The sequence below is a fragment of the Kogia breviceps genome, chromosome 12, assembly GCF_026419965.1.
Source record: "Kogia breviceps isolate mKogBre1 chromosome 12, mKogBre1 haplotype 1, whole genome shotgun sequence".
Lineage (NCBI taxonomy): Eukaryota > Metazoa > Chordata > Mammalia > Artiodactyla > Physeteridae > Kogia > Kogia breviceps.
Window position 1 is genome coordinate 25,629,661 of NC_081321.1, and position 144,179 is coordinate 25,773,839.

The 144,179-nt window shown below is 37.3% G+C and overlaps 2 protein-coding genes and 3 pseudogenes across 3 annotated transcripts; 3 read left to right on the plus strand and 2 right to left on the minus strand.

The window, feature by feature from the left end:
- Positions 1 to 12,861: 12,861 nt before the first annotated feature.
- Positions 12,862 to 86,378, minus strand: SYT10 (synaptotagmin 10). The gene is made up of 7 exons (XM_059080876.2): positions 85,919 to 86,378; positions 67,870 to 68,227; positions 52,131 to 52,698; positions 23,231 to 23,351; positions 18,435 to 18,606; positions 15,624 to 15,753; positions 12,862 to 12,989 (listed from the first exon to the last, which is right to left on the minus strand). Exons 1-7 carry the CDS (start codon positions 86,067 to 86,069, stop codon positions 12,918 to 12,920), a joined length of 1,572 nt encoding a protein of 523 aa, XP_058936859.1. The 5' UTR covers positions 86,070 to 86,378; the 3' UTR covers positions 12,862 to 12,917.
- On the plus strand, positions 61,667 to 62,301 carry LOC136792257 (motile sperm domain-containing protein 1 pseudogene; annotated as a pseudogene).
- LOC131766499 (spindle and kinetochore-associated protein 2 pseudogene) lies at positions 70,956 to 71,718 on the plus strand (annotated as a pseudogene).
- A 24,458-nt stretch (positions 86,379 to 110,836) lies between the features above and the next one.
- Positions 110,837 to 111,414, minus strand: LOC131766861 (glyceraldehyde-3-phosphate dehydrogenase-like; annotated as a pseudogene).
- Positions 111,415 to 115,403: 3,989 nt separating this feature from the next.
- On the plus strand, positions 115,404 to 129,397 carry LOC131766490 (dol-P-Glc:Glc(2)Man(9)GlcNAc(2)-PP-Dol alpha-1,2-glucosyltransferase). Of its 2 annotated transcripts, none has more exons than XM_067009059.1 (3): positions 115,404 to 115,706; positions 116,912 to 117,109; positions 129,348 to 129,397. In XM_067009059.1, exons 1-3 carry the CDS (start codon positions 115,407 to 115,409, stop codon positions 129,351 to 129,353), a joined length of 504 nt encoding a protein of 167 aa, XP_066865160.1. In that variant the 5' UTR covers positions 115,404 to 115,406; the 3' UTR covers positions 129,354 to 129,397. The 2 variants fall into 2 exon arrangements, with proteins under 2 accessions (XP_066865160.1, XP_058936861.1); XM_059080878.2 differs by lacking the exon at positions 129,348 to 129,397 and adding an exon at positions 118,769 to 122,114.
- Positions 129,398 to 144,179: the final 14,782 nt, after the last annotated feature.

Genomic DNA, 144,179 nt, shown 5'->3' on the forward strand with positions numbered 1-144,179 from the left:
AATCTGTATATCTTCTTTGGAGAAATGTCTGTTTAGGGCTTCTGCCCATTTTTGGATTGGGTTGTTTGTTCTTTTGATATTGAGCTGCATGAGCTGCTTGTAAATTTTGGAAATTAATCCATTGTCAATTGCTTCATTTGCAAATATTTTCTCCCATTCTGAGGGATGTCTTTTTGTCCTGTTTATGTTTCCCTTTTCTGTGCAAAAGCTTTTAAGTTTCCTTAGACCCCATTTGTTTACTTTTGTTTTTATTTCCATTTCTCTAGGAGGTGGGTCAAAAAGGATCTTGTTGTGACTTATGTCATAGAGTGTTCTGCCTATGTTTTCCTCTAAGAGTTTTATAGTGTCTGGCGTTACATGTAGGTCTTTAAACCATTTTCAGTTTATTTTTGTGTATGGTGTTAGGGAGTGTTCTAATTTCATTCTTTTACATGTAGCTGTCTAGTTTTCCCAGCACCCCTTATTGAAGAGGGCGTCTTTTCTCCATTGTATATTCTTGCATCCTTTATGAAAAATAAAGTGACCATATATACATGGGTTTATCTCTGGGCTTTCTATCCTGTTCCATTGATCTATATTTCTGTTTTTGTGCCAGTACCATACTGTCTTGATTACTGTAGCTTTGTATTATAGTCTTAAGTCTGGGAGCCTGATTCCTCCAGCTCCGTTTTTCTTTCTCAAGATTGCTTTGGCTATGCGGGGTCTTTTGTGCTTCCATACAAATTGTGAAATTGTTTGTTTTAGGTCTGTGAAAAATGCCATTGGTAGTCTGATAGGGATTGCACTGAATCTGTAGATTGCTTGTGGTAGTACAGTCATTTTCACAATGTTGATTCTTCCAATCCAAGAACATGGCTTATCTTTCCATCTGTTCATATAATCTTTAATTTCTTTCTTCACTGTCTTATAGTTTTCTGCATACCGGTCTTTTGTCTCCTTAGGAAGGTTTATTCCTAGGTATTTTATTCTTTTTGTTGCAGTGATAAATGGGAGTATTTCCTTAATTTCTGCTCCAGATTTTTCATCAGTAGTGTATAGGAAAGCAAGAGATTTATGTGCATTAATTTTGTATCCTACTACTTTACCAAATTCATTGATTAGCTCTCAGAGATTTTGGGGAGCATCTTTAGGATTCTTCATGTGTAGTATCATGTCATCCGCAAACAGTGACATCTTTACTTCTTCTTTTCCATTTTGGGTTCCTTTTTTTCTCTGATTGCTGTGGCTAAAACTTCCAAAACTATGCTGTATAATATTGGTGAGGGTGGACAACCTTGTCTGTTCCTGGTCTTAGTGGAAATGATTTCAGTTTTTCACCATTGAGAATGATGTTGGCTGTGGGTTTTTCATCTATGGCCTTTATTATGTTGAGGTAAGTTCTCTCTATGCCTACTTTGTGGAGGGTTTTTATCATAAATGCATGTTGAATTTTTGTCAAAAGCTTTTTCTGCATCTATTGAGATGATCATATGGTTTTTGTCCTTCAGTTTGTTAATATGGTTTATCACATTGATTGATTTGTGTATATTGAAGAATCCTTGCATTCCTGGTATAAACCCCACTTGATCATGGTATATGATCCTTTTAATGTGTTGTTGGATTCTGTTTGCTAGTATTTTGTTTAGGAATTTTGCATCTATGTTCATCAGTGATATTGGCCTGTGGTTTTCTTTTTTGTGTCATCTTTGTCCCATTTGCGTATCAGGGTGATGGTGGCCTCACAGAATGAGTTTGGGAGTGTTCCTCCCTGTGCTATATTTTGGAAGAGTTTGAGAAGGATAGTTGTTAGCTCGCATCTTAATGTTTGATAGAATTCACCTGTGAAGCCATCTGGTCCTGAGCTCTTGCTGTTGGAATAGTTTTAATCACAGTCTCAATTTCAGTGCTTGTGATAGGTCTGTTTATATTTTCTATTTCTTCCTGGTTCAGTCTTGGAAGGTTTGCTTTTCTAAGAATTTGTCCATTTCTTCCAGGTTGTCCATTTTATTGGCATAGAGTTGCTTGTAGTAATCTCTCATGATCCATTGTATTTCTGCAGTGTCAGTTGTTACTTCTTTTTCATTTGTAATTTTATTGATTTGAGTCTTCTTCCTTTTTTTTTCTTGATGAGTCTGGCTAATGGTTTATCAATTTTGTTTATCTTCTCCAAGAACCAGCTTTTAGTTTTATTGATCTTTGGTATTGTTTCCTTCATTTCTTTTTCATTTATTTCTGATCTGATCTTTATGATTTCTTTCCTTCTGCTAACTTTGGGGTTTTTTTGTTCTTTGTTTATTTGCTTTAGGTGTAAGGTTAGGTTGTTTACTTGAGATGTTTATTGTTTCTTGAGGTAGGATTGTATTGCTATTAATTCCCCTCTTAGAACTACTTTTGCTGCAGCACATAGGTTTTGGATTGTTGTGTTTTCATTGTCATTTGTTTCTAGGTATTTTTTGATTTTCTCTTTGATTTCTTCAGTGATGTCTTCACTATTTAAAAGTTATTGTTTAGCCTCCATGTGTTTGTAATTTTTACAGATTTTTTCGTGTAAGTAATATCTAGTCTCATAGTGTTTTGGTCAGAAAAGATCCTTGATATGAATTCAATTTTCTTAAATTTACCATGGTGTTGATTTTTGACCCAAGATATGATCTATCCTGGAGAATGTTCCATGAGCACTTGAGAAGAAAGTGTATTGTGTTGTTTTTGAATGGAATGTCCTATAAATATTAACTAAGTAAATCTTGTTTAATGTATCATTGAAAGCTTGTGTTTCCTTATTTATTTTCATTTGGATGATCTGTCCATTGGTGAAAGTGGGGTGTTAAAATACCCTACTATGATTGTGTTACTGTTGATTTCCCCTTTTATGGCTGTTAGCATTTGCCTTATGTTTTTAGGTGCTCCTATGTTGGGTGCATAAATATTTACAGTTGTTATATCTTCTTATTTCAATCCCTTGATCATTATGTAGTGTCCTTCTTTGGCTCTTTTAATATTTTTTATTTTAAAGTCTATTTTTTCTGATATGACAATTGCTACTCCAGCTTTCTTTTGATTTCCATTTGCATGGAATATCTTTTTCCATCCCCTCATCGTCAATCTATATGTGTCCCTAGGTCTCAAGTGTCTCTTGTAGACAACATATATACAGGTCTTGTTTTTATATTCACTCTGGCAGTCTATATCTTTTGTTTGGAGCATTTAATCCATTTACATTTAAGGTAGTTGTTGATATTTATATTCCTATTACCATTTTCTTAATTGTTTTGGATTTGTTAATGTAGGTCCTTTCCTTCTCTTGTGTTTCCTGCCTAGAAAATTTCCTTTAGCATTTTTTGTAAAACTGGTTTTGTGGTGCAGAATTCTCTTAGCTTTTGCTTGTCTGTAAAGATTTTAATTTCTCCATTAAATCTGAATGAGTTCCTTGCTGGGTTGAGTAATCTTGGTTGTAGGTTTCTCCCTTTCATCACTTTAAATATTTCCTGCCACTGCCTTCTGGTTTGCACAGTTTCTGCTGAAAGAGTATTTGTTAACCTTATGTGGATTCCTTGTATGTTATTTGTTGTATTCCCCTTGCTGCTTTTAAAATTTGTTCTTTGTATTTAATTTTTAATAGTTTAATATGTGTCTTGGCATGTTTCTCCTTAGATTTACCCTGTATGGGACTCTCTGCCCTTCCTGGACTTGATTGACTATTTCCTTTCCTATATTAGGGAAGTTTTCAACTATAACCTCTTCAAATGTTTTCTCAGTCCCTTTCTTTTTCTCTTCTTCTTCTGGGACCCCTATAATTCGAACATGGGTGCATTTAATATTGTCCCAGACGTCTCTGAGTCTGTCCTCTATTCTTTTCATTATTTTTTCTTTATTCTGCTTTGTGGTATTTATTTCCACCATTTAATCTTCCAGGTCACTTATCCGTTCTTCTGCCTCAGTTATTCTGCTATTGATTGGTTCTAGAGAATTTTAAATTTCATTTATTGTGTTGTTCATCATAGTTTGTTTGCTCTTTAGTTCTTCTAGGTTCTTGTTAAATGTTTCTTGTATTTTCTCCATTCTATTTCCCAGATTTTGGATCATCTGTACTATCTTTACTCTGAATTCTTTTTCAGGTAGACTGCCTATTTCATCTTCTTTTTTTTTTTTTTTTTTGTCTGGTGGGGTTTTTAACTTGCTCCTTCACCTGATGTTTGTTTCTCTGTAGTCTCATTTTGCTTAACTTACTGTGTTTGGGGTCTCCTTTTTGCAGGCTGCAAGCTCCTAGTTCCCGCTGTTTTGATGTCTGCCCCTGTGGCTAATTTTGGTTTAGTGGGTTGTGTAGGCTTCCTATTGGATGGGACTGGTGCCTGTGTTCTGGTGGATGAGGCTGCATCTTGCCTTTTTTGTGGACAGAACTGCGTCCGGTAGTGTGTTTTGCAGTGTCTGTGACCTTATTATGATTTTTGGCAGCCTCTCTGCTAATGGTTGGTGTTGTTTTTATGCCTTGATAGTTGTTTGGCATAGGATGTCCAGCACTGTAGCTTGCTGGTCATTGAGTGGAGCTGGGTCTTAGCATTGAGATGGAGATCTCTGGGAGAGCTTTTGCTGTTTGATATTACATGGAGCTGGGAGCTCTGGTGGACCAATGTCCTGAACTTGGCTGTCGCATCTCAGAGGCACAGACCTGACACCCAGCCAGAGCACCAAGACCCTGTCAGCCACACAGCCATGTATGTGGAGAGTTGCTTGCCTTTGGGCAAGTCTGAGGTCTTCTGTCAGTGTTCAGTAGGTATTCTGTGGGAGTTGTTCCACATATAGATGTATTTCTGTTGTATTTTGGGGGAGGAAGGTGATTTCCACATCTTACTCCTCTGCCATCTTGAAGGTCTCTCCCCAAAACTAATTTTTAAATGAGATATTATTAGCTGGATTCTGTGCTCCTTCTCTTCCCATCTTCGCTCTTTTTTCATCAGGTCAGGGTAAATTTAGTATCAGAAAAGAGTTCCTTCTTCTTAGCAAATTGATCTGCAGATATTGCTATCTTATGGCACTTGAAAATATTTACCCCATTCATGGGTTTTAGGTATTAATGATGAGAATTATGTTGGTGAGGAAACTAGTACCTACTATTTGCATAGTGGTTTACGTGTTATAAAAATGACATATACTTTAACTAATTGGTAGATCAGGCAGATACATCTTGTCTCAATTTAGAGAAGAGTAAAGGTTAATAAATTTTATACGTCTTTCATCTTGGTGATTCATCTAAAGAGGCAAAAAATCCAATTAGCTGTCTTTTTTATTTTTAAAGTGTTATACTGAAAAGCATCAAGTTGCTTATGCTTGTAGTTTGAGGCCCAAAGATCTAGATTTGAAGTCCAATCTCACCATCTACTGTGTGACCTTGGGCTTTCACTTACTCTTTCTTAACCACAATCACCATCTCTGTAAAATGGGAGTGATACAACCCACATGACTTTGGTAAGAATTAAGAAACAGCAAATGTGAAAATATTTGAAAATTGTATAAATATAAGCTTTTACATTTCATGATATGAAGAGAATAAAAGCCCAGACTTACCATTTGTTCAAAGCTGTGCTCTGCAGTTAAAAAAAAAAAAAAAAAAACTCCCCAATTCTTGACTCTAGCTTTTAATTACTGCTTCTGGTTAAGGTACCTCTATAGCTTTCAGTATGCTTTTTCCTTGTTATTCACTAATTTAAAGTGGTTAGATTCATGTGCTGCTGCAGGCACCATTTACACAGACTAGTGTGATCAGTGCCTCTAGGAGTTGTGCAATTTGGTGGCCTGTTTGTATCTTGTGTTCTCAGTATAATTCTTATCTATTAGTTCCTTTACATCCTGGTTTAAGTTCCTGTCACTGCCTGAAGTCTACCTTCTCATTTAAGGTACAATTTTCAATCATATATGTCCTGGAAATAATAAAAATCAAACAAACACCACCTCCCCTCAAATCTTGCTCATGAAATGCATACAAGCTAAACAATTAGACTCGCCAAGTGCATTCACAGTTGGGGTTGATTCTGTCCACATAATTTATACTTGTAGGTGGAATTTTGGATGAATTTTTTTTTTTTTTTCAGTTGAAGGAAAAATGAGGTTAAAAAAACATGAAAACTGTTTGGCAAGTGTCCTATTATGGTTACAGTTCACATTTTTGGTTTTACTTTCTGTAGACATTAATGGATATATCTTCCCTTCATTCTGTATTATTTTATGAAAGTGGATAGATTTGAAAGTGTTCAAATCTAACATAAAAATTAATTTTTAAAAATAGCATAAATAATGGCTTATCCATGAACTGGATGTCTTCAAATTCTTTCAGATACACTGGTAGTGACAGCACAAAATGATCTAGTATACTGTCAAGATAATAACTCCTTTTTAAGATAAAACACGGTAACTTTTGATTGCACTTTGTATCTCACATATATTTTTATTATATATTTTTCATTTGTATAGATTGTATAAACTGCCTTTACAGATTATAATCTAATATTATATGCCTTCAGCTTTGCAGAATGGAAATCAGTTTGAGTTGTGGTCCTATTAAGAATATGTTTGCATTAAAAAAAGGAATAAAAACCTCTAAAAAATGAATAAGGAAGACAATTCCAACAGAAGAATGAGAAAAGTCTTAAGCAATAAAATTCAAATTCCCAATCAAAATATATGAAAAATGTTGAATACCACTGGATAAAAAAGAAATAAAATTAAAACACTGATGAAATACCATTTTTGTTGTGATTAAATTGGCAAAGATTCAAATAATAATAATGCCAAGTATTGACTAGGGTAACTGGAAACTCTCACAGATTGTTAGTGGAAATATAAATATAAACACTTCCTGGGGAGACATTTAGAAATACTAACAAAAAATCTTTAAGAGTTGCCATTTGACTAATTTTTTTAAGAAGCAACTTAAAAAACTAATCTAAACAACTCAGATTTCATGCTGGCTCCTCAAACTTTTTGGATGTAAGAACTTAAGCAAGGCCAGACAAGTCAGATCATTGACTTTTCATTATCCTGCATTCTAAACAGAGGCATAGACTTATTTATTTGCTTCTTCTTAGGAGTTGTATTTTTTTTAAACAATGACTCTAGGTACAGAGCATCTGTTTTATCAATGATTATGATTTCCTTTGATTTACTGCTGTATTGATTGCCTAAAAGTAGTTGCTGTATGTATGATCCTTATGAAAATATTTTTGAAAATCTGAGGTAACAAAATAACTGGTATTCCCAACTACTGAATCAGCTAAGTTATTTATAGGGAGTTTTTGCAGATGAAAAAAATGTAGCTAATATGTGTAAATGGCATTTACCTCTGTTAACACTTGACTAATGATTGTTTCATTATACCTTAATGGAAATAATCCAGGACCTTAAGTTTATAATTTTGTTAAAATAATGGTATGTATTAAGTGAGGTTTTTAAGGTATATTCAGTTGCTCCAGTTAATGAATTATTGATAAATGAATTACTCTGCTCTCTAATGAGTGCCAAAAATAATGACTATTTAAGAAAGACTTAGCAACTCAAAGGTCTCAAAATTAAATCTGAAAAAGATGTATTCTTCAAAGGCAAGAAAAAATAATTTATAATCACTTTATTTTTCAAAATACATATGAAACAGTAAAATTATATTTCAAGTGCTTTTCCTTTTTCTTTTACAAAAGTAATCTCATAAACTGTACACTTCACAACAGCTTTGAGGTTTCATTGTTTCATAATTCATCTGAACCTAACAAATATGTTCACACATTTTAAAGAAGACATTGTAAAAATACTGAAATGTGTAACATCTTTTAAAGGTGGTTGCAAAACATTTGTTCTAAGTAATACAATTATATGCTGTCAAATTTCACAAATGGCTGGTTACCATGTACAAAAGCCAGAAACATGAATTTCAAAAGATTAAAAAATTTTTGTTCTATAATACGGAAGTCAAAGATTTTGATTTGAACAAAGGCTACATATTATATCACAAACTTCAGTTAAAAAGCGACCTTATGAACAATGACTGAAGGATACAAAAAAAATCAAATATGATGGATCCAAATTATTCAATGTCATGTATGAAATGAATTTTCATGGATTCTGCCAGTTTAGAATAACTGGCAAATATCTTGGAATATTCATTAGTGGAATCATCATATTTACAGTGTGAGATATTTCTGTTTGACTTCTTCATTCTTCATTCTTCAATGAGGATCTCACTTCATGTGTTCCAAAATTTATTTATATTTTGCAGATGAACCCAATCATTTATCTCAATTGGAAGGGTCAATAAGAAGTTAATGACATAAACTTGAGTTGGACTTTTTGTTTATAAAAAACTATAAATGCAAATATTTTGTATATATAATTGAAATCCACCATCCTGTACAGTAAATAAGGGATCCTGTGCATATCAGATGCAAATCACAACAAAATTTCTGAAGAAAATGGTCTATTTTTACCCTTTTATGACAAAATCAGGCATAGTTTGTTCTTTGGAGAGGGTATTCATGACCCAGTTGAGCTTCGAAGAAATCATCATCAGTTTGAGATTAAAACATTTCCATATAAATACTATCTGCAGCTTTAGATCCATTAATGGCAAGTCATTTCCAGTGTTTCAGAATAGATAAAAATAGGACTACTGTAATCAATTCTCCTTATAGAGGTGTATTTAAATCATTTCAAGCATGAAGAAACCTATCTTTTCTCTTATATATCTTCTACTTATTTTTTCAATCACCATTTCTAATATCCAAAATGTTTGCATTCAATAAATCTTTAAATCCCACCTCAGCACTTAAGTTAGTGCTTTCTTTTTAAGGTCTCTACAGCATGATATTATCATGCTATTAAGTCAAACCCTGGTTACCAATCTTCATAATGAACAGGGTGGAAATAAAAACAATTTCTTGCTTTGATGAGAAAACCCTTGAACTGAATACTAATTAATTGCCACTGTTCAAATGCACATCCTTTTGGTTAACTGTAATTGCCAGATTACAGGTATTACCAATGCATCTTTAACTAAATTTCTATTCACTTTAATATAAGATGGAACAAATATAGGAAAAGTCTTTTAATGAAATAGAAAATTTTTACCTTAAAGAGTATCACTGAATAACATATTGGAAACATTTAGTTTAATTAGCTCTCTTTCCCATATAAAATAAAAACTCACTAGTTTCTTTTAAATAATGGGTCTTAGTAGGTTCATATGAATCACATGCTGAGCCATATCATTGAGTAACTATTAAAATGCTGTCATGGGTTTTTTGAACAGTGTTAGAGAATTTACTTTCTCCTAAAATTTAAAATACAAAGGTGGTTTTTGATTTTGCATTCAATATCTTTATTTCCGTATGCTTTAACATCTGCATTTAACTGCCATTTAGTTATATAGATTCTTAATTTAAATTATTTTAGTTTCCATGCTTTTGTATCATTTCTTTTTGGCAGCTCACAAACTACAAAAGTTTAAATCAATTAAAGTACATCAGAACAACCAGAGCTGCTTCAAGGACAGATTTAGTTGGAAGATGAATGATTTTCTTAAATCCTCATCACCTCTAGTTTTCTTTCTTTTTTTAAAAAAAATTATCAGGTAATTAAATTACTTGGTCATAATTGCAACTAAAGTGGCAAAAAAAATCATATGGAAATCCATTCCATGAAAATATATCTGAGATGATATCGAATATTTTTAAAGAGGTAAAGAAATATTAAGATTTTGTGTCCCTTTATTTGCAATAGTCTCTGGCTCTTTTGATAACTCATTCAGAAATGAGTTATATTTTGTTTCATGGATAGTAAAAGTTGAGAAAGAAGTGAAAGTTTGGATTTTTCATTTTTGAAGCAATTAATCATTAAATTAAAGCCTTAAGAGACTGATAGTTTTTATTGCATTTGCAATTTTAAAATAATAGACATTACAGAAGAATAAACGCAGGTGTCAATTAAATATCACAACCAAATAGGTTCAAATATATTTTGCTTTTATCTAATACCTGAGTCAGTAGCAATCAATTGTGAGCTCCCTCCAGTAACTAGAACATGCAATCACTCCCAAAAACTGCATAAGAAATTGGAGCTTGGTTCTGTGTTCCCATCTCTAGTTCCCTGGCATTATTCCTGATGATATTTTTTACTGAACTATGAATGTATTAACATCATCAGTTTTATATGTAAAATAAAGTACCAGAAACAGGGCTGGCCTGACAAAAAATTAAAATTGTCCGTAAAAATATTAAGAAACTAGGGTAAAAAAAGCATCAGCTGTTCAGATTTTTGTGAGAAGATTATATACCCACAAACATTAATATTTTTTCATACTCAATTTCCTCATTCACCTGATTACTTAGTGAATCGGGTAAAATAAATAAATAAACAAAACAATAAACAAAACCAAAAAGAACATCAGTGTTGTTAATGCTAATTAATCTACACGTGTTCCTTTTTCTTAGATTTATGTTTGGCAAGTCCCTGAATAAGTCCCTGGAATTAGTATTCATTATATACCTAAATTGTAATTTCATAATGTGTCAGTGCTGTCATTAAAATGTGGTGTTCCACACAAATTAGTGGACGATATCTGTAACATCAAACCTTATTTTGAATACTGAAATGAAAAACATTCCACCTTCAACCACAGGTAGGAAGAGGATAAGTTATGTTTGTATGGATGCACGGCTGTGCAGAGTGACAGCGTATTGTATTGAAAATGGTAGAATTACATTTTTGTAATATGAACTACCATTTTAAATGATGCATGAAATCTGAGTTACTAATTTTCTCTCAATCTCTCAAAGATGAACAAATGCTCAGTCATGGTGAGTTTATTCTAATCCCTAGGAAACATTTTTTAAAAATTACCTTAAACATTTAATCTACAATAGCCATATTAACGTCTCCTGTTTGGCTGATTGTTTGCATTTTTCATAAACATTGACTTTATCTCCATAGGAGGCAAAGAAAAGCATGAATATAAAGCCTTAAAATATATTTTCAGGTGAAAATAATTATTATACTAAGGAAATAGAGTTGCTAATTAATTGTAAGTTGCAGCAATGCCTATAAACAATTGTCTCCAAATATGTTATTTTATTAACTCTTCCCATTTGAAAATTTTATTTTCCAGTAAAACAAAGACTTACAAAATGGAAGTGCCATCCTCATTCTGTCTATAGCAAGTTGTTCTTTTAGGCTTGATAAGGTAACCAGGTATGTCCAACAGGTTTCTTTAGTTATTTTAAATTAGAAAATGTTAACCAGGAATACTTGTTTTCATTAAGATGGCACAAGCATTTTTGAAAAATTTTAGGGAACTGCGTTTGACTTTAAAATGTTAATGTGTAAAATAGTTACATCTTAATTAATAGTAATACCATCATAGAGATGCCAACATACAAAATGTCAAGATTTTTGAAACTTTGTATTTTTTAATATTTAAAAATAAAGGATTTTACTAAAATCAAAACTTTGTAATTGCTGATAAAATTTTCTCATTCTGATGAATATGTTTTTATAGCCTACCTGCAGATTTTCTTGCTTTCCGGTTTTTTTGGGGGGTGGGGTGGGGTTTAACCTTCTCTCTTGGGATAAGCTTGAAATATGCATTATCCATGGTACAAATCTCAAAAGTAAGGTTGGGGTCATTCAATATAGACACATTCCAATAGGGCCCAGAAACAAGACAATAAAAAGTTGACATGATTTAAAGGAAAGTTCTGTCATGTAAAAACATTTGCATAGTTTTTACGACTAGTGACCTGATCCTTGATCCTTATGAAGGCAAATGCCTTTCACAAAAGACTGTGGGTCTGGGCCTTAAGAATTATTTATTTATATTAAATGTTCAAGTTGTATTATTTATGGTACAGTTTTATAATTTGCTGAAAAATGTCATTTTTTTCTTTAAGAAAATACCCACTTCTGTTTGAGTTTAAAAGTCGCCATTACTGTGTACAATCCAAACGACAATGAGCACAGACATTTATTGTACCTTTGGTGTCAGTATGCCTATCAGAAATACAGGATCTATGTGATAGCTTTATGTCACAAAATAAACATGTCACAGTACTTGAGAACCTTACGAAGACTTATGAGTTCTGATTCTATTCACTTAGGAATGCTAATGCTACATTTGAGATTAAGACTAATAGAATTTTTAAAATATCAGTTAAATAGTGCTACAGATGTTTGAACTAATGTAACTTTAAGACAATATAAAATAGTAGCCCAAATAGCTCAATCTCCATTTTCCAGCTACTAAATATTACTTCTTAAATTTATACTCAAAGAGGTTCTTCAAATTATAGTTTTTTTCTCTATATATTAAAGAACAAGATTGAAAGAAAAAGTTTTGAGTTTAGCAGAGCCAAACTTCACCAAGAAAAGATTTTGTTGAGAATGAAACAATATATTATCAGATAAGTAACATTAATTTGATTATTCAAGGATTGAATGCTGTGAGTAAAGTTCAGAATTTCCCTTAAACTGTATATAGAACTATGTGCACAACGAGAAATGAACAGTTTTAATAATATCAAAACCATACTTATGTGACATGTGCTTCTTTATACAATAGCAGCATTAACTATTTAATTTCAGATAAGTATGGATTATTTTCAAAAAATGTATTCTTTGCTTATGCAGAGAATTTACAACTTAGTGAAAACATTCTTTGTGCTAATTGGCATATGACACAAAGAATAAAAAGCCTTATGTAAGGACCATTTATATTCAAGTAAAATACATCAAGATGTCCAAAGTTAATATACAGACAAAAAAGGTAAATAAAAATTGCACATCGTTTGTTCATTATGAGGATATATTTTAAATGAGTAGATCAAATATTCCAATTTTTTTTTTTTTTTTGATCTGATGAGTACACGGTCTTGGGTCCTTATTATAATGGTCTTATTTTGAAAGCATTATGGTGTGGAAGGTGGTTTGGGAGATGGACAGGATCCTTGACTATCAAAACTGGTTGCCCGGCCAGGTAACTGAAAGATAGTAATTTCATAATATATGATCTAGTGTAAAAAATAATAAAGTGGGTAATTGTTATTACCTTTTAATAGTGAATATTCACCCCTGATGTGCAAGCCTCTGAAGAGAAGATATATATAACTCCCCATGCCTTTCAGAACTTACCTTCTCAGGTATCATGAGGGGACACAAACATCTAACAAAGATGTAGGTAGAGCCTGGTACATAGACGGCATGCAGAGCAACTGCAGATTCATTTCACATTCTATCACAGGCTTTTAGTTCTTACTGTAAAATAGCTAATGGTTTACTACAGTCGGGGGCAACTGCTGGGTAAGAACAATAAGGTTCAAGACACAAGAGACTGCATTCCACTTGCTCTAAGGCAGGAGGTGATTTTTATAGGAGCAATTAATGAGATGAGAGGGACTGGGAAAATGGGGGCCACGAGTGATAAAGAATAATTTCCCATGGTCTTTAAATGTTATGTGTATTTTAAAAGTTTAATTACAACAAATAAACTTTTGTATCTAGGTAGAAGTAGCCAGATTTTCCAAATGATGCTTTAGTCTCCTCTTACCAACTTACTCAGCTCTTGAATAATTGTTCCCTTCTCATTTTAATCCCTGCTGTGGCAACAAAACATAATTACACGTGTACCACTTTCCCACAATTCAAAATCCAGCCAGTTGTTAGGTCTCCAGTCCCTATTTTCTGCTTGATCAGTGAATGTAGGTACAGGGGTTGGAAAAAAGGAGCTATTTGCTAGAGAAAGTATATTTACATAATCTTTTTGGCCCACTTGTCCTCTGATAGTCAGCTGCTGGAAAAATATATCTGGGATATTCTTCTGAGGCCCATATTGTAGCTTATTCTTCCTATATATTCTATGATGACTGAAAAGTATTCATATGCTCTCAGACACAAACACATGCCTATTCAAAGCTCCTCTTCATCATATAAATGTATAACTTCTTATTAAACAGTCATAAGTATAATATGCCTTGGGTCATACAACATCTGTCCTTTCATTAGTTAAAAGTTGTTGGTCACATTATCTCACTTCTCCCTACATCATTCCTGTGAACTCTGTAGGGGTGGGCATTTCTCTTTTCATTAAATATGGGAGAATGTAGCTGCAGACAGAGTACGTGGTCTGCCTAGGATTAGACAGCCAGAGGAGCAAGGGTTAGAATCCATGTCTCCCTTCAGTGTGATTCTCTGCCCAGAAAAATTTACTCTCATGTCTAGATTCTTAGATTTAATATTCACTTTTCAAACTTTACATGAAAACAAAGATGAGAATCAGGAAAAGGATAGTAAAGCAGTAGAGTATACTTTAGACAATACACATTGCTGAAATGAAACAACCTTCTCAGGACTCGCTGAGCTATTACTTAGGGGAAAATGCTGTGTGAATGTGCATTTGCATGTCTGTCTGTCTTTTATGATTTACATTAAATGATGAAGTGAGGTAAAGATTTAGAACATTAATATAATAAAGCAGATATCTTATCTATGGTGACAGTTCATCTCTGTTTGAGCATGTGCTGTTTATACAGTGTTCATCGAATTTTCCCTATAGTGTCTTGAGTAACACAGCCAAGGTCACTTTGTGACTAAGCTGAGCTTAGAGCCAGGGCTCACTGACATTTAATTACACTGCTCTGTCTCTCCTATTCAACCCTGTGCTTAGTGACAGAACAAGAAGCAGAATCTTATCCATGGGAGAGATGGCAATGTATCCTTCACTTACTATGTGGCTATCATAACTTTTTATTAAATTGCATAAATTCCACCCTCTACCATACATCCTTTTATCAACCTGCATTACCTCTCAGTTAATCAGGTCATATAAATGATTTATTTTGAGACTCTTCTCTATTTATTTATTTTGAGACTCTTCAAGAGACTCCCGCAGTCTCTGACAACTGCTTTCATGGCTAAAAATCCTGATAGAAACTGGTATTGATACTTCTTCTGGTTAATATAACTATTAATATTAGTTATAATTAGAGCAAACACTGTGCCATACTCTGTACTAAGCACTTAACATTCAGCATTTTATTTAGTTTTACCCTATGAGTTTACTGCTATTATAGAGTGTAATATGTAGTCACACAGCAGAGCCAGGCTTTCAACTCAAGCCAAAAACATTTTTAAAAATCTGTGATCCCTTTTACTTCCTGACCAGAGTCAGTGGATGTGTATCTGTCCCCTTACATAGATGAGCTGTATTAGGTGATAGCACCCCTATTTAGGGATTCTGGAGAAGTTTAGGTGAGGTAGCTGTTTTCACAAAAGAGAAGCAGGAAAATTCAGTTTCCAGTTAGTAATGAATTTACTTGATTGCTCTACCACTCACTGATATAAGTTTTCAGACAATGCAAAGAAAATAATAGGCTTGCAGTTTTTATGGGCTTACTGTAAAGGAATAGCAAACTCAGAAAGTTTAGTGGTTTTTAAAAACCAACAAGGCACACAGAACTTTTCATACTGGATAGTAGAGTCTGTGGGATAAAAGCAAGAACAATATCTGTTTAAAAAAATAGGTGAATATATAAAACATCAGTGAAGTGTTAGCAGATAAGTAATATTTAAGCAAGAGATAAAGAAGAGAGTAGATGTGAGAGAGTCCCAGAGCTTACCTCCAGCAAGGGGTGCCAATGTGTTATTGGTTTTCGGTGATAGGTCAGCATTTCATTCCAGTGGTCTCGCCCAAGACCCTCAGCGTCCAGTCCTGTTCTGCACACTCCTATGACTTCATTGTGTCCTACCCTATGATTTAGAGAATATTTTACTCTCATTCCAACATTCAAAGATAAGTTTCACACACCTTAAACAGAATTTTAAACTTATGATTAAAAGAGTAGATTTTGTGGTAGGTTCTAGATAATTTTACATATTAAACTACTTAAGATCAAATGAAAAGTCTTAAGTAGGCTAAAATTTACTAAACAGGATCAGCATTCAAAAATGAATCTGTAAAAGGATCACACACAAACCATTTTAGTGCTCTGTAAATTGAGAACATTTCACAATAATAAGAATAGTGTGAATGAGAAATTCCAGCTGGTCCTTACCTACATGATGAGTTTCTTTCTTGGTAGCAGACCTATTAACTTTAAGTGATGTGACTCTAATTTCCTTCTTTCCAAAAGGTTTAATGTTTTATAATGATGTCTACATTTCTTACCAAGAGCTCAATACCCACTTTCTTGTATGAATGACCATAATTAATTGATTCTAAATGATACGTCAGTGAACATTACTACTTGTATTACAATTAAACAGGGCAGGGTTACATTTTGAACAATGGCATTTGACTTATTATTGCATAGTACCAGAGCAGAGCATACTGAACAACATTCGTATTTTCTATTAATGACTTGTTTTCATAGCAACAAATCAAAATAATAATGATAGTTAATATTTTTAAGAGCTTGTTATGTGCCAGACACTGTTCTAAGTAATTTAAATGTACTGACTCACTTAATCCTCACACCATGACCATGAATATCATTATCATCATCTCATTTTACAGACAAAGAAATTAAACACCCAGAAGTTAAGGGACCTGCCTACCTTTGTACACTTAGTAAGAGACAGAGGCACGACTTGAATCAAGACAGTTGACTCAAGCATGCATATGGTAAGCTGCTTTTCAAGAATGGAATGGAATTTAAAAGCATTTTCTTGGACTCCCCTGGTGGCGCAGTGGTTGAGAATCCGCCTGCCGATGCAGGGGACACGGGTTCGTGCCCTAGTCCGGTAAGATCCCACATGCCGTGGAGTGGCTTGGGCCCGTGAGCCATGGCCGCTGCCCCTGCGCGTCCGGAGCCTGTGCTCCGCAACGGGAGAGGCCACAACAGTGAGAGACCCGCGTACCGCAAAAAAAAAGGATTTTCTTGAGGATTATTTTGACATACATCTATCTATAAGGAAAGTTTTGAGATGATTTTAGAACATTACTTTCTTCCTGTCACTGATGTATTAATAGATATGTAGGCTTAGTATCTTTTCTTTTAATATGAAGTTTCCCAAAAAAGCATATTTTAGAAATAACTTTTAATCTTTCTATTTTATATATTGTCAGGGTCCATTTCCCTAAAATTACTTGGGTGACGAATGCTCTATTATATCTACCTGCAGTCTATGCTGTGAGAAATCAATAGGAGTAATTTTTTGGTAAAGCAGAATAAGGGCTTCAGATGAAAACATTATAACATTTTTAGAGTTTTCCATTTCAACTAATTCAAGATTTTTCTCTCTCTCTCTTTAAATTGTGTCAACTTGTTTTATAAACTGTGATATAAATTAATTTCAAATAGATGGTATAAATCATTGTATTTTTCGGCGCTTCATTTTTCTAGCTCTCATCCAGAGGATACCATTTTTAATGTCTCTATGTTATAGGGTCTTGTTTACTGCCATTTGCATAATGATATAAAATAGATACTCTGAATATTTGTGTATCTGTATTCTGTCCCACTTGTGTTATCATTAGAACAAAATAAGACATTGTCTATGTGCTGATAATTTTGTAGGTTAAACATACAAGATTCCTTTCTGAAAGTCATGTAAGTATAAAAAGCAAAACAATAAAAAGAAGTATATAGCAAGGACCAAATAAGATATATAAACCTTTAGTGGGACAGAAGTTCAGAGGGAGAAGAGATTGGTTAGCCAAGAAAGACACAGAAGTGGTGCCTTAAGCAGGGCTATAAAGCATGGGTGAAATGAGATACACAGGTATCTCGTGTATACGAGATATCTCGCATACATGAGATACCTATATCTAAATGTTGATACAGGGCAACATTTCAGAAAAGGAAGGAGTGGGTGCTGCAGCAGGAAGAAGCTTCAGAGCTTCACTTGGGAGTTTGCCATTTATTTTGTGACAGGAGAAGTAATCAAAGTGTGTGAACTGGAAGTATCCACAAAGCAATGATTTAAGACTGGTGTGAAAGCCTCAAGGCATAAAGCTATGGACACTATTAACCTTCCACTGTTAATACTCACTGTTCACAGCTGCACATTACACTGATGTTTTACAAATGGAAAAGTGAATTTTTAAGAGATAACTTGCTCTTTCACACTGCTAGTTAATGATAGAGTTCAGTATCATGATATTCATATTCCAGCCCAGCTGGGAAAGCAAAATACGTTGATTGTAATTTACGTTGTTACTGTAAAAAAACTTCACAAAAGTGCTTCCTATAATGTATCCCATTCTTTCACCATCTGCAGGTATCCTGTCCTTCAACTTAAGAATGATGTCTTTTGGAAAAGAAAAAGGATAAATAATAACATAGAATAAAATTAATTTTGAATGAATAATTTTTATTCATTCCAGTTTAAATTAAAACTCTTGTAGCAGTAAATAACCTGAAAAGCTGAATTTGGTCTGCATATGACTAAATGTAGCTGTTATTCTGTAAGTACAGGGATGAACGTACCTGTCATAATCCATGACTGCAATGGAGAGGCTGACCTGGTCCACATTCTCCGGAGGGATATCAAAAATAATGGCCTCATTGTACACAGGGTTTAGAGTGTTTTTCTTTGTAGTCGTTTTCCTCTTTTTTAATCTTCGACCCTCACACATCAGAGACACTTTGACATAAGGATCTATCATGGGAAGGCAATTTTATTACAATGAAAGTAATAGTACAAAGCATAAATAAAACTGTGGTTAATTGTTACTAAATAAGAAAAGTGGTATATTAAGCCCTTTATTATTACCGGTTTTAAATTCAAATGGCATAATTGAGGGCAGTAGACTCTCTAGGACTTCTTACTGAATGAACTAGAAAATAATTAACTTGATCACTGTGTTTAATACAACAGAGAAAACTCACAAGTTTATCAAGAGCCAATTTAAACTATAATGTGTCTTTTTTTTCACAGCTATTTGAGGACATGTTTTGTCCCAAGTGATTTCTAGGGAATGTAATCCTAACAAGTAAAAATAATTGTATTAAAATTAATTTCCTTCAAAATGATTTTAGAATAAGAAGACTAAAATTTATGAAAGAACAACATTGTATCTAGATAAGTATATATAATCACAGTGAATTGAAATTAGCCAAAACTATGTGGGAATTGTCTTGAATTGTTGGAAAAGGTACTAAACTTAGAGGTACCATTTTAGTCACAGTGCTTGATAAAGAGTTTGGATTGAAGAAATGATCACTACAAATAATTTATTAAATGCTCAACAGTATACAATGAAAAGGTGATATTTAGTTTACAGATGTTCTCAAGGAAGTTTCCTCATATGAATTGTCTGTATAATGCCAACTGGAAAGTGAAAATTTTAGTCAGGCTATATTTTTATGGGCCAAAGAGGTCAAATAATTGTTAACAAGTTCTGCCCTAGCTGACTGATCTCTACTCTCTTACCCCTTAAGTAGAAAAACTGTTACAGTATTATAGAAAATTATACAATATTTATCAAAAGTTTCTTTAAAAAGCCTTACTTTTTGTATCTTTTTATAAAAAGGAGGCATGGTTTTGGGAGGGGGTATTGGCATTGGGGTGAGTATGCTAGGTGGTCAAAACAATCAGTGTCTGCTCTACCTTCATTTTTTTTTTTCATTATAGTTACCCTCCAACTGTAGCACCACAACCATTTTTTTCTCTCTTTCCATCAGTGTAACAAAGTAGCAAAACTTATTTCCTTAGAATAAGCCAAAAACATGGCAACATTAATTTATTTGAGCAAATGAATGAAGTCGATGATTTTTAGGCTCTAGAAAAATGTCTCTGTATATTTCCAAGCATACAAATCAAGGGGCAAAAACACATTTTATGGCTGGAAATAGGGTATATAGAGGAAAACAAGGTAAAAGGGAAATGTTCAATGGCTGTTTCCTATTTATTTATTTATTTTAACTTTCTGTTTTATATTGGAGTACAGTTGATTAACAATGTTGTGTTAGTCTCAGATGTACAGCAAAGTGATTCAGTTATACATATACCTGTATCTACTCTTTTTCAAATTCTTTTCCCATTTAGGTTTCCCATAATATTGAGCAGAGTTCTCTATGCTATACAGTAGGTCCTTGTTTGTTATCCATTTTAAATATAGCAGTGTGTACATGTCAATCCCCAAATCCCTAACTATCTGTCCCCCCACTACCCTTCCCCTCTGGTAACCATAAGTTCATTCTCTAAGTCTGTGAGTCTGTTTAAATAGAAATATAGATCAATGGAACAGGATAGAAAGCCCAGAAATAAACCCATGCACCTATGGTCAATTAATCTGGGACAAAAGAGGCAAGACTATACAATGGAGGAAAGACAGTCTCTTCAATAAATGTTGCTGGGAAAATTGGATAGCTACATGTAAAAAAATGAAATTAGAACATTCTTTAGAACCATACACAGAAATAAATTCAAAATGGATTAAAGACCTAAATGTGAGACTGGAAACTATAAAACTCTTAGAGAAAAACATAGGCAGAACACTATCTGACATATCACAGCAATATCATTTTGATCCATCTCCCAGAGTAATGGAAATAAAAACAAAAATAAACAAATGGGACCTAATTAAACTCACAAGCTTTTGCATAGCAAAGGAAACGATAAATAAAATGAAAATGAAAACAACCCCAGAATGGGAGAAATATATGCAAATGATGTGACCAACAAGGGATTACTTTCCAAAATTTACAAACAGCTCATGAAACTTAATATCATCAAAACAAACTGCCTGATCAAAAAACGGGCAGAAGAGCTAAATAGATATTTCTCCAAAGAAGACATACAGATGGCCAAAAGGCACATGAAAAGATGTTCAACATCATTAATTATTAGAGAAATGCAAATCAAAACTACAATGAGATATCACCTCACACCAGTCAGAATGGCTATCATCAAAAAATCCACAAACAACAAATGCTGGAGAGGGTGTGGAGAGAAGGGAACCCTCCTACACTGTTGGTGGGAATATAATTTGGTACAGCCACTATGGAGGACAGTATGGAGGTTCCTTAAAAAAACTAAAAATAGAGCTATCACATGATCCTCCAATCCCACTCCTGGGCATACATCCAAAGAAAAACATGGTCCAAAAGTATACATGCACCCCAGTGTTCATTGCAGCACTATTTACAATAGCCAAGACATGGAAGCAACCTAAATGTCCATCGACAGAGGAATGGATAAAGAAGATGTGGTTTATATATACAATGGAATAATACTCAAAAAAGAATGAAATAATGTCATTTGCAGCAACATAGATTGACCTAGAGATTATCATACTAAGAAGTGAAGTAAATCAGACAGAGAAAGAGAAATATCACATGATATCACTTATACGTAGAATCTAAAAAAAAGATACAAATTAACTTATTTATAAAATAGAATCAGACTCCTATTTACTTTTCAATGTTTTAATAATAGGAAGTATATTCTAAGGAAGAAGCTTATTTTCGGGATATAATTCTATGTATGAGCTTCCAGGCCTAGGCCTCTCATTAACAATGAGATGGAGTCCTAGTTTATTGTTTGCTACCACCATCATGTCTCTGATGACATTTCTCTACTAGTGACAAGGATAATTTACTGGCTCCTTAGTTGATTCACAAGGCTGTTGTGAGAATTAATGAGGTGATGTTCTCAAAACATGCACTCCCCTGATGAGAAGCTTCATATAAATAAAAAGTCTTGCACTTAATTACAACTTTGATGCTGTTTGCTTGTCTTGAAATTTGGTTCTCTTTTGATACATGGTAGAAAGAGTAAAATAAACAATAATTTGCAGAGTGTGCTGTTTAATTTCTTCAACATTTACTTACCTATGACGTTTTCACCAAAATGAATATGGAATTTATTTGCTTTCTTTCTATCTTTATATTTCAACTATGCATTGCAAATTTTAAAAAATGAATAGGAAATTCATGACATAGTACAAAAATGAGATAGAGAAAGATGTGCATTGAGAAGTCTCCCTCTCATCTGTCCCCATACCTCTCCACCACTCAGTTTTTGTGTATCACTCAAGTATTTCTTCACGCAAATATTAGCAACATGATATATATTCTAAGATACCTCATTCTTACATAAGAGGGAGCATGATATCCATATTTATGCTTTTACCTCATTTTTTATTCACTTAGTATATCCTGGAGTTCTCTCTACATTAGAACTGAGAGTTCCCTCATACTTTTTGTGATGTAAATTTAGTTTATTTCTTTGTTCTGAAGAACGAAAAAGTTATAGATTCTACTCCCCATGTCATCTTTTACTATATCTCCACTACTATTTCTTATTTGTTTAATTCAACAAATGCTACTGAACTCCCTACTCTGTCTTTATCATTTTTTCTTCCATAGAGCTGTGCCAGAGTTCACCTATTAACTTACAAATAACCTTCAGAACTGTGGTGATTTAAATGAAGGGATTAAAGAGAATGATGTGGTTTTACCTCTTTAACAAAGTTAGCACAAGAGAAATTTCCTTCAAGAATATCTTTAAGAAACTTCAAGGAGTATTCATTTACTTTATTATTTCTTTCAGTCCCTGTTGTCCAAATTTTTAGTTAGAAAGGTGGTAAGAAAGCAGATGCAAATGGTGGTCTTGGAATGTTGTTATTTCTTTGCAGATCAGGTGAGGGAGATAAATTCAGTCTAAATATGTCTTCCTAGGGCTCGTAGAGTAACACAAGTTTAAATTGAATGGCTTAAAGTCCAAGGATTATTCCTTTATAAGCAACTGACTAGTTGGAAGTAGGGAAGTGTATGGTAAATAATGCATTTTTTTTTTTTTTTTTTTTTTTTGCGGTATGCGGGCCTCTCACTGTTGTGGCCTCTCCCGTTGCGGAGCACAGGCTCCGGACGCACAGGCTCAGCGGCCATGGCTCACGGGCTTAGTTGCTCCGCGGCATGTGGGATCTTCCCGGACCAGGGCACGAACCCGTGTCTCCTGCATCGGCAGGCGGATTCTCAACCACTGCGCCACCAGGGAAGCCCAATAATGCATTTTTGAGAAAGAACTAAATCAGTAGAGAAACAAATAGAAATAAAAACCCAAGTTCAAAGTCTATTTGATAAGACTGTTTAAAATTTTCATAATGATAATGTAAACTAAAGAGGTGTTTGGAGCACTTTATTTGGTAATCTCTTTTTCTACTTTTATAGTGTCCCACGACAGACAAATGAACTCAGTAATTCAAGAGTCATATATAACTTTGGCTACGTGGAATATTTTATTTGGGAATGTACCCACTAGCCAATTGTGTGCATACCTGATGAGCCGGTGATATCCATAGCTTTCAGATTTCTGCACTTGATGACTGTCAATGTCATACGTCCAGCAGTTGGCAAATAACAAAGGGAAAACATGATTTCACCCAGGTCTATACTTTCCTAGAAAGGCAATTGGTAATGTTAGCAATTTCAAATACCAGATAGTGAAAACAATATAATAGAGTGAAAAATTGCTTTAGTGGAATATTTGAATGCCATTTTAAATTGTTTTATTGAGGATACATATTGCATTGCAAAAAAGCTGTAATAAACAGAGTAAGAAAAAAGAGTATATCCCAGTTGCTCATTTGATATATCCACTTGTATTTCCAACAGGAATCTCAAACTTAATACAGTCAAAATCAGACTGCTGATTCTACTCATTCCCAATCATTTTCTGAAACAAATTCCTCTGTCATCTTTCCAAAATCAGGAAATGATATCATAATTCACCCAAAGGCTGGAAGCAAAAACCTAGGAGTCACTTTCATTCTTTTTCTCTCACCCCTAACACATCGAACCCATGTCTTATCTACATTATCTACAAAACATATACGAAATTACTGATTTTCTTTTCAGCTCTATTACTATCATTGAAACCAATATCACTTCTTGCCAGGATTACTTCAGTAGTCTCTAAAACTGATCTCAGAAGCAAAGTGATCACTTACGAAATGTAAATCACATTATTTCACTTTCCTGCTTAAAACCATCTAAAGGCTCACAACTACATTGGAATAAAATTCAAATTCTTTACCTAGGCATATAAGTGGGGTAATTATAAATCCTGGTAATCTAGGAAATTCCAGATTTATACCTACTGTCCTGATATAATTATTAAGAATGTCTCTTTCCATTATTTAAATAAGTCTTTGTTTAGATAATGCATTACAAAGTCATACATATAAGGAGGCCCCATGTGATCTGGACCCACCTATCACTCTATTAATCTCTTGCCTCTCCCTCAGCTCACTCTTATGCAGGCACAAGAGCTTTTTTCTGTTATTCAATCGAATAACATTTGTTCCTGCTTTTGACCTTTGCATTTTCTTTTTCTCTCTCATATCTTTACATGGCTGACTCCTCCTCACCATGTAGCACTCAGCTCAAACAGCATCTCTTCAGTGAGGCCTTCTCTCTTCCTATCCTATACCCACCCCACTCATATATCCTTCACATTTTTTTTCATAGCACTTCTCATCACCAGAAATTATCTTTTACATTTATTTTTTGTTTTCCCAATTCCAATATATAAAGTCTAGGAGAGCACAGTTCTTATCTGTCTTATTTTAATATCTTAATGAAGGTACGTAGCTGGCTCTCAGTGCAGTTTTTGAAGAAACGAAAAGATTCTTAATTAATCTGGATTAACACTGACCTGCTTCATTTCATTTGTAAAGTAAAACTGTCCACAGTACCCTGGTATAGATAAATTTGCAGTCAGTGGCTGCATAGTGGTGGACAAATGAAAATGAGTGTGAACAATGCACATTTAGGATGCTTCTCAAAGAGTTGTTTACAATAATTAAATCAAATTATTCCTGGTAAGAGCTGGAGGAATTGGGCTCCTGGACTTCAGACTATACTACAAATCTACAGTAATCAAGACAGTATGGTACTAGCACAAAAACAAATATAGATCAATGAACAGCATTGAAAGCCCTGAGATAAACCCATGCACATATGGTCACCTTATTTTTGATAAAGGAGGCAAGAATATACAATGGAGAAAAGATAGCCTCGTCAATAAGTGGTACTGCGAAAACTGGACAGCTACATGTAAAAGAATGAAATTAGAACACTCCCTAACACTATACACAAAAATAAACTCAAAATGGATTAAAGACCTAAAGGTAAGGCCAGACACTATAAAACTCTTAGAGGAAATCATAAGCAGAACACTATGACATAAATCACAGCAAGATCCTTTTTGACCCACTTCCTAGAGAAATGGAAATAAAAACAAACATAAACAAATGGGACTTAATGAAACTTAAAAGCTTTTGCACAGCAAAGAAAAACATAAATAAGACAAAAAGACAACCCTCAGAATGGGAGAAAAATTTTGCAAACAAAGTAACTGACAAAGGATTAATCTCCAAAATATACAAGCAACTCATGCAGCTCAATATCAAACAAACAAACAACCCAATCCAAAAATGGGCAGAAGACCTAAACAGACATTTCTCCAAAGAAGATATACAGATTGCCAACAAACACATGAAAGGATGCTCAACATCACTAATCATTAGAGAAATGCAAATCAAAACTACAATGAGGTATCACCTCACACCGCTTAGAATGGCCATCATCAAAAAATCTACAAACAATAAATGCTGGAGAGGGTGTGGAGAAAAAGGAATCCTCTCGCACTGTTAGTGGGAATGTAAATTGATACAGCCACTATGGAGAACAGTATGGAGGTTCTTTAAAAAACTAAAAATAGAACTACCATAGAACCCACTAATCCCACCACTGGGCATATACCCTGAGAAAACCATAATTCAAAAGGACACATGTACCACAATGTTCATTGCAGCTCTATTTACAATAGCCAGGACATGGAAGCAACCTAAGTGTCCATTGACGGATGGATAAAGAAGATGTGGCACATATATACAATGGAATATTACTCAACCAAAAGAAGAAACAAAAGTGAGTTATTTGTAGTGAGGTGGATGGACCTAGAATCTGTCATACAGAGTGAATAAGTCAGAAAGAGAAAAACAAATACCGTATGCTAACACATATATATGGAATCTTAGAAAAAAAAAATGGTTCTGAAGAATCTAGAGGCAGGACAGGAATAAAGATGCAGACGTAGAGAATGGACTTGAGGACATGGGGAGGGGGAAGGGTAAGCTAGGACGAAGTGAGAGAGTGGCATGGACATATATACACTACCAAATATAAAATAGATAGCTAGTGGGAAGCAGCCGCATAGCACAGGGAGATCAGCTCAGTGCTTTGTGACCACCTAGAGGGGTGGGATAGGGAGGGTGGGAGGGAGACACAAGAGGGAGGAGATATGGGGATATATGTATACATATAGCTGATTCACTTTTTTATACAGCAGAAACTAACACACCATTGTAAAGCAATTATACTCCAATAAAGATGTTTTAAAAATAAATAAATAAAAGTGACATCCTTCAGATAAAAAAATATATATATATATTCCTGGTAAGACAAACTGGTAGATTTAATATGGAGGGAAATAAGTTTCTATGCATGCAGGTCCATAAAACTGGTTTTTAAAAATTCTTCATGAAGAACTATTAACATTTATTGGACTTATCCTTATAGTTTAGGTTCTGATTTATGTAATTTCCGTTTCTTTATTCATGGTCTAGAAGTAGTAGAGCCCAGTAATTAAGAGCATAAATTTTAGAGTCAGTTAAACTTGAGTTGATTCCTGTTTCCTACTTCTTGGCTGTGAGATCCTAGGAAATTTAATTAAGCTTTGAATCTCCGAAACTTCATTTTCAGATTGAGGAAAATGCTGTCTCCACAGGGGTTTTAATCATTAATTGAGATAACGTAAATAAAGTCCAAGGCACACAGTGTCTGGCATATGATAAGCCATGCTGTTTTGTTCATTGCTGTATTGCTATCACATGGAGCAGAGCGTTACACATATCAGATGCTCAGTAATACTGGACAAGTGAAAAAAAAATAAAAAGAAGCATTATTTTTTCAGAAAAAATAGTAAAAAAATAATTATTTCAAAACAAAAATATATCCAAATGGGTCTCCTCTGGGCTGTTTGATTGCTGCAGATCAAAAATAGCAAGAAAGATCCAAAAGGAGAAGAGGTCTGAGAAAAAACAGGAAAAGTACAACTTCCTTCTAGTACTCATTCTTTTCACCACCAAGTAAATACTGAGTATTATTTGTTAAGTGCACTGGTAGGTGCTATAGATACCAAAATAGAAATGGCATGATTCTGCCCTTGAAGATCTCAGTTGAGGAGGAAGAGAGTAGGCTATAAAGGGCTAAGAAAAGAAGTCTGAATTTTATTTGTATCTGATTCTTTATTTCTCTTTCTCTTTTTCCAAGTATTTCCTTAGGCTCAGTCAATGGACTGAAGTTCTCTGTCTGGTAGCCATCCTTCTTTCCCTTACTGGACATTTCACTTCCCTGGAACTATCAATCAGAGTAGGCATATTTTGTTGAAAGCTGGTAAAATTTAAGTGATCCCTTTATAAATGTAGAACAAGATACCAATTCCACCAAGAAACATGGTAGGGATGGTGATGGAGAAGCTAGGAAAGAAATAGGAGACATGATCTCAGAGATGAAATACTTAGAATTCAACAGGAAATGAACTACGTATAAGCAGAAAAAAGTACACAAACAGAGACATCTAAAGGGATTGGTAAATACAACATTTTCACATGTCTGACTGATATGGATTTATTTTTACACATCACACCATCTGTAGAAGTAATTTTTCTGTTTCTTTAGATGTATCACATGTTTACTGGCTGGAACAAAGAAAGTTTGCTGTCTTTGGTCTCATCTCTCAAAGATCCTTTCTATGAATTCAGTTGTAACATAATTTTGACTATTAATGAGTATTGGCAAATATAAAGAGGTTAAACTGGGGAGTGACCAAAGAACTAGCCCAAATAAACTGAAAGCAAAGAGCATGACTAAAGGACATCTCTGAGCAACTTCGTATGACAAGCTAGTTGGCTTTTTGTTACTGCAGTAGTAAGAAATCTACTTAAATATTTAAATTCCATATAGTCAGGAGTTTTAAGGAAACTAGAATGAACTGAGTAGGGAAAATTAATGTATCTTATGCATGCATAATAACTGCACAAAAATTTGACTCTTCATTAGAATAATTTTTTTCCTTCAGGAAGTATGAATGTGAAAGAACTAAAACTGCCTACATATGGAAAAGGGCAAAATACTCTGTAGGATAAATACCAATATTCTTCAACTTTTTAAATCTGGAAGAAATGTAAGAGATAATTATCAGAAATGAACCTAACGAAGGTAAATGGCTGTATGACCTTTAAAAAGGTCCCATCACAAAAGTAACATCAGAACTCCAGATTTTGGTGACAGTTTTCTGAGCTAAAATGTGCACTAATTTCAGTACCCACCACTGAATCTGTCCGTATGTTTATAGCCCACTTCCAAGGATGAGGTTGAGTTTTATTTGCCTCTGTCTGCCCCAGATCACTGCAGTTTATAAGGAAAGTCTTAGTTTTAACAATCTGAACGCACTAATGCACAGCAAAGAACCAGGAAATAAATTGAAAGGTCTCTGAACATAGAGCATAAATATAACAAAGTTATGCAATAAAATTATCTTATATAAGGAGGCTACATCTCTTATTCAACACCCATTTACTATTAATTTAGAGAAAATTCTAAGAAGAATGTTTACTTGGTATATCAGTCTATAGCAGTTCAAAACACACATGTGAAATGTAAAGATGGGGAAACTAACAGCACTAAGTCTAGCAAAGGCAGAGGTAAATGATAGCTGCAAAGACACAAAGCATACAAAAAAGAAAATACTGTATTCTAAAAAGGATAGCAATCTAGAATCATTTTGTATCAAGGGTAACTAACACTAATAACTCCTTAGTAACTTAAAAACGACATTTTATTACAGACTTGAAGAGTAATTGATGTTCAAAATGATGACTGAGTCATCAAGCTAGGGAAAATTATCCTATATGTTTTGTTTAAGGAGGTAGAGAAGTGTACACTATTTTTTAGAGTTATTTTTATCCAAAACCCTTAAAATGTTTGAAGTGATAATTTTGGCTTAAAATGAGAAAGGCTTTGAGTTTCTGAAATTTTTTTTTTTTTTTTTTTCCCGCGGTACGCGGGCGTCTCACTGCTGTGGCCTCTCCCGTTGCGGAGCACGGGCTCCGGACGCGCAGGCTCAGCGGCCGTGGCTCACGGGCCCAGCCGCTCCGTGGCATGTGGGATCCTCCTGGACCGGAGCATGAACACACATCCCCTGAATCGGAAGGCGGACTCTCAACCACTGCGCCATCAGGGAAGCCCTGAAAATTTTATTTATGGGTAATCTCATTTACTGTAAATCGATATAAAAATGGAATTCCCATATTAACCTTTGAACAACTTTTGTGCCTTTGGGCAAGTGATTATTTGAAAGCCTACTATAAAGTCTAGGATATCATGTTTCATAAAATTTCTTTCAAGTAGGACGACTTTTATTTCATTCTTATACACACCATTGTAATTGGTGAAACATTCACAGTGACAATCTTCTGAATCCATACTTGGAAAAAGGGCTCATGAAAAAAAGCTAACACTGAGGTTAGGTCAGGGACTATATATTTGATTTCTTCAACCTGGTTCCACAGACATAGAGCTGGGGAGATAAAGATCATTTTCTGATGACTGGCTACAGTCAGCTTCACAAACATATTCACAGTTATAAAGTTTTTGCATGTACTGTCTCTCCAAAATTAAATGAAAAACATTGGAAAGATAAATTGATATGCAAATAGTTGTATTACATATCTTATTTCAGGACTAACTGAACAAATAGCTCAAGATATGGAGAGGAGGCAGTTTAAAGGCTCAAAAACTAATGATTATAATAACCAAGGGAAGCATTCCTAGAGGGAAATAATCATTACATCGGGGTTTGAAGGATTAAAGAGATTTGGTTTTACAGGGAAAAAGAGGAATAAAGCTCTATGTGTGTACTATGATTAATACTCAGAAATAAGAATCGGCAATTTATGTTGAGAAATATGGAGTTTGGTGACCTGTTGGGGGAGGTTTAAGGCTACATGCAGTTGGCTTGGTGACTTCTCTGGGCAATGGGGATCCAAAGACTTTGGTAACATGAAAAACTGGGAGCTTGGCAGAATGGAAAGGGCATAGGTTCCTGAGTTAGAAAAGCCAGAATTGAAACCCTATATCTTCCATGTGCTACTTCTCAAGCACATGGCAAAAATACATGACCTCCTTTAACTTCAGTTTGATCACAAGTAAAATGGGAATAACATCTGCCTCGCAAGGTAGGTATCATGCATCTAAAGTGCCTGGCATGAATAGACACTCAAAAAAAAAATAATGATGCTAATGAAAAGAATAGTTTAAAAAACATTTATTTTGAGTAGGCTAGATTAGGATGGAAAAAGACAGAAGAGAGGGACCATTGAAATAAACAGGCATAGGGGGCTTCCCTGGTGGCGCAGTGGTTGAGAGTCCTCCTGCCGATGCAGGGGACACGGGTTCGTGCCCCGGTCCAGGAGAGTCCCACATGCCGCGGAGCGGCTGGGCCCGTGGGCTGTGGCTGTTGAACCTGCGCATCCGGAGCCTGTGCTCCACGGCGGGAGAGGCCACAGCAGTGAGAGGCCCGCGTACCGCAAAACAAAACAAAACAAACAAACAAACAAAACAAAAACAGGCATAGGAAGGCGTTGGCTGAAGACAGGTTTGAATTCGGAGATATAGTAGGAAGAATCACCAAGACTTATTTAAAAATCTTTAAATGAACAATTGGTTGCCATGGTGACAGCAGTCACCACATCCACCTAGCACCCTAAATGCAGGCTGCCTTCCTCATTTCCTGGTTGGTAAGAAAACAGATAGTTTTCCTCACATTGTTAAATGATACGTTATTGGCTAAACTGAGCCTCTTCATTAAGTTACTAAATGACTTCATGAAATGAAGCTACAGTGAAATGAAGACCCAAAGTGGGTCTGCTGAATTCAAGCTACAGTAAAATACTTATTTCTCTCTGACCCACACCTCCCATCCACCTGAGAAAATCATGGAACTTAACCTCAATCAATCCATTTAACCCCACTTGGCCTCAGTTTCTTTGGTATAAAATGAGGGTGTTCAAAGAGATAAACTAGTTTATTTTCCAGCTCTAAAACTTTGTAGTCTTAAACACCAGTAAAATGAGGACTAAATAGTATACATAGCTCAGATATGTTCAGGAATGTATGGACAGGCCCTTTTAGTCTTTGCGTGCTACACAGCTGGCAAAGCCTCATTGGAAAGACCAGAAAGGATCAACTGGTGCTAATAGCTTGATTTCAAGTTCAAGAATTAAGTGGTCATAAAACATGGCTATCAATTAAATTTCCAGACAATGTGGCTTAGATGAGGAAGGATCCAATCCTTAAGGCAGAGAGCATAGGGTTGATTTGGTTGGGGATTCGTGAGAAAAGACCATACTGGACAATGAATGTGCAGTGTCATTGATATTGTCCCCTGGCTCTGCTAAAAATTTCGATAGGATTGTGTTTGACTCTCTGATACGTGTTGGTCACACAGGACCTACAATACAGTCCATATTCCTCGACACGACACATGTGCTCCCTAACAATTTGGTCCCTATGTTTTTTCTACCTTCATTTTACAAATTTCTTGTTATACACAACAAACCCCCAAACTCTGCACTCCAGCTGTATCAAATACCTATCTGTAAACATTCATTCATTTATTAGCATGCTTGTGTTTATTGAGAACATCCAAAATGGCACACACTCTTCTAGTCATTGAGGGAACACTGACGATCAAGACAAAATTTTCCTCCTCATAGGGCTTACATGGGATTTTAGACAAGTCACATAACCTCTCAGAACACCACACAATTAACTAGGGGACAAAATGTAATAAAAACATAGGTCTGCGTGATTTTAAAGTACATTTTTAAAAATCAGTGTTGTAAGCATTTTTAAGAGGGATTCTTAGGTTCTAATTGAGAATAGAGATGAAAAATACTTCATTCTTCCCATGAGGATCTAGGAGGACTTCAGAGGTGCATGACTTTTAATCTGAATCTTGAGGAATGACTAATGGTAAAGGGAATTAAAAATAGAGGGAGCAGCATATAAAGAAGCTGTGGGGTGAGGCTTTGAAGTGTCTAAGCAAGACCAGAAGGTAAACAGAGATCAATGGCTCAGGATTCCTTCTCAGGAATACTTACTCAGATCAACACAGATTTTCTCTGCAGTCAGGATGAGATCCACTTTCATGGCTATTAACAATTACCTGGAGAGGTTGCATTTAGATTTAAAGGGGATAATATAAGAAGATAATGTATGCCACGGGTCCAGTTTGCAGGCTGACACAGAGTAGATGCTCAAAAAATACTATTTTTTCTTGTTTATAACAATCTTTCTAGGGTCAGTGACTGGTATAAGGTTGATGCTCAATAAAAGAGCATATTGAATGCATAAGTCATAAAAGTATCAGGCCAGGTCATGACTTCAGGGACAGCAGGGACATCTACTGTTTGAAGAACTGAAGACTACTCAGTAATCAGAGATCAACTGAGCAAAGACACTGTTCAGGAATGTTGAGGGCTTTGTGAGTGAAACCCCTAGCAGTGTGCAAGGGCATGTCCATTTTGAGCCATTTAAAGGTACACTAAGGTTTGGGGGGGCTGAAGTTACATGATACTTATCTACTAGCTTTATTGAACTTATTTCTTTGTAGATCCCTCTACGCTAGTGTGATCTGGTATTATGTTTGCTATAATTCTATACTGCATTGGAATTTCAGAATTAAATGTATCCCTAGGGTGGACAAATTGCTTCTTTTCTGTACATCTGGCCATCTCTTCCACTCATCCAGCACAAGCAGTCTACTGACTATGAGAAGCAAAGGAGAAGGAGGAAGAAGCTGTTTGAAAGAATACAATTAGGGAATGTAATTAACATCATAATCCTTTCCAAGTTTCTAGCCCACTTCCCTCCTTTTCCTCCAAAGAACCAAAATTTTCACACAGCACTTCCTCCCTGCCCTCTCTCTTTCTCCCAGTGATGCTGATTAAACCAGATTTCATCATGTTCAATGAAGGTGGGGAAGAAACAGCCAGAGGAGGGTCCTATCACAAAACCTAGTTACATTCCTGGATTTTCCCCATCATCTCCACTTACAAATAGAGAAAATGCTCACTGGGTGTCCTTTAGCAGGACCTGCTAGTATTTCTGCAAGAAGGAAGGAATGCCTTTGTATTAAGCATATAATATTAAGCACTGTGTTTGGCCATGGCACAAAGATAAGGTGAAATGTTGCTGATGTCAGGGCAGGAATGCGAAGAGAGCATGGCAGTGTTAGAGATGGGACCATTAGGAACCCTACTGAGCATTAAGTGCTTAATGGTCACAACCAAGAGCTATTATTGCCAGGGATGCTATTTAATCGTGCCCTTGTTTCTTCTCAGTGGGAGAATTATTTTCAGCCCTCAATCTAAGCAGGAAATAACTCTACCTGACACACTGGTTTAACTCTTATCCTATCCAACACAGCCATAGACTTAGCTACCAGGAGTCATTAAGTGCTCAGGTTGAAGAGACAGAGCTGAGGCCTTAAAACAACCTTTCCTGGGTTTAACAAATCAAGCCTCCTAACCACCTGCATAATAAGGACCCTGAAGCAAACAGGCGATAGCCTAATATAGACACTGGGACAGGAAGAACTTGGGACACAATAAGAGGATACAAATTTGATAACTCCTCATTGTACTGGTTAAGAGATATCATAAGTTTCTTGCTGAGAGGAACTGGAGACTTATTCTCAAACCTTAATTACCATTTATAGATGGGGCATAGAAACTTGTGTAGTAAACTGTGTACAGCAGTCCTTAGAGTGTTTGATATTTTAAATATCATTACAAAATTCCTAACTGAAGGAATTCCTCTCAGTATTGCTGTATGTAGATACTTGAACTGGATGAATTTTAAAGAATAAGAAATTGGTTTACTTGGTTCCTCCCCTCCCCCACAAAGTCTATTCCCCACATAGTAGCCAGAAATCTTATTGATAATAAATGAAGCCTCTAATCAAAAGCCATCAATGGTCTCACATGTCACTCAGAATAAAACTCAAAGTTCTTTCCATGACTTAAAGTCTCTAGATGATCTGACCCTCATCTATCACTCTCATCAGAGAGGCCTTATCTGACCACCCTATGAAGAGTGGCCCCACCTCACTGCCACTTCTTGTCTTTTACTCTGCCTCATGTTCCATATAGCACTTCCATTCATTGGACATATTAATATTTCATTCATTATTACCTGTCTCCTTTTTCTAAAAATAAGCCTTATTAGATTGGGGACATTTTATGTCCTAAAACATCCAGAAAAGTGCTTGGTAAATAGGAGAACTAAATAGAAATTTGTTGAATTGATAGATTTAAGATCCTTGGTCTACAAATAGGCATAGCAGGTAACCAGCCTGTGTTACAAAAATGTTCTCCTAGTCATTATTTTTCCCTGGATGGGCAATATATCATACTTGTTTCTCTATAAATAAATAGATTATAAATTAAAACATTTGCAGTATACTTGGTATGATAACAGCCCGTTTGGACATCATTTTCTCCTTCTGGTTATCTAAGCTCTTCTCTAGACTGTTATTTCATAGGTGCCTACACTTGTAAAGGATCCCTTTACTTACCATGGGGTGTGGAGTTATTCACAAAATATATAAAAAATTAAAAGTACTCCAAAAACATAAATACAATTGGTATTCAGTCAGGAAGATCCTTGGTTTAGTGAACTAATTAAATTTTAGAAAGACTTAATGCAGTGTATGCCATAGCACAGTCTTTTTAACTTGTCATGTTTTATTCAATTTAAGATTGAGGATAACAGTAAAAAATATCTCATTCATTTAAAAAACCGTGATGGTAATACATTTAAGAAAGTTAAATATTAAGGTAAGAAATTTAAGACATGGAAGGAATTGGGATATTAGTAACCAAGTGGATAACAAATAGCTGTTTTCTTTGTTTGCAAAATTACAGCATGTTGGGGATAACTGACACTTAACTTAGCAACTTTAAATTTTACAGGAACTGCATATTTATTATTTTATTTGTAAAATTATTCCTGTGGGGTTGATATTATTATAAACCTCTTCTTTTGGTTGTGGAAACAAGTTCAGAAATGGTAAGCAATTTCCCCAAAATGATATGACTTGACGGTAGCAAATCCAGGATTCTAAAGGGCACTCAAATCCAGGATTCTAAAGGGCACTCACTTTGGGTTCCTGTGGTTTTCTGCTTTCCTCTGTGACTTTCCCAAATGGAAATACTGCTTCCCATTTTACTAGCCAGAAGAACAAACTCAAATTAGCTTTCATAGCCTTAGATTTCAAAGCTAGCAAATGAAGTACTATATTTCTTTCAAAATTTTGTTTAAAATTAGAAAATCAGTTACCTGAATTTTAGTAAGCTATTTAATGCAGTCTAACATAGAGGAAGAGGAGAAGATTTTGAACATTCACATTTAAAAATCAACTGCTTATCCTTTTCACTATGTAAGAGAATGTTAAAAATTAAACTAGTTAAATGCAAGAGAGAAAGGAACAGTTTTAACTCAACACTACCTGTAGAATTACACTAAATTCCTAAAACTTGCAACAGACTCACGTATATTGCTAGAACATCATGGGGATAAAAAGTTTCTCTCTATCTCCTATAACCTCCAAGCATTACAATACAAAAAGATACAACTGACAATTAAATTATATTTCTAATATGGATTTTTCACCAATTACATCTAAGAAAGAAAAATAGCCTAGAAATTTCCTGAAATAACACTGATTCTGACTGCTGTTTTGAATAAGGCCAAGAGTCATTGCTTAGTTCTTCATGCATTTTTGATAAAAGTTGTTAATAAGATGGATCTGACAGGATTATAAATGTTAAAGGTTTCATACATATAATATCTCCCACCTGTAAGGTGGGAGAGCTGAGTTCAGGACATTAGACCACCAGAGACTTCCCAGCCCCACATAATATCAACTGGCGAGAGCTCTCCCAGAGATCTCCGTCTCAGCGCTAAGACCCAGCTCCACCCAATGGCCAGCAAGCTCCAGTGCTGGATGGCCCATGCCAAACAACTAGCAAGACAGGAACACAACCCCACCCATTAGCAGAGAGGCTGCCTAAAATCATACTAAGTTCACAGTCACCCTAAAACATACCACCAGATGCAGCCGTGCTCACCAGAAAGACAAGATCCAGCCCCACACACCAGAACACAGGCACCAGTAACCTCCACCAGGAAGCCTACACAACCCATTGAACCAAAATCAACCACTAGGGGCAGACACCAAAAACAATGGGAACTATGAACCTGCAGCCTGTGAAAAGGGGACCACAAACACAGTCAGTTAAGCAAAATGAGAAGACAGAGAAACATACAGCACATGAAGGAGCAAAGTAAAAACCCACCAGACCAAACAAATGAAGAGGAAATAGGCAGTCTACCTGAAAAACAATTCAGAGTAATAATAGTAAAGTTTGATCCAGAATCTTGGAAACAGAATGAAGAAAATAAAAGAAACATTAACAAGGACCTAGAAGAACTAAAGAGCAAACAAATAATGATGAACCACACAATAAATGAAATTAAAAATTCTCTAAAAAGAATCCACAGCAGAATAACTGAGCAGAAGAACGGAAAAGTGAACTGGAAGATAAAATAGTGGAAATAACTACTGCAGAGCACAATAAAGAAAAAAGAATGAAGAGAATTAAGGACAGTCTCAGAGACCTCTGTGACAACATTAAACACACCAACATCAAATTATAGGAACCCCAGAAGAAGAGAAAAAGAAAGAGTCTGAGAAAATATTTTAAAAGATTATAGCTGGGGCTTCCCTGGTGGCACAGTGGTTGAGAGTCCGCCTACCGATGCAGGGGACACGGGTTCGTGCCCCGGTCCGGGAAGATCCCACATGCCGCGGAGCGGCTGGGCCCGTGAGCCATGGCCGCTGAGCCTGTGCGTCCGGAGCCTGCGCTCCACAACGGGAGAGGCCACAACTGTGAGAGGCCCGTGTACCACAAAAAAAAAAAAAAAAAAAAAAAAAGATTATAGCTGAATATTTCCCTAATATGGGAAAGGACATAGACAAGTCCAGGAAAAGCAGAAAGTCCCATACAGGATAAATCCAAGGAAAAACACACCAAAACACATATTAATGAAAGTATCAAAAATTAAATACAAAGAAAAAATTTTAAACCAGCAAGGGAAAAGGAACAAATAACATACAAGGGAATCCCCCTGAGGTTAAGAGCTGATCTTTGAGCAGAAATTTTGCAAGCAAGAAGGGAGTGGCAGGACATGTTTAAAGTGATGAAAGGGAAATACCTACAACAAAGATTACTCTACCTAGCAAGGATCTCATTCAGATTTGATAGAGAAATTAAAATTTTACAGACAAGCAAAAGTTAAGAGAATTCATCACCACCAAACCAGCTTTACAAAAAATGCTAAAGGAACTTCTCTAGGCAGGAAAAACAAGAGAAGGAAAAGACCTACAATAATAAACCCACAACAATTAAGAAAATGGTAATAGGAACATACATATCGATAACTACCTTAATTTTAAATGGATTAAATGCTCCAACCAAAAGATACACACTGGCTGAATGGATACAAAAACAAGACCCATATATATGTTGTCTACAAGGGACCCACTTCAGAGCTAGGAATACATAAAGACTGAAAATGAGGGGATGGAAAAAGATATTCCATGCAAATGGAAATCAAAAGAAAGCTTGAGTAGCAATTCTCATATCAGACAAAATAGACTTTAAAATAAAGACTATTACAAGAGAAAAAGGATGCTACATAATGATCAAGGGATGAATCCAAGAAGAAGATATAACAATTGTAAATATTTATGCACCCAACATAGGAGCACCTCAATACATAAGGCAAATGCTAACAGGCATAAAAGGGGAAATCAACAGTAACACAATCATAGTAGGGGACTCTAACACCCGACTTTCACCAATGGACAGATAAAGTAAAATGAAAATAAATAAGGAAACACAAACTTTAAATGATATATTAAATGACAGATCTAATTGATATTTATAGGATATTCCATCCAAAACAACAGAATACAATTTCTTCTCAAGTGTTCATGGAACATTCTCCAGGATAGATCATATCTTGGGTCACAAGTCTTGGTAAATTTAAGAAAATTGAAATTGTATCAAGTATCTTTTCTGACCACAACACTATGAGACTAGATATAAATTACAGGAAAAGATCTGTAAAAAATACAAACACATGGAGGCTAAACAATACACTACTTAATAACGAAGTGATCACTGAAGAAATCAAAGAGGAAATCAAAAAATACTTAGAAACAAATGACAATGGAGACACGATGACCCAAAACTTATGGGATGTAGCAAAAGCAGTTCTAAGAGGGAAGTTTATAGCAATACAATCCTACCTCAAGAAACAAAAAACAAGAAACATCTCAAATAAACAACCTAACCTTATACCTAAAGCAATTACAGAAAGAACAAAAAAAAGTGTGAAGACACAAATCAATAAAAAGAAATGAAAAAGTAGCAGCTGACACTACAGAAATACAAACGATCACGAGAGATTACTACAAGCAAATATATGCCAATAAAATGGACAAACTGGAAGAAATGGACAAATTCTTAGAAAAGAACAACGTTCCGAGACTGAACCAGGAAGAAGTAGAAAATACAAACAGAGCAAACCCAAGCACTGAAATTGAAACTGTGATAAAAATCGTCCAACAAAAAAAAGCCCAGGACCAGATGGCTTCAGGGGTGAATTCTATCAAACATTTAGAGAAGAGCAATGACATATTCTTCTCAAATTCGTCCAAAATATAGCAGAGGGAGGAACACTCCCAAACTCATTCTATGATGCCACCATCACCCTGATGCCAAAACCAGACAAAGATGTCACACACAAAAAAAACTATAGACCAATATTACTCATGAACATAGATGCAAAAATCCTCAACAAAATACTAGCAAACAGCATCCAACAGCACATTAACAGGATCATACACCATGATCAACTGGGGTTTATCCCAGGAATGCAAGGATTCTTCAGTATATGCAAGTCAATCAATATGGTACACCATATTAACAAACTGAAGGATAGAAACCATATGATAATCTCAATAGATGCAGATAAAACTTTTGACAAAATTCAACACCCATTTATGATAAAAACCCTCCAGAACGTAGGCATACTGGGAACTTACCTCAACATAATAAAGGCCATATATGACAAACGCACAGCCAACATCGTTCTCAATGGTGAAAAACGGAAACCCCTTCCTCTAAGATCAGGAACAAGAAAAAGATGCCCATTCTCACCCCTATTATTCAACATAGCTTTGGAAGTTTTAGCTACAGCAATCAGAGGAGAAAAAGAAATAAAAAGAATCCAAATCAGAAAACAAGAAATAAAGCTGTCACTGTTTGCAGGTGACATGATACTATACATAGAGAATCCTAAAGATGCTACCAGAAAACTACTAGAGCTAGCCAATGAGTTTGGTAAAAGAGCAGGATACAAAATTAATGCACAGAAATCTCTTGCATTCCTATACACTAATGATGAAAAATCTGAAAGAGATATTAAGGAAACACTCCCATTTACCATTGCAACAAAAATAATAAAATACCTAGGAAAAAACCTACCTAAGGAGACAAAATACCTGTATGCAGAAAACTATAAGACACTGATGAAAGCAATTAAAGATGATACAAACAGATGGAGAGATATGCCATGTTCTTGGATTGGAAGAATCAATATTGTGAAAATGTCTATACTACTTAAAGCAAACTACAAATTCAGTGAAATCCATGTCAAACTACCAATGGCATTTTTCCCATAACTAGAACAAAAAAATTTACAATTTGTATGGAAACACAAAAGACCCCAAATAGCCAAAGCAATCTTTTTTTTTTTTTTTTTTTTTTTTTTTTTGTGGTAGGCGGGCCTCTCACTGTTGTGGCCTCTCCTTTTGCGGAGCACAGGCTCCAGACGCGCAGGCTCAGCAGCCGTGGCTCACGGGCCCAGCCGCTCCGCGGCATGTGGGATCTTCCCGGACCGGGGCACGAACCCGTGTCCCCTGCATTGGCAGGCGGACTCTCAACCACTGCGCCACCAGGGAAGACCGCCAAAGCAATCTTGAGAAAGAAGAATGGAGCTGGAGGAATCAGGCTCCCTGACTTCAGACTAACCTCTAAAGCTACAATAATCAAGACAGTATGGTACTGACACAAAAACAAATATAGATCAATGAACAGAATAGAAAACCCAGAGATAAACCCACACACATATGGTCACCTTACCTTTGATAAAGGAGGCAATAATATACAATAGAGAAAAGACACCCTCTTCAATAAGTGGTGCTGGGAAAACTGGAGAGCTACAGGTAAAAGATTGAAATTAGACCACTCCCTAACACCATATACAAAAATAAACTCAAAATGGATTAAAGACCTAAATGTAAGGCCAGACACTATCAAAATCTTAGAGGAAAACATAGGCAGAACACTCTATGACATAAATCACAGCAAGATCCTTTTTGACCCACCTCCTAGAGAAATGGAAATAAAAACAAAAATAAACAAATGGGACCTAATGAAACTTAAAAGCTTTTGCACAGCAAAGTATACCATAAACAAGACCAAAAGACAACCCTCAGAATGGGAGAAAATATTTGCAAATGAAGCAAATGACAAAGGATTAATCTCCAAAATATATAAGCAGTTCATGCAGCTCAATATCAAAAATACAAAGAACCCAATCCAAAAATGGGCAGAAGACCTAAATAGACATTTCTCCAAAGAAGATATACAGATTGCCAACAAACACATGAAAGGATGCTCAACATCACTAATCATTAGAAATGCAAATCAAAACTGTAATGAGGTATCACCTCACACCCATCAGAATGGCCATCATCCAGAAATCTACAAACAATAAATGCTGGAGAGGGTGTGGAGAAAAGGGAACCCTCTTGTACTGTTGGTGGGAATGTAAATTGATACAGCCACTATGGAGAACTGTATGGTGGTTCTTTAAAAAATGAAATATACAACTTCCATGCAACCTAGTAATCCCACTACTGGGCATATACCCTGAGAAAACCATAGTTCAGAAGGACACAAGTACCACAATGTTCATTGCAGCTGTATTTACAATAACCAGGACATGGAAGCAACCTAATCGTCCATCAACAGATGCATGGAAAAAGAAGATGTGGCATATATATACAATGGAACATTACTCAGCCATAAGAGGAAACAAAACTGAGTTATTTGTAGTGAGGTGGATGGACCTAGAGTCTGTCATACAGAGTGAAGTAAGTCAGAAAGAGAAAAACAAATACCATATTCTAACACATATATATGGAATCTAAAGAAAAAAAATGGTTCTGAAGAACCTAGGGACAGGACAGGAATAAAGACGCAGACCTAAAGAATGGACTTGATGACACTGGGAGGGGGAAGGTTAAGCTGGGACAAAGTAAGAGAGAAGCACTCACATATATACACTACCAAATGTAAAATAGATAGCTAGTGGAAAGCAGCTGCATTGCACAGGGAGATCAGCTTGATGCTTTGTGACCACTTAGAGAGGTGGGATAAGGAGGGTGGGAGAGAGATGCAAGAGGGAGGGTATATGGGGATATATGTATACATATAGCCGATTCAGTTTGTTATACAGCAGAAACGAATACAACAGTGTAAAGAAAGTATACTCCAATAATGGTGTTTAAAAAAAGAAAAGAAAAAGGTTAGAAAATTTTAACAATGTAATGGTTGCTTTTGTGGTTGAAGGCCTTGTCTTATTATCAGGAATTTAATGGAGTAATTTAGCTTCCCTAAAGGTAATAAACACACAAAACATCTTAGACACATGGCATGGTCTAAGAAGGTTACAGGAAATTAAACTGTTTGTAATCAGTTATCATTTTCTTTCTTTGTGGTATCATTCAGGGATACAAGAAGAAACAAATGACACACACAAATTAAGAGTAATTCCAGAGGGCTTAATGATGGGCCCATCTACAGTGAGCAGGAAGTAGAGAAACCACAAGAGATGATGTGGTGCCCTGGTGCAGGTAATAGTAGAGGTGGTAATGACTCCTACGTCTGAAAGGGCAAGGGGGTGGGGACATTTACCTGAATTCAGAAAGAAGTGGTAATAAGAATAGCCTACTTTGAGAGGAATGGTACCCTACGATAAAGGACATAGCCATCTTGAGTCAATCTCTCAGAGAAAGATCTAAAGAGAATACATATCCAAATGTCATTCTCCTTCTGTCCTAACAGCTCTTGCCAGAACTCAGAGAGCAGAGAGTTTGCAGACAAACAGGTCAGCCACTTAAGGCACCAAACAGAGTGAAGAATATTGGAAAGGAACATGCAGAAGATAACCAGCATCATTAACTCTTGAGGTTTTATAAGATACATTTTATAAGTGCATGCAGAGGTTGGTGAGGGAAAAAAGAGGAGGAGACGTGCCCAGTGGAAAAGGAAGAGTCAAGTCAGGTGGGAGATGAGGGGCATGCTAGGTATCAGTGTGAGTATATATATCATAAAAGAAGAAATAATATCTACTCACTGAATCACAGCATACAGTAACGAAGATTTAAATTATCTCTCTCACAAAACTTTCTGACCTAAATAGAAAAGCATACCACCTAAAACTATCTTCACTATTATAATAGGACATAGCCATTTTTAGCACCAAGATCTTTCCTGTTTAATATGTTAACTACAACAACCAAAACCATGTCCCAGTGATATCATTCTGTTTATACTTCTTGGCTGCTAATGTATACTGAGCATTTGCAAATGTCTGGCTCTATGCTAGGCACCTATTTAGTCTATTCAACAAACTATGGTTCACCTTCTCATAATCCTCATTTTGCAGATAAGATAATTAAGACTTAGATCTAGTAACTTGCTCAAAGACATACAGATAAATGACACAGCAAGGATGCAAAGCCATGGTCAGTTTGTTCCAGAGTCCACAACAATGATTATATTAGCCTTTTATTAGCAGTTTACAGTAGTACATTACTGTAATATTCATTACAGCATTCTGCTGCACAAAACAAAAATTCAAAGTTAATGCATATCTAAAAGTTAAAGTTTGAATCATAATATTTGAGGTTGTTTAAAAAGCAAGATTTTTTTTTTTGCCTATATTCATAGCATCTACATAATTTCCAATTTAAAGTCCTACATTGTTCTAAATGTAAAGAGTGCAATTGCCATATAGCTTGTCTGTCATTCATGGGCCTCTATCTCTCTCTGTCTTTCTCTGTCTCTGGCTGTAGTTAAGAGGAAGTGAAGTGTAGTCACTAAAGAATTTAGGCTTTTGTGATTTATTGAATATAAAATATTTATGAGACAAAGTCCCTTTTAACAAACAGTCTATTGTTAAAAGTTGAGTAGGTGTTGGGGTGAAGGGCAAAATGGCCGGATAAGAAGACCGTTAGCTCACCTTCTCCCAGACACACTGAATCTACACTTTACATATACAGTATTTCCTCCAGAAGACCTGAGGACTGATTGAACAGCTACTGAACATAGAAGGACCATATAGAAATGGGTAGGAAAGACAGAGACATGGTATCTATGGGAACCAAACCCTCATTGCAGTAACCTGCAGTAGGGAGGGATATTGCTGAGGGGCCCGGGCACAGACTCACCTGTTCTGGGATACCGTGAAAAAAATGGCAGTTTAAAGAGCATCTAAACTATATGAGAAGAAAATCCATTTACTAATCCTAGAGATTCTGCCAAATGAGCAGGGCACTACTGGACCCCTCTCTGGGGTCAGAGGTACCAGGGACTCACCATTGTTTGAGTCCCTCTGGGACTCTTCCCAGCCCATGCCCACTCCAGCGCCAGCCCCAGTCATCCTGCCAAGGTGACATCCAGTGTAGCACTCCCAAAGTACTGCCCTCCAGACTGGCCCGAACCAGCTTCAGTGCCCCACCAAGGTGGCCTCAGGCACAGCACTACCCAGAAACCACAATTGGCCTGGACTGCTCCCACTCCAGCCAGCCTGCCAAAGCCACTAGGCACAAGCAATCTACACAGGAGATTCAGCCACACAGGCAGCTCCATCAAGACTGTAGAGAATTAGCTGTTTTGCCTAATTCACAGAAACAAAAACTAAAGTCAAAGAAAATGAAGAGACAGAAGAATATGTTCTAAACAAAAGAATAAAATAAAACTCCAGGAAAAACCCTAATGAAATGGGAACAAGTAATTTAACTGAAAGAGTTCACAGAAACAGTCACAAGAATGCCCACCCAACTCAGGAAAAGAATGGAAAAATTCAGTGAGAACTTCATAAAAACTTAGAAAATATAATAATGAATTAATCAGAAATGAAGAGTACAATAACTGAAATAAAAATACACTAGAGGAAATCAACAGCAGATTATATGACAAAGAAAAACAAGCAATATAAAAGATAGAATAGTAAAATCACCCAATCAAAACAGCAACTAGAAGAAAGGATTTTCTTTTTTAAATGACGAGAGTTTAGGGGACCTTACCTCTAGGATAAAAATCAAGCATTATAATATTTACAGAGTTCCCAGAAAAAGGAGAGAAAGACAAAGAGATGGAACATGTATTTGAAGAAATAATGGTTGAAAACTTCCCTAACCTGTGCACATCCAGGTATAGGAAGCACTGACAGTCCCAAACAAGATGAACCTAAAGATATCCACACCAAGGCATATTATAAGTAAAATGGCAAAAGTTAAAGATAAAGAGAGAATGATCAAGTTGAATTTATTCCAGGGATGTAAAGATGGTACAATATACACAAATTAATCAATGTGATACACCATATTAACAAAACAAAGGATAAAAATCATATGATCATCTTAATAGATGCTGAAAACCATTTGATAAAATTCAACATTAATTTATGATAAAAACTCTTATCAAAGTGGTCCTAGAAGGAGTATACCTCAACATACTAAAGGCCATATATGATAAACCCATAGCTAATATCATACTCAATGGTGAAAAGTTGAAAGCATTTCCTTTAAGATCAGGAACAAGACAAAGATGCCCATTCTTGCCACTTTTATGCAACATAGTACTGGAATTTCTAGCCACAGTAATTAGTCAAGAAAAAGAAATAAAAGTCATCCAAATTGGAAAGTAAGAAGTAAAACTGTCACTGTTTTCAGATGACCGGACACTATATATAGTGTCAAAGACTCCACCAACAAAGTAGTAGGACTAATAAAAGAATTCAGTAACATTGAAGGATAAAAAAAATAATATACAGAAATCTGTTGCATTTTATACACTAATAACAAACTGCCAGAAAGAGAAATAAAGAAAAGCATCCCATTTAAAACTGCATCAAAATGGATAAAATATCTAGGAATAAATTTAACCAAGAAGGTGAAAGATCTTTACTCTGAAAACTCTAAGACTTTGAGGAAAGAAATTGAAGACAATAGAAATAAATGGAAAAATATACTGTGCTCATGAATTGGATGAATCAATACAATTAAAATGTCCATACTACCCAAAGCAATCTACAGACCCAGTGCAATACCTATGAAAATACCAATGACATTTTTTACAGAACTAGGACTAATAACACTAAAATTTGTATGGAACTACAAAAACTCTTGAATAGCCAAAGCAATTTTAGGAAAGAAGAACAAAGCTGGAGGTATCATGCTCTTTGACTTCAAACTATTCTACAAGGCTACAGTAATCAAAACTATATGGTACTGGCACAAAAACAATCAATGGAACAGAATAGAGAGTTCAGAAATGAACTCACACTTAGCTAGGCAATTAATCTACATCAAAGGAGTCAATACAATGGGAAAAAGCTTCTTCAATAAATGGTGTTGGAAACCTGGACAGCTACATTCAAAAGAATCAAATTGATTACTCTCTCATACCATATAAAGAAATAAACTCCAAATGGATTAAGGACCTAAATGTAAGAAACAAAATCATACAATTCCTAGAAGAAAACAGGCAGTAACTTCTTTGATATTGGTTTAGCAATATTTTTTTGGATGTGTCTCCTCAGGCAAGGAAACCAAAAGCATAAATAAACCAATGGGACTAGATCAAACTAAAAAAGCTTTTGCACAGGGAAGGAAACTACCAACGAAACAAAAAGGCTGCCTACTGAGTGGGAGAAGATATTTGCAAATCATATATGATGAGGTTAATAGCCAAAATATACAAAGAATTCATATAACTCAACATTGAAAAAGCAAACAACCTGATTAAAAAATGGGAAGAGGACCTGAATAGACATTTTTCAAAAGAAAACATACTGATGGCCAATAAACACATGTAAAGGTGTTCAACATCACTAATCATTAGGGAAATGCAAGTCAAAAACCACAATGAGATACCACCTCACACCTGTCAGAATGGCAGTTATCAAAAGACAAGAAACAATTTTTGGTGAGGATGTGGAGAAAAGAGAAGACAATGCTAGTGGAAATTGTAACTTGGTGCAATCACTATAGAAATCAGTGTGGAGTTTCCTTTAAAAAATGAAAAAATAGAACTACCATATGGGTCAGCAATTACACTTCTGGGTATCTGTCTGGAGAAAACAAAAACACTCTTTTGAAAATATATATGCACCTCTATGTTCATTGCAGCATTATTTACAGTAGCCAAGATATGGATGCCACCTGTTTCCATTGATAGATAACTGGATAAAGAAGATGTGGTATATATGTATACAGTGGAATACTACTCAGTCATAGAAAAAGAATAAAATCTTATCATTTGCAATAATATGGATAGAACTTGAGGGTATTATGCTAAGTGAAATAAATCAGAAAGAGAAAGACAAATACCATGTAATTTCACTCATATTTGGAATCTGAAAAACAAAACAAACACAATAAAACAGAAATAGAATCACAAAGAACAAACTGGTGCTTGCCAGAAGGGAGGGATAAATAACCCTAAAATTTATATGGAACCACAAAAGACCCAGAATTGCCAAAGCAATGTTGAGGAAAAAGAACAAAGCTGGAGGCATAACCCTTCCAGACTTCAGACAATACTACAAAGCTACAGTAATCAGAACAGCATGATATTGGCACAAAACCAGACAAAGATCAATGGAACAGAATAGAGAGCCCAGAAATAAACCCACATGCTTATGGTCAATCTTCAACAAAGGAGGCAAGAATATACAGTGGAGAAAAGACAGTCTCTTCAGCAAATGGTATTGGGAAAGCTGGACAGCCTCTTGTGAATAAGTGAAGTTAGAACACTCCCCCACATCATACACAAAAATGAACTCAAAATGGCTCAAAGACTTAAATATAAGACATGACACCATAAAACTCCTAGAAGAGAACATAGGCAAAACATTCTCTGACATAAGTTGTAGCAATGTTTTCTTAGGTCAGTCTCCCAATGCAATAGAAATAAAAGCAAAAATAAACAAATGGGACCTAATCAAACTTATAAGCTTTTGCAGAGCAAAGGAAACCATAAGCAAAATGAAAAGACAACCTACGTACTGGGAGAAAATATTTGCAAAGATGCAACTGACAAGGGCTTAATTTCCAAAATACACAAACAGCTCATACAACTCAAAAACAAAAACAAAAAAACAATCCACTCAAAAATTGGGCAAGAGACCTAAATAGACATTTTTCCAAAGAAGACAACAGGCATGTGAAAAGATGCTCAATATCGCTAATTATCAGAGAAATGCAAATCAAAACTACAATGAGGTATTGTGTCCCATCAGTCAGAATGGCCATTATTAAAATGTCTACAAACAAATGCTGGTGAGGGTGTGGAGAAAAGAGAATCCTCCTACACTGTTGGTGGGAATGTAAATTGCTGCAGCCACTATGGAAAACAGTATGGAGTTTCCTTAAAAAACTAAAAATAGAGTCACCATATGATCCAGCAATCTCACTCCTGGGCACAAATCCAGAAAAGAGGAAAGCTCTAATTTTAAGAGTTACATGCACCTCAATGTTTGTAGTGGCACTATTTACAATAGCCAAGACATGGAAGCAATGTAAATATCCATCAACAGATGAATGGATAAAGAAGATGTGATATATATATATAGATATATAAATACACACACACATATATACACATACAGTGAAATAGGAATACTTAGCCATAATAAAGAATGAAATAAATTGTCATACTAAATGAAGTAAGTCACACACAGAAAGACAAATATTATATGCTATCACTGATAAGTGGGATCTAAAATAGTATAAATGAACTTATTCACAAAACAAATATTCAAAAAAATAATATTTGATAGACCCTTAGTTAGAAGACAACAGATTCAAGCATTTTATAGCTATAAACCAGGTCAATGTGGTTACACACACACACACACACACACACACACACAAACACACACTTCCTCCCTTGGGAATTCCTAGGTGTATAGAACATAGTGGTGCTGAAAAAAATGTTATTTGAATAGATGAGTAAATAAATAAATATGCAAAATGAAGTGGTTCTGTTCATAAGAAGGAAAGCTTTTCCTTATCTATGTAAACTTTCAATGGATTCTTGAGTGTGTATAAGAAAACTACATTTATATATTCAAAATACATTAGTCTTTATTACACAGGACTTTTTGAAAAAAGTTAATTAAAATCTGAATAATATTATTATCACATAGTTTAAGCATAAAATGTATATAAAGGAATATGTTGCAAATCATTCCTTCTCCATATCATCCAGCTTCTACTGTTTTTGCCAATAGGTAACAACTATTATTAAATTCTTGTGTCTCCTCATATAGAACTTTTTTTGTATATACAACTGAATATGAATATATATTTCTCTTTCTCATTATAGAAGTAGAGGTATAGGGTACACACTGTCCTCCAATGTGATTTTTCCCTATGTTGAAGATATTTCTGTTAGTTGAAGAGCTGACTGGCTTGCCATATTTGTAATATACAGCTCTAAAGTGAAAACTAATTTTTTGCACAGAATAAAGACATGCCTTTATTGTTCTCTTTTCATTCAACCTGAAATTTTAAAAAAACCCTGCTAATTCCTGATAAAAATATTAACCCTTTTTGCATAGAAATAATTTATTGGTAATAAAATTATAGATACATGATACATGCCTCTTGTTTCAACCATTTAGGATTTTAAACAATAAATTTAAAATATTTCTGGTTTATTTTACATATGAAATTGTGCTACACACTGAATAATTTTTAATTTGTGCTACACACTGAATAATTTTTGCCTACAGAAAGTAGTTAATGTTAACAAATAGAACCAAGCATATCAAAAGGTACATCATTGCACTGTTGTTTTTTTCTTCTGGGAGATTTGTACTAACATACATTCTTTCACTTGACCTTATATGCAAATATGCTAAGTTATTTATTCAACGATTATTTAGTGAGGGCATATGACTACATTACTTTCTTTCCTTTCTCCTTCTTTCTAGAACATTCTATAATTTCTGTGTGAAATTACTTAAAATTAAAGATGTCTGAGTAGGAAAAGACAGTTTCTTAAGCAAATTTCAACTCACATTATTTTTTTCATTTTTATTAGTCTGAGAATGTAAAGTTGTTTAATAATTTTTTGAAAGCTTAAGAAAAGTTTTAATTAAATACTACATTAACCATAAAGATGATACTAGTGTATACTGTGAACTTTGGTCCCATAGTCAAGAAATTTAGGTTTCATCACTATCTTTGCAACAAAAAAGTCATAAACAGTATCTAGAACAGTGTGTGGCTCAGTGTTCCAGTTAAAGAGAAATGTCATTTGACTAGAATAATTTAATAATATATTTTATTATCGGCATACTTCCTTTCATATCCAGAATACTGAAATGAAAATGTCTATGCTGTGGTAGGCAGGATAAAGACATCCCTAAAGATGGCTGCTTCCTAATATCCTGACCTGAGTATGCTACCTACATGGCAAAAAGGACTTTGCAGATGTAATTAAGATTATAAACCTTGAGATGGGAAGCTTATCCTAGATTGCTCATGTGGGCTAAATCTAAACCAAGAAATGCCCATGACTGCTAGAATCTGGAAAAGGCAAGGAAATGGACCACCCCTAGAGGCTCCAGAAAGGAACAGAGCCCTGCCAATACCTTGATTTTCATCCAATAAGACCTATGTTGGACTTCTAACCTACAGAAGTATGAGGTGATAAACTTGTTATTTTAAGACACTACATTTGTGGTAATTTTTACAGCAGAAATAAAAAATTAATACTTCAAGCACATGGGAGAGTTGAAAATAAAATTGAAGTATTCACTAATATTTACCAAAAAAACAGTTTATGTTCTATTAGCAGTCAAAAATTGAAGCTTCCACAAGGGATTCTTACTGTTTTCCAAGAACCAGAATGGAATACAAAAACTTATGAATGTAAAAAGATAATCCACTGTCAATCACCTATAAAATTATGTTAATTTTTAGACTTCATCTAGGGGTTACTTACCTGAACCCAAATATATGAAAAGAACAGTTTTTTATGGTAACGTTTGTTGCATCCCTAGTACTTACAGTACGTCAAACACAGAGTAGGTAATCAGCAAATATTTGTTGAATGAATAAAAGAAGGATTAATATAAGATTGGCGAATCAAGAGAAATAATGTAACAATTAATTATTATCTGCATTTGTAATATTCTACAGAAGGTATCATATATTTAAAACAGTAAAATTCATTCTGCACCACTTTTATCCCTGTAGGAATATAAGTAATAAAGTGAAAAACAATATGAAATCAAAAGAGCCCCAATGTGCCTTTGAAATATAATCCAGTTTGTTCCCTAATAGATTATCACAGTGGAGACCATGAAATAAAAACCCAATAATGAAAATTTAATAACCCTAAATACTGGTTGTGCTTAGTAAAACATTAATAAGGGGAAAATACAAAAGGAGCTATTTTGAATTAAACAGTTTTCTTATTTTTTAAATAATCCCTGTCACTGTCCAAAACTTCAACATTTCTAGTTTATAATTTGTGGTAAAACTTAGACAAAAGATGTTAAGACAACATGGTAGTAAAAATTTAAATGCCTTCATTTAAAAACTAATAAATGAAAAAAAATTAGCAATCTAACCTCCAAAGAGACCAGTTCCCTAATTCTGTTTCTACAATTCTATTCTGGACAAATAATCTTGAATAAAAAAGAGATTTATGTGTAGAGAATGCAACAAATTTTTAGTCTAACAAAATGTATCCCTAATTCAAATGTCCAACAATAAAAGAATGGTTAGGAAAATGGATCATATATTTAAACATCATGTACTAAAACATATATAGCATGAGAAAAATGAGTGTGAAAAAATTTAAACTTAGTTTGATCTTAATTATTTTAAAACATTCATAGAAAAAAAAGTAGAAAACAATATGCCAAGTTTTTACATTTAATTCATGGCATTATGGATTATTTAATTTTATGTTTTTTACCCTGTTTCTAAAATTTTCAATATTAAATTATTTTATAATCAGAAAATGAATTTTGTAATGAAAAGGAAAAGTTCTAATGTAAACAATTACTTCTTGATCATTCGGCATTTCAAATGTTATAATCGTATCAATTCCACAACAGCTCCTGAAGGAATGGGCTGTTTTAGACCTAATCAAGGAGTTTCCAGTGGCATCAAAGTACATTTTAGGTTTAATCTGAGGAACAAAATTATCTTAAATAATGAAAGTCAATAATAACTATGAGGAAATTGAGTTCTGATAATAGGTTACAGATAAATATTTTACAAGAGAAAAGGCCTACTACTTTTGGAAAATTACAAGAAATGTCCAATACAGTGAAGTAATGAATATCCCCAAACAAACAGGAAGTGTAGAAACAAAGGTTAGATGTTGAAGGAAAATATTTTTTGTTTATACAATCACTAATGTTACCTACATAGTGTTAAGTGTCTGAATTATTATGTATGTATGTAATCACATACTCTGTTTGCAGGTCTTTAGGACATAAATTCCCTAATTTGTAGAACTAATGTGGGTAGAAATTAGTTTTATATATCACTGCAGGTCAAATAAAAATGAATACATTGGTGGAATTATAACTTACTGTGGTAGCACAATGAATATCTTTCCATACTGTGGCTTCCCTGGAGAGATCAGAGGCTTCAAACAAATTATCAAAAATCACTTCCCCAATCATGTCATGTCTAGAAAATCTGTCAAAATCATACACACCGAAATGTAGTTTTCGGTTGCTTAGTTGATCATATGCTACAGGAAACTGAAAAGTTTCATCAAACACAGGATTTAAAGTTTTTCTGTGCACACGGGTCTGAAATTTCTTTTTCCTATCTGGAAGAAGATACATCTTCACGTAAGGGTCAGAAGTTCCTGTGAAGTCTTTAGCAGGGAGATCTAAGGCTTTGATAATTTTAACAACTAGAAGTTCATTTTCATAATCATACTGGAGGGTGAAGTTAAGCTTCCCACAGGTTTTGACATCTTCTTTCTTGTTGCCCTCAGAGTCAACTGATTTCTGTTTGTAGAGCTCTGGTTTTATTCTCCCAATGCTGGTTGTTGTTTCTCCTCTTTGTAAAATGGGTTCTGTGCCCATGCCAAAATCAACACTGGAAACCTGCGTTTGCCTTGGTAGGTGTCTTCTGAAGGAATTGTGTCTGTACACACACACGTACACACAAAATCGTTTAAGTAGATCATTTTGATGATAATGTTATATACAGTGGCATTTAAACTCTCCCCCACACCCAGGATAATGGGAGCATTATATCTACAGCAATAAACAGATGGATACACACACACACACACACACACACACACACACACACACACAGAGTTACTTCTGAAAAACCAGGAATGCAATATTCAAAGAAAAAGTCTCCTAAAATTATAGAAACACCTAAAACACACATATGTACATTTTTATGAGCTTTTCTTTTTTTATGTACCATAATAAGCACAAAACTTTTAAACACAATTGTAAAGAAAGATGATTACCAAAAAAGTTCAATATTCTACAAAATGTTACCTGGGTGTATCTAGATGTAAACATTATGTAAACAAATCATTCAGATGGCTGGTTTCTTTTCATCTGGATATTTTGGTCTTATGAATTTCCCATTTGAGTGATGACAAAATTAAAAAACATAAGTCCACATATTCTTATGCTGTGTTATTTCTAATACTTAAGATAACTAAATGAATGTGTATTTTTCAAAAGAATATATAGTTATGACAGAAAAAATGAGTACATTTTCCTTTTTTCAAAATGGAGTGGGCTTCAGAAACTCTTAAGGACTAAAAGACTGTAAAATTTGAGTTTGGGGCTAAATAATAGTTCTTAAAATTCAAACTGAATTTCCTATACTCACTGCTACTATTTATCTCTCCAACATTTCCAGAACATTAGGTATATCAGCTTACTAATGGCTCATAAATGTGAATTGCATTAAGATCTGCTTTTCATACTTTCTCCATGATTTCTAGCGTGAGCTATGTCAACTTATTTGTTTCCTCAAGGTGTGGTTCCAGGTCTTTTGTTCTTTTCTCTTCTCAGTCACTCCATCAGACTAATAATCAGTTTGGGGGCTATAATTACTACCTTTAATCTGATGATTCCCTAGATATATCTCAGATAGACAAAATTCTAGTTCCATCTCTTTGTCTTGAAGGGGGATTTCTAAACAAATGTCCTAATTTTGCCCCAAACTCAAGCAAACTCATTATTTTCTCTATTTTGCTTTCAAACCAGTTCACTCTTCCACAATCTCTGATGAAAGCTCTAACATTTTTATCAGTCACTTATGCTTGGAATCCTGCAGTATGCTTGTTTGAATCACTTTTCCTTCATTTCATGGGATTTGCTTAATTTTCTAAGTCCTGTTGATTTTTTGCTTTGAGACATCTCATGTAATTGTCCATTCTGCTCTATTTCCATTGCTATTTGGTCCATATCCTCATCATCTCATACTTTGCTTTCTACAGTAGCCTTCAGCTTGGCTTTCCTTCTTTCATCTCTCTCTTAAATTCAATGTCTCTCCAGCACTTACTTAAAAATCCTTTCTATGCTTGTTGTTATACCTTTTTCCACTTGATCATAATTGAAAAATTATTTCTATATAAAGAAACAAACTAGGATAACTTTATCTAAGATGAGGGAATAAGCTCCTAATTAACACTATACTGAATTTAAGACCCAATATTTTAGTTTCAGTATCTAAGTGAGTATATATGTAAAAGTCTTTACTAAGTTACTTAAAGCTTGAAGTGATCTGTTTCCTCAGATTGATCCTCAGATTGATCCCATTTTAATGCACTGAACATGCTATGAAATGTATTTTGATCCTGAATCTATTCCAGAAATACAAGATCAGGGGCTTAAATTAGGGTCAGGGAACCATCGGGGAGCATTTAAGAAATAATAAGAATTTAAAAAGGAATACAAGTAGTATGTGTTGTTGTGAATTATTAAAGAGGTCTAGTATAATCCAGTTAATATATTCAATATTCTTAAGAGATTTAGAATATTTTACTAAACAATCCAATATTTCTGCCAAAATCACTTTCACTTATGCAACAATTTTAAATTACTTTTTAATTTCTGTGAGCAAAAAGCCCCCAAGAAATTAATTCCTTTTTTTTTTTTTTTTTGCTGTACGCGGGCCTCTCACTGTTGTGGCCTCTCCCGTTGCGGAGCACAGGCTCTGGACGCACAGGCTCAGCGGCCATGTCTCAGGGGCCCAGCCGCTCTGCGGCATGTGGGATCTTCCCGGACCGGGGCACGAACCCGTGTCCCCTGCATCGGCAGGCGGACTCTCAACCACTGCGCCACCAGGGAAGCATCTAATTCCTTTTTTAAATAAATTGATCCATAATTTCACCTCCCTTATGCTTTTCAACGTAATAAAATTTAAGCTTCTATCCTCTCCCTAAAAATTCAATAATTTATTCTTATGCCACTGAATATAATTGGGCAGCTGTAAAGCCCCTTCTAACAGGAATCAAAAAGTAGTAACATTTTTGTTCTAGTAAGCCAGTGTCCTAATTATAGAGTAAATAGTTCATGTTTTAAGTCACAGTTTAGCTAGTCAGTTAAGAGAAGCTTTAATTATTACAATGTTAAACTATTGCCATGACAACACAGATCCTCTTTATCTTCTTGAATTTTTTTTCTCTTTTGGAATGACAGTGGTGTCTATTTAGTCTCACACAAATACAGGCCATTTGACTGTTACTGACCCCACTCTTACCCTTCAAACCTAGGAAGGCACCGCATAAGTACTCTTCCAGATGGAGAAGGAAAAACTTTTCCCACCTTACCTGAAACATCTGAGAGTAACTACTAGATATAGTCAATATTACCTGATGCCATAGGAATAAAATGTATTAATATGGTAATTTTCAAATATTTTTTTCACCAACAGATCCTTTCTTCAAACAAAATCAGAGACCAGAAGTTCAACACGTACGGACAGAGCTGCTTTGGTTAATGTGAGTAGAGTCCTGGAATCTCAGTGGAAACCATGCCAATTTTTCCACACTACCCTGGAGAAAGCACTTGAAGAGCATTACATTGAGATGAGATTTAAAAAATGCTGGACTGAAATCAGACTATGGTTTGGTCCCAGCCTCCCTATGGAGTAACAGCAACTTTGGGCAAGTCACTTCACTTTTTTGATGTTTACTTTCCTCATCCATAAAACTGTCCTTTCATAGTTGTGAAGGTCAAATGAGATATTACAGATAACTTTGAAACCTACCATTTTTCATACTGCTAATAATTATCATTAACGTTTAGGACACGTGGAGCTGAAGGGCAAATGCCATAATGAACTCTCTGGTTCTGACAGTCTCAAATCTAGGTTTCCTGTTTGGGGATACAGAGTTGGCACAAAGTCATTCTTGTGTGAGCATGTCCTAGACTACCACCCTGGACAACAGATTCCCTCTGACTCACTTCTCAGCTGCAGCAGTTCTTTCTTCCTTAAGTGGGAAACCTATATCCTCCTACTCTTACTTGCAGTGTCTTTACTAACTATTAAATTTATCTTAGGTACTGCTTGAGAAATAAGAGGTGAAAAGCAAAAATATATTTAGCAGCGTTTCATTTGTTTATTCTGTATATTTACAAGGAGTTCATCTCTCTTTGTTTTAATATTGATATTTATATAGGAAACTATCACCATATATTAAAAGTTGTAACCCTGTTTTATAGCAAAGGAGGCTCAAATAATAAGGCTAAATTAATTTTCTGGCAAACAAAGTTTTCATCTTTATTTGTTTCCTATTTTTTCCATTCAATTTGAAACAATGACAAGAGTGACTCATTCAGCACAAAATGTCTGAGCATATACCATGCAGGGCACTATATATATATGAAGGCAGACTAAGTTGTATAATATATCACAAAGAATTTTTGAAACTAATTCATTGTCTGATGTCAGCACAATCCTCTATATCTTTAATCTCTTCTTTAAATGTTCTTCTCACGTTATTGCTCAGTAGAAGCCTGATTCTTCCCCAAGGGCACTGTTTGCTCTGTGCCCCTCTCATGTGGTGGTTGATACTTTTGTGATAATCCTTGTTCCACTGGTTCTAGAAGTGAAGGGGTTGTCCATTCCTCTTGTCCTTCATTACCATATTCACATCATTCTCCCTGAATACACCACTCCAGGCTCTAAAGCTCAAGTCAACTGATCATATCCCCATTACCACTTATTGTAAGTCATTTACTAATACTCAAATCACTCCCTTTAAAGTGATTTTAATCACTTGGTTCACTAACTCTCTTTGACAATGTTTTTGTTTTGATTCCTAGCAGTGAACAAGTTTCTTCCAACTACCTGGCCTCTAGGTTCTTTTAATTTCTCTCCTCCAATGATGTTCTCTATTTACCTCAGTTACTATCATGTGCATAGCCAGATTTTGTCATTATTATTAGCTGCAAACTCTCCACAACCCCAATTTCATGCATGCTTCTCTCTGCAACACCTCTTTCCAGCTCACACCCTCTTATACTCCAATTCAAATAACTTTTCCAACTCGCAAGAACCTCCAATACATTGATTCTATCACTATTTCATAATCCCTAGTTCCTTGATATCACTTTTCCTTCTTTATCCAGTTTCAATTCCATTGTTAATCAATAGAGCCACTCTCACACATACATTCCCAATTCTCTTGTTGCTCTCTACCTTCTTAGTTGCAGGGCAAAACCACAGTCCTTGTTGAATTCAACTTTCCATCATTTCTATACCTGTGAATGTGCAAGTGAATACAACTAGAGAAAAACATAAAAGAACTCTCAATGTTCCATTTTAAATTCATGACCACATTCCTCATTAAACCCTAACACTGAACGGCAAACCATTCTCCCTCTCAATCTCCTAGATTCACAAGACTATTTCACACCTTTTCACCTTCCTTCAAACCTCTAACACCTTCCTCATTCCCAATCTCAATTAATGACCTTACTTGCTATTTCACTAATGAAGTTGAAGCAAAGAGCAGAAACCTTCCACCTCCTCAACCCTGTTATCAGCATCTGTATCCATATTTTTTACCTTTCTGATATGATTAATTACCCATGCTATTATCTAAAGCCAATCCCTCCACTTGTATATTAAATCCTATTTTCTCTCATGTCACCTTCAAGACTGCTCCTCTTTGTTTCCTGCATGATTAATTCTGCCTCTTTGCTGGATTATTACCATCAGCACAAGAGGATACTGTTATTTCTGCTATCTTAAAGGAACCTTTCATTCACTCTACTTCCTCTCTCTCTACTGCTATTTCCCTAACACATTTGCAGCAAAACTCCTTGAAAGAGTTGAGGATAGTACATCCACTGTTCAATTTATCTTCTCCCATTCTATATAAACTCACTCTAGTTTTTCACATACCAATTCTGACATAATAGCTCTTGAAAAATGTCAATAATGTCCCCCTGACATTGCTAAACTCAGGGGTCAATCCATGGTCCTCACCCCACTTGACCTTACAATAGTCACCTGACAGTTAATCACTCCTGATTGTTTACATAGTCTCTTCACTTGGCTTTCAGGTTATACACTCCTGGTTTTCCTTCTACTTTACTAGTCTCGACTTCTCAGTCTACAATGCTGTTCCTGATGTCTTAATATTGGAGTACTTCTGGGATTCATCTCTGGTTTTCTCTTTCTTATCTACATTCACCTCTCTGATGATATCATCTCCTGGCTTTGAACACCATCTCTATGTGGACTCCAAGTTTACATATGTTTCACAGATTCTCTCCAGAATTCCAGAGTTATTATCTGGTTGCCTACTCAATTTTTTTCCACTAAGATTTCTAACAAAATCCTTAAACACAACAGTTCCATATCTCCTGTTTTTGGCTCTCAAATTCACTCCATTCACAGCCTCATGTTTATCAATTTTATCTTTCCAGATGCTCAGGCCAAAACATGCAGTCATTCTTGACTCCTCTTTTCTTACTCATATGCCCAAGCTAATGTGTCCTAGTCTGTTTGTTCTATCTTCAAAGTATATCCTGAATCCAGCCAGGATATAGATATATATATCCATCATTAACTACCATCTCCTTGGTCTGAACCACCATCACTTCTGGCCTGGATTACAGCCTCCGTAGTGGTCTTTCTGCTTCTGTCCTTTTGCCTCCTTCTTTATACTCAAAACAACAGAGTAATCCTTTCAAAACAAGTTAGATCATGGCACTTCTCTGATTAAAAACTCTCTGGTGGCTTCCCATGTTACTCAGAGTAAAAGCCAAAAGTGGTTTGGGTCCTACTACCTCTCTGATTTTTCTCCTAGCATTCTCCACATGGCTCTCTCTGCTACACCTACACTGGCTTCCTTGCTGTGGTTGGGACACAAAAGGCAGATTCCACCTTCAGGATGTCTGCAGTGGTTGCCTCCTCCACAAGGAAAGTTCTCCCCAAACACCCGCATGGACCACCCTTCCATCTCCTCATTGAGACCTACCAACCCCTTTATTTTGCACTATTATTTTCTACAGAATTTATTATCTTCTAAAATATCATGTAACTGACTTAGTTATGTTGTTTGGTTCCTCTCCACAAGAATGCAGGTAGGGAATTTTGAGTTTTGTTCCCTAATGTGTATCAAATGTCTAGAAAAATGCCTGGCACATAACAAGTGTTCTATAAATACTGTTGAATAAATAAGTTAAAAATTTTCCCTGAAAAATTTAGCCATATGACTAACAATCCAATCATAATAAAAGCTGTTTGGAGAAAAAAAACTGGTTTTCTTCTCAATTATGCAACACAATGCTTAAAATTAATTTAAGTAACATCTTTATTCTGTTCAAAGAATTTACAGGAAACTTGTTTTTAATAGTAATGAAGGAAATGAATGTTCTTATTCTGTAAATACTTGTCCCTTGGCCTTTCACCATGTTAAAAAAAAAAGTTTACAAATCATAACAAGAGATGATAAGCAATTGCTTTTGATCCAGCTTATATTTAAAGGAATAGAGTATGAAGTAATTAGTCTGGTAGTTTTTGATCTACAAATAAAGATCTGAGAACATAATATTTTATATTAAAGAAAAGAATATAAAATGAAGCCTAAATTTAAAAAAAAACTCACAATAACTACTTGTCAGAATAATAAATCCAAGAATATTCTGTTTGGTATTGCTAGGTCCCTATAAGGTCTTTTGACCTTAATTATGTATTCTAGCTCTAAATTTCTATGCTCAATTTATCATTGAGGACTTCCCTTGCTTGGAAGTATGTTGCTGGCTATCATGAGCCTCTCTCCTAGACAGGTCAGCTAGGATTTGAAGAAAAATGTTGTAGTTCTCCAACTGAGTTGAGCTACCACTCTGGGTCCCTCCTTCTGTTCCTCCACATCTCCTTGAGCATACTGCAAAGAGTGTATTGAAATCACTTGTTTCAGATGTGTCTTCCATTCCCCAACCCTTCTATTAGTAGTCTTTATAATGGCAGAACTAAATATTATTAATCTTTTCATGAATTTCATAATAAACACATGCTGGGATTCAAGAAATGTCTGTCGGAATTTATATGAAATAATTTACTACAAGATTCTTGTGACTAATAAAAGTCAACTTCCCAAGAATTATTTGTACTATGAAGAAGAAAGGCCTAATCAATTTATGATTAGTGCTTGTAAAGAGGAGATAATATTTATCAGTGCCAGAAAACAAACTCTCCAAGTTTGAATACATTTTATAAGGTTTTTATCTCTGACCTTGGTTCAAAGAGCCACCCCATTTCAGAAGTTAGTTTATATACCAAATACATACGTTTCATAGCAGAGATTATTTAACCACCTCAAGCACCAGCACAGCACGTTTTATGAACTTTTATTTCAAGGAATTAGATCTCAGGTTCTCTATTGTTCTGGCCAAGCCCTGCTTCTTGATATCCTAGCTGGTTAAATACCATTTAAATTCTTCCTTTGTGTAACATCTTGTCTTCCACTCCTTACAGTATCTTGGAATGAAAATTGCAATTTTTGCTATCTTTTGAGAAGGACTTAACTTTTTAAGAAATCTCTTAAAACTATGCACTCCAGTATTACATATTTTTATGTAATTCTTCATATCTCTTTTAACAATCTACAGTGTTCTTTCTGACTTTATGTGTGATGATATTAAGAATTACTTTTCTAAGCAACCATAGCTAATTGTAAATCCATCAGCACATATGAGTCAATGATTTCTTTCCATGTCGTGCTTTTTGTTCATGTTCAAATGGATCTGTCACTAGGTTTCCAAATTATTTTCAGTAGGTACTTAGAATCCTCCCTAACAGTGGCTAACCTACATAATTTCTCATCCTCAACAAAATAATTTGCCACTTACAATTCACCTCATTTCACACTGTTAATGAATGCACAGAAAATTGGTCCTCATACTCATCCTTGGGAGTATACCATCATTAACCTTCTCCTAATATTAGCACTGTTTATCTCACCATCTGATGCTGTCTTTAAAGGAGCAAAGCAAAGTGGAGAGATAATCAGTCAATCCAAATCATTCACTTGATGCTTATTATGCCCCTACCCAGTGAGGATATTAGGAGCACATTAAAGTGGGTTATACAGACTTGTTCTTTGAGAACTTAGCATCTCAGATCTAGCAAACAGCTAGAGCTCAACATTAAGACAATAAATGTTAGACTGTAGCTATGGCTTTAGAGGACAATAGCTTATAATTGGACAGAAAAAGATGCATTTTCCTTAAAGATCTTATAGTGGATAAAAAAGAGGTTATCAGTCTCGACGAGGGAAGCAGCATAAGCAAAAGCACAGAGGCAGAGAGTTTAGGTCTACAGGATGATAAAAAGAACAAGCACCCTTCTAACTGGTAACCATGAAAGATCCATTTGGATAGATACAATGTAGTCATCAAATTCACTGACTGATTTTTTAAATTCAACAAATATATCCTGAGTTCCTACAGTGCCTTGTCTAGGTATCAAGATCAGTACAGAGAGTCGCAGCTGCTTTCCGAGGAACCGGTGTGGCCGAGATTGCCAAAATGCTTTGGAGTTTTTAACTGATTTGAAGAAAAGCCCAAAATAGATCTGAGACTGTAAAAACTGAAGCCGCAGCAAGGGGGATTCGGTGCCAATGCATCAACAAAAATGACAGCCAGAGTTAGTGGAAGGAAATCTTCCTATCTGTGTTTCCCACAGAGCTGATACTTTAAGCAGATGACCAGTCAACGCATAAGCAAGTGTTGACGCTGTGTAATCCCTGTGAGTTTGCCTTAAAGTTCAAAGTTTTATGTACTGCTCCAAATAAGTATGTTGTCGCTGACGCTGCAGGTGCAGTAAAGCCTCAGTGTTGTGTGGATATTGTGATTCGTCATAGAGATGTTCGATCCTATCAGTATAGCGTAATAGACAAATTCCGTCTCCAAGTTTCCGAGCAAAGCCAGAGGAAGGCTTTAGGAAGGAAAGAGGTCATGGCTACTCTTCTCCCGTCGGCAAAAGAACAACAAAAGGAAGAAGAGGAAAAAAGAATAAAGGAACATTTAACTGAAAGTTTATTTTTTGAGCAGTCGTTTCAACCAGAAAACAGAACTGTCTCCTCAGGACCTAGTTTACTGTCTTCCTGGGAGTGGTGTGTATTGCAGCTCTGATGCTTCCAACGCTGGGGGAGGTGGACTCGCTGGTGCCTCTCTACTCCACTTAAGTGTCAATCAAAAATTAGTGGCTGCTTGTATCTTAGGTCTTATCACAATGGCTATACTTAGAACATGAGCAAGGAATTCACTTGACTTCTGAAGTAAATTTATCTTGAAAATATGAATGTGGACTGCCTTTTATCTCTATTTCACCCCATTAACATGCTACAAACTACTGATTGATTTACAATCATTGCAAATGTATAATATATATTTTAAATTACTCTATAATTTTATTCCAAGGACTCCAGCACATTATGTTACAGACAGCAAGGAAGCTTCTGAGTGACACTTAGGATAGTTTTCGAAGAAATTCTTTTTATATCTAAGCCGACCATGCAAAAGACTTTAATTAAGACACTTGTTATTTTCTCATCTTTTTTTCTAATTCACTTTGATTGTTGAGGTCATGTATCCTTCAAAGTTAAAGGCCTAAAAGAGCAAACTGACCAGCCTGAAAATAAAATTACATTTATTTCCCAGCTACGAACATCAATGTTACTATATAAATTATGTCTTGTCCTCTATCATTATATACAGTCGCCATGGTGTTTCTAAAATAAGAGTTTTACAGTTAATGTGTAGAAGGTAAAAAAATGAAAAAGCATGAAGTATTGAGGGATCATGTTTATCTTAGGGTCTCACAGAAGACAGGACATATTTAATTCATCTGGTGAACTACAGGATAGGTTGTGGTCCAGCCACCAAGACATAGGGTGACCATTCTGTTTGGTCTAAGAATTCTGAAGGAAGGTAGGCATTTGTTTAGTTAGCTGGTACACCTGGCTTTACCTCTGGATAATGCTTTATATTAATAGGAGGAAAAATCACTTTATCTTTTCTCCCCAGCCCTTTGCCTGACTGTAAGCTACTGGCCCAGATTGGGACTACCAATGCCAGGTGGTTTATGTGGAGATGATTTTTCACCTTTAAACTCTAAGCCAAGTATAAAAAAATCCTTAATATCTGTGTCTATTTTTTATCAGTCACTGAGACATTTTTTTAAGTTTATATTTATTATTAAAGTAACTTTACCAAAAAAAGTCCCCAAAGCACAACTGTGTACATTTCTTTATAGCCTCTTCTGATCTCTAACATATATATGCAGTTTTAACTGTTATTGTTATAGTATCTAATCTTTTGACTTAGGATTTTTATCTGAGAGCACAATGTATTGAGTCTCTTGAAAATCATCTTCCAGATCTTTTTACAGAATGAACTTATGCACTGCTACTGTATTCTCAAGGAATATATGTAAACACGAGATGTATGCCTGAGGTTGGGTTTTGCAGGAAACAGTACTTTGCTTCTAAAGTAGAAGCTTTTATGTATACTCTTTCATAGAAAATCCTCATTGTTTAACCATTTGGGGAGCATAAAACATTAAATGGATCATGTCTGTACGTTGTGTAATGACTAAAAAGCACATAAATGTAATCTATTTTTGAACTTTGTAAAAAAAAATTAGTACAGAAATAAAATTGGCAGGTTTTCTGCCTAAGAAGGCAGTGTGGGGCTATATGTGTGGGGCAGTATGGACTCAAAATGTTATAAGATTTTTATCACGCCTGAGCTACTATATTACTTTCAAAATAGATGCCTTTTTCTATGGTCTGTCCTACAAACTGTTGTCAAATTAATTTTCCTAAAACACAGCTCTTTATCCAAGGGACTCTTTTGCTGCAAGTATTTTTGACAGGACAGACCTTGAACAACTTTGGCCATGATTCCAAGGCCTCCTCAGACTTTAATTCCAGCTGACTTTATCTTCCATTATTCCTCCACTGACCTCTATTTTCTGATCAAGGTAACTTACCTGCTGTTTTCATAACAAGATTTCCCGTTCTGTGTCTTCTCACATAAAATGTTTCCATCTGGAATGCATACCCTCTTCCAATTGTCTTTATGTGAATTCCTAGTTTCCTTTGGCCTCAGTTTAATGGGACTTCTCCATGCCTCAGCTAAAAATGATTTTTCTAATTATCTTAATTCCACATTCTCCACCACACAGTTTGCACTTGTAGTTCCTTCTATTGAAGTTGGTATCTTATCTCTCTGTATTATGTTGTGGATTTTTTTTCCAGTTCACTAGAGTTTGCAGAGTGGACAGACACTGACTATACCTAAAAGTTATATCTGCTGACTGTATCTACTGAGTAAGGCTATTGGATGAATCAACAGTCAATCAAGACAGATGTGAGAATAATGTTAATAATAAGAAATACACAGATGTCTGTTGGTTTGTTTGGCTGCCAGCAGGCTGATGGGGCCAAATGTCTGGGTATTTGAAAAGGAAGATGAGAACTTGGGAAACGTGGCAGTTTCCTGCAATGCTGTTAACTAATCAAGATGCCACTTAAGAACAGTGACAAATAAAACTTGAGAGGATATGTCATCTATTGTCTGAGCCAAATAAAAGGGAGTCCCAACACCAGACTAGAGCTGGGATATCTTAATAAGGTTGAGGAAACCAAGCATTAAAGTTAAATTTACTTTGTGTGTGCATGTGTGAGTGGTGGTGTGGGGGGCAGGGGGAGGTTCTGATTTACTAGACCTCAATGAAAAGTGAGTATTTGAGCAGAATAATCTGATTTATAATGATGTGCCCTGGATCCCTCTGTCTGCGTAATAAACTCAGAAATTTCCCCTTCCTCTCTATATAAATGTAATTTTTAGTATGATGAAGTAATTATATAGATGAGGGGTTTTGAGAACTAGGAATAATCAAGTTTTCTGCAAGAAATTCATCCCAAGGCCAAACAGATTAGACTCATGACTCTTGTTATTCATAATAACCACATATAATTCCACATTTCTAACTGAGCAGAATGAGCAGGAAGAGGCCCTCATTCTCCAACCTCCAAACTACCTGTCCGCAGTAGACTTTAACCATCTTTGGTTGCAAAAAACCATATTCCCTTGGCTTTAACTCTTAAAGCATGTTCCATCAATCTGGATAAATCTGAATTCTAACTTTCACCAGCTGCATGGCTTTAGGCAATTTTTTAAATCTCTCTGGGCTTCAGTTAACTCACAAGTAATGGGGATAATTAATAATACTTCATACAGGCTGGCAGAGGATTAGCAGGAAGGATGCCTGGCATAGTGACTAAATTGCAGGCACTCAAAAACAATACTTTTTTTTCTTCCTTCTTCAGCCACTCATAAACAAGGAAATTCAAAGAGGTCAATGAAATTATATCAAAGTTCTAGCAGAATTATTAATTTGTATTCCACTTTTTCTCTTAAGAGAAAAACAAATACCGTATGCTAACACATATATATGGACTCTAAGGGAAAAAAAAGGTCATGAAGAGATTAGTGGTAGGACGGGAATAAAACACAGACCTACTAGAGCATGGACTTGAGGATATGGGGAGGGGGAAGAGTAAGCTGTGACGAAGTGAGAGAGGGGCAGGGACATATATACACTACCAAATGTAAATTAGATAGCTAGTGGGAAGCTGCTGCATAGCACAGGGAGATCACCTCTGTGCTTTGTGACCACCTAGAGGGGTGGGATAGGGAGGGTGGGAGAGAGGGTGACCCAAGAGGGAAGGGATATGGGAACATATGTATAAAAAAAAAAAAAGAAAAAAGAAAATAGGAGATGTACATGTACAATCCAATTTTTATGTTTTTTAAGATTGAGAGAAAAAGGATTTTTTCTGATTTCTTCAATTTCATGTAATAACTGAGAAATCCAGGGCTAAAATGACCTGTTGTCATTCCCTATTGCATTTTATTTCTAGAAACCAATTCTGCATCCAAAACCAAGTCTTCACACATGTGTTCTCAGTATGTATTCTTTCATTCTCCCCTAGCTAGAGATAATCGGATAAGCTGTATGTTTACATTCAGCAGATAATATTTTGGAGATAGTCCTTCATTTTTCTGAGGTTTCCAAAAAAAAATCTGCACAAAGAAAGGCAAGCTATTTTCATAGCTTACCTCAATTTGTCTTCATTAATTGACTGTCCTTATGTAGGGTGCACTTATCAACTAAAAGAGTTGAATAATTCTGAATACTAAGTTGATACATTGTCATAGCCATTATCAATATTTTTTAAAAAATGTTTTGTAGGTTAATTGAACATTTTTACCCTGAAATTTCTGGGTATGTTAAGGCTTTATTAAATATCATAGCTGGCCACAGTTTGCAGTTGTGATAGTAACGACAATCAAGTAACCAACCACGTGAGATAATTTTGAAGCAGTTTTTCCTATAAAGAAGTGGCACATGGGATAATTATTTTATAGTTAAATAACCGTAAATAAATTTAAATGAATGTATACTGGATTATAAAAATGAACCCAAATGCGGTGCTCAGGAAAAGTTGTCAACATAATAACTAAATATGAGGCATACCTTGGTTATAAAATTTAAATAGCTCAGAAGAGTATAACACCTCCATCCATCCTCCTTACCCCAAAGTTTCTCATTGCCAAAGTAACAATTATTCTTACTCATCCCTCTGGAATTTATTTCAGAAAGAAGATAATTTATGTATAGATACAATCCTTTTTTATTTTATAAAAGATATATTGAATATTCTTTCAATCCTAGTAGCAAGCATGACCCATGCAGTTTTTCAACTTGATAGATTTCCAAACCCACAAAAAGTATGTCATGTCAGAAAGCATGGATGCATCTTTGATTTAGAGAAGTAGGAAGGTAAGATTAGGAAGTCAATCAGTTAGCAGAAAACAGCACTGCCCCCCACTACTATTCATTTTTACCCTGTCCTAGGGTAAAACTAGTTGCTGCTTCTGGGAATCAGAGAAACACTGCTACTAACATGTTTTTTGTGTTAAAGATTGAAGACCACACTTAGTAGGAAAAAATGGCTTTTCACAAGAATCTTTTTCCCTTTACAGTTAACACAATTCAATACACACCACAGTAAATTATTTTCCTTCACGCAAACTTCTTATTTTTCCAGGCTGAGTTAAAATGCACTTCCTTAAAATGTATCTCCTTAAGGAGGTCTCCCTCTTCCTTCCTTTCGTGTATACTCCTTGCTATGCTCATGATATTCACCAAAGCTCTTGTGGAACTTAGCATACGCTAACCAGTATAAGAGTTTGGTCTATGTGAGTTCAAATAAGCAATGAAAATTTCCAGCAATTTATGGGGTAGGTGCTAAACAACTGTAGACTAAACATTAGTCTCTGTTACTCAGTTTTGACTGTGAACTTGTGGATGATTTCATGAAACGCATTGCAAATGGCTGTTTTCTTGATATTTATTGGTTGTTTTAAACTAAATTGAAAGACTGCAAATAGCAATGATTAAACAATGATATTTCAAAGGAAAAAGTCAATAAATAATAGTCTCTAATTAAATGATTTTAATGAGACCTCAAATTCCAGTAAGCCCCTTTCATGGTACTGCTCTCTGTTTGGCTTCTTTGTCCTTAATTTCTCTCTCTTCATCCCTATTTATTCTGTCCTGCCAATTCCCTCCTTATTCTATTATCTGTTTCCTGTGTCTTTCTCACTTCTCCTGTTTGTCTTTTCTTTTCTCCTTTCCCACCTCAGTTTTTCTCTCTTAGAAAATCACATACAACACACACACACACACACACACACACACACACACACACACACCACAAATAGTTTTATATATTTGATCTTTCCTTACCGGGATGAAGATGTAGGCTCAGTAGTTTGTCTTTGCACACGTGCATGTTTAATTAAATGTTCTGTTAAAGCAGTTTGGACTTCTGCTGGGATATCAGGGGAAGTGTGGCTGATTTTTATTGCAGGCTCAATAGCTTTTAGTGCTGGTTCTCCATTTTCTTTAACCTCTTTTTTCTCTTCAGTCTCAAAAACTTCAGTGGGAGCGCTTGACATGCTCTGTGGAAGGGTACTGACATTGGAAGTCACAGGTTTGCTCTTCCAGCAAGGCCAGCACAACTTCCAGAAGACAAAAAGTGAAACAACCAACAAGGCTAGGCCACAAAAGCTGACAACAACTGCTAACAGGCTGACTGAAATATCTGGAAAAAATTACAAGGTAAAGAAATATTAAGTCATTGATAGTGTATGTAACAGGGCAGCAACGGTGGGATAATTTGATATTATAGTTATTATTAATAGTTTGCTGATTTAGAGTTTCAAAATTTTACTTTTAAGTATCTCTGTAGGGAGGAAGTATTAATAATTATGTTTGGAAATTCTCAAAGGAGACAAAAATTTCTTTCCCAGGAAGTTTCCAAATGTATACAAGAAAAGCATGATATGTACATATCATTTCCAAGTATAGTACAAAGGTTCCAAGAGTTTGCAAAATGAAGGTTAGCTACATGCAACCTGCCTTGAAGTCATGAAGCTTAAGATGCTCTGAAACTGTACACAACTAGAGAGGCTTCTGTTTGTTTCATCTTTGATCTAAAGATGCAACCTTCTTACTCTCTAAGCAGGTAATGTTAAATATTTGTATAAACTGCTTTTTATGGTGTAAATGAGAATAACACATTACTAATAGAGAATGGGTACACAATTATTTGTATTTTCAAACTCCATAGGTCCTTTCTAATAAGCTTTCACGCTCCTAATTTCTAAAGTCCAAAACTGGTTGATGACTTCTTATCTAAGTATCTTTAAAATATTCTTATTTAAAAATAATTACAGGGGAGGCTCGGGAGAAGATGGCGGAAGAGTAAGACGCGGAGATCACCTTCCTCCCCACAGATACATCAGAAATACATCTACATGTGGAACAGCTCCTACAGAACACCTAAACGCTGGCAGAAGACCTCAGACCTCCCAAAAGGCAAGAAACTCCCCACGTACCTGGGTAGGGCAAAAGAAAAAAGAAAAAACAGACAAAGAATAGGGACGGGACCTGCACCAATGGGAGGGAGCTGTGAAGGAGGAAAGGTTTCCACTCACTTGAAGCCCCTTCGCGGGCGGAGACTGCGGGTGGCGGACAGGGGAAGCTTCGGAGCCACGGAGGAGAGCGTAGTAACAGGGGTGCAGAGGGCAAAGCGGAGAGATTCTCGCACAGAGTATCGGTGCCGACCGGCACTCACCAGCCCGAGAGGCTTGTCTGCTTACCCGCCGGGGCGGGCGGGGCTGGGAGCTGAGGCTCGGGCTTCGGTCAGGTCCCAGGGAGAGACCTGGGGTTGGCGGCGTGAACACAGCCTGAAGGGGTTAGTGCACCACGGCTGGCCGGGAGGGAGTCCGGGAAAAGGTCTGGAGCTGCCGAAGAGGCAAGAGACTTTTTCTTCCATCTTTGCTTCCTGGGGCGTGAGGAGAGGGGTTTAAGCGCACCACATAAAGGAGCTCTAGAAATGGGCACGAGCCACAGGTATCAGCGTGGACCCCAGAGACGGGCATGAGACGCTAGCGCTGCTGCTGCCGCCACCAAGACGCCTGTGTGCGAGCACAGGTCACTCTCCACACCTCCCCTCCCGGGAGCCTGTGCAGCCCACCACTGCCAGGGTCCCGGGATCCAGGGACAGCTTCCCCGGGAGAAAGCACGGCGCGCCTCAGGCTGGTGCAACGTCACGTTGGTCTCTGCCGCCGCAGGCTCGCCCCGCATCCGTGCCCCTCCCTCCCCCCAGCCTGAGTGAACCAGAGCCCCCGAATCAGCGGCTCCTTTAACCCTGTCCTGTCTGAGCGAAGAGCAGACGCCCTTGGGCGACCTACGCACAGAGGCGTGGGCAAGTCCAAAGCTGAACCCCAGGAGCTGTGCGAACAAAGAAGAGAAAGGGAAATTTCTCCCAGCAGCCTCAGGAGCAGCAGATTAAATCTCCACAATCAACTTGAAGTGCCCTGCACCTGTGGAATACCTGAATAGCGAATCATCTCAAGTTGAGGAGGTGGACTTTGGGAGCAAGATATATGATTTTGCCCCCCTTTTTCTCTTTTTGTGAGTGTGTATGTGTGTGCTTATGTGTGAGATTTTGTCTGTATAGCTTTGCTTTCACATTTGTCCTAGGGTTCTGACCGTTCCGTTGTTTTTTGTTGTTGTTGTTTTTTACTTTCTAAAATTTTTCATCTTAATAATTATTTTTTATTTTAATAACGTTATTTTATCCAACTTTATTTTATCTTCTTTCTTTCTTCCTTTCTCCCTTCCTTACTTCTTTCCTTTCTTCCTTCCTTCCTTGCTTCCTTCCTTTCTTCCTTCCTTCCTTTCTTTCATTCCTTTCTATTTTTTCTCCCTTTTTTTCTGAGCCGTGTGGATTAAAGGCTCTTGATACTCCAGCCAGGCGTCAGGGCTGTGTCTCTGAGGTGGGAGAACCAACTTCAGGACACTGGTCCACAAGAGACCTCCCAGCTCCACGTAATATCAAACGGCAAAAATCTCCCAGAGATCTCCATCTCAGCACCAAGACCCAGCTTCACTCAACGACGAGCAAGTTACACTGCTGGACACCCTATGCCCAACAACTAGCAAGAAAGGAACACAGCCCCATCATTAGCAGAGAGGCTGCCTAAAATCATAATAAGGCTACAGACACGCCAAAACACACCAACAGACGTGGACCTGCCCACCAGAAAGACAAGATCCAGCCTCATCCACCAAAACACAGGCACTAGTCCCCTCCACCAGGAAACCTACTCAACCCACTGAACCAACCTTAGCCACTGGGGACAGACACCAAAAACAACGGGAACTATGAACCTGCAGCCTGCAAAAAGGAGACCCCAAACGCAGTAAGATAAGCAAAATGAAAAGACAGAAAAACACACAGCAGATGAAGGAGCAAGGTAAAAACCCACCAGACCTAATAAATGAAGAGGAAATAGGCAGTCTACCTGAAAAAGAATTGAGAATAATGATAGTAAAGATTATCCAAAATCATGGAAATAGAATAGACAGGCGGTCTGAGGAATGTCAACTATTCAACATGGAGGCGGAGGTCGATAAGCTGGAACTGATGTTCCAGAAGGCTGACTCTGATCTGGATTACATTCAGTACAGGCTGGAATATGAAATCAAGACTAATTATCCTGATTCAGCAGGCAAGAAAAATCCTGTTACACTCTTAAAGGAATTGTCAGCAATAAAGTCTCGATATCAAACTTTGCATGCACGCTTTAAACCAATTGCTGTCGAGCATAAAGAGACTAAGAGCCGCATTTGTGCTACTTTCAATAAGACTATGACCTTGATACAAGAACTACAAAAGCAAACAGACCTGAAGCTGTTACCACTGACTGAAGAAGAGAAAACTGCGGCAGAGCAATTAAGAGCTCACATGTCAGACTTATGATGAAGAAATGGACTTGCAAAAGGGAACTCTAATGGGGAAGAGATCAATTCCAGAGAGATTTAGGAAGCTGTCTTGTTAGCACTTGATGACTGTGGTGGGGGGATGACAAAGGAGATTTGGCTTGGGTTACTGGATAGTGATGCCTTCCACAGAGAGGGGAATACAAGAAGAAGGGCAGATATTGTACTCATAATGTTCAGCCAAAGGGATGGAATGGAAATAAAGAGATTTTAAAATATATATGCATATACACTTAGTCTTGTAATTTCAGGCAAGTAAGTCTCAACACCATTTTGTATGGTTTTGTATAATCAGGATAACACAGATGTCCTGGCCTACTGTAAAAGAAAATTATGTACTATCAGTTAGTCAAATGTGAATGAACATGCTTTGGAAATTAAAGGATAGAAAAAAATTTGTATTATGTTATACATATGTATATAATTTTATTATTGAAAATTCTGATTGCCGATGTGGTCACATTATTGGTGAGACTGCTAATGTGTGACTTAACAGTCTCGCATAAAATCTAATTTAGTAATAAGCTGGCTTTTCTGTGACAGCCTTTTATTTTTGTCTTATTCCTTCTTCCTGCTAATGTTGAGCAGCATGAGCTCTGCTTTCAAACGCTGTTTTAGATTGTCCCTGTTATACTTCAATACTACCTTTGTTCTCCTCTGGTCTATATTACTGTAATTGTTCATTCTACTGTATATGAAAGCTAAGAAACTGAAATGAGAGGATCACTGGCAACCACTACTTGCCAGTTTGTTTTGTGTGTGCGTGCACACGTCAACTTCCCTATTTATTAAAAAAAGAAAAAAACTAATGGCAAGTAAATATGAAAGTAAATCATGGTATATCTATACAACAGAAGGTCAAGTTACCAGTAAATTATTACTGTTAATGTTCTGGGAAATGCTAAAGCTATGCTAAATAGGTAAGAGGAGAAGCAGATATTGTAGCTTTGTCATCAAGATTGGGCTTTGGACTCATACCGGATATGTAAACACAGGTGTTAAATTCTAGCTGTACAACCCTGAGCAAACCACTTGACTTGTGTGTGTCAGGATGGCTGGAAGCACAATAAGATGGTAACGTATTAGGGTTTGATATTTAGTAATCCTTCAGTAAATATTTCTATATGTCATAAAAACAAGGCATTGAAAGATTAGGAAAAGTGTATCAAATGTTAGTTTTACAGGGTATAGAATTATACTTTAATGTAATTTTAAAAGAATTTTTTTCTGTTATGTTATTAACAAACTTATAATAGCTGACAGGGTTGGAAGAGTAGTGTCAGTTAAAATTGTCTTGTCTCTTCTGAATATCTGGAGAAGAGACAGTAACCCTCCTGCCTTTTAAATTACAGATAAATAAGTCACACCTTAGTAACAGATATTATTTTTCTTCAGTACTCAGGCAATTAATATTGAGGAAGTTCCTGTCATGGTATGGCTCTGGGATATGATGGTGATGGTGGAATTGAAAAATGGTGGTATCATGAACAGGTCTTAACAAGTTACTGGTGTTAAAGGGTTTTGCTTTCAATCAGAAAAAATACTAGATTGTACTGTTTTTCCTCTGTGACTTCCTTCACAAGTTACCTTCTAAATGTTGGTTCTTCCCCTCATCCCTCTTAAAATTGCTCTTGTTTATATATTCATTTATTTCCCAAGGTTCATTTATTGCCCTTTTGGGGAATGATTCCCAAGTATAACTTATTTCACTAGACCTAGATCCAAATTTCCAATAAAAACCTCTACCTGAATATTCAAACTGAACATGTCCAGAATATTTAACTGATTTTCTTATTTTGTTAACAGCAACTATTCTGTTAGCTGGAATTAAAGTTTGGATCCCTTTATCCTCTTAGTTAATAAAATCTATAATACTATAATCTAAAAAAAAAAAAAAAATAGACAAAATGCAGGAAACATTTAACAAGGACCTAGCCTAGAAGAAATAAAGAGGAAGCAAGCAACGATGAGCAACACAATAAATGAAATTAAAAATACTCTAGATGGGATCAATAGCAGAATAACTGAGGCAGAAGAATGGATAAGTGACCTAGAAGATAAAATAGTGGAAATAACTACTGCTGAGCAGAATAAAGAAAAAAGAATGAAAAGAATTGAGAACATTCTCAGAGACCTCTGGTCTCTGGACATTCTCAGAGACCATTAAACGCACCAACATTCGAATTATAGGGGTTCCAGAAGAAGAAGAGAAAAAGAAAGGGACAGAGAAAATATTTGAATAGATTATAGTTGAAGAGTTTCCTAATATGGGAAAGGAAATAGTTAATCAACTCCAGGAAGCACAGAGAGCCCCATACGGGATAAATCCAAGGAGAAAAATGCCAAGACACATATTAATGAAACTATCAAAAATTAAATACAAAGAAAACATATTAAAAGCAGCAAGGGAAAAAGAACAAATAACACACAAGGGAATCCCCATAAGGTTAACATCTGATCTTTCAGCAGAAACTCTGCAAGCCAGAAGGGAGTAGCAGGACATATTTAAAGTGACGAAGGAGAAAAACCTACAACCAAGATTACTCTACCCAGGAAGGATGTCATTCAGATTTGATGGAGAAATTAAAACCTTTACAGACAAGCAAAAGGTGAGAGAGTTCAGCACTACCAAACCAGCTTTTCAGCACATGCTAAAGGAACTTCTCTAGGCAAGAAACACAAGAGAAGGAAAAGACCTACAAGAACAAACTCGAAACAATTACGTAAATGGTAATAGGAACATACATATCGATAATTACCTTAAATATAAATGGATTAAATGCTTCCACCAAAAGACACAGGCTGGCTGAGTGGATACAAAAACAAGACCCATATATATGCTGTATACAAGAGACCCACTTCAGACCTAGGCACACATACAGACTGAAAGTGAGGGGATGGAAAAAGATATTCCATAATGGAAATCAGAAGAAAGCTGGAGTAGCAATTTTCATATCAGAAAAAACAGACTTTAAAATAAAGACTATTACAAGAGACAAAGAAGGACACTACATAATGATCAAGGGATCGATCCATGAAGAAGATATAACAATTGTAAACATTTATGCACCCAACATAGGAGCATCTCAATACATAAGGCAAATAGTAACACAATCATAATAGGAGACTTTAACTCCCCACTTTCACCAATGGACAGATCATCCAAAATGAAAATAAATAAGGAAACACAAGTTTTAAATGATACATTAAACAAGATGGACTTAATTGATATTTATAGGACATTCCATCCAAAAACAACTGAATACATATTTTTCTCAAGTGCTCATGGAACATTCTCTAGGATAGACCATATCTTGGGCCACAAATCTAGCCCTGGTAAACTTAAGAAAATTGAAATTGTATCAAGTATCTTTTCTGACCACAACACTATGAGACTAGATATCAATTACAGGAAAAGATCTGTAAAAAATACAAACACATGGAGGCTAAACAATACACTACTTAATAACGAAGTGATCACTGAAGAAATCAAAGAGGAAATCAAAAAATACTTAGAAACAAATGACAATGGAGACACGATGACCCAAAACTTATGGGATGTAGCAAAAGCAGTTCTAAGAGGGAAGTTTATAGCAATACAGTCCTACCTTAAGAAACAGGAAACATCTCGAATAAACAACCTAAACTTGCACCTAAAGCAAGTAGAGAAAGAAGAACAAAAAAAAACCCGCCAAACTTAGCAGAAGGAAAGAAATCATAAAGATCTGATCAAAAATAAATGAAGGAAACGATAGCAAAGATCAATAAAACTAAAAGCTGATTCTTTGAGAAGATAAAAAATATTGACAGACCATTAGCCAGACTCATCAAGAAAAAAAGAGAGAAGACTCAAATCAGTAGAATTAGAAATGAAAAAGGAGAAGTAACAACGGACACTGAAGAAATACAAAAGATTATTAGAGATTACTACAAGCAACTGTATGCTAATAAAATGGATAACCTGGAAGATATGCACAAATTCTTAGAAATGCACAAGCTGCTGAGACTGAACCAGGAAGAAATAGAAAATATGAACAGATCAATCACAAGCACTGAAATTGAAACTGATTAAAAATCTTCCAACAAACAAAAGCCCAGGATCAGATGGCTTCACAGGTGAATTCTATCAAACATTTAGAGAAGAGTTAACACCTGTACTTCCAAAAGATCGCAGAGGGAGGAACACTCCCAAACTCATTCTATGAGGCCACCATCATGCTGATACCAAAACCAGACAAAGCTGTCACAAAGAAAGAAAACTACAGGCCAATATCACTGATGAACATAGATGCAAAAATCCTCAACATAATACTAGCAAAAGAATCGAACATCACATTAAAAAGATCATACACCATGACCAAGTCTGGTTTATTCCAGAAATGCAAGGATTCTTCAATATATGCAAATCAATCAATGTGATACACCATATCAACAAACTGAAGGAGAAAAACCATATGATCAACTCAATAGATGCAGAGAAAGCTTTTGACAATATTCAACACCCATTTATGATAAAAACCCTGCAGAGAGTAGGTATAGAGGGAACTTTCCTAAACATATTAAAGGCCATATATGACAAACCCAAAGCCAACATCATCCTCAATGGTGAAAAACTGAAACCATTTCCACTAAGATCAGGAACAAGACAAGGTTGCCCACTCTCACCACTTTTATTCAACATAGTTTTGGAAGTTCTAGCCACAGCAGTCAGAGAAGAAGAAGAAATAAAAGGAACCCAAATCAGAAAAGAAGAAATAAATTTGTCACTGTTTGCAAATGACATGATACTATACATACAGAATCCTAAAGATTCTACCAGAAAACTACTAGAGCTAATGAATTTGGTAAAGTAGCAGGATACAAAATTAATGCACAGAAATCTCTTGCATTCTTATACACTAATGATGAAAAATCTGAGAGTGAAATTAAGGAAACACTCCCATTTACCACTGCGACAAAAAGAATAAAACACCTAGGAATAAACCTACCTAAGGAGACAAAAGACGTTTACTCAACAAACTATAAGACACTGATGAAAGAAATTAAAGATGCTAAAAAAGACGTTTACTCAACAAACTACAAGACACTGATGAAAGAAATTAAAGTTGCTACAAATAGATGGAGAGATATGCCATGTTCTTGGATTGAAGAATCAACATTGTGAAAATGACTCTACTACCCAAAGCAATCTACAGATTAAATGCAATCCCTATCAAACTACCACTTGCATTTTTTACAGAACTAGAACAAAAAATTTCACAATTTGTATGGAAACACAAAAGACCCCGAATAGCCAAAGCAATCTTGAGAACGAAAAATGGAGCTGGAGGAATCAGGCTCCCTGACTTCAGACTATACTACAAAGCCACAGTAATCAAGACAGTATGGTACTGGCACAAGAACAGAAATATAGATCAATGGAACAGGATAGAAAGCCCAGAGATAAACCCACACACATATGGTCACCTTATCTTTGATAAAGGAGGCAAGAAAATAAAGTGGTGAAAAGACAGCCTCTTCAATAAGTGGTGCTGGGAAAACTGGACAGGTACATGTAAATGTATGAAATTAGAACACGCCCTAACACCATACACAAAAATAAACTCAAAACGGATTAAAGACCTAAATGTAAGGCCAGACACTATCAAACTCTCAGAGGAAAACATAGGCAGAACACTCTATGACATGAATCACAGCAAGATCCGTTTTGACCCACCTCCTAGAGAAATGGAAATAAAAACAAAAATAAACAAATGGGACCTAATGAAACTTAAAAGCTTTTGCACAGCAAAGAATACCATATACAAGACCAAAAGACAACCCTCAGAATGGGAGAAAATAGTTGCAAATGAAACAACTGACTAAGGATTAATCTCCAAAATTTACAAGCAACTCATGTAGCTCAAAAACAAAAAAACAAACAACCCAATCCAAAAATGGGCAGAAGACCTAAATAGAGATTTCTCCAAAGAAGATCTACAGATTACCAACAAACAAATGAAAGAATGCTCAACATCATTAATCATTAGAGAAATGCAAATCAAAACTACAATATGATATCATCTCACACCGGTCAGAATGGCCATCATCAAAACATCTAGAAACAATAAATGCTGGAAAGGGTGTGGAGAAAAGGGAACACTCTTGCACTGTTGGTGGGAATGTAAATTGATACAGCTGCTATGGAGAACAGAATGGAGGTTCCTTAAAAAACTACAAATAGAACTACCATATGACCCAGCAATCCCACTACTGGGCATATACCCTGAGAAAACCATAATTCAAAAAGAATCATGTACCATAATGTTCATTGCAGCTTTATTTACAATAGCCAGGACATGGAAGCAACCTAAGTGTCCATCAACAGATGAATGGATAAAGAAAATGTGGCACATATATATAATGGAATATTATTCAGCCATAAAAAGAAATGAAACTGAGTTATTTGTAGTGATGTGGATGGACCTGGAGTCTGTCATACAGAGTGAAGTAAGTCAGAAGGAGAAAAACAAATACCGTATGCTTACATATATATATGGAATCTAAGAAAAAAAAATGTCATGAAGAGACTAGGGGTAGGACGGGAATAAAACAAAGACCTACTAGAACATGGACTTGACGATATGGGGAGGGGGAAGCGTAAGCTGTGACGAAGTGCGAGAGTGGCATGGACATATATACACTACCAAACATAGGGTGTATAGCTAGTGGGAAGCAGCCGTATGGCACAGGGAGATCAGCTAGGTGGTTTGTGACCACCTAGACGGGTGGGATAGGGAGGGTGGGAGGGAGGGAGACACAAGAGGGAAGAGATATGGGAACATATGTATACGTATAACTGATTCACTTTGTTGTAAGGCAGAAACTAACACACCATTGGAAAGTAATTATACTCCAATAAAGATGTTAAAAAAAAAAAAAAGAAAACATGGCCCTTTAGATAAGGTGATGAAAGCAACCTTTAGGAAAAAAAATTAAAAAGTCATGTACCACAATGTTAATTGCAGCTCTATTTACTATAGCCAGGACATGGAAGCAACCTAAGTATCCATCAACAGATGAATGGATAAAGTAGATGTGGCACATATATACAATGGAATTTAACTCAGTCATAAAAAGAAATGAAATTGAGTTATTTGTAGTGAGGTGGATGAACCTAGCGACTGTCATACAGAATGAAATAAGTCAGAAAGAGAAAAATAAATACTGTATGCTAACACATATATATGGAATCTAAAAAAAAAATAAAACAGGTTCTGAAGAACCTAGGGAAAGGGCATGAATAAAGACGCAGACGTAGAGAATGGACTTGAGGATACGGGGATGGGGAAGGGTAAGCTGTGATGAAGTGAGAGAGTGGCATGGACGTATATAAAGTAACACATCTTAAATAGATAGTGGGAAGCAGCCCTATAGCACAGGGAGATCAGCTTGGTGCTTTGTGACCACATAGAGGGGTGCGATAACAAGTGTGGGAGGGAGACGCAAGAGGGAGGAGATATGGGGATACATGTATATGTATAGCTGATTCACTTTGTTATAAAGCAGAAACTAACACACCATTGTAAAGCAATTATACTCCAATAGAGATGTTAAAAAAAAGAAAAAGAAAAGGAGGATGGTTCTGGAATCAGGTAAGTTTATAGGTATAGGCAGAAAGACAAGGGAATTCTTATTTGTAAGTACAATTTTCTCTGCAAAATAGGAGTCAGGGTCAACTGCCTGTTATTTTGGGATACTGGGCAATAATTTGGAATATTTAAACAGTGCAGAAAATCTGATATATGAACTTTAGAGAACAGGAGAAAATTGAATAGGAAAACAAAGGATGTCTGGTCAGAATTGAGGGTTCTTTTGAAATTGGAGACTAAGAGTGATACTCGTCTGCCTGGTTTTAAAACCTCCTTAATATTCAGTTTCTTTGGTGTAGGAATAGAGAAGCAGATGCATTTACCCATGAATGAGCACCCCCTACCCTCCCAGGAGAACTTGATAAACCTCAAAGGAGAAAATGATTGCGATGATGAAATGATGTATCGTAAGTATGATGCAATATTTGTTGACAGGTAATTCACACAGAGGTAGAAAACTGATTGGAGTTTCCAAATGAGAAAGATAAAAGCATAGGAGCTCTTCGTTGGGGCTCAGAATATTTGAATTTATAATTCTAAAATAGTACTCTTTAACATAATGACTAGTGTTTGAGCATGATCATAAAAGAAATGAGGTAAGGTGGAGAGGAGGAGAAGATCACTGGAGCAAAGGGGCCAACCATTCTGAGTCCAGGGTGATGAATATGAATGGTTTCCCTTCTCCACACAGACTTTGAAATTGCCCATTTTAATGAGCAAGCTTGATGAGTAGGATCTCTTTAGCTCAAAATTTTAATGTCTCTGGATAATTAAAAAGAATCCATTATATGCCATTCATCAAATTATATCTTGGTAAGAATTAGAGTAAATAAAATTTCAAAAATTAGATTAGACTCAAAGATAATCAGGTTTAAAATTGCTCGAACTCTGATTTGACTACATATGCACAACTATTGCTTCCACTGGTATGTATCTACTTATCTGTCTGTCTGTCTGGTTGGCTGACTCTATAAAGATCTTACTCTTATCATGTCTTAATATCTCAAAATAAAGTGACACTGTTCTGAAAAAAACAGGAAAGACCACTCTCATCAGAAAACAGAATAAGCCAAAAAATGCTAATTCCTCAGAATCTTTTAGTAAAACAGAACTTTGCTAAGTCTAACATTTGCATGGTCTTAATTACTATGGACTGTAAATACTGTTAGGTCTAATTACCTATTAACCATGCAGATGGCTATGATGCAGAAAAGCATAGGCCAATTTGTATGCTCTCAATTCCAATTACTACTGCCTTAGTTGAAAATTTTATGTGTCTTTCTGCATCATTTTTTTTAATTTTAAAATTCTAGTTTTTTAATTTCTCAAAATGTACAAAGAAGTAATTTCTCAATTAATCAGAAATTATAATTTCTTATATATTCCAAGTCTTTTGTTTCTTTGGTTGTCCTCATTGTTGCCTTATGACAGACCAGGTTTATGGCAACATTCTGCAGAGACCAAGAGGTAATAAAACTCAAACCAGCAACTCTTATTCAGAGAAAGCTGAGGAAAGCTGCCTCTAAAATGAAATTTGGAATTATCTTTGGAGTTAACTTATTTATACTCTTCATATGGTGTTATTATTATAATGGGGCATAATTCTGATTTCTACAATAAGGGACCAAATAAATAGTGACTTAAACAAGATAGAAGTTTATTTCTCTCTCATTTAATTAATTGGCTCAGCATAAGAAAGCAGGGCAAATACATCAGCTTCAGGTGTTTGGAATCCTGGTTTCTTCCATATTTTTGCTTTTCTATTCAAAGGTTTTTGCTTTCTCCTTAAAGTCCAAGATGACAAGCTTAATGTCTACGTTCCAGGCAGCTGGATGAAGAATAACAAGCTTGTTACAATTGCTAATAGCCATTAGGTAAGTGTGTCATAGTTTTCTCTGTGTATGTGCTAAAGCAAATATATCAGCATCAGAAGTTGCAGAATGAGTCTAAATTGGCTTGGAAGAAAATACTGGAGAAAATAGCAAAGCAGACCCATAACCCTCATAAGCCAAACTTTTGTTGGGTCAGATGAGTTTGGCAACATTGCCAACATTGGACAGAACTGTACAGCTAGCTTTGGAGCACAGCAACACTAGATTTTATATCTCTTATGAATTCCTGCAAGGAAAAAAAAATGCATCATTACTAGTCTTGACAACATTCTTGATGGCAAAGAGTCCAATAATGAGTGGATAAACAAAGGTATCACCAATTCTCAATCAAAAAGCCATTCAGAAGAATCAGACTCAAAACTTTAATTTTTAAATTATTTTAACCTATTTGTCTTTTATGCTTTCCTTTTTATACTTGTACAATATATTAAAAATTTATGTCTTTTAGAAGTTTTTAGAAGTTTTCCCATAAGTATAAGATAAAAATTCTATGTGATAAGAAAGCATAATTTAATTTGCATCCTTCTTTTTCCTTCATCCAGCTGCCCAAATATCATATTAAATTAGCCAAATTTATTTTTTAATCTTTACATATATTCATAATTGAGTAAATGATTTATAACCTGTGATTGTATATTAATTGTATATATTAATTCTACATTTACATTAACTTGAGGAACTGTGCACAACATTTAATTAATGGTACGAGTACCATTCTTATTGGTCAAGTAACTTCAGTGAAAGTGTTTGCCATATAAATACCTACTTGCTCCCACATCTAAGAAATTGAAGAACACACATATGAATTTAGAATAATTTTTTTAAATGTTTATTTTAGAATTTTTAGTACTAAAAGTGTAAAAATGCAAATTTATAACATTAATGAATTAAATGTTTAAAATATTTAATATGGTTAGGTCTATACAGTTGTGATGTGACCATGATCTTAAGTGGGTTTGATTAGCTGCATTTATGAGGTCTGCTTTTCAAGCAACAAAGTTTCCTAAAACCTCATAGGGATTTGGATATGGAGAAGCAATTAAAGACTGACCAGAAATGAACTCAAATGCAGTTCAAAAACTCTTATATATATTCAATCACAGTATGTATGAAAAATCACATTTAAGGCCAATATATTGTTTTGTATTTTCCCTAAGCATGATAGCATTAAGTCCTATTATATCAATAAATTAATGAATTTAGTGGGTGATCTATCTATTTAGGGGGACAGGGAGAATCAGTGGCAAAAAGACTGCAAAAATCTGATTTTCTAAAAAAAATAGCACATGATGAACTTTCCAGTGTACTAGTAATGTTGGCGTCAATAATGTCTCTAAAAAAACTATTCCAGGGCTTCCCTGGTGGCGCAGTGGTTGAGAGTCCGCCTGCCGATGCAGGGGACACAGGTTCATGCCCCGGTCCGGGAAGGTCCCACATGCCGCTGATCGGCTGGGCCCGTGAGCCATGGCCGCTGAGCCTGCGCGTCCGGAGCCTGTGCTCCGCAACGGGAGAGGCCACAACAGTGAGAGGCCCGCGTACCGAAAAAAAAAAAAAAAAAAAACCACTATTCCAAAAGAATAGATTAACTAGTGTTGCCATCTGCAGTTAAGTTTTTGTAAAGTTTACTAAAATACAGGATCTGTCAACTTAATTGCTTGATCCTCAAGTCAATAACAGTGCTACTGCTTCTGCTACTGCTGTAGTAGTAAATGGTAAAGAGAATGGTGAAACTGCTCCTTACTGGCATTAAAAAAAACAGTAGGAGAATATCTTATTTATATATATATGATTCATGACTTCCTTAAGGCAGAAAAACTTTAGGATTATAGTCAACCCTCCGTATCCATGTTCCGTATCCATGGGATCAACCAAACACAGGTTGAAAATATTAAAAAAAAAAAAAAAATTCCAGGAAGTTCAAAAAAACAAAACTTGAATTTGTTACACAGGCTACTATTTACATTACATTTACATTGTATTTACAACTATTTACATAATCATTTACATTGATTTAGGTATTTAAAGTAATCTAGAGATGATGTAAAGTATATGGGAGGAAGCGCTGTAGGTTACATACAAATACTACATCATTTTATATAAGGAACTTGAGCATCACAAATTTTGTTATCTGTGGGGGCTCCTAGAACAAATCCCCCATGGAGACCAAAGGAGGACTATACCTGAACTTCTCTGCCTCTACACCTACTTATATGAAGGAATCTAAAAATATACACAATCTGGAAGCTTGCAATTGTCACTGCAACCTTGGAATAACTGACACCATCTGGGCAGTGCTGAAAGTAAAAAACCACTGTGCTATTCAATGTCCATGTCCTCCTACCAATAATGTGTCTCATTAAACAAACAGTGAGTAGAAGGATCGCCTACTGGAAGTGTGTTTACGTAGGGATCTTTAATAAAGGACACAAGTACATAAGTTATAAGAAAATTTACTTTAAAGAACAAAGTGAAGCTGAGTGGCTAATTAATATAATTAGAGATTTGGTAAATAATCTTTGATCCGTTTCATAGATATATATTGGTATTGGGAGTTTATTTGCAGATTAAAGTATTGTACTTCTAATTGTTGCATAGATTTACAAATGGAAAATGTAAAGCAGTCTTGTGCATCTTTATATCTCATACACAACCTAGTAGGATGTCTTTTCTAGTGACAGCCATTCAATAAATATTCATATATTAAAGTGAATACCCCATTTGAATAGTATATATATTTCCCCTAAGGGCAGAAAAATATCCATGTAATTGTTTTAGACTATGTTTTGTCCACTTTTTGTTCCCAAGGGAAAGTCTAAAAGGAATTAGGATTACAACTACTTCTTGTAGTGCTTAGGACGAGCTCAGAACCCTTTCTACAATTCATTTACTGTGGTTTACCTTAAGCTGATAATTGTGTATTTATAAAGATTTAAGAGCTAGTGTTTGTTTTCCAACCTTCAAATTTTCCTCATTATCAATCAATTTGAGACCCAGGAAACCACTATTTGGTGTATGATCACAAGGAGTGGTGGTGGGGTGGTGGTGGAAATCAGTAGTTTTATCCACAGTATCAACTGTTAAATGATGAAAGTACAGGTCTTTAAACTTAAATACTCTCTTTCACTTCACCTCCTTCTCTTAGTCTTATCTTTAGCAAGTGTATCATCAAAGACATTTCAGGGCAACTTAACCAATCACCACACAGGCTTTTAAGTTCACTCTATTTTGAGTGTTTATCTCTTGCTTAGATACCATACACAAGACAAGCATATACACAATGTTCACCCAGTGCCTTCCACTAGTAGTTGAGTTTCATACATTCCTAGAAATTTAACACCTGATGAACAAATGGAAAAGACTCTGCTGTGTTTATAAAAATTCACAAAATGTCTACGTTTCCAGAATATGTACAGAAGCAATTATGTATCATTCCGCTCCAGGGCCCAAAGAGCAACATCTCAGGTTCTGCCAAGTGCATACAGAAGCCTCTCATGGTTCCTATTGCCAAGATCAGAGAATTTTAAGAGTGCAAATATTCCACTTAAATAATGGTATGCAAAGACTAAACCACATCTCTCCTCCACCTCCATCCCCTCTCCCTTTGTCTTTGGTGGCAGTGGATGAGGGGATCACTAACTGCGCCCTCTTTGCCTCCTCCCCAGCACAGACTTATCCACCCTCTCGTTCCACACTGAGCTACGGTCCAGCCCTTACCTGCTGCCTTGGCTACCCTCAACCCACAAAGCCCCGCCAGGTAACTAAAATGACGGGAAAGTAAGGGGAAAGAAACAAGACCCTACAGAAGGAATGATAACCTTCCAGCCCGAGAACGAAAATCCCCAACCAGTGTTCGTCTCCCAAAGCAACAAGTGACATTCTCACAAGGGACTCTTACAAACACGCGGCCAGCAACTCCCGGAATCCATCTCGCCCGCGTCAACAGCACAACAGGCTGCACATAGCGCAGGCGGTAAAAAAACCCTTTCCCCCAGGCATGACCAAAACAGTGGCTCTGATACGCTCCCCACCCCCCTTTGAGAAAAATCTGTCACCTGAGACTTCTTTCCACCTCCAGATTTCTGAAGGTCGATGTGTTTCCTCCAACCCACCCCGTTTTTTCCCCCCAAGTTTCTTGAAGGGGCAGAGGGTGCCTGTGTTGGGGGGGTGTAGGAGCACGTGTGTAGAAAGGATTTATAACCCTTTGCCTCTGTTCCCCGTAAATCTGTATGTGCGCTGAGCCTTACCTGTCGCGTCAAAACATGGGATCCATAATCCCTGCTGTTGGGCCAACGTTGTCATGAAGCCCTATAAAGTCATATGTATTAAAGGGCTTTGCACACGGTCAAGTGCTAGACAGCTTGCGGCCGCGGGTTATCCCTACGGGGATCCTTTCTGCTCTCGGAGGCCAAGGCGGCCCCATTTCCAACGCGGTTCTTTGCGTCCACGCCCGGATTCTAACGCCCGGCCCCTTCCCCAAGCCGCGACCCACCACCCGTGGGACAAGCTAGGGCAGCCAGGGTCCGGGTGGCGAATGGCCCCCGCGGGCAGCGCTCGGCTAATGGTCGGACGCCGCCACTCGCGCTCGTCCCTCCAGTCCGGGAGGGAGATCGGAGGCGTGCGAGAGCTCGGAGAGAGGGGGTGCAGGCGCCTGCGAGCCGGAGACGGAGCCGGCGGGTCCGGAGTGGACCGGAGAAGTGGAAGAAACCGGGCAGACGGAGGCGAGGAGACAAAACCCGAACAGTGCGCGCTGGAAGTCGCCAGGAGCTGCCCAGAAGGAGTGAGCGAGGTATGATCGGAAAGCGCGGCGTCCCAAAGGTGCGCCGGCGCCGCACCGAGGGCTCAGGACCCGGGAGCTTAGAGCCGAGAGGACGCGGGTCCCAGACGACTGGGAGGTCGCGAGCGGAGCCCTCCCCCAATTACCTGTGCTGTTTCCGCCCCGGCTGCCCCTGTCCGGGGGGAAGATGCTCGAGCATTTCTCCCACTCCACCTGGCCCGCGAAGCACAGCTCGGTGACGATATGCAGCGCCTTCTGGCACAGGCTGCTCACTCCGTCCTCCTTTTGGAAACTCATCGTTTGGCCTTGTTTCCCCCCCGTTAGCCGTCCTTTCCCCTTCCCGTTACCTCTGCGCTGGCCCCTCTAGCGCCCTAAACCATAACCGGCCCTCGAGGGCTTGGGCCGGAGAGCGCGCAGCTAAAAGGCGGCAATTTAGGAGCCCCAAGTTGGCCCCATGGCGGGAGCGGAGGGCTCGGGGGAAGGGGGAGAGGCTGGGGCGGTAACCCGGGCGAGGCGGAGGCGGCAGCGGCGGCTGCGAGGTTTTTGCCAACTCTCACGCGGCGCGAAGCAGCCCAAGCGAGCTGGCGAGAGACCCGGCGTGGAGTGCGGAGGGGAGGGGGCGGGGGACGTAAATAAACTACAGCCCTCGACTGCTGCAGCGCTTGTGTTTCTGGCGGGTGCCTGACGGGGGCGCGTCCAATCGCAGCCTGGCGCAGGCCCGGTGACCCCCAACGGAGCGCGCCGTCCCCCTTCTTTAGTCCCCGGGGGAAGGGGGAGACCATGGGGGAGGGGCGGCCCGGCTCCCCTGCTGGGTCGTCCTGCTGAGGCAGGGGGTGCTCTTCTGGGGGCACAGGAGGGCGAAAGGTCTTGGTTTTCTCTGTACCTTTTCCATCCTCCGTACCCCAATCCCCTCTTCCCTCCAACGTGACTACGGATGTGTTCTATCCGTGATGGTTCTACTTTTCCGAAAAGTCATTCCAACTGAAAACAAACTGAAAAAGTTAAATTGAAAAATCGAGTAGATGAGTAATAAAACTAGATGTCTATAGAAAGAAGACATCCCAGGAAAGCATTTTAAAAATGATTTCTAACTATGATTGTTTAGAGACAGAATAGTCAACCCAAGAGGTCTTTTTATTACTAGTAGTGAAATTCACCATGAGGTACATTTACTGATTACCCAGTTCAGTTTTTCTTTATGCATAAACAAACTGAATAGTCAAACTTTAATTTATTGCCTTTTTGATTTTTTCTTTATTAAACTTAAGAGATTCCAAAACAATATATGTTATTTGTATTCATATTCAGTTAGGATTCTGTCCACTAATCTGGAATTGCCAATTGAGACTGCATAACTTGAACCCGTTTATCACCCTTTCAAGTGACAGTTGTTAAAGGGGAGGAGGGTTAATTTCAACTCTGTCACACACACTACTGCTTAACCTGAGGAAATTGTTTTCGGGTGTTTATCTCAGTCAAGGAGATGACTGAGGGGCTTGGACTCATAATTCTCTAATGCAAATGAGTGATGGAGCTAAAGCTAAAGCTTTAGCTTTAGCTAAAGTGTGATGGAGTGTGATGGAGCTCCATCACTAAAGAGTGATGGAGCTAAAGCTACAAAATAATGTTAATAAACATGTGCCACAAGTTTACAGGAAATGCATTTACATTACTTTTAAATTGTTTTCAGGCAGAGTTTGATCCCATATTATAACCTGAAGATTGATTTAACCTTTGTTAGGTAAGGATTCTTTACTTTAGAAGTGGAATCTCCTGAATTTGTTCTTGTTGAGGAGGAAGAAATTTCCCCCTACCCATCTTGATTCTTCAGACTGGTCTAAGAATTAAATTGATTTGAAGCAAATCGACAGGAGAAAAAAAAAATATATAGCATGTATACAGTGGGAGAGACTCAGGGAAAATGAGTAACTCACCGAAATGGCTGCAGCCCTCACCTTAAAAAGCCCTCTTCAGCTAAAGTCAGAAAAGGGTGTTGGGGGTAGTGGTTTGGTGCCTCGAAGGGGAGGAAGGCAATTCACATGGAGATGGGAAAGCAAATGCTTGGTAAACAAATGTGTGGCCATATGGAGACAAGAGAAATTTTAACAAACAGACCTTGCTAGGTTTCTCCCAGTCTACATATCTAGTTCATACAATAGTTACCTATGAAGATAGCTCCCTTCCTGGACAGCTCTATCTACATTTTTTTAGGCAGCTAGGAGGAAGGTTGAAGTTTCTTCCAGAGTCTTTTTGGTACTGTTGTCTTCAGCTCAAAATAATCTACATGCCAAAGAGACATTTTGGGGCAGCAGGTTTTGCTCCTGTAGAATAGGTTGTTTCATTTTTAACTGTTTGACAGTTCGTGATAAATTATTTCCTCTGTAAGAACACTGGTAAAGCTTACTATAAATATTCAGCATAACATCCCAGTAGGGAGCATTTATTAGTTGAATCATTTTGACCTGCTTCATAGAACAATTGGTATAACTAGGACTATTTTTATCATGAATTAAGAGAAAGTAAAATCTGCAGGCTTCATTTGCTTTTTTTTTTTTAAATGCACATCGATTTGGGGTTTTTTTAGATCAGATTGACTAAAGAAATAATTTCACTGTCATTTTAAAAAATCTTGAATATCCACTATGTTTCAAGATGTTACTGAACATGGGCTCCTGTGCCCATGTTACAGAAAGTCAAACTCTGACAGTGGGTGTTTGCAGCAAAGTAAGGATTTATTTGCAGGGCACCAAGCAAGAAGAACAGGCAGCTTATGTTCAAATGGCTTTCAGGCAAGGGTTTTTAAAGACAGTGTTAGGAAAGAAGGTCATAGGTTGTGTGATCAGCTTGTGGACATTCTTCTGATTGGTTGGTGGTGAGGTAATAGGGTGATGTTTTGGAAACCTCAACCTTCTGGTTCCAACCGGTCTGGGGCCTACATGCTTGTGGTCAGCATGTAGTCACCATCCTCCACCTAGGTGGGGGGGTCTTAGTTTCTACAGAATAACTCAAAGATACACATCAGGTTGTATATCTGTCTTCAGGAGGAACTAGCAGTCCTGTGACTCTATTGTCCTAATCATTACCTGCTTAAGCCTTCTCTTTGGAACTCAGTGAAGACCTTGAAGACTAATGCCTTTTTTTTCTACAATCAAGAAATGGGGGGCAGAGAGGAGATTCTGTACTCAGGAAGGCCCCTCAGGGTCCTGTTCAGTTTCATAAGTAACAGATTTTAGTAAGGCCCCTTCCAATTGTCCTTGCCCTCCAGTCCTCCACACTCTAGACAGACCCATATGAAACAACTTGTAATGTAATGCTGTGTTTTCATACTTACTATATGAGCTCTTGTGTGGGATGACCAAATCAGTGATTTTATACTACTTACTTGCTTATGTGGAGTAAGGTAGAATGCCTCTCTAATGACCCTCTTATGTTTGATTTCAGTGTTAAATATTATTTAGTAAGCAAACTGTGAAAATAACTTTCCTGGTATTTGTTTATGCTGTGCCTACTATTTGGTTGTTTATTACTATTCCTACTTCTGTGTTTCCACAACAAGCAGAGTTAATTTCACTTGGATATTCATTTTTCTGAATTCATTTGTCTTAAATATTTTTGCTTTCTTCTAAAATTAATACCATAAAGAATTGATTTATTTTAGGCCATCTAGAGACGGCATCTTTAGGCCATCTCACAGTTCATTAACAGGTGGGTCAAGTCAGGATTTTATGTCACTTATTAAAGCTCAGGTAAGAGTTTTGGGAAAGTAGAAACTGCATTGAAAGTCATTTTTTTTCAATGGTGAAGGATAAGATGACAAGAATTTAAACTCACAGTCTTTAAATTTCTTTGCCAACTATATTTTATTTTATTTATTTATTTATTTATTTTTCCAGTACGCGGGCCTCTCACTGTTGTGGCCTCTCCCGTTGCGGAGCACAGGCTCCGGACGCGCAGGCTCAGCGGCCATGGCTCACGGGCCCAGGCGCTCCGCGGCACGTGGGATCTTCCCGGACCGGGGCACGAACCCGTGTCCCCTGCATCGGCAGGCGGACTCTCAACCACTGCGCCACCAGGGAAGCCCCGCCAACTATATTTTAATAAGAGCCTAATAAACCATGCAATACAGATTTTCATATACCTCCTCACCAACACTCTGAAGGAGGTGCTAAAGTAGTAAGGAATGGGAGAATAGGTTAGGCTGACACTTACTGAACACCATTTGCTGTGCGAATGTGAGGCATTGATAGTCAAAAAATACAGGCTGTAAGGGTCTTTGTCACAGCTTCATTCTGAGTGACCTTTGCATTAAGTAGAGGAGGAATTTGTTTTGGGGGGAAGATCCTATGAGAATTCCTGTGTGAGCTAAACTAGCCTCTTGAGTGGTAACTTTGGACATTCAGTACTCCCTGATTTCCCTGCTTGCTTAATGCTTTTCCAATTCTTTCTTTTTCCTCTTCTCATACCCCTTTCAAAATATGGAGGAGAGGGAGTTATCTTCTTAGGTAAAGATCTACCTGAGGTAAGGGAAACTTGTGAATCATTCCTGAAGCTATCATCGACTGAAAAAAAAAAAGCACAACCTAGAAGTTGAGAGTTAAGTTTTATTTGGTGGATTTTCTGAAGAATTCAAGCCCAAGCCTGGGAGACAGGAATCTTAGATCACTCTGAGGGACCACTCCGAAAGGGTAAGGGAGGATCCAGGATATATAGGAGTTTTTGCAACAAAAACCAGGTAGTCTGAACATAAAAAGATTACTGTTAAAGAAAACCAGATAGCTTAAGTTAAAGAATGTAGCACTTTTCTATATATGGGAAGATGCAAGAGTCTGGGCTCATTGAAATCATACCTTTGATATGCACCTTAATTATGTGGGGCCAATATCCTGTGCTTTCCCATCCTGAGTTTCCTCAGGGTGCACCTTTGGGAGGATTGCTGCAGTGATTGACTGCTTGATAGCAGGCATCCTGTTTCTATCCCGAGTTCCCTCAAAGGCTCACCTTTGGGGTGGCTGCAATGTGATGGCTTGATGGCTGCAACACCCTTTGTTTACTGATATGTCAGTCAACATGTTTTTTCATTCAAGTAATTTAAAATATTACTTGACCCCAAAGACAGGAAGTAAGAGAATGAGTAAATGAGGAAATATCAGAACAGCTGAGCTCACTCTGAAAATGAAGATCAGAGGCAAATATTACATTTTAGTTTACTTAAAGCTTTACCACATTCCTTTTCTGTGTTCTATAGTAGCTCAGGTTCATAAGGGCCCAATTCTAACTTCCTGTACATGCTTGAGCCTTATCCATATTTCTTAATTTGGAGAATGGCATTGTCATTCACACCCAAGTGGTAATGATTATGACCAGATTTCTGGCTTGCAGGCATGGGTATTGCTACTGAGAAGTCCTTTCCTATTCTGGCTCCAGATCCTTTTAATCAATCTGATTCATAACTCTGGAAGGTTTGGTGTCTTCTCTTTTTTCATTGTGTTCACTTGTTCATTTATCCTGACAGATATTCAGTGAGCATTTCAGAGACTCAATTTTGAGAAATTCTATTGATTTATTCCTTTGATAATCCTTTGCTTTCTATTTTTCTATTTCTTACATCTGTCTAGAACTCTTTTATGTTGGATTTCAGACCACCAGTATTGAATCTTTTATTTTGTTATTCTTCTGCTTTCCATCTCTACCACCTCCTACTCTTTGCAGTTGAAATTTTGGGAAATTTCCTTGACTTTATTTTCTTTTTTTAAGGAAAATTGAAGTATAGTTGATTTACAATGTTATGTTAGTTTCTGGTGTACAACAAAGTGATTCATATATATGTATGTGTATATATATTCTTTTTCATATTCTTTTCTATTATAGGTTATTACAAGTTATTAAATGTAGTTCCCTGTAGTATATAGTAGGACCTTGTTGTTTATATATTTTATATATAGTAGTTCATATCTACAAATCCCAAACTCCTAATTTATCCTCCCCCTTTCCACTTTGGTAACCATAAATTTGTTTTCTATATCTGGGAGTCTGATTCTGTTTTATAAACAAGTTCATTTGTATCATACTTTAGATTCCACATATAAGTGATATCATATGAAGTTTGTCTTTCTCTGTCTGATTTACTTCATTTAGTATGATAATCTCTAGGTCCATCCATGTGGCTGAAAATGGCATTATCTCATTCTTTTTTCATGGCTGAGTAGTAGTCTATTGTAGACATGTACCGCATATTCTTTACCCATTCATCTGTTGATGGACATTTGGGTTACTTCCATGTCCTGGCTATTATAAATAGTGCTGCTATGAACACTGCAGCACTTGTATTTTTTGAATTAGAGATTTATCTGGATATATGCCCAGGATTGGGATTGCTGGATCATATGGTAACTCTATTTTTACTTTTTTAAGGAACCTCCATACTGTTCTCTATAGAGGCTACACTAATTTACATTCCCACCAACAGTGTAGGAGGGGGTTTTTTTCTTCACACCCTCTCCAGCATTTATTATTTGCAGACTTTCTGATGATGGGCATTCTTACCTATGTGGGGTGATAACTCATTGTAATTTTGATTTGCATTTCTCTGGTAGTTAGTGATATTGAGCATATTTTCATGTACCTATTGGCTATCTGTATGCTTGACTTTCTTTTATGAACTTTCTATTAAATTTCTACAATTTCAGCTATTATGGTTTTAAGATATGCATACTTTTTATTGATTGGGTTTTTTTTTAACATCTTTATTGGAGTATAACTGTTTTACAATAGTGTGTTAGTTTTTCCTTTACAACAAAGTGAATCAGTTATACATATACATATGTTCCCATATCTCTTCCCTCTTGCGTCACCCTCTCTCCCACCCTCCCTATCCCACCTCTCAAGGTGGTCACAAAGCACAGATGTAAATCAGAAGAAAGCTGGAGTGGCAATTCTCATATCAGAAAAAATAGACTTTAAAATAGACTATTACAAGAGACAAAGAAGGACACTACATAATGATCAAGGGATCGATCCATGAAGAAGATATAACAGTTGTAAACATTTATGCACCCAACATAGGAGCATCTCAATATAACGCAAATACTAACAGCCATAAAGGGGGAAATCGACAGTAACACAATCATAGTAGGGGACTTTAACACCCCACTTTCACCAAAGAACAGATCATCCAAAATGAAAATAAATAAGGAAACAAAAGTTTTAAATGATACATTAATCAAGATGGACTTAATTGATATTTATAGGACATTCCATCCAAAAACAACAGAATACACATTTTTCTCAAATGCTCATGGAACATTCTCTAGGATAGACCATATCATGGGTCACAAATCTAGCCTTGGTAAACTTAAGAAAATTGAAATTGTATCAAGTATCTTTTCCGAACACAGCGCTATGAGACTAGCTATCAATTACAGGTAAAGATCTGTAAAAAATACAAACACATGGAGGCTAAACAATACACTACTTAATAACGAAGTGATCACTGAAGAAATCAAAGAGGAAATAAAAAAATACCTAGAAACAAATGACAATGGAGACACAAAGAGCTAAAACCTATGGGATGTAGCAAAAGCAGTTCTAAATGGGAAGTTTATAGCAATATAATCCTACCTTAAGAAACAGGAAACATCTCGAATAAACAACCTAAACTTGCACCTAAAGCAATCAGAGAAAGAAAAACAAAAAACCCCCAAATTTAGCAGAAGGAAAGAAATCAAAAAGATCAGATCAGAAATAAATGAAAAAGAAATGAAGGAAACGATAGCAAAGATCAATAAAATTAAAAGATGGCTCTTTGAGAAGATAAACAAAATTGATAAACTATTAGCCAGACTCATCAAGAAGAAAGGGAGAAGACTCAAATCAATAGAATTAGAAATGAAAAAGGAAAAGTAACAATGGACACTGCAGAAATACAAAAGATCATGAGAGATTACTACAAGCAACTCTATGCCAATAAAATGGACAACCTGGAAGAAATGGACAAATTCTTAGAAATGCACAACCTGCCGAGACTGAACCAGGAAGAAATAGAAAATATGGACAGACCAATCACAAGCACTGAAATTGAAACTGTGATTAAAAATCTTCCAACAAACAAAAGCCCAGGACCAGATGGTCTCACAGGTGAATTCTATCAAACATTTAGAGAAGAGCTAACACCTGTCCTTCTCAAACTCTTCCAAAAGATAGCAGAGGGAGGAACACTCTCAAACACATTCTATGAGGCCTTCATCACGCTGATACCAAAATCAGACAAAGACGTCACAAAGAAAGAAAACTACAGGCCAATATCACTGATGAACATAGATGCAAAAATCCTAAACAAAATACTAGCAAACAGAGTCCAACAGCACATTAAAAGGATCATACACCATGATCAAGTGGGGTTTATTCCAGGAATGCAAGGATTCTTCAATATATGCAAATCAATCATTGTGATACACCATATCAACAAACTGAATGAGAAAAAACATATGATCAACTCAATAGATGCAGAGAAAGCTTTTGACAATATTCAACACCCATTTATGATAAAAAAAAAAAAAAACCCTGCAGAAAGTAGGCATAGAGGGAACTTTCCTCAATATAATAAAGGCCATGTATGACAAACCCACAGCCAACATCATCCCCAATGGTGAAAAACTGAAACCATTTCCACTAAAATCAGGAACAAGACAAGGTTGCCCACTCTCACCACTCTTATTCAACATAGCTTTGGAAGTTCTAGCCACAGCAATCAGAGAAGAAAAAGAAATAAAAGGAATCCAAATTAGAAAAGAAGAATAAAGCTGTCACTTTTTGCAGATGACATGATACTATACATAGAGAATCCGAACGATGCTACCAGAAAACTACTGGAGCTAATCAATGAATTTGGTTAGGTAGCAGGATACAAAATTAATGCACAGAAATCTCTTGCATTCTTATACACTAATGATGAAAAATCTGAGAGTGGGGCTTCCCTGGTGGCGCAGTGGTTGAGAGTCCGCCTGCCGATGCAGGGGACACGGGTTCGTGCCCTGGTCCGGGAAGATCCCACATGCCGCGGAGCAGCTGGGCCCGTGAGCCGTGGCCGCTGGGCCTGTGCGTCCGGAGCCTGTGCTCCGCAACGGGAGAGGCCACAGCAGTGAGAGGCCCGCATACCGAAAAAAAAAAAAAAAAAAAAAAAAGAAAAATCTGAGAGTGAAATTAAGGAAACACTCCCATTTACCACTGCAACAAAAAGAATAAAATATCTAGGAATAAACATACCTAAGGAGACAAAAGAGACCTATGTGCAGAAAATTATAAGACACTGATGAAAGAAATTAAAGATGATACAAATAGATGGAGAGATATACCATGTTCTTGGATTGGAAGAATCAACACTGTGAAAATGACTCTACTATCCAAAGCAATCTACAGATTCAATGCAATCCCTATCAAACTACCAATGGCATTTTTCACAGAACTAGAACAAAAAATTTCACAATTTGTATGGAAACACAAAAGACCCCAAATAGCCAAAGCAATCTTGAGAACGAAAAATGGACCTGGAGGAATCAGGCTCCCTGACTTAAGACTATACTACAAGGCTACAGTAATCAAGACAGTATGGTACTGGCACAAGAACAGAAATAGAGATCAATGGAACAGGATAGAAAGCCCAGAGATAAACCCACACACATATGGTCACCTTATCTTTGATAAAGGAGGGAAGGATATACAGTGGAGAAAAGACAGCCTCTTTAATAAGTGGTGCTGGGAATACTGGACAGGTACATGTAAAAGTATGAAATTAGACCACTCCCTAACACCATCCACAAAAATAAACTGAAAATGGGTTAAAGACCTAAATGTAAAGTCAGATACTATCAAACTCTTAGAGGAAAACATAGGCAGAACACTCTATGACATGAATCACAGCAAGATCCTTTTTGACCCACCTCCTAGAGAAATGGAAATAAAAACAAAAATAAACAAATGGAACCTAATGAAACTTAAAAGCTTTTGCACAGCAAAGGATACCATAAACAAGACCAAAAGACAACCCTCAGAATGGGAGAAAATAGTTGCAAATGGAGCAACTGACTAAGGATTTATCTCTAAAATTTATAAGCAACTCATGCCACTCAATAACAAAAAAAACAAACAACCTAATCCAAAAATGGGCCGAAGACCTAAATAGGCATTTCTCCAAAGAAGATATACAGATTGCCAACAAACACATGAAAGGATGCTCAACATCATTAATCATTAGAGAAATGCAAATCAAAACTACAATGAGATATCATCTCACAGTGGTCAGAATGGACGTCATCAAAAACTCTAGAAACAATAAAAGGGTGTGGAGAAAAGGGAACACTCTTGCACTGTTGATGGGAATGTAAATGATACAGCCACTATGGAGAACAGTATGGAGGTTCCTTAAGAAACTACAAGTATGACCCAGCAATCCCACTACTGGGGATATACCCTGAGAAAACCATAATTCAAAAAAAGTCATGTACCAAAATGTTCATTGCAGCTCTATTTACAATAGCCAGGACATGGAAGCAACCTAAGTGTCCATCAAAAGATGAATAGATAAAGATGTGACACATATATACAATGGAATATTACTCAGCCATAAAAAGAAATGAAACTGAGTTATTTGTAGTGAGGTGGATGGACCTGGAGTCTGTCATACAGAGTGAAGTCAGAAGGAGAAAAACAAGTACCGTATGCTAACAAATATATATGGAATCTAAGAAAAAAAAAGTCATGAAGAGCCTAGGGGTAGGCTGGGAATAAAACACAGACCTACTAGAGCATGGACTTGAGGATATGGGGAGGGGGAGGGGTGGTCTATGACAAAGTAAGAGAGTGGTATGGACATATGTACACTACCAAACTTGGGGTCAATAGATGGTGAGAGGGAGCTGCATGACACAGGGAGATCAGGTGGGTGGTTTGTGACCACCTAGAGGGGTGGGATGGGGAGGGTGGGAGGGAGGGAGATGAAGGAGGGAAGAGATATGGGAACGTATGTATATGTATAACTGATTCACTTTCTTGTAAAGCAGAAACTGACACACCATTGTAAAGCAATTATACTCCAATAAAGATGTTAAAAAAAACAGTAAGATATCCCCTCACACCTGTTAGAATGGTATTATAAATAAATAAATAAATAAATAATTTGCTGAGGATGTAGAGGATAGGATACCCTTTGCAGTGCTGGTAGGAATGTCAACTGGTGAAGCCACTATGGAAAACAATGTGGAGGTTTCACCAAAAAATAAAAATAGAGCTATAGAAAATTAAATAGATCTATATGTATGATCTAGCAAATCCTCTCCTGGGTATTTATCCAAAGAAAATGAAAATAGTAATTAGAAAATATATATACACCCCTATGTGAATTGCACATTATTTACAGTAGCCAAGATATGGGAGCAACCTAAGTGCACATCAATCATTGAATATATCTATATCTATATCTATATCTATATCTGTATCTATATCTATATCTATATAGTTAAGTTACTTAGCCATGAAAAAGAATGAAATCTTGCCATTTGCACAACATGGATGGATCTAGGTGGTATTATACTAAGTATAATAAGTCAGACTCAGAAAGACAAATACTGTATGACTTCACTTATATGTGGAATCTAAAAAACAAAACAAATGAACAAGCATAACTAAACAGAAACAGAACTACAGTTAGAGAGAAGAAACATTGGTTGCCAGAGGGGAGGGGTATGGAGAAAGGAGAGAAATAAGTGAAGGAGATCAAGAGGTACAAACTTTACCAGCTACCAGAAAAATGAGTGACAAGTATGAAATGTGCAGTGTGGGGAATATAATCAATAATTATGTAATATCTTTGTGTGGTGACATATGACAACTAGACTTATTATGGTGATCATTTAAAAATGTACAGAAATATTGATCGCTACGTTATGGGCTAGGAACAAACAGTGTTGAAGATCAGTTAAAATTCAGAAACAAAGTGTAACCAACTAACTAACTAACTCAAAGAAAAAAAGCAGATTTGTGGCTAGCAGAGGCAGAGGGTGAGGGGAAGAGGAGTTGGAGGAAGACAGTTCGAAAGTACAAACTTCCAGTTACAAGATAAATAAGTACTAAAGATGTACTGCACATTATAAAGATAATTAATACTGCTGTAAGTTATAAATGAAAGCTATTAAGAGAGTAAATCCTAGGGTTCTCAACATAAGGAAAAACATATATTTTTTCTATTTCTTTAATTCTGTATCTATATGAGATGATGGAAGTTCACTAAACCAATTGTGGTAATTATTTCATCACGTATGTAAGTCAAATCATTATGTCATACATTTAAAACTTATACAGTGCTGTATGGCAATTACATAGCCATAAAACTGAAAGAAAAAAGGAGCGAAACACCAGAGTATAGCAGAAACTGATAAACTTATTTTCCCAGGGAAGTTGAGAGAATAGGTGTTAGAAGAAAGAGCATGTGATAGTAGTGGAATATGTCCTTTGAGAAGAAAGAAGGTGGTCACTTGCATTTTAGGATCAATTCTAACTTTTGAGCACCTGCTTTGTGTCATGACTGTTATATATTTTATTTTTTAATTTAAAAATTATAATGTTAAATAAATTATCTAATAATTTATAAATAAATAAATAAATAAAACTAAACACTTTGTAAGCAAATAGTAACTCATATATTAACTCATTTAGAACAGTGACAGGCATAGTTTAATCTTTTCACATATATTAACTTAAATCTCACAACAAACTTATGAGATGGGTGCTATTTTCCACTTTACAGATGAGAAAACTGAGCCACAGAGAGTTGAAGTTGCTTTCCTTAGGCGATATAGCCATTAGTAGTTGAGCCTAGATTTGGAGTAAGTCCTTAAGATTGCAGAATTTGGGTTCTTAACTATTGTAGTATGCTGCTCTTTCTCGCCTATCCTCGTGAGATGCTTATAGGGTAGGAAAATGAGATTAAAAGACTATTAAACCAGGCAGGTGTATTGATAAAAGCATATAATGATAACTGTATGACCTTTCTCTACCTCTCCATTCACATTAGCAACCAATACTACCCCCAATAGTTATACAATTTAAGAACTTAGCATACATCTTGTCACTTTCTTCTCCTCTCTCATATGATTTAACAAGTATATGGATAGACATGTATAAATAGATGTTCTATCATTGTCTATTTCCCAGAAAGGTAGAGTTCTTACCCAACTGTAATTAATGAAAATTCCTTCAGTTCAACTGGGTAGCTTTAATTATTTTAAGTGACAATAAATTTTTCAATGTGATGATATACCATAATTTATTCAGCAATTTCCCTACTGATGGAAATTCACTTTATTTTCAGTCATTCACTATGGATCCCTCTATAATGCAGGGACACATATTGTAGCAGTGCGTGGTGTATGTTGCAGTGCACTTCCTAGATCCTTACATACTGAAAATTTCATTTATATTACCTAGGTTCCCAAAGAAGAGAATTCTGCTATATGAAATCAAATTTAAAATCACATTTCTACCAGAAACATATAAGAATATAATTTTCTTTGTATCTCTTGCTTACAAAAATAGAGGTTACTACTTTAAAATTCTTGCCATTATTTTGAGTGTATTTTTTCAAAGACTTCACTAAAAATAAAGAATGATATGGTCAGGGCTTCTCTGGTGGCGCAGTGGTTGAGAATCTGCCTGCCGATGCAGGGGACACGGGTTCGTGCCCCGGTCTGGGAGGATCCCACATGCCGCGGAGCGGCTGGGCCCGTGAGCCATGGCCGCTGAGCCTGCGCATCCGGAGCCTGTGCTCCGCAACGGGAGAGGCCACAACAGTGAGGCCCGCATACCACACACACACAAAAAAAGAATGATATGGTCATATTTGTATATTTTTGTAAATTTTTATATAATATGTGTATAAATGAATTTAAATTTAAGTGTAAAACATTTTTAATTTAAAAATGGATGTAGGAGTAGCCATTATTTATCTTTTAAATTAGTGATCTCAAAGCTTAGCATGTATCAGAGTCATCTGGAGGGTTTGTTAAAACACAAATCCTGGCCTACACTCTCAGAGTTTCTGAATCAGTAGGTCTGAGGTGGGGGTATAAAAATGTGCATTTCTAAGTTCCTGCTGGTCCAGGGACCACACTTTGAGAACCGTTGTTTTTTGTGGCCTCTTTAAAACCAAGAATTATTTCTAAGACTTTATACCAGAAGTAAGCCCCAGAATAGTCCCATCTAATTAATAGTCAAATAACTACAAAATTTAGTAATATGATAATCTTTTTTAAAAAGTGATAAGACCCAATGTAGGCCAGATTTGGGGGGGGGGAAATGGGTAATTGTGTACATTGCTAGTAAGAAAATAAATTGATAAATATTTCTCTAAAATTAGTGTTGCATACTTTACTTAGAAATTCACTTCTAAGGGTTTATCCTAAGGAAAATATCATAAATGTGTTCACTGATTTAGCAACAAAAATATTTATTGAAACATTGTAATATTAAAAATGTTAGAACTATCTGCATTTCTAAATAGGGGATTTATTAGATCAATTGTGGTATATCCATAAAATTGAATACCACTCCGCTATTCAATAAAAAATAATCAGATTATAGAGATGTACAAACTTACTGATTTATAAATATTAAGAAAAAGCAACAAATACTCACAGTGGTTATGTCAGATGGGCTTCGCAGCTATGATGGCTGGAGCTCAACATGTCTTCCAACCTCTTCTCAGATGCTTTCCTATTCTGTAGAGACTAGAAAGTTAGAAATTCCATTCCTTAGGCTCCATTGCAGCTTGGGCTCTGTATCTGTTTAACACCCACAAACCCCATGTTATTGCAGGAAATTTGGAATGTGCAAGTGAGGCAGTAGATATACTTTTGTTACTCCCATTTCTTCTCACAAGCATAGTCATAGAATCATTTGATTTTTTGCTACATCATCAAAGGGGTCCCAGTGTTGAGTCACTTGTAATGTCATTGTCAAGAAGCTGACCATGGGACATCCATTTTGCCGTTGTGTAGTATAGCATGAACAGAGTAGATTGTGGAGCAGTTTCCTAGTCCTGGCAGTGATGGCATGCTTTTGAATTTTAACTTCTAATCATTTAAGAATCAGTAATTCCCTGTGGTATGGCTCTGGCATTCTTTCTGACAGCACAACCTAGAAACTGTCTCTTTACTCTTTACAATAATTGTGTAAGCCATTTAGTATTTAGTAAAATTTCTTTTGGTTTAGAGTGGTGGAAAAGATTCTGTTCTCTGTAATTGAACACTGAGCACTGATAAGATTAGATAATTTCATTCTGTATTATCTAATTATTTAACAACCATGTATTACTATTGAATATGAAAAAGCTATTTATATAATAATAATAATATTTAGAATGAATCTAAAGTTTACAAAGGGGCTTATTTTAAAATTACAATAATATTTTGAACAAAGTATGATAGTTTAGTAGTTAAGGGTTTAAATTCCAGCACTGCGGGCTTCCCTGGTGGCGCAGTGGTTGAGAATCCGCCTGCCGATGCAGGGGATACAGGTTCGTGCCCCGGTCCGGGAAGATCCCACATGCCGCGGAGCGGCTGGGCCCGTGAGCCATGGTCGCTGAGCCTGCGCGTCCAGAGCCTGTGCTCCGCAGGGGGAGAGGCCACAAGAGTGAGAGGCCCGCATACCACACTCACACACACACACACACACACAAAACAAATAAATAAATAACAGCACTGCCACTTCCTCCTTTAGCATTCTTGATCAATAAAGCTTCTAAAATCTCAGAATCATTTGCTATAAACCTGAGGATTATAATACTTTATCTATGGTGTGATGATTAAATGAGATAATGTATGTAAAGCTGAGATCCCAATGCTTAATGTTTTACAGGAATTAAATAAATGGTGGCAGCCTCGCTGTCTCCCTTAAACTTTCATAGAGTTCACATTTTTCCATCCTGATTGTAAGAACATCCAAGAATCTCTTTTTTTCAATGCTTTGCTCTGAACTGCATTTCATTATACAGCATCAAAATAAATTTAGATAAATGTCCTACTCTCGTTTAAATTAGATGCAAGAAACATGAAAATATTAAATGAAAATGATTTCTCCATGTGAGCTTATATTTCATTATCATTGACATTATTTAAGAAAACAAATTCTACTTTATAGTTAAGTGGTTTTAGGATTCTTTCAGCTCACCGATTGTTTCAAGGTGAAACAAGTGCTGGCCTGATATTCAAAATACAGCAACACATCAATATCTGATAATTAAGGAATTATTGTTTCCTTGGATTCACATGCATAACCCTTTGTAGCGTTAATAGTGAATGAGAACACAATGAATTTCCTTGGAATTTAATATAGGAACATGCTTCTACGTTGTTTTTACTCAAGTATCTGGAGTACATATGGCAAATATTACCTTTAAATGTACACCCATATATTGTGTGATTACAGATAGAACTCTGAAACTGTCAACAAGCTTGAAGCACCTTGTCTAGTGGAGCTAATTGTTTCTGCTAATGTAGTTGCAATCACTTTATTCTTTTGCAGTGTTCAGTTGCCTAGAGAGAGGAATGCAGTATGTGCCCACTGCATAAACAAATAGAAAACCACCTTTTATGAGGTTCAATCTTATCACCTTGTTTTTTTTTCTTTTCTTTCTTTCTTTCTTATTATTGTTATTATTATTATTTGGCTGTGTTGGGTCTTTGTTGCTGTGCACCGGCTTTCTCTCATTGTGGCAAGTGGGGGCTACTCTTCCTTGAGGTGCACAGGCTTCTCATTGAGGTGGTTTCTCTTGTTGTGGAACATGGGCTCTAGGCATATGGGCTTCAGTAGTTGCGGCTCGTGGGCTCAGTAGTTGTGGCACATAGGCTCAGTAGTTGCGGTACACGGGCTTAGTGGCGCACAGGCTTAGTTGCCCCGCGGCATGTGGGATCTTCCTGGACCAGGGATCAAACCTGTGTCCCCTGAATTGGCAGGCATATTTTTAACCACTGCACCACCAGGGAAGTCCCTCACCTTGTTTTTATTAGTATATACACTAACAAACTGAAATGATATTAGTAAGTTTTAATTATGAATAAATGATAATATATGTCATATATATACTTTTGTTACTCCCATCATTTCTTCTCATGTTACTTTGAATGTGTAATTCCTGTATTCTTAAGTGATGCTCATGAGGATTATTTCTTGAGAAAACATGTGCTCCTGAGTTGTAGGTAACTATCTGAGATTCTTTTCTGCTTTAGCTAAAGAGAATGAGATTAGGAATGCCTCTTTAAAACCTCTTCTTTTAAATAAGAGCTTGTCACTAATTTGAGAGAAAACTTGTTAATAAATACAAGAACTATGTTCGTTCATTCATTCACTCATTCAGTATTTATTTATTGAGACCTACTATGTAATAGTCTGAGTGTTGGAGACACAGCAGTGAACAAAATAAAAAAAGGATATAAATGATGCAGCCCCTTTGGATAACATTTTGGAAGTTCCTAAAAATGTTTACCATATGACCAGAAATTCCATTCCTAGGAATACACCACCACAGAACTGAAAACATATGTTCACACACAAAAATTGTATATTGATATTCATAGCATCATTATAGTAGCCAAAAAGTGGTAACATCCATCAACTGAGGAATGGATAAACAAATGTGGTACCTCCTTATAGCATAAACAAAACTGGAATTGACTCTAAAGACTTATTACAAAATAAGTTCTCTTCTTCAGTTAATTTCTCATTTTTAACTGAAATGAAATGTAGAGGGGAAAAATTATCTGGTATGTTAGTCTGTGCAGTGTGATAACACTGTTCCTCAGGTGGGTTTCTCACATCTTCTGGGGAGCAGTATGATTCTTTAGGGGAGAATTTAGATGTTTACAATCACTTGTAGCCTAAAAAATTTAAGATGTTCAGTCTTGGTTTAACCCATTCATGATTATATTAAAAGAAAAGGGTAAATCCCTTTAAAATTTTTTACAATTTTTATATAATTAAAAATACCTTAGAGATACTGTACTACTATATGCTTGACTTCCAATAAAATGTACTAGAATGCATAGAATAAGATCCCTTTAAAAGACATTTGCTTAAGAAATTTTACTACTTTTTAAATTCTACTAAATGGATTTTGAGAAAACATAAAGACCATTGTTAAAAGGACAAGCTTGGGAAATAATTTGATTACATTATAGAATTCAAAGGTTTAGCAGAACTTGTCAATAGTCTAGATCCTATAGAGAATATCTTCATAAGTAAGTTGTAAATACAAGTAAGAGAATTATTTCCATCTGTAATTCATGTATTCTGTCTTAATTGTTTGTTATTTGTTTGGTATAAATCATTTAAAAAATACATTACAAGAGTGACAACATGGAAAATGGCAAAGCAGGGAGCTCACTCCACTGAAACAATCATTAAGCTGGCAAAACTGACAAAGAGGGTTGGAACAAGGTGGCAGAATAGAAGTATATGGAGCTCACCTCCTACCTTAAAAACATCAAAAATATATCTACGTGTTGAAAAGTTCTCACTGGAAACTGGCAGAAGAATACCTATACAACCAAAGCTGAAAAGAGACTTCCACATAACCAGGTAGGATGGAAAAAAGATATATCATCAGAACCTCCACCCCCAGAAAAGATCTGAAAGGAAAAGACGGTCTACATGGGTGGACCCTCATTCTGGGTAGTGAGCAGGTCAAGCCACAGACTGAGCATCCCATTTGCCACATGGTATTCCAGAGATCTACACAGAGGAGACATGGCTACTAGGAGAACCACTGGGAAAGATTCAAGGGCTGGAGAAGACTAGACCCCACTTACAAAGAGGGTGCAAGTGCTGGCTTGCCAACAAATAGGATGGATAAAGCTCCACACTAGTGGCTGCTGCCTTGCCACACTCTCCAATCCAAGTGGGTCAAACACCTCAGCCTGCTCATTCCACAAGACAGCTTGGCACGGGATCTGGGCCAATTGGGCCCAGGAAAAGATTTGGTTTAGCTTTGCAGAAGCAGCCCGGGTGCCTGGGGTGTGGTCTGGGTGGGGCAGCAGCAGACATTTTTGGCATTTACTGAAGAGGCACCATGACCAGTAAGCTATGGTCCCCACTCCCAGTCAAGTAAATGCTCCAGTATCACCCACTCAATGCCATACAGCACTGGGTCTGAAGCAGACAGGTTCTGGAAGAAGACTATCTAGGGACACAGATAGGAAGAATGGGGTGTGTGCGGTCTGTGTGGGGCAATGGTGGCCATTGTTGGCTCTTACTCAAGCCACATCTTGGGAACCTCCTCAATCAGCACCACATTGCTGTACTGTTCCCAGCTGAGTGAATGCTCTGGTCCTGCCCACTTATTGCTACAGCTTGGTGCTGCATCTGGGGCAGACGGGCCCTGGGAGAAGACCTGATTTAAGGATGCAGAGGAGGCTCAGGGGCCTGGTATGTGGTTCAGGTGGGGCAATGGCAGCCAGTATTAGTGCTAGCTCAATCAGCACCCCAGAAACAGCCCAAATCCGTGACAGCAGGGCAGCTAATTCAATTCCTATTGCCACAACACCCTGATCCCCAGCCTTAGCCTGGTGAACACTGTGGCCCCACCTACTCCATGCCATAGCACTTGCAGTAGCTCTGGGACAACCAAAACAGGTGAAAGTATGTGACCTTGGGCTGTGTTTGAGCAGAGCTGTGGATGTCTACATACGTGGTGCATCAGATGTCTGTGAACACATGAACCTCACTTACTTCAGCACTCCCCTGCTTTGGGGCAAAACACAAACTCAAAAGGAAAAGAGCCTGCTCAAACCTGACCCTCAGGGCTTCTGCTATAGCAACTAGGGAGTAGGCCTCACCCCTAAGAGGGTAGCAACAGCCATGGAGCAAAAAGGAAGTCCCACTTCACACACTGTGCAAGCTTTAGGTTTTCCAACACCAACCACATCCACTGTCAAAGTGATAGAGGCCAGCATACCTTGAGGAAAGACATGGCTGGTGTCCACATCAAAACCAGCCCTGATACCAAAGACATACAACACATGCTGTCTACACAGGGGTGCTCCCACATAAAAATACCTTTTCAAGATCACAATAGATAACTGTAACTCCTAAATTCATAGAGATAGAGAAAGATAGGTAAAATAAAAAAGTAGAGGATATACTCCCAATCGAAAGGGCAAGAGAAATCCCCTGAAAAAATAGAGATAATTAGTCTACCAGACACTGAATTAAAAAGGTGGTAGTAAAAATGTTAACTAAATTAAGAGAGATTATTGATATAAAAGCAGATCTTTTTAACAAGGAAATAGAAAATATAAAGATAACTCAAACAAAAATTGATAATTAAATCATTCAAGAAGCAATGAATAGCCAACTAAATGACACAGAACCATGAATAAGTGATCTGGAAGACAGAATAATGGAAATCACCCAATCAGAACAGCAGACAGAAGACAAATGAAAGAAAATGAAAGTAGCACATGTGATCTATGGAATAATAAAAAACATGCCCACGTACATGTAATAGGGATTCTAGAAGGAGAAGATACAGAAAAGGGAGCTGAAAATGTATTTTAAGAAATTATGACTGAAAACTTCCCAAACCTAAAGAAGGAAACAGATATCCAGGTACCAGAAGCACAGAGGGTCCCACATCAAGACATATCATAATTAAAATGGCAAAAAGAAAAACTGATACCTACAGTCACTACATCCAAAAAAACAGAATACACATTCTCATCAAGCATGCATGGAATGTTCACTAGGACAGACCACATACTAGGTCACAAAAGAAGCCTCAACAAATTTAAGAGGATAGAAATTATAGCAAGCATCTTTTCTGACCCTAGCTGTATTAAACTGGAAATCAACTACAGAAAGAAAAAAAGGAAAGGAAAGAACATATGGAAAATTAACAACGTGCTACTAAAAAAAAATAGGTCAATGATAAAATCAAAAGAGAAATCAGAAAATAGAGACAAACAACAATGAAGACACAAATTTACAAAACCTATGGGATGCAACAAAAACAGTTTTAAGAGAGAACTTCTTTGCAATACAGTCCTTCCTCAAGAAATGAGAAAAATATCAAATAAACATCCTACCCTGCCACTTAAAAGAATTAGGAAAAGAAAAACAAACAAAATCCAAAGTCAGCAGAGGGAAGGAAATGATAAAGATGAGAGAGATAAGAAATAGAATAGAGATAGAAAATAAGCAGAGATCAATAAAACCAAGAGCTTTCTTTTTTTAAAGGTTAAAAAAAAGTTAACACACCTCTAGCTAGACTCACCAAGAAACAAAGAGACAGAACCTACATAAACAAATTAAGACATGAATTAGGAGAAATAACAACTGATACCACAGAAATACAAAAAAAAAAAAATCATAAAATAATACTATAAACTGTTATGCCAAGAAATTGGTCAACCTGGAAGAAATGGACAAATTTCAAGGAACACACAGCTTCTCAAGACTGAGTGAAGAAGAAAAAGATAAATTGAACAGACCAATCACTAGAAGTGAAATAGAATCTGTAATTTGACCAAAAAAAAAAAAAAAATCACTGCAAACAGATGAGCAGGACTGGATGGCTTCACTGGGGAATTCTACCAAATATACAAAGAACTTATACCTACCCTTCTCAAGCTATTCCAAAAAATTGAAGAGGAGGGAACACTTGCAAATTCATTCTATGAGGCCACCATCATCTTGATACCAAAGACAGATATAGACACTACAAAAGAAGAAAATTACAGGCCTACATCTTTGATGAATATAGATGCAACAATTCTCAACAAAATATTAGCAAACTTAATCTAACAATACATAAAATTATCATACATTATGGTCAAGTTGGATTTATTCCAGGGTCACAAGAATGGTTCAACATATGCAAATCAATCAATGTGATACACTATATTACAAAAGGAAAGACAAAATTACATGATCATCTCAATAGATCTAGGAAAACATTTGACAAAATCCAAAATCCCACAAGTCTCTAATGATAAAGACTTTCATCAATGTGGGTATAGAGGAAACATAATAAAGGCCATTTATGACAAACTCACAACCAACAAGATACTCAACAGTGAAAAGCTGAAAATCTTCCTGTGAAATTCAGGAACAAAACAAGGATTCCCACTCTCACTACTTCTATATAACATAGTATTAGGAGTCCTAGTCACAGCAATCAAACAAGAAAAAGAAATAAAAGTTATCCAAAGGGATATGAAGAGGTAAAACTGTCAGTATTTGGGAATGACATGATACTCTATATAGAGTATTCTAAAGTCTCCACTCAAAAACTATTAGAATTATTAAGTAAATTCAGCAAGGTTGAAGGATACACAATTAATATACAGAAATCTGTTACATTTCTCTTAAATACTCTAATAATGAAATATCAGAAAGAGAAAGTTAAAAAAAATCCTGGTTAAAATCTCATCCAAAAACAAAAACAAATGAACAAAAACAAACAAAGAAACCTAGGAATAAACTTAAGCAAGGAGGTGAAAGACATACGTATGGAAAATTATAAAATATTGATAAAGGAAATTGAAGATGATTCAAAGAAATGGAAGATACCCTGTGCTCTTGGATTCAAAGTATCAATGCTATTAAAATAGACTGTACTACAAAAAGCAATCTACAGATTTAATGCAATGCTTATCAAAATACTGAGGACATTTTCTCTGAACTAGAACAAATAATCCTAAAATTTATATGGAATCACAAAAGACTCTGAATTGCCAAAGCAATCCTGATAAAAAAAAGAACAAAGCTGGAGATATAACCATCCCATACCTCTGAGAAAGTTATGCTTTGGTATCCCATACTACAAAGACATAGTAATCAAAGAAACATGGTATTGGCACAAAATCAGATATATAGATCAGTGAAACAGAATAGTGCCCTGAGAAATAAACCAACACATCTACAGTTAATTTATCCAGACAGGTGGCAAGAATATCCATGGAGAAAAGACACTGATGCTGGGAAAACTGGACAGACGCCATGTAAAACAATGAGTTTAGAAGATTATCTCACACCACATACAAAAATAAACTCAAAATATTTTAAAGACCTAAACATAGGACATGATACCTTAAAGCTCCTAGAAGAGAACATAGGCAGAACACTTTTTTACTTAAATTGTAGCCATATATTCTTAGGTCAGTGTCCTGAGGCAAAAGAAATAAAAGCAAAAATAAACAAATGGGACCTAATCAAACTTAAAGCTTTTGCACAGCAAAGTAAGCCATCAACAAACAAAAGGACAACTTATATAATGGAAGAAAATATTTGTAAATGATGTAACCAATAAAGGATTAATATCTAAAATATATGAACAGTTCATACTCAATATTTAAAAACCAAACAATACAATTAAAAAATGGGCAGAAGACTTGAATAGATATTTTTCCAAAGAAGACATACAGGTCACTGAGAAGCACATGAAAAGTTGCCCAGCATTGCAAATTATTAGAGAAATGCAAATCAAAACCACAAGTTATCATCTCATATCTGTCAGAATGGCTATCATCAAAGTCTACAAATAATATGTTGGAGAGGATATGGAGAGAAGGGAACTCCTATACTGCTGGTGTGAATGTAAATTTGTGCAGCCACTGTGGAAAACAGTATGGAGGTTACTTTAAAAATTAATATAGAACTACCATATGATTCAGCAATTCCAATCCTGAATATATATCTGGAAATAATGCAAACACTCATTTGAAAATATACATGCACCCAACGCAACAGATGATTGGATTAAGAAGATATATAGATACAGATATAGATATAGATATCTATCAATCTATATATATATATAAAGATATATATATATCTTCTTAATATATATGTATTAATATACATATATATACACATACATATATTATTCAGTGATTAAAAAGTGAAATATTGCATTTTCAGCAATGTGGATGTACCTAGTGAATATTATGCTTAGTGAAATAATTCATACCAAGAAAGACAAATACTGTATGATATCACTTATATGTGGAATCTAAAAAATAATACAAATGAATTGCAATACAAAACAGAAACATAGACAGACATAGAAATTAAACTCATGGCTATCAAATGGGAGGAGAAGGGTGAGGGACAAACTAGCATTATGATATTAACAGATTCAAACTACTATAGATAAAATAAATAAGCCACAAGGATTTACTGTATAGCACTATACCCAATACCTTATAATAACCTATAATGGAATGTAGTCTTCAAAAACTGAATCACTATGCTGTATACCTGAAACTAATACAATCTTGTTAATCAACTATACTTCAACTAAAAAAAATATCCTTGACAGAATAAACTTTTTTAGAACCCTAGAAACTAATGAAAATTTTATAGGAACTAGAGAAATGCTTAGTGGAGGAAAACTTTGCTAAATTTCAGCATTTAAGGAAACCTTTGTCAGGTCACTAGCTGAATGTTGAGATAATGGAACAGAGAATTCAGTGACTATATACAACAAGAAAAACAAGTTTTTGCTAAAGTAGCTTCAAGAAGTCACACAACAAATGGACAACTGCACCCCTCAACAGACAACAGCAGAAAACCTTAGGGAGGGAGAAAATCTGACTTCCGGAGCTTCCACATTGTAATATTCAAAATATTGTTTTTAACAAAAAAATTACAAGGCATATAAATAAACAGGAAAGTATGGCCCATTCATAGGAAAAAAACATTGATATAAACCACCACTGAAGAAGCCCAGACATTGGACTTACTAGATAAAACTTTAAATTGACTGTTTTAAATTTGCTTAAAGATCTAAAAGAAACCACTGACAAAAAACTAAATGAAACCAGGAGACTGATGCCTTATGAAATAGAGAATATACATAAAGACATAGAACTACCATATGATTCAGCAATTCCACCCCTGGAATTTTAATTATTAAAAGGAATCCAAAATTTTGGAGTTAAAAAAATAAAACAGCTGTAATAAGAGATTTACTCGAGGGATAAACAGTATACTTGAATAGGCGGAAGAATGAATCAATTAACTTAAAGATGCCACAGTTTCTCAGAGGTACCATCTACATTCTTCTGGGAAGCAGTGATGGCAAGGACTGTGATCATGCGTCCCTCCACAATGCCAACATTGTCATAAATGACCTTGACCAAGAGGGCCAAGGAGATTGTGGTGCAGGAGGCATTGTTGACAATCTTGAGAGAGCTGTCATACTTTCCATGGTTCATGCCCATCACAAACATGGGGGCATTAGCAGAAGAAGCAGAGGTGATGACCCTTAGGTTCAACGTGAGCCCAAGTCTTCTCCAAGCTAGTGAAGACACCAGTGGACTCTACATAATCAGCACCAGAATCACTTCATTTGATGTTGGCAGAATCTTGCTCTTGGAAGATGGAGGTTATCTGTCCATTGGAGACATGCTTCCAGTTCTCAGCCTTGACTCTACCACTGACATTGCCATGGGTGGAATCATACTGGAACATGTAGAATATGTAGTTGAGGTAATGAAGGGGCCATGGATGGCAAACAATATTCACTTTGCCAGAGTTAAAAGTGCCCTGGTGACCGGGTGCCCTATTGATCAAATCCATTTACTCCAACCTTCATCATTTTGTCTCAGGGTCATGGCTTGACATGCAGAAAGATGTGGCTGCCTCTTGAAAAGAGCAGCACATAGAGCCTCAATCACTTTAACTATTTTTCTCAAACAAACTTAAGTGATATTATATCCTATGATAAATCCCAGTTATCTTTTATTTATTCATTCATCCATTCACATAACATGTTACCTGCTATCTAGTATTTACATGATAATTTTTCACTGATAAATAATTTTAGCAACACGGTAAGTGCACTATATTACATAGCTTTACAGCAATAACAACCTCAAACAACCTTTATTTTCCATTCATATTACCTGTAGGTAGTTGTGGTTTGGCTACTGTGACTCTCATTATTCTCATTATTCGCAGTAGTTACATTCTACAAAGTCACCATGAATGCTGAGTTAGCACTTACTGAACTATTGTTTCAAGGGGACCTGCAAGCCTCTGGTCACAGAATTTTTGACAACCAAAATGCCATTTGAGTTATGTATGTTTGCCAAAATCCTTGTAAAATAAGTCAGCGTCACCATCTTTGGAAATCTGCTCTTCCACATAGCCTTCTCCTATATAAGAGTTAGCAGGTATTTTTTAACCTTCGTATTCTGCAAGATTATTTTTCATGCTGTATCTCCTTTTGAAAAGTATGAGCCATAACATCTATTTTTAGAGGCAACAGCCCTTTCCTTCTGAATAAAAAGTAGTCTTTCAGGTATTGACAGGGGATCAGGACACGCTAGTCCAAAATGTGGCACTTTAGCATATTGAATATTTCAGGTGTAAGGAATTTGAGAAATAGATGCGCAGGAAGGACTATCTGACCTTCCAATGCAGCAGATAATAAAACCTAGGAAAGACATTCTTACCTTCCCCTGAAGTAGGTCATAGAACCTTCACATGAAAGGTGACCTTCCTATACCCAGAAGAAAGAAGCATTGTTATTTCTGAAGACGAAGGTGAAACTGCAGAAATGCACCTGGGGTGGGGGGCCTCTGAGGAACTCCAGTTCTTTATGTCTCAGCACAGAAAGAATTCGGCAAGAGGCAAAGTGATAAATAAGAAGTGATTAATGAGAATAGGATGCTTGTGAGGCTTACAAGTGGGCAGGGGAGAGGGTGCAACGCCCCAAGAACTTAGTGAACTACAGTTTTGTAATCAAAGGAAAAGTGAGGCGTGGGGGGGGAGGGAAGACCACTTTCTTTCTCATTCTTGAATAGGCGTCACGCTTCCATCATCAGTTCCTTCTCCATGTCAGGTGGGGGAGTTTTCTTGTCCCTACGTGGTCAAGCCAGGACTGTCCTGGCACAATGGAAATGAACAAAAAGGCAGTAACATACACTAAAAATGGTAAATCATCTCAGGTTTCAGTATAATGTCACCCTTTCCTTATATTTTTGTTTTTAGTTTGCCTGGAGGAGCATGTACTAGGAATCATTAACTTACTGAACTCACTGGGCAGAATATAAGTCTAATGCCACCATTGTTTTATTATTTGGGGGCATGTCTCATGCTTCTGTTGCATGGTTTTGTTGCTAAGCAAGCCTGCTTGGTTTTGTTGTTACGCAAACCTGCTTTCTCGAGTGATCGTTAACTTACAGGGGTATCCCATATTTTTTCTCTACTTATGATCCCCTAGTGGGATTAACTATTTAGTCACCCACTTTTTCCCTTTACTCTGTCCCTATCAAAGGGACACAGAGGAATCTGAATGAGCTGGCATTGCTGTTTCCTTCAGCTTAATACACTTACCTCATATTCTTTGCCTTATCATATCCTTCCATGATTTTCTGCTCTCCATCAAGCCTAGCACAAAAATGTTCAGGTTTAAACTATTCCTTGAGATCTTCACTTCCTTATGAAGGCTCCCATATCACATAAAATTTATATTAAATAAATATGTATGCTTTTTTATTCTCAATCTGTCTTTTGTTACAGATGTCCCAGTTGAGAACTTAGAAGAGTGTAAGCAGCTTTTGTCAGGAAGGAGCTCTCTGCAGGAGCCCCCTTTTGTCTTAACATTAACTATAAAGCAGGCACCCCCATATTTTACTCATCTCTGGCCCTAGCACACCTTTCAAATCTTTTGATCACACAATACCTTGCTAAGATGTTGGTTCTTTCCATAGATCAAAGAAGTGGAAATGAAGAATAAGTAATTAACAGACGACCAGCTCTCTTCCCTAGCTTCCCTTTTAGTAAACTCGTGAACAAACTGTGTGAACAAGATAGCATTTAAAGAAAAATCACAAGAAGTCGACAAACCTGCACCTTAACCTGTACACAGTGGGGGATGGCGATGACTCTGACCCCGGATCTCAATGATAAATGAGTTTACTTCCTTTTATCCCTCTAAAAACTTTAATGGCCAAGCACAATCTTTGGAGATTCTTTTGGGGGGACACTGAGGCCACCATCTCCCCAGACTGGCACCATTCTGATTAAAAACAGCTTTCTTTTCTACCAGCATTTGTCTCTCTCTCTCAAGTATTGATCTGGGGGCTGCAAGAAGCCGGACCTGAGTTCAGTAACAAGAGTAGAGGAAAAAGATATTTTTTCTGCCCCTACAGTATGTATATCATAATTGAGAAAGTCATGGGTTCTGGAGTCAGTTACTTGTAGATCATATCAACCTCTTGAAGCCTAGATCATCTGAACATGAATTCAAATAGATTAAGTACAGCATGGACTAAATAATAAAATGGGAGAGAATAGGGAAAGCAAAACTATGTATCACAGTAGGATCCTGACATGATTTTATTCCAGTGGTTTATATATGTTCTTATCCCACCACATGTTCACTTCATACCCCTCTTATTAATAAGGAAATTGCAGAGACTGAATAGAGAGGCAGTCAGCTTAATTTGAGAAAGTTGCTTAAATTGGAGAGTGTGAATTAGCTTTGACCCAGAGAAAGAGTTGAACTGAAAACCCTGAGGCTTGCAACTCTAAAAATACCCTGACTCATTTTTTATTTATTCCCACTAAAGACAACAGTGACTGAGATTATCCAAGAGATCATTTTTCTACAAAATATTGCCTGGTAGCACAAGGTAAAACTACAAAACATAATTTATCTCCAGCATTCTTCAAATACTTTCTCTCACCTCCAGCCTCCAACCCCCAATACTGGAATTGTGTGACGTCAACGCAAACTATAAAAGTCTTCGAATTTAAGTGTCTAATATGTGAAAGCCATTCTGGGGACTACAAATATAAATGATACATAGTGCCACCCATTAAGATGCTCGTGCTTATTATTTAGTAGGAAAAACAGAACGCTGCAATAGAGATGTTAAGAACAATCAAACTTACAGGCACAAAGACGCCTTCCTTAACTAAAACACCCCAATTTCTAAAATTGCTTTCCCCAGCTCCCGTAGAGTACTGTGATCTGCCTATCCGAATGCACTATGAGTGATGATGTAAATAAATCCTCGTTCAGAGTACCGACATTTTGAAAGAGCTCTCTTTTAATCTAAAAATGACTTAGTAAAGTTCATTCAGCAGTAAAGGGTCTCTCTGGACCTTCAAGTTTTAATCTGAAACTCCCACAACCAACGATCCCCCTCCCACCCTCCAAAGTTGATGAAATCAAATGCTTTGGAACTGAATGTTTTAGTAATTCAGATCACTTGAGAGGAAAAAAAAAATAACCTGGGCCGGAGAATGTGAAAATTTTTAGAGCTTGGGAATTGCAAACGTGCGGGAAATGCCGCCACCTTCTGGTGAGAAATGGGAACAGCAGGAAAAAAGCTAACAAAGACCTTCAGGATAAGCAGCTGCTTTCATTTCAAAGCTACAAGCTGCGCAACTCCAGCGCCCTCAGATCCCCCGAGGTCTGCCCCTTCCGGCTGCTCTGACCACTCAGTGCGCCCTGCGCAACGTGATTGACAGGGCAACGGTCTGGTGCGTTACCTAAACTCCTCGCTCGGAAAACAGTGACCCGACCCTTCCGGAAGCTCAGGGTCCTCTCTTCCCAGCATCCTTTGCCTTCCGGCTATGCTCAGTTCCCTCCGGCCAGTCCCTCCTTGCGCGCCCATTTCGAGCCCGAATGTCAAGCTCGACTCTGGGGACCTGAGAATCCCGCACATATTTTCCAGGACTACATTCTTGGCTATGCGGGCAGGAATGGCGCAGCTGGAGGGTTACTATTTCTCGGCAGCCCTGAGCTGTACCTTTTTAGTGTCCTGCCTCCTTTTCTCTGCTTTCAGCCGGGCGCTGCGAGAGCCCTACATGGACGAGATCTTCCACCTGCCGCAGGCACAGCGCTACTGTGAGGGCCATTTCTCCCTCTCGCAGGTGGGGTCCCCAACCTGTCTGCACCCTCGAACAGGCTAGAAAGGGGAGAGCTGGCCCCAGTTCTAATTTCTCCTCCCTTTATTCTTAGCTCCCTCCACTCCAAACAGGAAAGGAACTGGGCAATCTTTTGTTCCTGTCTCTGAGATCTGTAAAATATTTGCTAAATGAATGAATAAACAGCATGTCTGTCTCCTAGCAAGAAAAGCTCTGGGAGATTAACTAATGGGGAACTGAGTTACTGCCCCTCTTTTTGGCTAATGAGAAAAGCTATCCTAGTTTTTCTTTGCCAATCCCGGGATTAGAGGCATTGGATTGCTCCTAGGAAATGCCAGAAAATTTCACTTTAGCTCACCTGTCAAGCATCTCACTGTGTATTTTGGGAGTCGGATAGGAGGGGGAGGGGGGAATCTTCAGCTACTAAGAAGTGACAAGTTACATTAATTCCATCCTTGGTGTTTTTAGCAACCTTCTGTTAACTGGATAAACTGGCAACCAGTGAAGTGCCAGCATGTTTGAGTATATATTTGGCTACATAGTTGTGTAGATATGGATACAAAAACAGACATTTTATCCTTCTCTTCTGGTGAAGTCATTGTAGAGTAGTGGTTAGAAATATAAAGTCTATAGTTAGAGAAAGACCTGATTTTAAATCTTGGCACTGCTATTTACTAGTCATGTCGCTAGGAAATTTTCTGAGTTTCAGGTTACTCATCTGAAAATGACAGTAAAATAGTGTCTACTATAGGGCTTGTTGCAGGATCATATACAGAGGATTTGGCACAATTCATGGCTCTCTACACTGTAGTTGTCATTATGGATCCTGTGCTTTAATCTCTTTAAGCATTTTTTTCTCCAAATCCATCCGAGTTCGAGTTCCAGCGGATGATTCCAGGCTTTTTTAAAACTGGAGCATTTGCAATTCAATCACCAAATTACAGGCCCTCCAAAGAGTATATCTTGGAAAACAGAAACTGAGTTTAAGTTGTTGTCTACTGGTTGCTTGTACCTTAACAGTCAGAAAGCAGGTACAGGGACAAAACATAAGATAAACTTTTCTTTAGAGGAGGCATCTGATTTGCTCATTTAACTGTGACTTAGGATAACTTCCCCAAATGCCTGATTATTGGTAAAGATGACATCTCTGTGTCAGTCCTATCAGTATTACCTCTTGCTTTTGCTTCATTGTTGACCTTTTTTTTTTTAAGTGGGACCCCATGATTACTACATTACCTGGCTTATACCTGCTGTCAGTTGGAGTGGTCAAACCTGCGAGTTGGATCTTTGGATGGTCGGAACATGTTGTCTGCTCCATTGGAATGCTCAGATTTGTTAATCTTCTTTTCAGTGTTGGCAACTTCTATTTACTATATTTGCTTCTCCGCAAGGTGCAACCCAGGCATAAGGTTTGTTTTCAAAATAATTTTTTATATTTAAGTTTATGTACAGTCAATTCCACAATTATGGTGAATTTGTTTTATGAAATTTGGTGAAAATGTATTTAATATTTAATATTTGTGTATCTTTTGTAAAGATAAAGCAAGTCCCTTACCCCCATTTTAGAAGATATTTGTGTTTAAATACTTGAATTACTCTATTTATAAAATCTGTAAATGTTCATGAATTAAACCAGTTCAGTAAATATCTCAATATGCTAAGCACTGAGATTACAGAGGTAAATGACACAGTCTTTATCTTATGAAACTTATATCTTTATTAGGGGAAACAGACGTTACCAAGCAATTTTTTATGATTTAAGAATGCAGACCTTGGAGGTGGATTACCTGGGTTTGAATTCTATCCACTTATTAATTGTGTTACTTTGCAGGTTACCCCTTAGTGATTCCTTGTTTTTGTCTGTTAAATGGGAAAAAATAGAGACTCTACCTCATAGGACTGTTCTGAAGAGTAGAAGAGCTTAATAAATGGAAGGTGCTTAGAATATTGCCTGGTATATAGTAAGGAATCAATAAATATTAATTATAATAGTTACTTTCAGCTTAAAGAGATGATTTCAATAGTGTAAATTATAAGAGAGCAATAGCTATAAAACGCTATGAGGATACAGAGAAGGAGCAGAGGAGCACTTGTTGCACCCTGACTGGGAGGAAGAGGTGTGGGTGGCATTGGGTAAGGCTTCACAGAGAAGATGGTACCTGAGCTGAATCTTGATGACAGATAGGACTGTAGGATGGGAATGAATCCTGACAGGATTAATAGCATAAGCAAAAGTAGAAAGGCATTGAACAACAAGATGCAGGGAATTGCTATTTGGAATGATAAGATTATAAAGTACAGGGTTGTGAGGCTGCAGAAGGCTGTAGAAGAAGGTAGGGGAGAAGTCACGAATATCTTTTTCTGTCATGGAAAGCATTTTAAACTTTATCTAATAGGCGATGGACAGCCCTTAATTTTAATCAAGGTAATGGCATGGTCTGGCTTGGTGATTTAGATTAACTGGATGATAGAATTCAAGAAGATAAGAATACTTTCAAATTCTGCCTGAGACTATCAGCCCAAAAGAAGATGTTTACAACTTTAGACTAGGCCCACTATTTTCAGGAAGATCCCTGTGATTTCATCATAAAATAGTAAGATCATTGTGTGTGGTGATATAAATGTTATATACATATTTATATTCTCTCTAGTGCAAAGTTATGAAGGGATATCTTTAAAAGAAATCGGTGATGATGGCTAAGTGAATGATTATGGAAGGCACGAAGATAAGCTCACTGAAATGGAACCACCTGCACTGTGTCCCATTTGTCTCTGTGTTCCCCATAGAACTGAGGTCATTGTCTTGCACACAATAATTCCTTAACTATTTGTTGAATGATTCAAAGTATTTTAGGCTTTGACACACACATGTGTTGTCTTACTGGTTTCCAAACTGCTAGGTGTAACTAAAAAGTATCAGAAAGTGCCCTTTTTGCAAAGCCAGAAATAACATTAATGTTGAATAATTTTTCTAAATAAGACTCAGGCAGTTTTTTGTTTTTTAGTTCATTAGCTCAGCAGAAACAGCCTATTTGTTTTATTGTGAACTGTGTTTTCTCTTCTTGTAGGCTGCCTCAAGTATCCAGAGAATCTTGTCAACATTAACATTAGCAGTATTTCCCACACTCTATTTTTTTAACTTCCTTTATTATACAGAAGCAGGATCCATGTTTTTTACTCTTTTTGCCTACTTGATGTGTCTTTATGGAAATCATAAAACTTCAGCCTTGCTTGGATTTTGTGGCTTCATGTTTCGTCAGACAAATATCATCTGGACTATCTTCTGCGCAGGAAATGTCATTGCACAAAAGTTGACTGAAGCTTGGAAAACCGAGCTACAAAAGAAGAAAGAAGAGAGGCTTCCCTCTATTAAAGGACCATTTTCAGAATTCAGGAAAATTCTTCAGTTCCTTTTGGCTTATTCCATGTCCTTTAAGAACTTGAGTATGCTTTTCCTTTTGACTTGGCCCTACGTCCTTCTAATGTTTCTGTTTTGTGCTTTTGTGGTAGTTAATGGTGGAATTGTTATTGGTGACCGGAGTAGTCATGAAGCCTGCCTACACTTTCCTCAGCTATTCTACTTTTTCTCTTTTACTCTCTTTTTTTCCTTTCCTCACCTACTGTCTCTTAAGAAAATCAGGTCTTTTCTTTGCTTAGTTTGGAAACGGAGAATTCAGTTTTTTGTGATTACTTTAGTCTCCATAGTTTTAGTTTGGAAATTTACTTATGCTCATAAATACTTGCTAGCAGATAATAGACATTATACATTCTATGTGTGGAAAAGAGTTTTTCAAAGATATGAGATTGTGAAATATTTGTTAGTTCCAGTTTATATATTTGCCGGTTGGAGTATCGCTGACTCATTGAAATCAAAGTCGATATTCTGGAATTTAATGTTTTTCATATGCTTATTCACTGTTATAGTACCTCAGAAACTGCTAGAATTTCGTTACTTCATTTTACCCTATGTTATTTATAGGCTTAACATACCTCTGCCACCTACATCCAGACTTGTTTGTGAGCTGGGTTGCTATGCAGTCGTGAATTTCCTAACTTTTTATATCTTTCTGAATAAGACTTTTCAGTGGCCGAATAGTCAGGACATTCAGAGGTTTATGTGGTAATATCAGAAATATCTTGAACTCTAAAAATAGACTTATTATTTAGACTATTTCCGTAATGAAAACTAAGTAGAAATTTTGAAATTTCTTTTAGGCACCATGGTGATCCGCAGATCACATCAGATTTTTTGTGCTTTAAATATCAGAAATATGTATTTTAAATATATATATGTGAAATATGTATGTATATATGTGTGTATATATGTATATATATACATATATATACATATATACATATATATATATATATATATATATATATGACCCAAGGAAGTTAAATGGTAAAGAACTGAGAAAAGTTTAAGACTTGCTCCAAAAGCCTGAATAAGGATGGGAAAGTAAAATTATTCATAGCTATCTCATGATATTTCTTTGATACTGTTGGCCACTCAAAAATCTTGGAAACTTTTTTGTATACAAGTTTATTTATTAATTCTCTTCAGAAAAAGTAGCAAAGTCTTTGGAAAATATTTACAAATGATTAGGTAATATTATTGATTGAAAAGTTGTTTAACATTTTAGTAAATATAATTTCAATCATAAGGTAAAATAGACTCACATAGATAGTAAATGTTATAAAATAGAGGCTCTTCTGTGTTTATCTAGGAATCAAGTTGTTGATTTTTGTTAAAAATCTAGAAATGATGAAGTCTTTTCACTGCTCCTAATATGAAATATATCATGGGCAAAGATAACTTGTGTTGATGACAATACCTTTTAAAAGGGGTTTTCTTTCTGAAATACACTACTCTATCAGTTAACTTTGGCTGCCGTAACAAATTACCACAAATCTGGTGGCTTAAAAAAAATTTCAGAATTCTGGAGGCTAGAAGCCTAAAATTAAGATGTCTGCAGTGTTAGTTGCTTTTGGAGGCTGTAAAAGAGAATCCATTCCATGCTTCTCTCCTACCTTCTGCAGTCCATGGTGTTCCTTGGTTTATAGATGTATCACTTCAGTGTCTGCCTTTGTCTTCACATGGACTTCCTCTCATCTTCTTTCTCTTGTATACAAGGACAATGTTTGTGGATTTAGGGCCCACCCTTATCCAGGATAATTGCGTGTCCAGATCTTTAACTTAATTATGTCTACAAAGACTCTTTTTCCATATAAGGTCATATTTACAGGTTCCAAGTTGACCTATCTTTTTGTGGGGCACTTTTTAACCCGCCAAAGTTACCAAAGGAGATTTTACAATAAATTTCATAAAACTTGTAGGAAATAACTTTTTGCTGAAATACTTTAAATACAATTGCATCTTTTCAGAGAGGATTAAAAACAAGTGACTTGCAGGGTCACATAATTATAAAACTAAAAGTAACTGGTATTTGATTCCATTATCCAAAAAACGTTAGAATTTAAAGGAAGTTTAGAAATTATTTGATCTAGTCTTATTTTGTAGATTAGGGAACAAATGCTTGGTAGGATTTGGGGGGATTAATTTTGGATTCTGTGTCTGCTATTTGGAGTGCATTCATTGGGTTGTCATTCCCTTACAGAGGAGTATTATTTGGATATGCTAACGTTGACATGCAAACTTAGAACTGTGACTAGAATTCATTTTTCAATGCTATTTTACATTTGTAAACTTTTCAATAACTGTGTGAACTGTCTTAAGTGTTGGATTATGCTTTCTCTGGGTTTTAAATAATGAGTGGATTTGGAAGGTACTGTTCATTTGCAAATATAAAATTATGCACAGGTAAAAATACAAGTGTAGTCTTGAGTAATAAATGCAAAGTCTTTGGTTGTACACACTCTTTGGGGCCAAGCTGTACTCTATTTAGTGCCTAGAAAGTAGATTGACTCTTTAGTTATAACAGTGACTGTAGGACAAATGTTTTTACAGAAATTTTTTTTTAATTAGGCAAGAAAGCACAATCATTTAAATAATCATTTTATAATGGAGATATGAAGTCAAAATTCTTCCCAAAATGTGCAATTTAGGAAAAACATATTTCTTATACCATTGGTGCAAGGCTTTTGTTTTTTAGGCATATTTCTGAGACAAAAAAACCCTTTTTCTCTCTAGTCTGGCAAGAAGGAGGAAACTATTCTACTCCATTTATTAAAGGAATCATTATTCTAATTCATTTTTAAATGTTGAGTCCCTGCCCTTTTAAGAGATCTTTTGGAATGCTGTGAATTAAAAGGTGCTCTACAGAGCTGCTTTTAGAAACATCCGGAAGTTATATGTGTTTTGAATATTTTTCAAGAGTTACCAAATACATATGTTTGATAGTATTTTTTTAAAAATTAGACTTAACTGAATTTCTTGATTAGAAGGTAATTCTTAAAAAAAAAAAAAAAAAAAGACCCAAGTATTGATAAGATAGAGACCCTGTGGGGCCTTGCAGTTATTGTTATTAAAGTCTGTAAATGGGGTTATTTTAAAGAATATCATAAAAAGATTTGGTCCATAAGTTTTTTAGGCCCAGTAATACATCTTTTTGAACTTTTTCTACTGTATATGAAATTCTGTAGATACAGAGTATTATCTTTATATAGCATTAGGAAGGTTCCAGTGTGTTGTGTTTCCTCACATATTATTTATATTTTCTTTTAGTGGATACCTAGAAATCTTTTCTAATGCATCTATGTATGTAAATTATTTGGAAATATTGATACAGTCATTCCTCATTTTAAGCATAGCATGTCATTTTGGCAAGAGAAATTATGTTAGCTTTGTGGTCTCTTCCTCCTTCTTCTTAAAGTTATTTCAGGAATGTGCTTAGCCTGTCACAACGTACCTAAATAAAAATGGCTTAATTCCGTTTATTTCTAATAAATAAATAATGTAGTGTATTTCTAGTTTAAATTCAACCGCCACTGGGCTTGACATTTTTTTTCTTTATAATTGTCTGACGACCAGGAAAGGAGAAGAAAAGAGATACTCAATTTTTATCTGTACCTTCTAAATAGTGGACTATTATTTTAGGCTCACTTTCAAGTAAATATTTCTATAAAGAAATCAATTCAAGTTCATTAGGTTAGAGAGCATTTATTATTTTAAAAATAATTAGAATTTCATTAAAAAGTAAAACAAGAAAGAAGCATCATGCAAATAATATGAATGTTTTTTTAAATGGAAATTTAAATATGACTTAGGAACCATGGACTAGAAAAAGCATACGAGTTCTGTATTTGATTGTGGTTTTGGAATTAATAAGGCAAGTGGTTTAATCTTTGGTCCTCCCTTCAAATGAGAATACTATTTGTCTTAAGTCAGTGCCGTCTAGCCTTATTTCAAAAAGAATTCAACCCCTGCTGTATATCCATAAAGTTCATAAATATGTCATATAATAAATATTGAGTAAGTGTATGCTGAATGAAGTTATTTTAGTATGGAATGAAGTGAACATCCTAGAAGAAGTATATATAATCATAAACTAATTTCAGGAAATAAATCACGTATTTGATAATGAGACATTCTAACCCTTTTGTGCCTGAGTTTCCTGACTTAGTCTTTTTTTTTTTTTTTTTTTTGCGTTAGGCGGGCCTCTCACTGTTGCGGCCTCTCCCATTGCGGAGCACAGGCTCTGGACGCGCAGGCTCAGCGGCCATGGCTCACGGGCCTAGCCGCTCCGTGGCATGTGGGATCTTCCCGGACGGGGGCACGAACCCGTGTCCCCTGCATCGGCAGGCGGACTCTCAACCACTGCGCCACCAGGGAAGCCCTCCTGACCTAGTTTTAAAATTTTTAATTTACTCTAGTGTTTAGTACTTACACACGTATTTAGTTGAAAATATGTGTTGTTTTTATAATAGGATGTGATTTCAAAGCTATTGCTGTTTATTTAAAATAAGAAAAAATTGGGCTTCCCTGGTGGCGCAGTGGTTGAGAGTCCGCCTGCCGATGCAGGAGACACGGGTTCGTGCCCTGGTCCGGGAGGATCCCACATGCCGCGGAGCACCTGGGCCCGTGAGCCATGGCCGCTGGGCCTGCGCGTCCGGAGCCTGTGCTCTGCAACGGGAGAGGCCACAACAGTGAGAGGCCCGCATACCGCAAAAAAAAATAAATAAATAAATAAAAAATAAAATAAGAAAAATAAGTTACTATCGACCATTATAATAGCAGCAGAATTCTTCATCATTATCAAACTTTTAAGGGCAAAGAGATTTCAACGAATTATGAATAGTTTATGTTGTTTTACTTAAGCTGCATTTTGCTACTTAGGGATAATTGTTATTTAGGGTACTTTTTAATGTATTTAAATGTTGACAACAAGACAACATTTCCAATATACTAAAACCTGTATAGCTGAGAAAATTATAAAAAATGGATAAATGGAGGATATATTTGTTAACACGTAGTCCTAAGTCCAACACTAAATTCTTTACTATTTGGAAATTATTTCTAGGATAAGAAATTTTGTCACAGTGAAGTAATCTAAAATATCATTATATTGTGCTTTTAAAAAAATGAGCATCTGATGAATTTAATATTACTTTAATTTGAACTCTGCACCACCATCAGACCAATAGAGATACTGTATTTTTATGATGAGAAAAATATTACACATTGCATTGATTTTTCACTGAAACTTAAGTCATTTCAGTTCAGTTGAACAATATATGTGTGTGTATGGAATATGCAAAATGAAGAAGAGGGAGGAAAAATTAATAATAATTGCTATTATTTATTGAGCACCTATAGTGTGCTAGGCATTATACTGGCGGATTTACAAATACTGTCTCATTTGATCTTATTTATATGAGGCAGATGTTGATTTCTGTTTGACTGCTGGAGAAACTGAAAGTCAAGCACATCAGGTAACTTGCATCAGTCAACTACTAAAGAACATAGATTGGTCTGACTTCCGAGCCTGTGAGTTTTTGGCTGCTACTCTGCCTCACCATGAAAGTTTTTCCTTAAGAGAAGTAGAATATGGAGAGAGAGGTGGTAATCTGTCCTTGCTCTGCATTAGCCAGACCATTCATGGCATATTATTTTTTATATTGGATGCAGTCATTTTTAGAAATGATAGAACTGTTTAAAGGAGCATGAACAGATGATGAGTGTTTATAGTTCTGTTGAAGAGAAATAGCTAAAAGAATATATAGGATGTTTAACTTGGAAGAGCAGAGATCCCATAACTTCGTAAGATCTCATAGTTGAGGAATAATTCTTTGGAAGGATAGGACTATTCACACCTGTACATCAAAGGCCAACAGATTTCAACTCATGAAAAACATACATTTTCTAATTGTTTAGTCTCTGCAGGGGAACGGACCCAGAAAAAAGGAAGTTTACCTATACTCTCTGGAGCCAAGATTCTGTTTATCAAGGATGCTTCAGAAGAGATTCAGATAGCAAGTAGGTTGAATAAAATGGCTTTTTAAGATAACTTACAATGTGATTTGAAGTTCCTAAGTTTTTTATGGCTAATATTTTCTGCATTAATTGCTAAGTCATGGTGTAGTCTGGTGGCTTGTATTACAGGTGACTGACATTTTAAATTTCTGAGAAAAACCTACTTTTAACTCTTCACTTGTTTTAGAAACAAATTCGAGATACAGACTTAGTAGGAGGTATTTTAGCTATAGTGCTGGACAGTACTGCTATTAAAATAATTTATTTTCTATTTTGAAATCCCCGTTACATTCGTGAAGAGAATGTGCTTTTATTTGAAAAGGCTTTTCTCCTTACAAATAAGTAGGGCAAGCACCATCTGTAAGATTTTTTAATGCAGTATCCACTAGGTGGTGATACTGTGCTACATTTCCAGGTGTTTTTGTACTTAAACTTACTGTCTGAGTTAATTTTTCTCTATAGTTTTAAGTTTGGTCCACAAAGTGTTTTATAGCATCCATGTCTGTTTATTAAAATATCTTTTAAAATGTTTCCTGAATTGTATGAAGCTAAGGTAAATGTTTAAAAAGTCATTTTTGTGTTTTGTACTCATATATTTGGTGATTTAACCTAATATATCTTCCAATATGACATTCTTTTCTTCATATGGCATAGTCAAGATCTCTTCCCATAAGCAGTGAATGATGGTGATGACAAATTTGAAAACTCATATACATTGTATCAGTCACTGTTTTAAGTGCTTTACCCATATTATCTTATTTCTGCCTCATAACAACTGTGTGGATCAGTACTGTTGTTAATATCCCCACTGTACACATTAGGAAACTGAGTAGAGTTTTAAGTATTTTGTCCAAGTTCACAAAATAACTGGCTGAGCTGGGATTCAAACCTAGGCAAGCCGACTCCAGAATCCATGTTAATTACTATCAATTGGTGGGGGGATGTAGGGGACGGGAGGAAGGGCACAAAGTCTGCCTTCAAATGTGTAGCATTTTAGAAAGAGACGTAATCATGGAGAATGTGGTTATACTTTATAGATCGGGAAAATGAAGTCTACGTTACTTTTGGCTCTTCCAGAGGCAGATAATCTTCCATCTGTTATGGTGTCTTCCATTTCTGTTTTTGATGGTGCTTCAAAGTGATATGTATGTGTATTAGTGAATTTAATGGAGAAAAAAGAAAACAACTCAGGATTGGCGTCCTTAGCCATATTAATTTACATTGAAGTAAAGATCTTTGTTTTAATCGTCATGATTCCAGCAACCAAATGGGGGAACATAGTTGTTTGAAAATTGATACTTAGTTTCTCCAAGGAGACTCCTATTTGGAAGCAAACTGTTGGTTAAACATGGCATACTGTGGAATTTTTCAAAACAATTTGACTGGAAAAGTTTGATCTTTAAAAAAAATCTATAAATATATATTCTAGATGCTTTTAAGGTTTGTTTTTGTCAGATACCATTCTGTAAATATTTTTTACTTCTAAAATTATGTTGTGGTTCATGTCATTTGAAACTGATTTTTAAGTAATCCTGTTCTTTATAAGAATGGAAGGTAGACCTTTTAAAAAAGTTTGTTCAAATATAGTTTCATTTTGTTTGTAAATAAATTCATGTTTTATAATATTTTGTAACTTATTATGTCTGTTTAACACATTCTCTCTTTTTTTTTTTTTTTTTTTTTTTTTTTTTTTTTGCGGTACGTGGGCCTCTCACTGTTGTGGCCTCTCCCGTTGCGGAGCACAGGCTCCGGACGCGCAGGCTCAGCGGCCATGGCTCACGGGCCCAGTCGCTCCGTGGCATGTGGGATCTTCCCGGACCAGGGCACGAACCCGCGTCCCCTGCATCGGCAGGCGGACTCCCAACCACTGCGCCACCAGGGAAGCCCCTAACACATTCTCTTATTCTAGACTGGGTGCCAGTGGCTTTTTTCTTTCATTCACTCTGTGCTAGTAGCCATTTTACCCTGTCTACCATCTACCAATTCTACACTTTATCAGTCTTTTTTTTGGTTTTAATTGTATTGGTGTATACTTGATTTACCATGTTGTGTTAGTTTCAGGTGTACAGCAAAATGATTCAGTTATACATATATTCATTCTTTTTTAGATTCTTTTCACAATTTATAAGTTTTCTTGAAATAATAGAACTGAATTATATATGTGTGTATGTGTGTGTATGTGTGTGGTACGCGGGCCTCTCACTGCTGTGGCCTCTCCCGTTGCGGAGCACAGGCTCCAGACGCACAGGCTCAGCGGCCATGGCCCACGGGCCCAGCCGCTCCGCGACATGTGGGATCTTCCCAGACCGGGGCACGAACCCGTGTCCCCTGCATCGGCAGGCGGACTCCCAACCACTGCGCCACCAGGGAAGCCCTGAATAATATTTTTAAGTATCTATAATAAGTGCCCATCATTAACCTGGATGACTATCTTCATTTTATTCTAATAATAGTGGAAGGCAGTTAAATTACTGGCTGATCATCTTGAAAATGTGGAGGCATGTGTTTCTTCTAGTCCAGGTCTGTAGAAAGCTCAAAGTGTTTGCCAAACACTTTTAACTTGGCAGGACTGAAATCCCAAATTTTGATCCCTTCTGTTAAGGAGAAGAGATCCCTGCTCTGTTTTCAGGCTTCCAGCTCTTGCTTTCCACTGGGCTTCTTGGAGTTTCCACTGCTTATATGCATCTCAGAGATCAGCCAAGGACTTACACACAGATTTGGGAGTTTCTTCTCTTTGACTCCCTCCTTCTTGGGATTTACCTTCTTAATTTATAACTACTCTAACAGCCCTAAACTCCATTCTCTCGCACCTCAAGTCAATGATATTGCAATTTTCTGACTAGGGTGTGTCCTCAGGGGAAAAGTCATTATAAATGTGGATCACATGCAGTGAGATCTTTCAATGATCAAATCCTGTCCAGTTCTTGACTCCTTTTGTTCATTCTTCAGTGCCTTTAAATAGATTTTTTTTTCTTTTTAAGTTAAACAATCTGTGGAACAGTTAATATGATAAAAATTCCTCTGCCATTACCTGCCTAGGAATCATCTTGATTATAGTTGTAGAGTCTCTCTGTTTATGTATAGGAAGTTGAGGTGGTTACTTTTGAAGAGCTAAAAAAGCGTTCCTAACATTAGTTTAGATGGGGGCAGTACGTTTTTAGAATATTGACTTCTAATATGGTCCTCTAATATAGTAAATCTTAGAATTTGTAATTAAATCCAATGGCCTTTTAAGGGTCTCTTACGTGAAAATGTTATCAAGAAATACAAAAGAAACAGACTTCCAGGCAAGAAGAGCTCAACTTCCAATTGAGAAGGCTTTGGAAAGAAAAGCTTTCCCATGTCAAGTGGAATGATGGATGGTTGCTCTGTGTTCAACGGCCAAATAGGAAGGAATGGCCTGTCAGATTGCATGGAAAGGCTGGTTTCCCTTTTAGGAAATGAAAGTGTTTATCACAAGATTGATGAGAGCACAGGGTTGTTTCCATGTCTGGAACTTAACCCAAGGACCTGAAGCAGGTCGTGGTTTACTTCACAGACTAAAACCACTAGAGCTGGGGTAGGCTACGTTGAGTCTTTTTTCAAGAATGAGTCGCTAACGGAGAGTAGTAGCAAAATCCTCATTAAAATGGATAAGGAAGATGTGGCACATATATACAATGGAATATTACTCAGCCATAAAAAGAAAGGAAATTGAGTTATTTGTAGTGAGGTGGATGGACCTAGAGTCTGTCATACAGAGTGAAGTAAGTCAGAAAGAGAAAAACAAATATCGTATGCTAACACATATATATGGAATCTAAGGAAAAAAATGGTCATGAAGAACCTAGGAGTAAGACGGGAATAAAGACACAGACCTACTAGAGAATGGACTTGAGGATATGGGGAGGGGGAAGGGTAAACTGACAGAGTGAGAGAGTGGCATGGACATATATACACTACCAAACGTAAAATAGATAGCTAGTGGGGGGCGGCTGCATAGCACAGGGAGATCAGCTCGGTGCTTTGTGACCACCTAGAGGGGTGGGATAGGGAGGATGGGAGGGAGATGCAAGAGGGAGGAAATATGGGGATATATGTATATGTATAGCTGATTCACTTTGTTATAAAGCAGAAACTAACACACAATTGTAAAACAATTATACTCCAATAAAGATGTTAAAAAAAAAGCTGCCCACAAAACACTGACGTTGCCCATCTTCTATTCACTGCAGGAATGATTTTGTGAAGAAAAGTGAGTTTATTTGAGAGAAACCAAGTGCTTGCAATTCTGTGCTAAGAGCTCATCGAACAACACTCTTAAGCTAATGTACAAATGAAACATGACCTGTAACCTCAAGGTAAGGTGCAGTATTTACCATCAACAAAGTTACGTGTGCAGCAGTGTCCATGTAGCATCAGGCAATGCAGTGCTTTAGATCTCGTATGCCTCTATGGACTCATAAGAGACTCGCATAGACACTAATTTCCCTGGAACAACACTATGTACTGTAAGTTACTTCTGTGGCTTCTGAGCAACATCAAGCGAAATAAACTCTTGGGATCAACTCTTTGTGTGCAGAATGAAGGGCCATGAACTGTTTTCTTCATAGATAACTCACTTTCTACAGCTCGATAACAGCCTCAGGAACCCAGTTCTAGCCAGTCTTACATTCAATGCGGGTTTACATCAGTGATGAAATCTAAGCTGCATCGAATAAAACAATGTGCCTATAATTAATTCTGGGAATTTTTACCTGATTTATCTATAACACAGTCAGAAACTAGACTTACGTCCAGCCTGAAAGAAAGTACAGATTTAACCTTAACACTGCTGGGCATTTGGAATATCCAAAGTCATCTAGGCCTACCTAGGGCATTGAGATGATTATGCAATTCAACAATGCAGAACTCCCAGCATCCAAAAGTTTTTTCATGGAAGGGCACTGTGTGTACCAAATGTCTCTTTCAGCTAGTCAGGAACTACAGGTAAATAGGCTGCGTGAACAGGCTTGAAATTGGGGACTACTGGAAACCAGTATTGTCCCCTTTGGAAAGCCAGTTAGTTGCTACCCAGAGTTGCCTGAAATGCACTGATGTTGTCCATCTTCTATTCACTGCAGGAATGCCTCTGTGAAGAAAAGTGTGTTTTCTCATAAGAAACAGGGTGGTCTCAATTCCTTGCTAGTAGCTCCTCCCAAAGCACACTTTAGCTAATGGGCAAACTAAACATGACCTCTACCCTCAAGGTAAGGTCCAGGTTTTCCAATCAGCAAAGTTTGGTGTGCAGCTGTTTCCATGAAGCCTGAGTCAACGGAGTGCTTTAGTTCTAGTATGCCTCTCAGGACTAAGGACTCTCACGTATTCACTAATTACCGTGGAAAAACATTGTGGACTGGAAGTCTCTTCTGCGGCTTTGCAGCAACGTCAAGTGAAATAGATTGTTGGGAACACCCGTATGTAGACTGAAGGACCATGAACTGCTTTCTTCGTTGGATACCTAGTGTTCCACAGCTTTATAACAGCCTCAAGAACACAGTTCTCGCCATTCCTTCCTACAATGTGGGTCTTCCACAGTGAGGAAAACTGAGCAGCACTGAAGAAAACACTGTACATACAATTCATTCTGGAAACTCATACCTAGTGTATCCCTAAGTCAGTTGGAAACTAGTCTTGAGGTCCAGCCTGAATTAGTGTACAGATTTACCCTTAACATTGCTAAGCATTTTGAGGATCCAAGCCACCTATGCTTACCTACGACATTGAGACAGTTACCACCAAATTCACCCCGTGCAGAACACTCTGGGTCCAAAAGTTTCTTCTTGGAAGGAAACAGTGTGTCCCAAGTGTCTCTTTTAGCTAGTCAAAAACTACAGGTAAATATGCTGGGTCATCCAGTTCGAAATTCACACCTGCTGGGAAAACCAGAGTTTTCCCCATTTGAGAGATAGATAGTTGCGGCCTCCAAGCTACCTGAAAAACGCTGAAGTTGCCCATCTTCTATTCAGTGCAAGAATGTCTCTATGAGGAAAAGTGAGTTTTCTTGTAAGAAACTGGGTGGCCTCAATTCCTTGCAAGTAGCTCCTCCCTCTGCACTCTTTAGCTAATGGGCAAACTAAACATGATCTAGCCTCAAGGTGAGGTCCAGTTATTCCCATCAGCAAAGTTTGGTGTGCAGCTGTTTCCATGAAGCCTTAGTCAATGGAGTGCTTTAACTCTAGTCTGCCTTTCAGGACATAGAAGACACTCTCTTATGCACTAATTTCCGTGGAAGGTCACTGTGTACCAGGAGTCACTTCTGGGGCTTCTGAGCATCACCAAGCGAAGTAGAAAGTTGGGGTCAACTCTTTATATGCAGAGAGAATGGCAATAAATGGTTTTCTTCAGTGGATAGCTGGATTTCTACAGTCATAAAACAGCCTAAGGAAAACACTTCAAGCCAGTCTTATTCACTGCAGGTCACCGTATGAGTGGAAATCTGAGCTGCACTGAAAAAATTCAGTGCACCTAAAAACTAATCTAGGAACTCATAGCTGACATCTATCACTACAAGCGAAAACTAGACTTGAGGTCTAGCCTGAAAAAAAGTACAGCTTACCATTAACATTGCTGAGCATTTGGAAGATCCAAAGTGCCCTCTGACTAACTAGGGCATTACGTGAGTAATGCAATTCACCACATGCAGAAGTCCCCGCATCAAATGTTTACTCAGGGAAGGGTGCAGTGTACCCCATGTGTCTCTTTTAGCTAGTCCAAAACTACAGTTAACTATGCTGTGTGATCCAGTTTAAAATGGGGAATGCTAGGAAAACCAGTATTTTCCCCATTTGACAGCTAGATAGTTGTAGCCTCCAAGCTGCCTGAAAAATACTGATGTTGCCCATCTTCTAATCTCTGCAGGAATGTCTCTGTGAAGAAAAGTGGCTATTCTCTTAAGAAACTAGTAGTCTCAATTCCTTGCTAGTAGTTCCTCCCACCACATTCTTTAGATAATGGGCAAAAAAATACATGACCTCTAGCTCAAGATAAGGTAAAGTTTTTCCCATCAGCAAAGTTTGGTGTGCAGCTGTTTCCATGAAACCTTAGGCAATGGAGTGCTTTAATTCTAGTCTGCCCCTCAGGACTCAAAAAAACACTTGCGTGTGCACTCACTTCCCTGGAAGAAGACTGTACCATGAGTCTTTTCTGTGCCTTCTGAGCAACCTCAAGCCCAGTAGAAAGTTGTGGTCAACTCTTTATTTGCAGACCAAAGGGCAAGTACTTGCTATGTTGGTTGGATAGCTCGCTTTCTACAGATTTAAAACAACCTCAGGAACTCAGTTCAAGTCAGTCTTACCTATACGGCAGGTCACCCTCTGTGCAGAATCTGAGCTGCATTGAAAACAACACTATGCCTAAAGTGAAACCTGCGTACTCATACCTAATGTCTCCCTACCGCAAGAGAAAACTAGACTTCAGATCCAGCCCGAAAAAAGTACAGTGATACGGTCAGTGTTGCTGGTTAACTAGAAGATCCAAAGTCACCTAGGACTAACTAGGGGTAATTACCGAGTTAGTGATTACCTAATTACCAGGAATTGCATTACCTGGGTAACGCAATTCAACACATGCAGAAATCCCTGACTCCAAAAATTTCATCACGGAAGAGTCCGGTGTGTCCCATGTGTCTATTTAGCTCTTCAGGAACTGCAGCCAACTATTCTGTGTGATCAACTTTGAAACTGGGGACAGTTGGGAAAACCCGGCATTTTTCCCACTTGAAAAAACTATATTGTTGCAGCTTAAAAGTTGCCTGAAAAACAATGAAGTTGCCCATGTTCTATACACTGCAAGAATGCCTCTGTGAGGAAAAGTGAGTTTTCTTGAACGAAACAAGTTGCTTGCAATTCCGTGCTGGGAGCTCATCCCACTGCACTCTTTAGCTAAGGTGCAAATTAAACATGATCTCCAGCCTCCAGGTAAGGTGCAGTTTTTACATCCACAGAGGTAAGTGGGCAGAAATTTCCATTAAGCCTGAGTCAATGGAGTACTTTAGCTCTAGTATGGCTCTCAGGACTCAGGCCTCTCGTGTATTCACTAATTTCCATGGAAGAACATTGAGAACCGGGAGTATCTTCTGTGGCTTTGGAGCAACATCAAGCAAAATAGATTGTTGGGAACAATACTTACGTAGATTGAAGGGCCATGAACTGTTTTCTTTGTTGAATACCTAGCATTCCACAGCTTTACAACAGCCTCAGGAACACAGTTCTCGCCATTCTTTCCTACAAAGTGGGTGTGCCACAGTGAGGTCACCTGAGCAGCACTGAACAAAACACTGTGCTTGCAATTCATTCTGGGAACTCATACCTGATGTATCTCTAACTCAATTGGAAAGTAGACTTCAGGTCCAGCCTTAACTAATGTACAGATTTACCCTTAGCACTACTAGTCATTTTGAGGATCCAAGTCACCTACACCAATGAAGGGCATGGAGACAGTTATCCAATCCATCCCATGCAAAACACCATTCATCCAAATGTTTCTTCTTGGAAGGGCATAGTGTGGCCCATGTGTCCCTTTTAACTAGTCAGAAACTACAGCTAAATATTCTGGGTGATCCAGTTTGAAATTGGCACCTGCAGGAAACTGAATTTTCCCCATTTGAAAGCTAGATAGTTGTGGCCTCCAAGCAACCTGAAAAACACTGAAGTTGCCCATCTTCTATACACTGAAAGAAAGCCTCTGTGAGGAAAAGTGAGTTCTCTCATAAGAAACTGGGTGGCCTCAATTCCTTGCTAGTAGATTCTCCCATTGCAATCTTTTGCTAATGGGCAAACTAAACGTGATCTAGCCTCAAGGTAAGGTCCAGTTTTTCCCATCAGCAAAGTTTGGTGTGCAGCTATTTCCATGAAGCCTTAGTTAATGGAGTGCTTTAACTCTAGTATGCCTTTCAGGACATAGAAGACACTCTCCTATGCACTAATTTCCGTGAAAGGTCACTGTGTACCAGGAGTCACTTCTGGGGCTTCTGAGCATCATCAAGCGAAGTAGAAAGTTAGGGTCAACTCTTTATATGCAGAGCAAAGGACAATGAACTCTTTTCTTGATTGGACAGCTCGCTTTCTACAGCCATAAAACAGCCTCAGGAAAACACTTCAGACCAGTTTTACATTCACTGCAGGTCATGGTCTGAGTGGAAATCTGAGCTGCACAGAAATAATTCAGTGTGCCTAAAAAGCAATCTAGGAACTCATTCCTGGCATCTATCACCTCAAGCAAAAACTAGACTTGAGGTCCAGCCCCCCAAAAAGTAGAGTTTACCGGTAAAATTGCTGGGTATTTGGAAGATCAACATAACCTCGGCCTAAATAGGGCATTACGTTGGTAATGCAATTCACCACATTCAGAAATCCCTGCATCAAATGTTTCTTCATGGGAGGGCTCAACGTGTCCCACATTTCTCTTTAGCTAGTCCAAAACTATGGTTAACTATGCTCTGTGATTCTATTTAAAATTGGGGTATGCTGGGAAAACCAGTATTTTCCCCATTTGACATCTAGATAGTTGTAGCTTCCAAGCTTCCTAAAAACACTGATGTTATCCAACCTCTGATCTCTGCAGGAATGCCTTTATGAAGACAGTGACTATACTCGTAAGGAGCCAGGTGGTCTCAATTCCTTGTTAGTAGCCCTTCTCACTGCACTCTTTAGCTAATGGGGAAAGTAAATGTGACCTCTAACTCAAAGTAAGGTCCAGTTTTTCCCATCAGCAAAGTTTGCTGTGCGGCTGTTTCCATGATGCCTTAGTCAGTGCAGTGCTTTAATGCTAGTATGCCTTTTAGGACTCAACAAAATCACTTGTGGATGCAATAATTTCCCTGGGAGAAGACTGTGTATTTGAGTCTTTTTTGTGGTCTCTGAGCCACATCAAGCACATTAGAAAGTTGTGGTCAACTCTTTATATGCAGACTGAAGGACAAGGATTTGCTATCTTCGTTGGATAGCTCTCTTTCCTCATATTTAAAACAGCCTCAGGAACACAGTTCAAGCCAGTCTTATCTTCATTGCAGCTCACCCTCTGTGCAGAATCTGAGCTACATTGAAGAAAATCACTATGCCAAAATGTAATCTGCGTACTCATACCTGACATCTATCTACCACAAGTGAAAACAAGACTTCAGGTCCAGTCCAAAAAAACCTACAGTAGTACTGTTAATATTACAGGTCAACTAGAAGATCCAAAGTCACTTAGGCCTAACTAGGGCATTATCTGGGTGATGCAACTCTCCACATGCAGAAATCCCTGCATCCAAATGTTTCTTCATTGAAAGGCCCAGTGGGTCCATGTGTCTATTTAGCTAGTCAGAAACTGCAGCCAACTATGTTGTGTGATCATGTTTGAAACTGAGGAGTGCTGGGAAAATCTGGCATTTTCCCCATTTGAAAGCTACATTGTTGCCGCTTCCAAGCTGCCTGAGAAACACACTACCCATCTGCTCTTTACTCCACAAATGCCACTGTGAGGAACAGTGATTTTTCACAAAAGAAACCAGATGCTTGCAATTCCTTTCTGGGAGCTCACCCCACAGCATTGTGTAGCTAAAATGCCAACTAAATGTGACCTCTAGTCTCGAGGTAAGGTGCACGTTAACCCATCACCAAAGACAGGGGTGCAGCAGTCTCCAGGAAGCCTTAGTCAATGGACGGCTTTAGCTCTAGTACCCCTCACAGTGCTCAGGACACTCGTGTGTGCACTTTGTTTAGTTCAAGTACACTGTGTACCAAAAGCCTTCTGAGCACTATCAAGGGAAACACAGCCCTAGGAACAACCCTTGCTATGCAGTTTGAAGGGCCAGGAACTGCTTGCTTCCTTGGATATCTAGTGATCCACAGCTTTCAAACAGCCTCAGGAAGGTGGTTCTAGAAAGGGTTTCTTTCAATGCAGGTCTGCCAAAGTGAGGAAACCTAGGCTGCACTGAAAAAAATCACAGGGCCTCCAATTCATTTTGGGGACTCGTGCCCAACGTCTCTCTAATTGAAGCAGAAACTAGATTTTAGGTCCAGCCCGAAATACAGTAAAGATTTACCCTGAGCATTGCTAGACATTTGGAGCATCCAAGGTCACCTAGGCCTACTGAGGGTGTTCAGATGGCTATGCAATTCATCACAGGCAGAAGATGCTGCATCCAAAAGTTTCATCATGGAAGGGCAGAGTGTGTTCCAAGGGTCTCTCTCTTTTTTTCCCCCCCAAAGATCTCTTTTAATTTGTCAGAAAAGATAGGTAAATGTGCTGTGTGATCCAGTTTGAAATTTGGCACCTGGGCAAAGGCAGAATTTTCCCCAATTCAAAGCTAGATAGTGGCGGTCTCAAGGGTGCCTGAAAAACACTGAAGTTGCCCATCTTTAACTCATTTATAGGAATGCCCTCTCTGAAGAAAAGTGAATTTTCTCATAAGAAGGCAGGTGGTCTCCATTGCTTGCTAGGAGCTCATCCCTTAGCACGCCTTACATAAAGTGAAAACTAAATATGACCCCTAGCCTCAAGGTAAGCACGAGTGTTTCCTAACAGCAAAGTTTTGTGTGCAGCCATCTCCATGAACCCTGACTTGATAGAGTGCTTCAACTCCTCTATGGCTTTCTGTAGGCCTAAGAGAGTCACGTATGAATTCCCTTCTGAGGGAGAATGTGTGTCCTGTGAGTCCCTTTTTTGTTTTCCAAGCAACATAACACAGAACAGACTGTTGGGATCAACTCTTTCTATGCAGAGGGAAGGACAATGAACTGCTTCTTGCTTGCCTACTTGATTTCTACAGCTTTAAAGCAACCCCAGGACAAAGTTTTTGCCTGTCTTACGTTCAATGTGGCTCTCCCTCTGTGAGGCCCTCCGAGCTGCACAAAGAATCCATGAGCCTAAAGTGCATCCTGGGAACTCTTACCTGTCACCTCTCTACTGTGACGGCAAGGTAGACTTTAGTTCCAGCCTGACAGAAAGTACAGAAAAACTGGTAAAATTGTGAGGCATTTGGATGATCCAAAGTCACTTAGGCCTGACTAGATCATTAAGTGGGTAATGCTATTCAGAGCATGCAAAACACCCCACGTCCAAAGTGTGATCATAGAAGGGCCCAGTGTGTCTGAAAGTCTCCAGTAGTCAGTCAGAGAGTGCTGGTAAATGCGCTGTGGGGTCAAGTTGGAAATTGGAGAATGTGAGAAAAGCCTGAATTTCCCCCTTTGGAAAGCAACTTTGTTGCAGCTTCCAAACTGCCTGAAAACCACACTGCCAGGATACTCTTCACTCCACAAATGCCTCTGAGGAACGGTGAGTTTTTCCAAAAGAACCCAGGTGCTTGCAATTCCTTCCTGGGAACTCATCCCAGAGCATACTGTGGCTAAAGTGCCAACTAAATGTGACCTCTAGTCTCGAGGTAAGGTGCACATTTTCCCACTACCAAAGATAGGGGTGCACCAGTTTCCAGGAAGCCTTAGTCAATAGACTGCTTTAGCTTTAGTATGCCTCACAGCGCTCAAGACTCTCGCATGATATTTCTTTCCGGGGAAGTACACTGTGTACCAAAAGCCTTCTGAGCACAATTAAAGGATACACAGCTCTGGGAACATCCCTCACTATGCAGTTGGAAGGGCCAGGAACTTCTTTGTTCTATATGGCTAGCGTTCCACAGCTTTGAAACAGCCTCAGGAAGACGGTTCTTGGCAGGCTTTCTTTCAATGAGGGTCTGCCACATTGAGGAAACCTAAGCTGCCCTGATAAAAACCACTGGGGCTCCAACTCATTTTGGGGACTCCTGCTCGACGTCTCTCTAACTGATGCGGAAACTAGACTTTAGGTCCAGCCCGAAATAAAGTAGAGATTTACCCTGAGCATTGCTAGGCATTTGAATATCCAAAGTCACCTAGGCCTACCAAGGGCAGTTAGATGATTATGAAATTCACGACATGCAGAACACACTGCATCTAAAAATTTCATCGTGGAAGGGCGAAGTGTGTTCCAAGGGTGTCTTTTAGCTCATCAGAGAAGATAGGTAAATGTGCTGTGTGATCCAATTTGCAATTGGGAAGCCTGGCAAAGGCAGTGTTTTCCCCAGTTGAATGCTAGGTAGTGGCTGCCACAAGTTTGCCTGAAAAACATTGATGTTGCCCTGTTTTATTCACTTCTAGGAATGCCTCAGTGAAGAAAAGTGACTTTTCTCATACGAAATTGTGTGGTCTCCACTGCTTGCTAGGAGCTCATCCTAAGGCCCGCTCTACCTAAAATGAGAAGTCAACATGACCCCTAACCTCAAGGTAAGCCCCATTTTTTTCCCATCAGCAAAGATTGGTGTGCAGCCGTCTCCATGAACCCTAAGTCAAAAGAGTGCTTTAACTCCTCTATGGCTTTCTGTAGGCCTAAGACTGTCACATATGATTCACTACTGAGGGAGAACATGTAGCCTGTGAGTCTAGTCTCTTGTTTGTTTTCCAAGGAAGAAAACTTTGAACAGACTGTCGGGATCAACTCTTTCTATGCAGAGAGAAGGGCAATGAAGTGCCTTCTTGCTTGCATAGCTTACTTTCTACAGCTTTAGAACAGCCCCAGGGAAACAGTTCTAGCCAGTCTTACTTTCAGCGTGACTTTCCCTCTGTGAGTGCCTCTGAGCTGCACCGAAACAATCCCTGTGCCTCAAGTGCCTCCTGGAAACTCATACCTGTCATCTTTCTACCTGACTGGAAGGTAGACATTAGGTCCAGCCTGAAAGAAATTACTGAAATACCGGTAAAATTGTGAGGCATTTGGATGATCCCAAGTCACCTAGGCCTGACTAGGTCATTAAATGGGTAACGCCTTCACTGCATGCAGAATTCCCTGCATCCAAAGTGTCATCATTGTAGGGTCCCGTGTGTCCCCAAAGTATCCAGGAGTCAGTTAGAGAGTGCTGGTGAATGCGCTGTGGGTCAAGTTGGAAATTGGAGAATGTTCGGAAAGCCCACATTGCCTGCTTTGGAAAGCGACTTTGTTGTGGCTTCCATGCTCTCTGAAAAACACACTCTGCCCATCTACTCTTACTCCACAAATGCCTCTGTGAGGAACAGTGAGTTTTCCCGAAAGAAATCAGCTGCTTGTGATTCCTTGCTGGGGGCTTATCCCACAGCATTCTGTAGCTAAAATCCCAATTAAATGTGCCTTCTAGTCTCAAAGTAATGTGCACTTTTTCTCATCACCAAAGGTAGGTGTGCAACAGTTTCTAGGAAACATTAGTCAGTGGACTGCTTTAGCTCTAGTATCCCACACAGTGCTCAGGGCTCTTATGTGTGCACTTATTTCCTGTGGAAGTGCTGTGTGTACTGTGGAAGTCCACTGTACTGTGGAAATACAGTGTGTAGCAAAAGCCTCCTGAGCACCATCAAGTGAAACACAGGTCTGGGAACAAGGCTTTCTATGCAGTTTGAAAAGCCAGGACCGGCTTTCTTCTTTGGATGGCTAGCATCCCGCAGCTTTCAAACAACCTCAGGAAGAGGGTTCTAGGCAGACTTTCTTTCATTGAGGGTCTGTCAAAGTGAAGAAACCTGAGCTGCACTGCAAAAAAACCACAGGGCCTCCAATTTAGTTTGGGGACGCATGCCTGACATCTCTATAATTGAAGCAGAAAGAAGACTTTAGGTCCAGTCTGAATAAAGTAGAGATTTACCCTGAGCATTGCTAGCCATTTTGAACATCCAAAGTCACCTAGGCCTCCCAGGGGCATTCAGATGATTGTGCAATTCACCACACGGAGAACACGCTGCGTCCAAAAGTTTCATCGTGGATGGGCGAAGTGTGTTCCAAAAGGGTCTATTTTATCTTGTCAGAAAAGAAAGGTAAATGAGCTGTGTGATCCACTTTGAAACTGGGAAAGGCGGTGTTTCCCCCATTTGAAAGCTAGATAGTGGTGGCTTCAAGGCTGCCTAAGATTAACTGATGTTGCCCACCTTTTATTCATTTATAAGAATGCCTCTGTGAGAAAAGTGAGTTTTCTCATAAGAAGCCGGGAGGTTTCCAATGCTTGCTAGGAGATCATCCCACGGCGCACGCAACCTAAAGTGTGAAGTAAACATAATCCCTAACATCAAGGTAAGCCCCGGTGTTTCCCATCAGCAAAAAATTGGTGTACCTCCGTCTCCATGACCCCTGAGTTGACCGAATGCCTTAACTCCTCTATGTCTTTTCGTAGGCTTAAGGCAGTCGCGTATGAATTCACTTCCAATGGAGAACGTGTGTCCTGTGAGTCCCTTGAGTGTCTTCCAAGCAACATAACGTGAAACAGACTGTTGGCATCAAGTCTTTCTATGCACAGGGTAGGGCAATGAAGTGCTTTCTTACAGCATATCTCTCTTTCTACAGCATTAAAACAGCCCAAGGGACATATTTCTAGCCAGTCTTATATTCAATGTGGCTTTCCCTTTGTGAGAGCCTCTGAGATTCTCTGAAACAATCCCTGTGGCTAAAGTACATCCTGGGAAGTTATACCTGTTGTCTCTCTACCATGACACGAAGGTATACTTTTGGCCAAGCCTGAAAATATTTACCGAAATACTGGGAACTGAGAGGCATTTGGAAGATCCAAAGCCACCTAGGCCTGACTAGGTCATTAAATGGGTAATGCTATTCACTGCCTAAAATACTCCCGGCATCCAAAGTGTCATCATGGAAAGGGCCCAGTGTTTCTCAAAAGGTTCCAGTAGTCAGGTAGAGATGAAGATCAATGCGTGGTGGGGTCAAGTTGGTAATTGCAGTATGTTGGGAATCCCGCATTTCCCCGTTTGGAAAGTGACGTGGTCTTAGCTTCCAAGCTGTCAGTAAAACACACTGCCCATCTACTCTTCACTACACAAAAACTTCTGTGAGGAACAGTGAGTTTTCCCTATAGAAACCAGGTGTTTTCGACTCATTACATGGTGCTTATTACACAGTCTTCAGTAGCTAAAGTGACAACTAAATGTGACCTCTAGTCTCCAGGTAAGGTGCACGTTTTCCCATCACTAAAGATAGGGTGCAGCAGTTTCCAGGAAGCTTTCGTCAATGGAATTCTCTAGCTCTCGTATGCCCCACAGTGCTCAGGACTCTCATGTGTGCACTTCTTTCCGTGGAAGTACACTGTGTAACAAAACCCTTCTGAGCACCATCATGGGAAACACTGCACTGCGAACAAGACTTTCTATGCGGTTTGAAGGAGCAGGACTGACATTTTTTCACTGGATGGCTAGCGTTCTCCAGCCTTCAAACAACCTCAGGAAGACGGTTCTAGACAGACTTTCTTTCAATGCGGGTCTGCCAGGTGAGGAAACCTGAGCTGCACTGCTGAAAACCACCGGGCCTCCAATTCTTTTGGGGGGCTCATGCCTGACGTCTCTCTAATTGAAGCAGAAACTACATTTCAGGTCCCACCCGAAATAAGGTAGACATTTACGTCGAGCAGTGGTAGGCATATGGAACATCCAAAGTCACCTAGGCCCACCGAGGGCATACAGACAATTATGCAATTCACCACACGCAGAAAATCCTGCATAGTAAAATTTCACGGTGGCAGTATGAAGTGTGTTGCAAGGGTATCTTTTATGTAGTCAGAACAGATAGGTAAATGTGCTGTGTGAATCACTTTGTTATTGGGAAGACTCAGAAAGGTGGTATTATCCCAATTTCAAAGCTAGATAGTGGAGGACTCAAGGCTGCCTGAAAAACACTGATGTTACCCGTCTTTTATTCACTTCTAGGAATGCCTAAGTGAAAAATGTTGAGTTATCTCGTAAGAAGCCTGGAGGTCTCCACTGTTAGCTGGTAGCTTATCCCATGGCCCGCCCTCCCTAAAATGTGAAGTAAACATGACCCCTAGCCTCAAGGTAAGCCCCAGTGTTTCCCATCTGCAAAGTTTGATACGCAGCCACTTCCATGAACCCTGATTCGATCGAGTGCTTTAACTCTTTTATGCCATTTCGTAGGCTTATGACAGTTGGGTACGAATTCAATTCTGAGGGAGAACGTGTGTCCTGTGAATCCTTTGTGTGTCTTCCAAGCAACATAACATGAAACAGACTTTTGGGATCAACTATCTCTATGCAGAGGGAAAGGTAATGAATTTCTTTCTTACTGGCATAGCTACGTTTCTACATCTTAAACAGCCCCAGTGACACAACACTAGCCAGTCTTATGTACAACGTGGTTCTCCTTTTCTGAGGGCCACTAAGCTGAAGTGAAACATTCTGTGTGACTAGCGTACCTCCTGGGAACTCATACCTGTTGTCTTGCTACCACAATGGGTAGGTAGACTTTTGGCCCAGCCTGAAAAAATGTACCGAAATACCACTAACATTGCGATCATTTGGACGATTCAAAGTCAACTACACCTGATTAGGTCTTTAAACGGGTAATGCTATTCACCACATACGGAACTCCTGACATCCTAAGTGTCTTCATGAAAGGGCCCAGTGTGTCCCCAAAGGCTCCAGTAGTCAGGCAGAGTGTGACGGTAAAAGGGCTGTGGGTTCAAGATGGTAATTGGAGAATGTTGGGAATCCGGCATTTCCCCTTTGGAAAGTGACATGGTTTGGGCTTTCAAGCTGCCTGTAAAACACACTGCCCATCTACTCTTCACTCCACAAATGGTTCTTTGAGGAACAGTGAGTTTTTCCGATACAGGTGCTTTCGATTCCTTTCTGGCTGTTCATCTCAAAGAATTCTGTAGCTCAAGTGCCAAAAAATGTGACCTCTTGTCCCGAGTTAAGGTGTATTTTTTGCCCATCTCTAAACGATGGGTGCAGCACTTCCCCCAAAACCGTAGTCAATGGAATGCTTTACCTCAAGTATGCCTCACAGAGCTCATAACTCTCACATGTGCACTTATTTCCATGGAAGTACGATGTGTAACAAAAACCTTCTGAGCACAATCATGGGAAATACAGCACTGGGAACAAACGTTTCTATGCAGTTTGAAGGATCAGAACTAGCTTCCTCATTGGATGGTTAGGGTTCCACAGCTTTCAAACAACCTCAGGAAGACAGTTCTAGGCAGGCTTTCTTTCAATGTGCGTCTGCCAAATTGTGGAAACAAGAGCTGCACTGCAAAACACCACTGGTCCTCCAATTCTTTTGGGGGGCTCATGTCCGACACCTCTCTAATTGAAGCAGAACCTAGACTTTAGGTCCCACCATAAATAAAGTAGACATTTACCCTGAGCATTGCTATGCATATGGAACATCAAATTCCCTTAGGCCTACCAAGGTCATTCAGGTGATTATGCAATTCAACACACGCAGAACACGCTGTGTCGTAAAATTTCATCATGGAAGTGCAAAATGTGTTCCAAGGGTCTCTTTTAGCTAGTCAGAAAAGATAGGTAAATGTTCTGTGTGATCCACTTTGTACTTGGGAAGACTAAGAAAGTGATATTTCCCCCTTTTGAAAGATAGATAGTAGCGGCCTCAAGGCTGTCTGATGTTGCCCAAACTTTTATTCACTTCTAGGATTGCCGGTGTGAAAAAAGTGAGTTTTCTCATATGTAACAAGGAGGTCTTCACTGCTTGCTCAGAGCTCATGCCACTGCACCCCTTAACTAAAGTGCTAAGTAAACGTAACCCCTAGCCTCAAGGTAAGCCCCAGTGTTGCCCATAAGCAACGTTTGTTGTGCAGCCATCTCCATGGACCCTGATTCGATCGAGTGCTTTAACTCCTCGATTTCCATTCATTAGCTTAAGACAGTCATACATGAATTCACTTATGAGGGAGAACATGTGTTCTGTGAGTCCCTTGTGTGTTTTCCAAGCAACTAACATGAAACAGGCTGTTGGGATCAACGCTATCTACGCAAAGGGAAGGTCAATGAAGTGCTTTTTCACTTGCATAGCTCTCTTTCTACAGCTTTAAAACAACCTCGGGAACAAAGATCTAGCCAGTCTTAACTTAATGTTGCTCTCCCTTTTTTTTTTTTTTTCTATATGCGGGCCTCTCACTGTTGTGGCCTCTCCCTTTGCGGAGCGCAGGCTCCAGATGTGCAGGCTCAGCAGCCATGGCTCATGGGCCCAGCCGCTCCGTGGTATGTGGGATCTTCCCAGACCGG

Bases quoted from the DNA above. Each gene is read 5' to 3' on its own strand.
- SYT10 (XM_059080876.2), bottom strand. From the start codon at position 86,069: ATGAGTTTCCAAAAGGAGGACGGAGTGAGCAGCCTGTGCCAGAAGGCG. The intron at 68,228-85,918 runs GTAATTGGGGGA...AATTTTTTCCAG, and splicing joins CCGGGGCGGAAACAGCACAG to ATATTTCAGTCAGCCTGTTA. The intron at 23,352-52,130 runs GTAAGTTATAAT...TTGCCTTTCTAG, and splicing joins ATATTCATTGTGCTACCACA to GAAAGTATAGACCTGGGTGA.
- LOC131766490 (XM_059080878.2), top strand. From the start codon at position 115,407: ATGCTCAGTTCCCTCCGGCCAGTCCCTCCTTGCGCGCCCATTTCGAGC. The intron at 115,707-116,911 runs GTGGGGTCCCCA...TTTTTTTTTAAG, and splicing joins GCCATTTCTCCCTCTCGCAG to TGGGACCCCATGATTACTAC. The intron at 117,110-118,768 runs GTTTGTTTTCAA...CTCTTCTTGTAG, and splicing joins AGGTGCAACCCAGGCATAAG to GCTGCCTCAAGTATCCAGAG.